The sequence below is a fragment of the Mastacembelus armatus genome, chromosome 20 (assembly GCF_900324485.2).
Source record: "Mastacembelus armatus chromosome 20, fMasArm1.2, whole genome shotgun sequence".
NCBI lineage: Eukaryota > Metazoa > Chordata > Actinopteri > Synbranchiformes > Mastacembelidae > Mastacembelus > Mastacembelus armatus.
This window is the reverse complement of record NC_046652.1, coordinates 13115477-13248767: the sequence shown is the minus strand read 5'-3', so window position 1 is coordinate 13248767 and position 133291 is coordinate 13115477. Positions and strand designations below refer to the sequence as shown.

General features: G+C 39.4%; 5 protein-coding genes across 13 annotated transcripts; 2 read left to right on the top strand and 3 right to left on the bottom strand.

The window, feature by feature from the left end:
- Window positions 1-26104: 26104 nt before the first annotated feature.
- On the top strand, window positions 26105-34033 carry LOC113121638 (toll-like receptor 13). Its single transcript, XM_026292313.1, has 4 exons — window positions 26105-26315; window positions 28490-31057; window positions 32358-32475; window positions 33593-34033. The coding sequence occupies exons 2-4, from the start codon at window positions 28540-28542 to the stop codon at window positions 33849-33851; spliced, it is 2895 nt and encodes a 964-aa protein (XP_026148098.1). The 5' UTR covers window positions 26105-26315; window positions 28490-28539; the 3' UTR covers window positions 33852-34033.
- Window positions 34034-38203: 4170 nt separating this feature from the next.
- LOC113121637 (toll-like receptor 13) lies at window positions 38204-60073 on the top strand. 5 transcript variants are annotated; one of them, XR_003294769.1, is made up of 7 exons: window positions 38355-41187; window positions 42242-42359; window positions 42923-43122; window positions 55537-55651; window positions 56876-57005; window positions 57284-57361; window positions 59780-60073. XR_003294769.1 is itself a non-coding variant. In XM_026292311.1 (5 exons), exons 2-5 carry the CDS (start codon window positions 38658-38660, stop codon window positions 43567-43569), a joined length of 2907 nt encoding a protein of 968 aa, XP_026148096.1. In that variant the 5' UTR covers window positions 38204-38339; window positions 38555-38657; the 3' UTR covers window positions 43570-43656. The 5 variants fall into 5 exon arrangements, 3 of the variants coding, with proteins under 3 accessions (XP_026148096.1, XP_026148095.1, XP_026148097.1); XR_003294768.1 differs by having other exon boundaries at window positions 59777-60073; XM_026292311.1 differs by lacking the exons at window positions 55537-55651; window positions 56876-57005; window positions 57284-57361; window positions 59780-60073 and adding exons at window positions 38204-38339; window positions 43511-43656 and having other exon boundaries at window positions 38555-41187.
- ccl20b (chemokine (C-C motif) ligand 20b) lies at window positions 43887-45932 on the bottom strand. The gene is made up of 4 exons (XM_026292314.1): window positions 45370-45932; window positions 45000-45102; window positions 44145-44219; window positions 43887-44024 (listed from the first exon to the last, which is right to left on the bottom strand). The coding sequence occupies exons 1-4, from the start codon at window positions 45449-45451 to the stop codon at window positions 43958-43960; spliced, it is 327 nt and encodes a 108-aa protein (XP_026148099.1). The 5' UTR covers window positions 45452-45932; the 3' UTR covers window positions 43887-43957.
- A 4958-nt stretch (window positions 60074-65031) lies between the features above and the next one.
- map3k15 (mitogen-activated protein kinase kinase kinase 15) lies at window positions 65032-91788 on the bottom strand. Of its 4 annotated transcripts, none has more exons than XM_026292387.1 (30): window positions 90875-91788; window positions 88154-88293; window positions 87839-87862; window positions 87044-87121; window positions 84380-84573; window positions 83851-84019; window positions 83662-83768; window positions 82845-83015; window positions 82662-82774; window positions 82265-82424; window positions 81147-81297; window positions 80948-81055; window positions 79741-79790; window positions 78186-78281; window positions 77321-77408; window positions 77025-77158; window positions 76716-76843; window positions 76327-76457; window positions 74607-74712; window positions 73079-73236; window positions 72649-72832; window positions 71962-72139; window positions 70783-70957; window positions 69662-69847; window positions 69101-69206; window positions 68648-68888; window positions 67001-67131; window positions 66813-66919; window positions 66620-66696; window positions 65032-65674 (listed from the first exon to the last, which is right to left on the bottom strand). In XM_026292387.1, exons 1-30 carry the CDS (start codon window positions 91176-91178, stop codon window positions 65590-65592), a joined length of 4080 nt encoding a protein of 1359 aa, XP_026148172.1. In that variant the 5' UTR covers window positions 91179-91788; the 3' UTR covers window positions 65032-65589. The 4 variants fall into 4 exon arrangements, with proteins under 4 accessions (XP_026148172.1, XP_026148174.1, XP_026148175.1 ...); XM_026292388.1 differs by having other exon boundaries at window positions 65590-65674; window positions 67001-67113; window positions 90875-91178; XM_026292389.1 differs by lacking the exon at window positions 87044-87121 and having other exon boundaries at window positions 90875-91786.
- Window positions 91789-93722: 1934 nt separating this feature from the next.
- Window positions 93723-129898, bottom strand: sh3kbp1 (SH3-domain kinase binding protein 1). 2 transcript variants are annotated; one of them, XM_026292004.2, is made up of 19 exons: window positions 129693-129896; window positions 123428-123585; window positions 114810-114924; window positions 113917-114023; window positions 112913-113057; window positions 112661-112734; window positions 110578-110667; window positions 104755-104824; window positions 104180-104274; window positions 103894-103989; window positions 103738-103789; window positions 103557-103628; window positions 99690-99822; window positions 99529-99599; window positions 99285-99391; window positions 98759-98893; window positions 97987-98198; window positions 97827-97890; window positions 93723-95287 (listed from the first exon to the last, which is right to left on the bottom strand). In XM_026292004.2, the coding sequence occupies exons 1-19, from the start codon at window positions 129694-129696 to the stop codon at window positions 95249-95251; spliced, it is 1839 nt and encodes a 612-aa protein (XP_026147789.1). In that variant the 5' UTR covers window positions 129697-129896; the 3' UTR covers window positions 93723-95248. The 2 variants fall into 2 exon arrangements, with proteins under 2 accessions (XP_026147789.1, XP_026147790.1); XM_026292005.2 differs by lacking the exon at window positions 103557-103628 and having other exon boundaries at window positions 129693-129898.
- Window positions 129899-133291: the final 3393 nt, after the last annotated feature.

Sequence of the window (133291 nt, the reverse complement as noted above, 5' to 3'; positions counted from 1 at the left end):
TCAAGTGATTCAACTCAATATATTGTCTCTGTCATAATAACAGCTTTTCTAATATATGTGTCCTCACAGACTTTCTCAATGTGGACTCTCTGAAGTCCAACCCCTCCCATTTGACAGAACTGGACCTGAGTAAAAACTGGGACCTGCAGGATCCAGGAGTGCAGCAGCTGTGTGGTGGACTGCAGAGTCCACACTGTAGATTGGAGACTCTGAGGTCAGTTCACTGACTGTTACTATTGTAGATCTTAGATGTTGAATCCACAACTAAAGCTCCTGTGAATGTTCCATTCAGTGTTTTCATTGTTCTTCTATTCTCAGGAAAGCCAACACAATGACATGATCTGGTCTGTGCATTGGGACTGGGCCATTAGAAAGCAGTTCTCAGCCTGTTCTCATTGCCAAGGCCTCAAATCCTGATGCTGTGTGAAGAACCTTTGAGTAATTTTTGTTCCTGAACTGAAGCCAGCAGCTTTTGGTCCTGACACTGACCACCCAGTTTGTTCCCTAATCTAAATCTCATTGTGAAGATCAAGTCCACAGTGTCTCTATAAAGTTGATCCTATAGAAATGAAAGCACATGTGGAGCACAGAGACACACAGATGAAATCATGTGTCCAGGTGGTTGAGCTGTGTTTAGTGTCTGAGCTGCTGCTGCTTTACCTCTGTGCTGTGCTGAGGCTGCAGCCAATAAAGCCAGAGAAGAAGATGCAGAGAGGGAAGAGACAGGAGACAGGAGAGCCTGGGGGAGCTTCCTTGGCTCAGATAGAATAAGGAGGAACAATTCAATGCGTTGTTTTGCTGCACTTTGGAACTGTGTCAACAAACTTTAAGCAGCAAACTTTAAAGCTGCACAGTGACAGTATGAGCCATCAACTAGATTGATTCTGCTGTTGGCTGGAAAGCAGCTTCTCTTCCCATGTGCTGACAATAATATCATGATATAGTCAGACTATTATTACTATTATTCTGACTGTTCTCATATTATTCTTCTCATTATTATCATTCTACATTTCCCTTCAGGGATTAATCAAGTTGATCTCATCTCATTATTCTAAAGAAAATATGAAGAATTGTCATCATCATCATCACCATCCTCATTGTCATCATCATCAGTGTCACATTGGATCTCCTTCTTTGCTTCTTTATTCAGGTTGAGGAGCTGCAGGTTGTCAGAGACCAGCGGTGGTTATCTGGTCTCAGCTCTGAAGTCCAGCCCTCTCTGAAGTCCAGCCCCTGCCATCTGGCTGAGCTGGAACAACCTGCAGGATCCGGGAGTGCAACAGCTGTGTGGTGGACTGCAGAGTCCAGACTGTAGACTGGAGACTCTGAGGTCAGACCCCATGTTTAGGTTTTGTGCTGAGATGGATGTGATGTGAAAGTTGTGCTGACACCAAACTGCAGACATGAGGCTGATATTAGACTGATCCACACTGAGGATCTTCATGGGAAAGGCTGTTTTTCCTCTCAGAGAAATGTGGCTGCACAACATGAGTTTGTATAGATGGAGCCACAGGGGGAGCTGGCAGAGTTTCAGAGCTGAAGTCACTCCGTCTTTATTGAAGCAGCAGCATGTTGGCATTCATATTAATGACAGGTCTTTGTCCCTTTTTGGATGGGACTGCTTTGAACCTGCATCCGGTTGGCTTCAGCTGTTTGGAGTTTCCACTTTCTAAACTTCTACTTTCTAAACCTTCTTCAGCTCTGAACACATTCTGAAACATTCAACACTTTCAAGAGGAACTTTGGTTTCTAACGTCACATCTTTGCTTCTTTATTCAGGTTGTGGAGCTGCAGTTTGTCAGAGACCAGCTGTGGTTATCTGGTCTCAGCTCTGAAGTCCAACCCCTCCCATCTGAGAAAACTGGACCTGAGCTGGAACAACCTGCAGGATCCAGGAGTGCAGCAGCTGCATGATCTTGTTCAGAGTCCAGACTGCAGCCTGAAGACTCTGAGGTCAGTAGAGGGCTGGAGTCAGTACATGGTGCTTTCAGCAGGATTGGACTAAAGCCAGTCAGTAGAAATGTTGGTTGAATGTTGTTGAGTAAAGGCTGTTGAGTTGATGTGGAGACATTTGCACCAGCTCTGCACTCCAGTCACATCACGTCCATTTATATGGTGCCTTATACAACACATTCATTTAAAGAAGTGGTTCTCAAAGTGTGGTACGGGTCCCAATAGTGGTACTCAGGCTCCCTCTAGTGGTACACAGAGGAATCACTAAATTAAATATAAATGAATGTTAAAACAACACATTGTCATTGAATCTTTGAGTATTTTTTTCCATTTAAGTACAGGACAGTTTTTATTGAACTTTTAGGTCCTAGCCATTTGAATGGAATCATTCTTTCCCTTTTTTATTCAGCTGTGTGTAAGCACAGTGCAGTTCTAATGTTCAAACTGTGTATTTCCAATGTTAAAGTGGCTGACAACAATAAATCTTATTAGGAAGAAAACTGCCTGGTTTTTTAACTGTGCAGAGAGGTAGCTGAATAGTTAGGCCCACTACGCTACTATATTTTAATGTTGGTCATTATGGTGGAACTTGGTATAAAAAGTTGGAGAACCACTGATTTAAAGCAGCTTTACAGTATTAAATTTGAAAAAAAGTGTCAGTGTCACTTTGAGTTAGAATTCCAACTTTAAGCAGCTCTCCAGTGTGGAGCTAGCTAATGAGAAAATCTGTTTATTATTGAATGCAAAAGGAAAGAAATCATTCCATTAAAGTGATAGTTTGGTTTGCACAGATTAAAGCTTAATCTAGCTCAGGACTGTTTGGATTATTATAGCATTAGAAGGTTTTTTAACGGAGCTAATGTTGTGATTAAATCATTTATCCAAGAATAAAATGTCTGATCACTTCCCTTTATTTTGTTCCATATCCATATGTCTGACAAAAGGAGAAGTGATGTCTGTCTGTCATCTCATTGTTTCTGCCAAATATAGATATTTTTTGTGTTGTAAAAAAATCCTAGTATTTGTACAATAGTAATATCATTGTTGGACATTTCCAAAAGCTGAAGTGATGACCTCATTTATTAGTTAGAATATGTGTAACTCCATATATTTCTCCAATTGAAAAAGTGAGTAATAGAACAAAGCCTACTGATTGATTAATTGGTGAAATGCAGTTAGTCGATTGTTGTAATTATCGTTAGACGAATCGATGATCAAAATAATGGTATGTTGCAGCCCTATCAGTGGTATCAGGAGGCTTACCAAGATCAATCAAATATTGTGTCAAATCAAATATGTAGGCTATAAGCTAATTGGTTTCTGATGCATCTATAAATAAATAGATATACCTGACTATTGACCACCACAGGAAATAGTTGTATCAGCTCTTAAATGGGTCTGGATGGACTGTTTTTAAAGGTGGTATTTAAGTCCTTGTGCCTACACTGTGTTATATTTAGGTGTCATACAACACTTGTTCTTACAATAAGTCAGTGTTATTTCTTTCAATATGTCTATTTCTTACAGCAGCCACTTTAGTCAACTTTGTGGAAAGGTTGGTGACATCAGCTCCTACACCATGTCCACCTGCAACGGCTCCCACCATCGCTACATCCTCCAAACGGTCAATAATCACAGGCGTTCCCAGAGAGGACACATTAAAAGCTGAGGTCCTGTGGTGTTTGAACACAGTGGAGTCTCCACTCTTTCAATTCCAGTGAAGGGACAGGTAAATTAAATGATGTGACCTTTCACCTATGATGTCATTTTGAGATTCCCAGGTTCAGTGCAGCAAAGTACCAAATGCCAGAGTTTGATTGACAGTCACAGATCTGTATGCAAAGATTTGTGTTTGTATGATTTTATGTGCTTCAAAATGATTTCCCAGTCAAAGGAGGTGCTGAAATCTGACTTTGTGGTGGCTATACTTTTGAAAACACACACAGTCACACCCTCACAAATAAAAATGTGTTTGATTTCAATCTCTTTCTTTTTTCTTTACTGTTAGCTGTGCTGTTTTCTGCAATGTTCTCCAATTGCAAAGACTTTTGCCTGTGGAGTAACAAAGTCCATGTACATTTGCACACATGGTTTGGCTCCGTATTTCAAACATCTGTGTAAAAAACTCTCCTCTGATAAACTCTGTGACCTTTGACCTCTACACAAATGTCTTCACAGACAGAAGAACAGTGGAATTTCTGTGGAGGAGCTCCGGTCCTGTCAGAGCAGCACTGTCCTAAGTAAGACTGTCCATCTGTCTGCTGATGTCCTGGTCTCTGAAAACAGGACGTCTTGTTTCATCCTGTGGTTGTTCTCTCACACAGCATCGACATTTAAGATGATTAGAAACGTCACAAAAACCTTTTCTGTCCTCAGATTCTTTCTCTAATCTCACAGTGTTTCTTGTCTTCCAGTGGACTCTGGTCTGCAGGAGGTTTTAGATCAACATAAGACCAGTCTGAGGACGAGATGTGAACGTGTGACCGAAGGAACCCTCCTCAACAGGATCTACACTGAGCTCTACATCACAAAGGAACAAGTTATCAAGTTATGTGTTCACAAATTAATACTAAATGTTATAAATGTCAAACTCAGTTGTGTCTTCTCCTCTGTGACTGTTGTTGCAGTAATATGAATGTTACCTGACCAGTCAGTGTTTTCAGGAGAAGTTAGATGAGACGATAGAGACTAGTGTCAACTCTGAGCAGAGTTAGTTCCCAGACCAGTTTAGCTCAGCACAAACTCTGACGTAGGGAGGAAACAGCTGCCAGCACCTCTGTAAAAGATGCTTCTAACAATTTTACAACTGGTTGATGGAAAAAAGAAAATGAATGTTAAGATTAAGATTAAGGTGTTAAGGGGACACGTGTGGACGCGGGAACAGACTCCTTTAACGATGTTAGTCCGCCACGCCAGAAAAACCACAGAAGAAGACGCAGTTAAAGTCAAGAAAGTCAAAGTAAGTTGAAACATTAGGAAATAAAATAGTTGAACGTCTTGACAAAGTTCGTTGGGTCAAACTGGTCGTTATCATTGTGACTCAGAAAGTGTCTGGTTTTAGTTTCATGGTGGGAATGTTGTGAAAAAACGCTCGCTAGCTTTTCGGCTAATGTTAGCTCTCTGAGCTAACTAGCCTGCTAGCAGCCTGCCCGTTAGCTAACTGCTGCTCTTCATTATTTTAGGGAAAGTGACGCTAAAATAGCAATAGTTGTAGAATATTAAGCGATTATACACATTCTCCTTCATTGACAAATGAAATAAAATCCATCCATCCATCTTCTATACCCGCTTTTTCCTGGTTCAGGGTCACGGGGATCTGCTGGAGCCTATCCCAGCTCTCTCTCGGGTGGAAGGCAGGGGTACACCCTGGACAGGTCACCAGTCTGTCGCAGGGCTGAAATAAAATCGATTTGATGTTTTTATTAACCAGAAACGAACTTTAATATGGTTAGTTAATTAGTAAACCAGCCCTATTTCACAGTTTCCATGGTCACATTACAGATAGTCGTTAATTATACGGTTAAACACGCATAGACTTTATATAACTAAGGTATTTCTAATAGACTTAATGTAATAATTAATTCTGCTTCATGGTCCTTTTACTGCAGTAACATGAAGCAGCTACAGTCCAAACCTCTGGCACCAATTAAAGGTTAACATGATGTTTTCTGCCCAGGTCAACCCAATAATCAGTTTGTTGAATGATTAATGAATCAATAGTAAAGTCACTGTTAGGTTGTAATATTTGCATTTTGGTTGACAGCACCAAGAGGAAGAGAGGGGGGTAGAGAGGGAGAGAAGGAAAGACAGCAGGATTGACAGAGACAGCAAAGACCAGGTGAGAAAGTTTACAATTAGTGAAGGCCACATGGTGATAAGGCCACTTGATCACATTCATTGAAGTGGAATCTACAATAATCTGACATTTCTGAGCAGTTTATTGATGTTGGAGTTTTGCTGTGTTTCCTAGTGTGTTAAAGCACCTGTAGATAGTTGTGAAACCATTGTTGGGATTGTGTGCCACACTAATCACCCATGTACATCCTGAAAACTAATATGGAACCAAGTCATGAAAAACTCTGCTCTATTGATACAACTGGCATTTATGGTTTGCTCACTGTTCAAATAATGTTTTCCCTTCCTGTGTTTGCCAGTGGTAAAGAGCATTAGAGACGTACATTAGAGGAAATGTGAAACAATAAGTGTGTATCATGTTTATGTGTTTGTGTGTTGGGTAACACTGTCATCATAATCATTACTGTTTAGCAAAGTGAGCTCTATGGTTCTAAATAGTCTTTTTCCTTTAATTTGTCACCTGTTTGAATATGATGGCATAAGCTGGATGTTTTAATATGCAGTTTGTTTTTTAAGTCTTTGGCTAATTGAAATTTTAGTGCCAATATTAATAGTTTCTTGTCTTACATAAGAAAATAATAGTCTACATTATTAAATATGAATGAATTCAATAAAACAAGAATTTATCTTTAGTTAATTTTTATTATCAATAAAAAAAATGAATTAATGATATAGATTTCTTGCAGCTCCAGGTAGGGATTCAAGGAGGCTTTTTTACAGAAGAGGAGACCAGGCGTGTTCAGGTTCATATAGTCGGTGTAGTGCTGTTAAAGGTCTGAAGTGTTAGAGACCAGGTTAGCTGAAAAACGAAAATCAAAAAATGTTTAAAGGTTTTCTCATCTGGACACCAGAATTACTTAAGATTATCAAGTTAATTAATGAAAAATGTATTTAAATTAATTTTTGTATCAACAAACATACCTGATAAAAATATTTTGGAGTCATCCAGTTTTTGCTGGAGTTGTGAGGATTTCAGGTGAAGCTGTTGTCAGTCAGAGGACTGAGGAACGAGAGGGAAGGATTTGAGGAGGCTTTTCTCAGTAGAGGAGACCAGGTGTGTTCAGGCTCAAGATGGACTTTCCCAAGGGTTTGAGACCCAGCTAGCTGACAGAAAAGTAAATCAAAGAATGTTTTAAAATTTATGTCATCATGACACCAGAAATAGTTACTGTTTTGTCAAGTCATGAAAGATATATATCAAGTATTCTTAGTATTAAAAAGTCACACACCTCATTTAGTAGACTAGACTGAGGCTGTAAGGAGGATCCAGTTCCAGGAAATATCAGTCGATTGAGGAAGGAGAGGAAGGTCTTTGTGTGGGCTTCTTACAGTGGAAGAGAATGTACATACACTTGGACATTGGGCTAGACAATGTTCAAGGGGCCGTGAACAGGTTCTTGCAAACTGTTAGTAGACTGAGGCTGTAAGGAGGATCCAGTTCCAGGAAACATCAGTTGATTGAGGAAGGAGAGGAAGGTCTTTGTTTGGGCTTCTCACAGCGGAAGAGAATGTACATACACTTGGACATTGGGCTAGACAATGTTCAAGGGGCCGTGAACAGGTTCTTGCAAACTGTTAGTAGACTGAGGCTGTAAGGAGGATCCAGTTCCAGGAAACATCAGTTGATTGAGGAAGGAGAGGAAGGTCTTTGTTTGGGCTTCTCACAGCGGAAGAGAATGTACATACACTTGGACATTGGGCTAGACAATGTTCAAGGGGCCGTGAACAGGTTCTTGCAAACTGTTAGTAGACTGAGGCTGTAAGGAGGATCCAGTTGCAGGAAACATCAGTTGATTGAGGAAGGAGAGGAAGGTCTTTGTTTGGGCTTCTCACAGCAGAAGAGAATGTACATACACTTGGACATTGGGCTAGACAGTGTTCAAGGGGCCATGAACAGGTTCTTGCAAACTGTTAGTAGACTGAGAAGTGGGAGGGAGGACTTTGTGCAGGCTGAATTTGACTGTTGATGTTGTCCGGCAGTAATTAGAACAATTGATCTCTGTGGTGATGAAGTGCTGGAGCACTCAGGAGGGGCTTTGTCCCGTGTCCTGCAGAAATCACTACAAGGTGCCTTGCAACCACCCCCATTATGTAACTATGTTTTTTAGCCAATGGCCCAAACCCTGTAGCAAATGTTGTCTTACAGAGGTTTTGAGGCAGAAATGTAGTCTGTTCTTCACTAGACCACATTTGTGTGAGGGAGAGAAGTGTAATAATTAAACATTCCTCATTCAAATGTGTTTAGCCGCCCGCTAAAAACACTGTGACAACCACCTGATCCATCCTAAAAAATTTAAACGGGCAGCAACAAGACCCTAAGTTTAGATGCACAGACCAATTAGGGTCTTTCTGTTTGTTTGCAGAAGTGCTATTTGTTGGCACCTGGACTTTGCTTGGTGTTCTTGTAGACGTTTCGCCTCTCGTCCGTGAGGCGTCTCCAGTTTCGACTGACTGGTTCAGACTCTCAGGTGTTCAGCCTCTGTAGAGCCGTAAACACCTTGAGGACCGTGGAGGTCACACGTGGGTCAATATCCCACTTGGCCACCCCGTGTGTTGACAGGGTCACACGAGCAAGGGAGACGGATTCAGCTGGAGACCTCATGTCTACAGGTGTGCCAATTTCTTTATATGCAAATATGCAAATACTCCAATCTTTTCATTATTTTTCTCCTTTTTAAGAGAGGGTAACTTTATCTTCTCTGTGAATCTGCCATGAAGTAAAATCCAAGAAAGCCACACAAACACACACAGGTGTTATTTCATTAATACTAGAAATGTTTGACCCCAGAGGTGATATTATATTATTGACTGTGTAATGTTGTAGCTGCAGAGTATTCTTGTATTACATATGTTATTAGGTTTAGGAACTAGAGCTAAGTGAAGGTTTAGAAACTAAAACTAGTAAAGGTTAAGTACACTAAAACTTTGTGGTTATGTTCAGGCACTAAAACTTCAGGAGGGGCCTCCTGGGTACAGGGGGTCTCAGAAATGTTTCCTAATTTTTTCTTTGTCTGAGGATCACGATTTATTTACATGTAGCTTTAAACAGACATTTAGTCCGTTTTTCAAATAACAAAGCTAAAAAGTGCCTACAGCTGCTTGTGCCTGGACTGAACTGTCATAAAGTGCAACAATATCCACTACCAGTCAAAAGTTTACCAAAAGTTTAACCTTAAATGCCACAGTCTCCAGATTCTCCAGGTGAAGGGTGAATGCAAAGAAAGCTACAAGTGCAGGTCATTTATAGGAACCTCTGCAACAGCATTGTCTTTCCCTACAGCATAAGATCTATGTTTAGCTTATGAAAGAGTCAAAAATGTTGATTGCATTTACTTAGATTCTGTGATTTTCTAGTATTTCCGAAATGTTTGCTTGTGTTATGGTCTCATTTACAGCAGAATGAGACATTACACTAAACTACGTCCATGTTTGTAACAAAGTTTTTTTGACTGGTAGTGGAAGTGTTTATCCCCACATTAGTAGCAAAGGTCTGTCTGTTCTAAAACAAATAGGCCTAGATTCCTCCAGTCTAAGTAGATTTTAAAAAACACCCACCTCCTCCCATTCTGCCATCTCTGGACATAACGGGTCCCCCCCAAGTGTTCGGTTTTATGCTCACCCTGGTGTGGCTCACTTTGATTTCATTTCACTTTTAGCAGATTTGTTTACAGAACACGAGTTATCATGCATCCATCCATCACCTACACCGCTATTCCTGTAGAGGATCGCGGGAGGGCTGGAGCCAATCCCAGCATGCATTGGGTGAGAGGCAGGTCCCCCCTGGACAGATCAGAGGTCTGTCACAAGGGTGACACACAGAGACAAACACTCACATTCACACCTACGGGGAATTTAGTGTCACCAACCAACCTAACCTGCATGTGTTTGAAATGTGGAAGGAAAAAAACCCATGTAGACATGGGGACAACATACAAATTCCACAGGAAATTCCAGGTTTGAACCCAGAACCTTCTTGATGTGAGGCGACAGTGCTAACCACTTTCTACTGTGCCAGACAGTTACCCTCTCTTCAAAAGAAATAACAATCAGACACTAAAAGTTGTTGACTTTTGAAGTTTTGACATCATTGGAAGTGACGTCGTCACCTCTGAAAATAGAGTTAGTCTGTTTGCCTGTCCATCAGTCTGTCCATCAGTCTGTCCTGTCTGTCTGTTCATGTCTGTCGCTTATCTATTCTTCTGTTTATAAGTGTTTTTGTCTGTCTGTCTGTGTCCTTCTATCTGTCCATCTCCGTCTGTGTCTCTGCCCATTTCTGTTTGTCTATCTGTCTCTGTCTTTGTCTGTCTTTCTTTGTGTCTCTCTGTATGTTCATTTGTCTGTCCATCAGTCTGTCCTGTCTGTCTGTTCATGTCTGTCGCTTATCTATTCTTCTGTTTATAAGTGTTTTTGTCTGTCTGTCTGTGTCCTTCTATCTGTCCATCTCCCTGTCTGTGTCTCTGCCCATTTCTGTTTGTCTATCTGTGTCTCTGTCTTTGTCTGTCTTTCTTTGTGTCTCTCTGTATGTTCATTTGTCTGTCCATCTGTCTGCGTGTCCATCTGTCTTTTTTGTCAGTCTCTCTGTTTTGATTTGTCTGTCGGTCTGTCTTTCTGCCTGTGTCTCTGTCTGTCAGTCTGCCTGTCTGTCCGTCTGTCTTCCATGCTACAATTCCCAGTAATAAGGTGCACCACTTCTGGATCCCCATATGTAAAGTACGTCAATTGTAGAAAAAACAAAAATAATAACCATGGCAGACTTCCCAGGCTGGCTACAGCCTCCTGCCCGCTCTGGCTCTCATCACCCTCCCTCGTACAGACTACCAGTCCCATGGCAGGCTTCCCAGGCTGGCTACAGCCTCCAGCCCGCTCTGTCTCTGAAGACCCTCCCTCATACAGACTACCAGTCCCATGGCAGGCTTCCCCGGCTGGCTACAGCCTCCAGCCCGCTCTGTCTCTGAAGACCCTCCCTCATACAGACTACCAGTCCCATGGCAGGCTTCCCAGGCTGGCTACAGCCTCCAGCCCGCTCTGTCTCTGAACACCCTCCCTCATACAGACTACCAGCCCCATGGCAGGCTTCCCAGACTGGCTACAGCCTCGAGCCCGCTCTGTCTCTGAACACCCTCCCTCATACAGACTACCAGCCCCATGGCAGGCTTCCCAGGCTGGCTACAGCCTTCAGCCTGCTCTGTCTCTCACCACCTTCCCTCATACAGACTGTGTAAATTTCACAGACTTAAAGTGATAAGAGCCAGAAGACATAGTTACCCTCTCTGGCAAAGGAGTACCACTGAAATTAACCATGAAAGTAGCTTTTGCCAGAAAAGGAAGTGGCGTACGTTACGTATGGGTACCCTGAAGTGATGGACCTCAAGTCTGGGTCTCATTAGAGACCTGGAAACATGAGGTCTGCAGCTGGATCCTTCTCTTAACTCGTGTGACTCTGTCAACACATGTGATGGTCGGGTGGAACGGTGACTCATGTGCGACCTCCCTGGCCCTCAGGGTGCTACCGACTCCAAGAGGCTAAACGCCTCAGAGTAGTCCAGGTGCCAACAAATAGCACTTCTGGGAAGACCATGACCTGGATGACTGAGAATCTCCACTTTGTGAAGTGATGTTTACCACTTTAATTGGACCTTTATGGAATTAAAAGTCTTATCCATGACCGAAAACATTTTTCCTTGGTGTTTCTGTCATATAGGGAGTGAAGATTAATTACACTGTTTGACAGCTTCAAAAATGTACCTTCAGCTGACATTAGCATTCATTTATTTTGGTTTGCTGAAGGGTAAACAGTTTCACTTCAACAAAATGTACTGTCATTTAATCTAATACCAGATGTTAAAATCTGTAGGTCCAACCATGTTTCTATGATAAAGAAAATAGAAAGATTGAAGGGGATCTGCATGTCAGACTTCTTTAATGGTTTAAAGTGCGGCTGAAGTTCAGGTTTTAGAGCTTGATCCAAATGTGTGTCAGAGCATAGCACCACAGAGCAAATACCTCAATGTCAAATCTACTGGTTGTCAGAAAAATATATGAAGTCTCCTCCTATTAGATCCAGTCTCATGTCTGGCCACTAAGAATGGAACTATAATTTAAGATCATAGTTTTGGGGGGGCAGAAGACACTGAAAGTTCATTAGAGGGCAAAGAGGGGGCGTCTCTCTCAGTCCCAGGTATCAATAGCCATGTTCCACTCAAAGGCTGAGCACACCAGACCCTCCAAGGCTGTTCTGGATTTGATCCATACTCTTGCTCCTGCATTTCTGTTAAACAAGGTTTCGTGCTATTATGCAAGAGCAGCAAACAGTGTTAAACACTGTGTTGCACACTGGGCCTGCTCCCAGTGGCAACCAGGCTAAATACTTGTGGCTGTGCCTGCCTTAGGTTGTCCCGAGGTTCTGCAGGGGGGGATCTTACCCGTCATAGGCGAACAGTCTTCTATATTAGCCTGTTTTTTTAACTTATCTTTCTGTTATCTCTTTATGAAATTTATCAATTTGTGTCCTGTGTTTCTGTGCTGTACAAAAACACAAGTAAATGTTCTCACACACTGCCTGCTCACAGTGGCGTTGAGGTCAGGTACTCGTGGCTGTGCCTCAGGTTGTCCCGGGGTTCGGCAGGGGGGATCTAACCGTCATTGGCGAACCAGTCTTCCATACCAGCCTGTTTTTTAACTTGTTTTTGTTTGATTAGTAAATTCTAATCCATGTTTTGGTTTAATGCCAAACTGTGTCCTGTGTTTCTGCGTTGTACAAAAACACAAGTCAGTGTTCTCGCACACCGTGCCTGCTCACAGTGGCGTTGAGGGCAGGTACTCGTGGCTGTGCCTGCCTTAGGTTGTCCCGAGGTTCTGCAGGGGGGATCTTACCCGTCATAGGCGAACCAGTCTTCCATACCTGCCTTTTATTTAAATTTATTGAATTTATTTATTAACATTTTAATTAATGTTTCTGCCTCCTGTCAAACTGTGTCCTGTGTTTCTGCACTATACAAAAACACAAGTCAGTGTTCTTGCACACCGTGCCTGCTCACAGTGGCGTCAAGGTCAAGTACTTGTGGCTGTGTGTGCCTCAGGTTGTCTCAAGGTCCTGCAGGGGGATCTTGCCATCACAGGCCAGAACCAGTCATCTGTGCTTGACCCTTTCTTATTAGAGGCATGACTTTTACTTATTTTGTCTAATCAGTCCAGCTTTCAGGAGAATCTGAATGTGCACCACCCGATGAATGCAGAATCAAAACTTATGGGACTGAGAGAGACGCCTGCTCATTGTCCTCTAATGAACTTTCAGTGTCTTCTGCCCCCCCAAAACTATGATCTTAAATTAATAGTTCCATTCTTAGTGGCCAGACATGAGACTGGATCTAATAGGAGGAGACTTCATATATTTTTCTGACAACCAGTAGATTTGACATTGAGGTATTTGCTCTGTGGTGCTATGCTCTGACACACATTTGGATCGAACTCTAAAACCTGAACTTCAGCCACACTTTAATGGTGTTGAACTGTATGTTGGATTCAAGCCTGGACTGGTAAAAATAATGAACCAACTGAAATGTGAGTGACATGCAGATTCTCCAACAGGGCTAGGACTTGTTCCAGATGTCCTAGTGGGTAATACTGTCTTTACACGTATTTTTAAGACTTCACACTTCTGTGGAGATTCTCAGTCACCCAGGTCATGTTCAATGTTATTCAATTTACTTTAAATCTATTTTCTAGGATGTTATAAACTTTCTGGTGGTTGCTTTTTTCTTTTTTTTTTTTTTTTACTTTTTTGATTTGCTTCTCTCATTTTAATTTTATTCTTTTTTACCTTTTTTGAACTTTTTTTTTAAAACTAGACAATATACACACGATTGCGTGATCGTGTGACATTCAATATTATGTTACAGACTGGACATACTATTTTTTTGGGGGGGTTGCAACATACCTTCCTTTGACTCGTCTTCATTTCTTTTTGATCCTCTTTTGCACTTTCCCTCTCCTCCTTCTCTAATCTTTGTTTCTCCTTTTTCTCCCTCTTCTGCATTGCTTTCTCCTCCTTCTCTAATCTTTGTTTCTCCTTTTTCTCCCTCTTCTGCAATGCTTTCTCCTCCTTCTTTTGTTGTTTTTTGGCTGCCTTTTCTAGTTTTTCTCTCTCTTTCCTAAACCTTTTCTCTCTCTCTCTTTGTTCCTTCTTTCTCGTCTTCATTTCTTTTTGATCCTCTTTTGCACTTTCCCTCTCCTCCTTCTCTAATCTTTGTTTCTCCTTTTTCTCCCTCTTCTGCATTGCTTTCTCCTGCTTCTCTAATCTTTGTTTCTCCTTTTTCTCCCTCTTCTGCAATGCTTTCTCCTCCTTCTTTTGTTGTTTTTTGGCTGCCTTTTCTAGTTTTTCTCTCTCTTTCCTAAACCTTTTCTCTCTCTCTCTTTGTTCCTTCTTTCTCGTCTTCATTTCTTTTTGATCCTCTTTTGCACTTTCCCTCTCCTCCTTCTCTAATCTTTGTTTCTCCTTTTTCTCCCTCTTCTGCATTGCTTTCTCCTCCTTCTCTAATCTTTGTTTCTCCTTTTTCTCCCTCTTCTGCATTGCTTTCTCCTTCTTCTCTAATCTTTGTTTCTCCTTTTTCTCCCTCTTCTGCAATGCTTTCTCCTCCTTCTCTAATCTTTGTTTCTCCTTTTTCTCCCTCTTCTGCATTGCTTTCTCCTTCTTCTCTAATCTTTGTTTCTCCTTTTTCTCCCTCTTCTGCAATGCTTTCTCCTCCTTCTTTTGTTGTTTTTTGGCTGCCTTTTCTAGTTTTTCTCTCTCTTTCCTAAACCTTTTCTCTCTCTCTCTTTGTTCCTTCTCTCTCGTCTTCATTTCTTTTTGATCCTCTTTTGCACTTTCCCTCTCCTCCTTCTCTAATCTTTGTTTCTCCTTTTTCTCCCTCTTCTGCATTGCTTTCTCCTCCTTCTCTAATCTTTGTTTCTCCTTTTTCTCCCTCTTCTGCAATGCTTTCTCCTCCTTCTCTAATCTTTGTTTCTCCTTTTTCTCCCTCTTCTGCAATGCTTTCTCCTCCTTCTTTTGTTGTTTTTTGGCTGCCTTTTCTAGTTTTTCTCTCTCTTTCCTAAACCTTTTCTCTCTCTCTCTTTGTTCCTTCTCTCTCGTCTTCATTTCTTTTTGATCCTCTTTTGCACTTTCCCTCTCCTCCTTCTCTAATCTTTGTTTCTCCTTTTTCTCCCTCTTCTGCATTGCTTTCTCCTCCTTCTCTAATCTTTGTTTCTCCTTTTTCTCCCTCTTCTGCATTGCTTTCTCCTCCTTCTCTAATCTTTGTTTCTCCTTTTTCTCCTTCTTCTGCATTGCTTTCTCCTGCTTCTCTAATCTTTGTTTCTCCTTTTTCTCCCTCTTCTGCAATGCTTTCTCCTCCTTCTCTAATCTTTGTTTCTCCTTTTTCTCCCTCTTCTGCAATGCTTTCTCCTCCTTCTCTAATCTTTGTTTCTCCTTTTTCTCCCTCTTCTGCATTGCTTTCTCCTTCTTTTGTTGTTCTTTCACCTCCTCTGGTGTTTTCATCTCTCTCCTCTCCTCCTTTTGTTGTTCTTTCACCTCCTCTGGTGTTTTCATCTCTCTCCTCTCCTCCTTTTGTTTTTCTGTCACCTCCTCTGGTGTTTTCATCTCTCTCCTCTCCTCCTTTTGTTGTTCTTTCACCACCTCTGGTGTTTTCATCTCTCTCCTCTCCTCCTTTTGTTGTTCTTTCACCTCCTCTGGTGTTTTCATCTCTTTCCTCTCCTCCTTTTGTTGTTCTTTCACCTCCTCTGGTGTTTTCATCTCTCTCCTCTCCTCCTTTTGTTGTTCTTTCACCTCCTCTGGTGTTTTCATCTCTCTCCTCTCCTCCTTTTGTTTTTCTGTCACCTCCTCTGGTGTTTTCATCTCTCTCCTCTCCTCTTTTTGTTGTTCTTTCACCTCCTCTGGTGTTTTCATCTCTCTCCTCTCCTCCTTTTGTTGTTCTTTCACCTCCTCTGGTGTTTTCATCTCTCTCCTCTCCCTTTCCTCTCCTTTCTCCTTTTTCTCCCACTTCTGCAGGGCTTTCTCCTCCTTTTCTTGGTGTTGTTTCACCTCCTCTGGTGTTTTCATCTCTCTCCTCTCCCTTTCCTCTCCTTTCACCTTTTTCTCCCACTTCTGCAGGGCTTTCTCCTTCTTTTCTTGGTGTTGTTTCACCTGTTTCAGGTGTTTCATCTTTCTCCTCTCCCTTCTCTGTCTTTCTTTCACCTTTTTCTCCCACTTTTCCATGGCCTTCTCTTCCTTTTGTTGTTCTTTCTCCTGCTCCTGTCTTTCTTTTTCTCTCTGTTTTTCATACAGGCTCATGATCCACTTGTCAACAAACGTTCCAGTCAGTCTTTGTACGTATTCATCCTCCATTCCTTCATCCTGCTCCACCTGTCCATGTGTTTCTCCGTCCAACATTCTGCTCTCCCAGCATTTGAGAAGTAGCTGGATCTCTCTCTTTATCGCTGCTTTGTCTATCGTTTCTTTGTTACCGTCATGTTGTTTCCTAACCAGGTTGAACCCATCTATATAGTCCATATTTTCTCTCTCTCTGTTGGAATCCATTTCTGTCCTATGGCTGGTCACAAGTGGAAAGGGTGACCCCTTCCCAGGGGGTGGGAGGGGCGAGGTCTCTGTACAGTCGAAGGTCTCTCACTCCTTCCTTCCGACTTTTTGCACGTTAATAATTGAGGTACAGGTCGTGTGTTGTAAAATCCAGAAATATGTTTCTTGATGCGCTCGTGTAAAACTCTAGTAGAACTGCAAAAAGAAAAATATTTATTTTTTATATGTTATATTTCATATTTTTTAAAGTTTTGAGATGAACAGGTAAAAGTTTTTGCATGATCGACCTTTTAAAAACATTTTTAGTATCTAACGAACATTGTTCCACAAAGATCTATTTCCTTGAATGTCATTTGGCAAAACAAAGATAAGAGGCCATTTGAGCTCTAATCTCATGGGTTTAGTTCAGTGACATGGGATGACTTCAGTCAGAAGACCCCTGAAGACCAATGAAGTTGGAGGAAAGTTTCAAATTTTCTCCTCAGTTTAAGTTAATTTCACCTTTTCCAAGATGTGGACTTTCTTGTCTGATAGATGAATTTAATCCTGGCATCCAAACTTCATTTGGAGAAAACAAACTGATTTTCTTATAATTTTCCTGTTGTCCGACTTCTCATTGAACAAACATAAAAAGAGAAAAACTTTATTTTCATGTAGAAATAAGCAGCTTTGATGTTATTTGAAATAATGTTGAAATAAGTTGGAGTTTAATGTATTCCCATGTGTCATAATTTAGGACCTGCTGTACCTCCTGTACAAATATCTCAAAGCTGTACCTAAATAAAATACTTCACTTAGTAAATTCACTGCAGGGTAATACTACTGATACTACTGTGTGATGGATGTGGACTGACTGTGAGTCTGGTCCATTACACCATCTGATATCACTGGTTAAATAAAAACCTGGTAGTGTCAGTGGTGGAAGAGGAACTTGGAATATTTTATCAAGAAAATGTATTTGTACAGAGGACTGGATCAGTCCTGACCCGAACCCCTCACTGGATCAGTCTGCTGTAGCACTGTGGTGATGAAGTGTCACCTTGTATTTCTCACAGCTGACAGGATCCACTAGAGGGCAGCAAAGACCAGAATATGACCAGAGTTGCCTGACTGATGTTAACACTAATATACTGCTGATATTTCCTGTGTGGTACCAAAAGGGCCTGTTCTTATTCATCACATGGCTCCTGCTCCTTCATCTACATTTACTTTATGCACATGTTTTTTCTTCTTTCGACTGAAATACGATGGAACAGTTTCATTTCCCATCAGTGGATCGACTGATGTTTCTGCTGTGATCTGTAGTTTTCCTGAGTTGAAGTCCCTCCAGCTGCAGGTCCAGATATTCTGGCTCCATCTAGTGGCTGAAACAAACAACAACACTTGGTCAGGCTGAAACTTTGAGCTCAGACATTTTCCACCTGACAGCTGAGAGGAGATCTGGCCACGATTAAAATCACCAGGACTCAGTGAATTTCCACCCAAATATGTCCTGATGACACAGGAGACTTTCCATACCAAAGTCTTTCATATGTTCTGAAGGAAACACTGATGTTCCTGTAGGATCATGTTTAAGATCAACTGAAAGCAGTTGCTGAAAATTGTTCAGGGAGCTGCTGACAGACACACAGCAGGGAGGGACATTTCAAAATAAAAGTCTGTCTGACAGTTATTGGACTATTACTTTAATGAGGACTGGGATAGTCCTCTGATAGTCCAGAGACATGTTCAACACTGAGACCACCAGGCCTCTGGAGGGACCATTTCCACTGGGAGAGACTCTGAGAACCTCCTGTGATGTTGACTTCCTGTTTGTGTTTCAGAGCGTCCACTCACTGCCACATGTGAAGAAGAGCAAAGTGTGAAGTCACATTCACAGTCACACTGTGTCTCTGGGATGGTTCCATCAAACTAATGTCCAATCAATAAGAAGCTGCTGCCGTTACAGGGGGACAGCTGACTGGGTTTGTTCCTCTGGTCTCCAGGGTCCCTGGTTTCCCTCTCAGACCACAGAAGATGAGTCTTTGTGGGGGGAAGGAGGACAGACCAGGGTCTGTAGGATCCAGCTGTCCATGAAGAGTGACTGGTCCCAAGATCATCCTCCACTCTTCAGTCCTGAACCGGGACCCTCAGACCCAATGTAAATGCCTGCTGCATACTGTAAACTGAGCTGAAGATGAGTCTATGATCCAAATGTCTCTGTCAGTCCATGGACATGTGGAGTGGACACAGTGCACTACTCAACATGTATGGATATTTACATCCAACACATTAACTGTTTGTGTTTGCAGAGGGGGGTACCCCAGAAAGAGACCAGGGTCTGCAGGATCCAGCTGTCTGTCCATGGAGAGTGACCAGTCCAAATCTCTTTCTCCAGTCTTCAGTCCTGAACCTGGATCCTCAGACTCAGGGTAAGAGACAGTTTCTAGTGTAAACTGAGCTGAAGATGAAATATATGAAATAAGATGAAGGAGATATACAATTTTAAATATATATAATATATAAAATTTAGGCTGTGGGCAGAAAACTGACTTTTGTGCTGGAGGATCAGATATTTAGTCAGAAAAAACCTGTTTCCTGGAAACATTTCAGGCCGACTGACACCAATCAACATATTTGCGGTTGGCCGTGTCAGTAGTTAGTGTAGTCCCCAACAGAAACAATAGACTGAATCTCTTCATCTGCATTTAAATGCAGTCGTCAGAAGGAATTCACACCTTCCAGGTGGAATACCACCAAACCACCAAAAGCCACAGCCAGGGCACCACAAACATACTGCAGTTACAAACTAGGATGTTTTTATCACTGACTGTACAAAGAGTTGTAGTGTTTAATGAGGACTGACAGCAGCCAGTGTGTATGAAGAGGTGTGTGTGTGTGTGTGTGTGTGTGTGCGCGTGTGTGTGTCTGTGTGTGTGTGTGTGTGTGTGTGTCACAAGTCATTAAACTGCACTGGTTGTTACTACATGCTGGGGGAGTTTTTCATCCTTGATGTGGATGATCAGGTCTAAGTCTAGTCTTCACAGCAGGAGGGGCTCCTGGCTTCAGCACCTCTGCTGCCTGGGAGACTTGGAGAGACTGCAGCAAACAGATTGGTTATGTCTTCACTAACAGCCACATTAATGCCATTTCAAAATTCTACTTGCTCTTTGAAACATTTCTTAAACATTTCTTTTAAACATCATGCTGCTTAGTGCTATGGATGTGATGCAACATTTCAGTTTAGTGAAGCTGTCAAAGGAATTAGTGACTTCCTGTTGGTGGTCAACCATGGGAATCTAGATGTTCCCTGACATGAAGGTTTGCTGATCATTTAGCTTGTCCAACTGAACCAGGGAACAGGATCTTAGTGAAAATCTGAAGGAATCCAGCTTCTGTGTCTCTTGCTGTTCTGCTCTGAGAGACACTGTGTGTGAACACATTAGGCCTGGGCCAGTTCCTGGTTTGATGCTACACCCAGTGTGAAAAAGTCAGATCAGATGTTTTTCAGATCAAATGTTTTTGTTTGTGCAGAGGAGTGGCTGGCGTATGATTCTACAACGCCAGAGCCTCCTTTACACCAGTAAATGACATAACAGTTGAAGAGATCATCTCCAGTCTGAGCTCATCCACCTGTTGCCTTGATGTTTTACCCACTAAATTTCTGAAATCAGTACTAAGCAGTTTGTTACTACAACTCACTCAATTAGTTAATAACTCATTACAGTCTGGAACATTTCCAAAGGCCTTGAAAATTGCTGTCATCAAGCCTCTCCTGAAGAAGAGCAGTCTTGATGCCATGGTACTGAACAACTACCGGCCCATATCAAACCTGCCGTTTTTAGGCAAAATCATTGAAAAAGTTGTTTACCAACAACTTACTGATTTTCTCATGCTAAACAACTGCTTTGATGATTTTCAATCAGGTTTTAGGCCCCATCGCAGCACTGAAACTGCCCTTCATCAAGGTGACAAATGACATTCGTCTGAACGACGCTGGCAGAGTCTCTGTCTTAGTACTGCCGGATCTAAGTGCTGCTTTTGACACAGTGGACCATGTGATCCTGTTACAAAGGTTAGAGGACTGGATAGGTATCTCTGGTACTGCCCTTAAATGGTTTAAGTCCTATCTTGAAGACAGGAAGTATTTCATTGAAGTTGGTAACTGTGTCTCAGACCAAAGGATGTTGACATGTGGGGTCCCCCAGGGGTCCATCTTGGGGCCCCTTTTGTTCAATCTTTACATGTTTCCTTTAGGCCAGTTAATACGCAGCAATAATGTGTCCTACCATAACTATGCACATGGCACTCAGATTTACATTTCACTCACAGCTGGTGAATATTGACCAGTCGATTCACTGTGCAGCTGTATTGAACAGATCACTCTGTGGATGCAAAACAACTCTCTCCAAATAAACAGTGACAAGACTGAAATAATCATCTTTGGGCCTCAGAAACAAAGAGAAAGTTGATTAGGTTAGGAACCTTCGATCTAAAGCCAATTGGGTCAGGGACTCAGGGTTTAGGAACCCAGGCGCTTTAGTGTTATCTTTAGAATACGGGTCTAAACAGCTGTAGACTTAAATAAAGGGTTTGGAACCTCCAGCTGTAGTCTACTCGATCCTAGACATAAGAGTCCGGGACTCAGGATCGTCTCCGCAGATAGTCTGTGTTCAGGTACTTTTAGTCCATCAGGGATGGGACAAACTGAAAGTAGGGGACCCACAAATATGGGTCAGCGTGGTCCGATAGTCGATATCATAATGGGCAAATATGGTGACAAAGCGATGGCATTTTTATTCTTGCTTATGTATTTTTAACCTGTCTTTTATTTCTGTATGTCAGGTTTTGGGAAATTATTATTTATTTTTAGGACCAATGATGCGCCCACTCTGGTACTTAGGGTTCAACTCAAGACTTTATTCAACTAAGCAAGGCTAAACAAGAAACAAACACTGACTAAGCAGGGATAGGTCAGGGCAGGGAAACTCATGGGTGTGAAACATGAACAGGGCACAAGAAAACAAGGCACGAGGGCCTACATGAAACATGAACATGGGACAAGGACATGGACACAAGGGAACAAGGCCAGAGGGTCTGGGTCACACACACATCACGGGAGACGCACCAGACTACACAGCGAGCAAGAACATGGAACACAGGAAATCAAGGCATGGAAACACATGGGTATGAAACATGAACATGGAACATGAACCTGGGACAAAGACACAAGAACACAAGACATGGGAAAAAGACCAGAAAATTAATACAAAAAGGTGGCAGACAACTTAACTCAAACCTGGGCGAACAAAAGGCAGTCCATGATCAAAATTCCAAAACAAGAATGCAAGGGTATCAACAGGGCTCAAAAACAATCTCTTAACAGGACTCAAAACAATGTATTAACAGGGCTCAGTACAATATCTTAACAGGTCTTAACAGACAACAAGGCCTTTGGAAATGTTCAACAAAAGTATATAAAGGAAAGGAACAAACAAGGAACAGGTGAAAACAATATAATTAGGTCAACGTAAAGAGAACAAAATAAAACAAAAACCAGTTCCTGTCAGGATCCTTCAAAATAAAAGAAACAGGAAGAAACAAAAATGCGGATCCTGACACTGTAAAGCACTTGAATTACTCTGTGTATGAACTGTGCTATATAAATAAACTTGCCTTGCCTACAGGCAACAGATAAAACTTAGTTTAGACTCATTGACAGAAAGTTCTGGCTTTGAATTTCCAACACTGCTCTTCCTGTTTCCACATGGAGTGGAATTAAAAAGGCCAAAACAACTTGAAGATTAAAACACAAGTACGGAAAGACGCAGATGACACAACTTAAAGAAACTTTGACTGAGCTTCTGAATGACCTCTGCAGACCAAGGGGTGGAAGTCCTGTGTCCTGAGCTGGCTGCCATAGTCTGATTGGACTTTGCACTTTGCACTTTGGGATCAATCCCCATTTCACAGCACAGTATAAGGAACCTGTTAGATATGAGTGTTCAACAGATGATTTGTTTTAGAAGAGAAACTTCTGATGAAAACACAGAGAAGAAATTCTTGTTCATAGCTTGTTAGAAAGAAACAGTCAAATCCACTTCTTTTCAAAACTGTAGTGTCTTAAACACTTAAACAGACACAGACAAAAACAAGTGAAACACCATCATTTGAATCCAACATCACACTGTGAGGTGTCAAAGTGAGACAACAGCCATATGACAAATCTTTTTGGTTTCAGTCCTAAAGGTTGGAGGGAAGTCTCTGTGTTCTGGCAGGTCCTGTATGTAGACAGGAAGAAGAGATGAGGAAGCAGATGTGGAACATCTGTGCTTGGACGCTGAGGTTCAATGGTTCTTCCAGTCCCTTGTCAGCAGTTGGACTTGAAGCTGTTAGTAGTGACAGGCTGTGGTCTGGTGTTATGGTGTTAAATCACTGGATGTCCAAAAATCCTGTTGGTTTCCCTGTGGTATGGAACAGGAACATGGATATTTTGAAGGTACTGCATCAAAGTTAGTAATCCCAGTGTTCTGAAATCCATAATACATGTAGAAAGATCCAATAATAATATAATATATATAATCTAATAACAATATGGAAGTAGTCAAACACATCAATACATTGAAACTCCATCAAGCTCCTCCTCCAAGACAGCTACAGCAGTGTCTGCACCGTCTGCATTGAAATCACCTTAAACCCAATATTGGACCAACTGGAGATGATTTGATTTTCTGGGCCATGAAGCTGCAAAGAAATTTAGACAGAAGTTTCCACCAAACTGCTTGGAAGGTAGTAAGTCCTGCAGCCACAGGACGACCCGCTGTAGGTCTCTCCAACAACATGGTCATGACATCAGTATCAGCTGCCTGGACTTTCTGAAGGCTTGTGTTTCAATTCATTTCCCACAAGTGTGTAGCATAAAGAGATGTGCAGTCAGCTGGAAACAAAGTCATCTTAACAACATGCCTGGATAAGGCTGCACTGACAACAGCACAGATTTCTTCCAGCATTAAAGAAAACCTGTCTCTTCTAATGTGAGACTGTTACACCATCTGAACCTCCCTTTGCTGTTGTCCTGGATTGGATCAATGCAACAACACTCTGCCCATCCTGGACCCAAACAGGAAGCAGTTTGTCACTTTAATGCTTCAGTTGATTGACAACACGCACACACATAATAATGAGATTAAGTCAAACTAAAGCAGTTGAGGAAAGAGAAACACATCTTTCCACATGTGGAGCAGCTCAGGCCTCTGGCTGTTCTAAACAGAGCTCAGCCTGTGTCTACAGTGGTAGTGACTGAAAACATCCTAGTTGTTCCCAGCGTTATGTTTGCAGTCCCCTGGTGCTGCTGTTGCATCAGGAATGCAGTGGTTTAAACCCTTCTAAAAAACTCCAACATGCAGTTCTCCTTCAGTTTCCTGCTGTTATTGTGCAGCTTTGCAGGGATTGATCCAGTTACAGACGTTGTGGCATTGATGCACTTTGGAAAAGGAAGTTGGTTCTTTTTCATTGAGTTAGTAAAATGATTCCATCTCCTTTGTTCAGACTGAGGAGTCTCATTGTTTGATGACTTTATTTCTGCTGTCACATGGAAATGTTTCTGTCTTATCACTTTTTCTGTTTCTCACCACATTTCTCTTCTTCTCTCTTCTTTCTTTCCATCAATGAACATCTCACTGGATCATCTTGATGTTGAGCTGCAAACCTTTGCAAACTGACAAACTCAGTGTTGAATGTTGATCAGATTTCACACTTCATTATCAGCCAGTTCAGCTGTGGAGGAAAACTGATTTAAAGCCAGTTGGGAGACAGGACCAGGACTCAGGTCTCTGAGGAGCAGCGGCTGTCCAGCTGTGCTTTGTGTCAGGACGTCCTGAAGGATCCAGTCTTTACCAGCTGTGGACACTGGTGCTGCAGACAATGCATCACCTCATACTGGGACCAGTCTGGCTCACCAGGAGACTGTCCCTGTCCCCAGTGTGGAGAAAGACCCAGAACGAGTAGGACACACTGATTGTTCTACATTTGAGTTGGTCCTTCACAGTCGAGATTCTGCGTCACACAAACGTCTGTTTGATTGGACCCTTTTTCTTGTCTTCCAGTGGACTTTGGTCTGCAGGAGGTTTTAGATCAACATAAGACCAGTCTGAGGACGAGATGTGAACGTGTGACTGAAGGACTTGATCCAACAGGAAGTGGAACCTGTGCCATTCAGAAAAATAATACATGAACATGTTACATATACAGTATGTCATCCAGCATTTTGTGGAAGAACAATCTTTTAACTTAGGTAACATATAGCACAAACATTTTATTCAATTAAAAAATGTAATGCATAGACATGTCTAGTGGTGAGACTGGATAAATGCAACGTTCTGAGCACTCCTCGTGGCAGCACAACATGGCTGCCTCTGTGAAAGGAGACCCACTCTTTATGTAGATTTAAAAAGTCCATTCTAATATTAAGAAAATGCAACATACACACTATCAACATATTTATAAATATTATATTGCATTTCTTCTAATAGATTGTTCTAAATAATACACATTGAACCTTTAAGGAAATTATCCAATTATTTACTTCAATGCCATATGCCAACACAGTGGAGAGCAGCTACATAAACCTTTCTTCCACACAAGTTGATTATCTTGTTGATAGTGCTGCCACCTCTCTGCAAAAAAACACTTGATCCTGTGGCCCCCCTGAAAAAAAGGTAGTAAATCATCAGAGGAGGCTAGCTCCATGGTACAGTTCGCACATCCGTACCTTAAAGCAGGCCTTAAAACTGGGAAGGAGGCGGCTTTCCACAAATTTAGAAGAATTTTACGTAACCTGGAAAAACTATTGTTAGGGCTGGCTCAGGTGATCCTGAACCCTTATTATTGCAGGTTCAGTTCCTTTGGATAAAATAAAAATATCTTATGGTTCTTCTAAACTTTACAAATAACAATAGGTCACAATCTGATAGTTGAACGAATAATTTTATGGGGTAAGTGATGATTAGAAAAAATGCATTCACAATTTCCAGTGATTCATTATCAGAACAATCTTTTTTGGCCAGTGTGTTTCATATGACCATGAAAATAAGTTATAGTAATGCAGCTTGGCCATTACTAACTCTGCTACAGTATTTATGCAAACGTATGTTTACTGATGACTAGACTAGTTTTGTTTGGATGAATATTTGGAGATCCTATGGATACCTAAAGGATACTCAGTCACTGTCACATTTGATGTCTGAAGCCCATCAACAGTACTTTAAACCCACCATTAGCACTGCAGAGACATGAATCGCCATTACTCAAATCAATACTGTTACTATATCTCTGAACCTGTTTACTAATGCATCATATCACTGCTTCACGTTTTTATGACTCTGAGGAGTATAATGTCTCAAGAGACTACATTTTCTGTGGTTGAGTATCCTGTGGCTAAAAGGAAACCAAAAAGAGGAAGGGTTGTTTCTATGCGCTCATCTTGATTTGTACTGGGGCTTACACCTTTTAGAGGATCTAAGAAAAGCTCCCACATATACAGTATTAATGTATATGAACACAACATCATCCTCTAATATCTATTATTTGAAGTGTGAACACTGTCAGAGTTTACAAGGTTGATGAAAGTGTATCCAGCATTCTGTAAAATCACATTATAAATTTTGTGCAATATAAACTTTCCTGAATGTCATATACAGTTATAAAGTCACCCCACCCTCTAGGCTAGCCTTACTTCCCCTTCTGTACCTTTGAAAAGAGAACAGATAGAGGAAATGTGGTGACCAGCACTGAAAGATGAATATTTTTCTCATGCTCTCCATGTGTATTACATATGCAGAGATATTATTTTCACTTTTTTGAACTCAGAGAAATATCTTGTTTGAACAAAGGAAGATAATTAAACTGCAAGATTCTGCGGATTTGAGAACACTGTGTAATCAGCATTTCTTTGTGGGATATAGTAAGTATCAGAAACCATTATTTGTTTTATGTTGAAGATGATTACTCATAATTATGGTGATACCTAACACAGGCCTATTCAGAGAGCTGTTTAATTTTTGTTGAAACACTGAAAAACTGATAATTAAATGAAGCCACTGTGTAGTGGAAGATAAAAAGTGTAAGGGTTGAACATTTTGCATTTTACAGGAAGATACATTTAACTGTAGCTATTCTTGAATACACTGGGAACCTGAGGAATAGGATTACTCTAAAACATGGAGTGAGGAGAACAGGATTATAACATTGTTAATGTGTAATTAAAAAAGAAAAAGGGGAGGACAGTCACACATTATACTACAGCCTACATACTTGGATCTAAATATCTAATGTAATATAGAAGTAAAATGTGCATCACCTCAACTTAAACACCTGAATAATTAGTTCAGAGTTATTTCTTAATGTAAAACTGTTAAAGATCTGCTCCACTCAGATCCATAAATATCTGTCTGGCACTAAACAGACTCGTGTCTGTGCAGTTTATCATTAACAGGTTGTTTTAATAATCCATTGCTGAAGGGGAAGGATGCTTGTTTGCACTCCTGACATCTGGGGTTATACATACTGTACATGGGTACACACATCTTTGATGCCAAAAATAACAGTCATTCTCAATCTGTTTTGTTTTTTCTTCTCAAAATTTCTTTCTTTCTACATTTGATAATGTCGCCTTGTGAGCGACAAGCTGCCCCCGGCAAACTGTCAAAACCAATATCCAAAAAACTGAAGTCTTACACAAAATGTCATGTCTTAACACAAAATTGTCAACTGAGCACTGACTGAGCATTGACGTCTACTATATATAATATTTCAATTTACAGCAGTGATAAAAGCATTCTGTCCCCTTTGGCTAACTTCAATTTAAATAGGTGAACAGTTGTCTGTTATATTATATAATAATAATAGTAATAATAATCATCATCATGATCAGTTTGTTCAGCTACTCTTTGCTGACCATATTAGACCTGATAATAAAGGCATTCCCTCTGACTTAGCAGTGGTTTGCTAATTAGCCATGGGTTAATGTTGATGTATACAAATTAGCCATCTGGAGCTAAGTTATATTTAATGTAAACATAAAACTGACTTTTATTTATTTTTTTAATGAATAATTATTGCATGCTTTATAATACTATACTACTATTACTATTTTATCTCTACTTAAACTAAAATAATAATGAACATCACTTAGCTCATTCCCTGGCAAGTGTGTTCAATAAACAGTAAGTATTCAGACGTGTACAGCTTAGATTGACAATATTCACACACATGGAACTGTAAACCTCAAGTTAAATGCATCTGATAAATACCAATTAACGAGCATCCAGTATAGATAAAGATAAAAGTTGGACACTAGTTCACCACAGAAAAATGTGTCAGTAACAAAAAAGCAAAAACAATGAATCCCCCAATTCTGTTTTCAAGCAACAGGTTATCCAGCAATTAAAGGATAGGTCAGGTACACATCAAACATGCAGCTGCTCAATACCAGGATGCAAAACTTATATACAAAAGGTACATGATGCTATTATTTTTGTATATAGTATTTTTTATTTTTCTATTTATTTATTTAATTATTTTTGGCTGCTCTTGTTAGGGGTCACCACAGCGGCTCAACTGATCCGCATGATTTATTTGTCACAAGTTTTATACCACATGCCCTTCCTGATGCAATCCACCTCTTTTACTCAGACTTGGACTAAGACCACACTTACGCAACCCCAGAGTCTACATCTTTACTCTACTGCCCACGTCACATTGTTCATTTCCCTGATTGGGTTATTAGCCTAGATAGTAATGTGTGGTTTATTCTAATGTGTAACTGCCCCTGCTCCCTCTTTAATTACACAAAAAGAAAAAAAGTTGTTAACACAAAGTTTTGTTATTTAGAGGGTAAGGTAGCTACCACATTTCTCCTCTATTACCCATAATCTTGTTTTCTACCACATAATGTAAATTGAAATACCATTTCTGATAGAGTATATGTTCTCTGGGATCAGATGTCATGGTTTTTGTGTTTCTACAATAGCATATTGCACAAAATATGGTGATCCTTTATTCTAATTATTTAAATTTTGAAAATTTGTTTTTAGTACTATAATTGATCAACATGTGTCTGTTTTATTACATTTTCAGAACTCTTGTTGGATGGACTTCACTTGTTTTTTTGCAAAAGGAAATTGAGAATGGGCCATGAGGTCAAAGCAAAAAAAACAATGCCACTGGTGGGAAGAAAAATAATCATTGTTCTCCTCTTGCTGAACATCAGCACTTCTGTTGCCCCAGTCACAGGGTTTGTACTGAAGAGTTGCAGAATAAGTTCCGACACTGCCATATGCGTGAACAGTAAACTCAGAGCTGTTCCAAAAGATATTCCCTCAGCAGTGAAAGGTTTTGACTTGTCTGTGAACAGAATTTCAAGAATAGAAGTTTCAGATTTCAAAAATCTACCACTTTTAACACGGTTAGATCTAAATCGAAATGAAATTTTGCACATAGATAATGGTGCCTTTGCCAACCTTACTTGCCTCACAAAGTTAAATCTGAATAATAACAAACTAAATGAACTTGGAGAAAACATTTTTGTTGGCTTAAGGAACCTCAGTGAGCTTAGAATTAACAGAAATCGCATCAAAACTGTGGCATCCACCTCTTTTAAGTACATGACAAACTTAACATTTTTGGACATTTCTCAAAACAAACTCAACAAAATCACAAACGTTCATTCAATATTACAGCACCTGCCACGTCTACAAAATCTGTTTATTCAAAACAACAATTTCACCACTTTCTATTCATGGGAACTGACAAACAGCTCACTAAAACTCAATTCCCTGGATTTGTCTCAGAATCCCATCGCAGACTTTAGGATCACCGCAGACGTTTTTCCAAATCTCACCTGGTTAAACATTAACAGCTGTCCTAGAAAGAAACAGATGAGATGGGATGTGCATAACAAGACTTTCCTTAGTCGAGTGTCTACTCTTGATATTAGTGAGCTTCAAATGGCTTATGGTGACATGAAAACATTACTGGAGACTGTAAACTCCTCACTTACATCTTTGAGGATGAATGCAATGAAACATGACCTGACAGCACTAATCAATATTTCCTGCACTATCCCAACAATGTTGACACTGCAGCTCCGCTATAACAAACTCAGCTCTCTCACTTCAGACATATTTACATTGTGTATTAATGTAACTGACTTAGATTTAACAGGGAATCAAATACAGTTCATCCATGTCAACGCCTTCAGATCTCTTCATGGTCTGAAGACCTTGAGTCTGAGTCGTAATGGGCTTAAATCTGTTCCACCTGCCACAAGGAATCTGCCAACTCTTGTAGAGCTGGATCTCAGCATGAACAACATCAGCAGACTTGACCGTGATGATTTCGCCAATCAGACAAAGCTCAGACGGCTCAGCCTTTATAACAATGTGATTTCAGCTCTACATGAATCTGTTTTCAGGGATTTAATACGACTACAAATTTTAAAGCTACAGACCAACCACATTTCCAAACTAAATGGTGCTTTTAAAAAATACTTGCGAAATCTTACACAGCTGCGTTTGAATGCAAATAAACTCACTAGTATTAAAAACAGAGAGTTTGAGGGTTTACAGTCCCTCCAGAACTTGTCATTACATGAAAATCAAATAAATAGACTTGAGCCAGGGTGTTTTATTGGACTGACAAATCTTACAGATTTATTACTACAGAAGAATCTTATTAAAGAAAAAGAAATAAACAAGGGTGTTTTCAATGATCTGATAAATCTAAAAAGGTTAGATTTTAGGGATAACTGCATTAAATATGAATACAGTTCAGCTTTGTCTAAGCCACCATTTTCTAAACTGTCCCGCCTGGAGACATTGGCTATACCTTCACAGCACTGCAGGGGGAAGTCTCAACTACCTCGCAACTTCCTGCAAGGTCTGACAAATCTGTTGTTTTTCAACACCAGGGACATTCAACTTATATTTTTGCACAAAGACATGTTTAAATACACGCCAAAGCTGCAAACACTTGACATAAGTTCAAATGAACTTATGGATTTTTCTCCAGATTTGTTTTCCCCAATTCAGAACCTTCAAAGTCTGTACATATCTAGAACCAGTCTTCAGTCCCTGGATTTTTTGATAGATGCCAACCTTACCAAGCTGGAGTTCCTGCAGGCGAGAAAGAATCAGTATTCTGTGATCAGTGAAGAAATGATAAGGTCCGTACCAGCTCTCGTTTACGTGGATCTTCAAGGCAACAGTTTCACCTGTGACTGTGATAACGCGTGGTTCCGTCAGTGGGCAGAAAATGACAACCAAACACAAGTTTTTGATGCCTATAACTTTGTTTGCAACTATCCTCCACACCTCAAAGGTATGAAACTGTTGAAGCTTGATGTGCGGTCCTGCTCCGTAGACATTGAATTCATTTGTTTTATCTGTACCACATGTTTGATCCTCCTCTTTATGGTGGTGTCCTTCACCTACCAGTTACTGAGGTGGCAGCTTGTCTATGCCTACTACCTCTTCTTGGCTTTGCTCGTTGACAATAAGAATAAAAACAAGCAGGCTCCTCATCAATATGACGCCTTCATCTCCTACAATACCTGCGATGAGCCATGGGTCATCAGAGAGCTGCTGCCCAAACTGGAGGGAGAGCAGGGCTGGAGGTTGTGTCTGCACCATCGGGATTTTGAACCAGGTAAGACTCCTTACTATATCTTTGATGGTCAAGGTTGGATTCAAAATGCAGTCCAGTGATGTTTTTAAAATTTTTAGGTGCAGATTGTGGGGCCAGTGATGCAGCTACAACACTGATAGTATTCTACTAAACAAAATCAAGGGAATACCTAAATTACATATTGGATCTTAATTTAGAAATTATTCAAGTTGAATGTCTTTATTAATATATGATGTATAATTTCGCAACAAAACTGCATGAAAATGGTCAATGGAAACCAGAATCATCAACCATCAAATTAACAGACATAACGTAACAATAGGTGATCAGTTGGATTTAGGTCAGGAAATATAAGGCCCAGTCAAAATCATCAATGCCCAGCCTCATTTGACCAGAGTGTGTTCCTGAATGACAAAGGCATTGTCCTGCACCAGGAAGAACCCTGGACCCACTGCACCAGCACAGGTCTGACACTCATTCTGAGGATTTCTTCCCAGTACCTCACATCAGTAAGGGTACCATTGGCTATAACATGAGGATCTGTGCGGCCCTCCAAGGATATGCCTCCTGAGACAATCACTGACCCACCAGCAAACTGATCATGCTGAATTAAGTTACAGGCAGAATAACATTCACCATGTCATCTCCATATTCTTTCATGCCTGTCACATGTGCTCAGTAAAAAACACAGTAAGTGGCAGACTTGCTGGTGTCTCCTGGTGAATGCCAATCGAGCTGTGCTGTGCTCAAACCTACCCTAATGGAATGTGTTTCTAACAGTTTGGTAAGAAACATGCATACCAATACCTTGCTGGATGGTATTTTGTGTTGTTGCCCTTCTATGGCTCCATCCAGCTCTGCTGGTGTAAGAGTCGGTCTGCTGGTATCTTCTTCATACTCTTGAGATTGTGCTGGGAGACACAGCAAACCTATGTACTTGCAACTGCACATATGGATATGCCATCTTAGAATAAATGAAGTAGCTATGCAAACTGACTGGGCTGCGGGTACTGCCCCATGTTACCAGTAGTGACAAGGACACTCATAAAACAAAAAACGAGAAGAATAAGTCAGGAAGGCCACCACGTGGAAAACCATTCATTTTAGGGAGATTGTCTTGGTTTCACCTCTCCATTGCACCTGTTGTTACTTTCATTTGCACCAAAATCAATACACTTAGTGCATCAGCCTTTTCTCATTTTGTTCATCTATATCTCAGAAGGTGTCACCAAAAAACTTTTGCTACTGCATTATGAGAGGAAGATAATGTAGAGAAATGTATCTTATATCTTACTCCTGTTTTCTTTTTTCTCATCCTCAGGTAAACCCATAGTAGACAACATCACAGATGCAATTTATGGAAGCAGGAAGACCATCTGTGTGATCAGTCATAAATACCTTGAGAGTGAATGGTGCTCAAGAGAAATCCAGGTGGCCAGGTAATGTGGCAGCACATAAGGTTTCCCTGTGTGATACATTAGGATGAGGTTATTGTTGAATTCACATTCACATTTATCCTCAAATCTTAAAAATATATCCAAAATATATCCACTGCAGTTATAAAACCTTAGAATCTGCACTCTAAAACATAAAAATGAGAAGTTAAATGACTTAATGCATTAACTGATTTCTTTTCAGCTATTCAGCTTGTCAATCTTTGATCACAATCAAACAGAACAAAGGCATTTAACAAACCCTTGTTATAATAACTGTACCCAATTATTTGTTATTAGACAACCGATGAACAGAAATTCAGATCTTTGGATTTTGACTCATAGGCAATGTCTAAACTCCACTCCACAAGAAATATCAAATACAACATAGACATGACATGGAATATATCTGTAATAAAAACATGACAAATCAAGTTCTGGATTGACACCAAAAGGCTCAATTTTATTCATGGTATATATCTAGTTCATATTTGTCCGCAGAAGAATATTCATTTCACCACCTCTAATAAAAATTAAAAGTTTTTAATACCCCCAAATTCCAAGGAAGCTGCAGAACCATAGTTTGCCTGTAGAGTGGATAAGGTCGTGCTTAGCATAATCCATATTTTGAATCCAAACAGAATTTTTATGTGCAGAGATGCAAGTAAGAAATATTTGCTCTCCTGGTCTGAGAGGCATCTCAGATGTCATATGGAAGTTAAAGGATACTGTTAGTGTCTGTTTAAGGTCTACAGGAATTTTGACACAGAAGACTGTACCACTCATGGTATAGATGATGCAATAACACAGAAACATCACACACTAACTGCTTGGATTTTTTGATTGGTATTAGTTTTTGGTAGTTTGTCAACAGGATCCAAAATAAAACCAACAAACTCATTCCTGAAGGGCCCACACTTTCAGAGCCTGTTCATTGTCATTTGGTAACATCTCAAAGCCCAGTAGGCAGGAGGAAAAGAGAACTATCGTTATGAGCATATGGCTTTTTTCATACCCGTATGATTTCAATTAATATCAGTCCTTAAAAAAACAAAAGTAGATAGAGCTAGTTGTTCATTTTTGGCCAGCACTAGGTGTCATCTGTCTTTGTTTTTCTGTCTAGCTTTCGTCTATTTGATGAGCAGAAGGACGTGCTGATCCTGGTGTTTCTGGAGGAGATCCCAACCTCTCAGCTGGCTCCTTACTACCGCATGAGGAAGCTCCTGAAGAGGAAAACCTTCCTGAGCTGGCCTCGAGTTGGAGAGCACACTGAGCTGTTCTGGGAAAAACTCCGCCAGGCTCTGAAGACCAGAGACAATATTGGTGAGGACAGATTCTTCCTCACTGTATCAGACAGACCATGCAGAAATACAGTCATATGAGGTTTACTGTCAAATTAGTTCACTGATTTTCCATAAAATTACCATACACTTGCGTAAAGGATGCGGCCAATACATTTTATTACATAATGTTGAATATTTCTGATATTCAGACCTCACTATGGCAGATTGAGAAAAGATAAGCAAACAAACAAACAAAAAAGGTAAGAAGATTATCAGAAACAAAACAAAACTGAAAGTGTTTTATCTGCACTCATTCTCCTTCAGTTTCATTTCTTCTACTATTTGTTGTTTCTCATTTTAATTTTTGCCTGTGTAATTTTAACTTGTCTTTTATTTCTGTAAGGCACTTTGAATTACTCCATATGATTTGTGCTATACAAATAAACTTGCCTTGCCTTATTTAAGGGTTCTCTAGTTACAAAGATATCCACTTTAGATGAACTGTCTTTCATGTGTAAATGCCTTTTAGTTTATGCCAGGGAAAACTCTAATAAGTAAATCATCTTATCTAATTAGGGCTTTGTTTTACTTCTGCTTCAAGGTATTGTTGAGTTATTATGATTTACCTCACCTACCTAAATTTTGTTCATTCAGGTTTGTTAGATTTTAATTTTTGTTTCGATTCTCTTATGAACTCAAAAAGTAGCACTTTCTTAGTAGACACTAAAAACTATTTACATTACGAAAGGCAAGTAGGTTTTCCACTTCTTCTTTTTAAAATATCTTGGGAATTTTATGACTGATGATGATATTTCCACACAGTGCTGCAAGATATACATGAAAGTAATATATGTTTCTTTTCTGCTCAGCAAGGCTTTTTTTGCTAAAAGCGACTAATACTCCAGTGCGATTTATAGTCCGAAAAATATGGTACTTATGTTTTTTAATGTATGTGTATGCTTTCTGGTTGTATGTTTTTATTGTTCTGGACTGTGATTCTGCAATAAGATGATTCATTCAGTTGTCTGAAAACAATTCAAAATACACCAGTGAACCACCTGAGGTACATGTTTTTCTTGTGATTTGGGAATTTCACCACTAAACTGCTCAATGTTTTCTTCATCTGCCCAATTAATTCTTTAATAAAATAAAATATCTATACATTTTATTCCACTTTGGCATACTTAAAAAATCATTTATATACACTGATACATGATACATTAATTAAAATGATGCTTGTATTCACCATTTCCCTGTGAGAGAGGTCAGTACTGGTGCATCAATTTCAATCTTTCACCTGCTTCACTAGCACCAGTGTCTAATGGCTGGGGTTTTCCTTTCACCTAAATGTTTCAGTTTACCTGACCCAAGGCTGAACTTACAATGTGGTCTAATAGATAAAACCTTCCGTGTTCACTTTTAATAATCACTCTTTTACACTCTGTTTACCTCTCCTTATTGAACTGAAGACTTGAAATCAACAGTTTGATCACAGTCTTGCTGTGGACCACTGGCGGAGCTCCAACTGGGCCAGATGACCTGCTTACAAAAGTTGCTTTTATCAGTGTGATCCTTTGTGTCTATATAGACTGGATAGACTTTTGTTTGGCATTCTGTACTAAGAAAGACTTCAATCATTGTTGTCTATTGCAAAATTGCTGCTGGTATTGCATCAGAATATCAGAATACCTGCATCAGCCTCCCAACACTGCAGGAGCTGCACAGTGACCTCAGCAATCAACAAACAAACTGAAGGATATTTCAACATTACTCTTTTTCTGAAATTTCACTGGTATGTGAAGTTCGATATGAGAAGAAAATACTCTGGACTTTACATCCATGTTATTGCAGCTAATGTAACAGTGCCCACTTGTCTGTGTTCATCTTTAGTTTACAGTTATTCTGCAGTTACTTACAATTAGTTTTTTGTACCTAGTTATTGTGTTTCTAGTGTCATTTGTGTCATTTCTAGTGTTTGTTTCTGTTACAGGTAGGTACAAATGAAGCACTTCTCCCATATTCTCCCATCTAGATATTCAACTAGATCAGGTTCAGAACACTTCAATGTAAAACGTCTGATGTAACTTAATCAAAAGCTCTCCTGTTTAATGTGAACTCCAATTTTTCATTGCCGTCATATCCATCAAGGTAGGCTATGATGCCACGGACCTTCAATTGCTGGACCTTCAATAGGCTAAAGGACGTTTTGAACAACTGATGGCAGTTTTGATTCTAATAGAAGACAACTGAGTTCCTCAGACATAATCCAGAATTAGTATCTCTTATAGCTTGAATATGACTATTTTATGGATATTACACTATAATAATATACTAATACTCTGTGGTACCAGGCATGTTTATGTGTGCCTCGTGAAGGTGATAACCAACTACTGATGAAAGAGTGAATTCTTGACAGTGAGTCCTCTATTAAAGGGAAGCAGCAATTTTTCTTTGTGAGCGTAGTCATTTGTTCTTTCAGGCAGGTTGTTGTTTTCTGATTGGTTGTGGTGCTTGATTAATAAGGACTGATTGGTCAGGGCTGTGCAAGCCCCCAAAATCTGATTGGCTTAGATTTGAGTATTGAAAAAATACTGATGCCTTAGTTCTGGCATTCAAATTTTCTTTCCCACCATTGCTAAATCTGAAATGTACATTTGCAGGGCCAGATTGTATGACAGTATATTTCACAATACACATAAGTAAAAACATATATTAGATTAACGCTGCTAATAAATTCTTAAATTACTATAAGAATAAAGAGGAAAAACTTCAGATTAGACTCAGATAAACACGAAGTTGTTATGAAATAAACACTTATTTTTCCACACTGAACTTTGAGAAGTTGAATTTGTTAAGATTAATGGAAATGGAAATATACGTTTTCTAAACCATTTTACAAGAAGTGTAGTGTCTGATTCCAACAAAAAGGTGTCACTGGCAGTCTTTTGAAGAATAGTTCATGCATGAACTATTCCTTTCTTTGGCACCGTCCGCTTAAAAATTTAACCAGTCAGTTTGATACCAAGGTAACAAAACATTTATTTTGACTTTGAGGAAAAATTCACAAAGCAATAAGTTTTATTTTTAAAGTCCAGTGCAATGTCTTCTGCTTCTTCTTTTCCTTTGGGCTGCTCCCTTTAGGGGTCACCACAGTGAATCCTCCTCCTCCATTCAACCCTATCCTCTGTATCCTCCTCACCCACACCAACTATCCTCATGTCCTCCTTCACTACATCCAAGAACCTCCTCTTTGGTCTTCCTCTAGGCCTCCTTCCTGCCAGCTCTAACCTCAGCATCCTTTTACCAATGTATTCACTGTCCCTCCTCTGAACATGAACAGGGAGAGGAGGTGGGAGGTTCATTAACATAAAACTGTCTTAAAATTGAAACAAAGCAGGTCTTTGTCCTTTTTGGGTCAGTAAGAACAATTTCCTGCCTTTCTTAGTTTCTGTAGGAGGGAGAGTCAGTTATTAAATGTTGATCTTTTGAGTTCTTCAGAAAAATGAAATCTTTTTAAGGTGATTCTTACCTTCCTGAATTTGACTGGTCTACGCTACACCCTGGTTCCCTCCACAAAATTTGGCTTTTGGAGTACTGCTGAAAATTCAATTCAATTCAATTCAGTTTTATTTGTATAGTGCCAAATCACAATACAAAAACAAAAAAACCTAACAAATCCCTTGTGAGCAGCACTTGGCAACAGTGGAGAGGAAAAACTCCCTTTAACGGAAGAAAAAACCTCCAGCAGAACCGGGATCAGTTTGGGCGGCCATCTGCCTCGACCGGTTGTGGTGAGTGGATAGAGCAGAGAGAAAAGAACAGCAACAATAAACAACAAATAGACACTGCAGGTTGGTGGGGCCAGTAACTGCACATCAGCGATATACAGCTGAAATTCAGGAAGTTTATCAATAAATGCTTCTGAAAGCAGTTGTCTACTCTACCTTTAATGCTTAAATTAAACTTATGCCCAACATGTCCAAGTACATTACATTCATAATGCCTTACAGTGCCTTCAATCTATTAAACAACAGCAAAATGAGTGCTTTCACAATTTGTGTCTAACTCATTTCATACATTTGTCTACATGTCAGTAAGACACAACGGATATACAAAAAAAGCAGACAACAACAAATTTTAGGTTAGAGAACAGTCTGTGTTTCATTTTCATTCAGTCAGTACTGGGCCTTTAAGAGGAAGTCTGGAAATACCACAGTTCTCCATGTGATAGAAAAAACAAAAGCAAATTAGAAGCTGGCTAACAATTTATATAAAATAAAATAACATGTAGACCATTTGAAATGATAGTCATTCAATTTAAATATAAATCAACAAAATCTACAAAGTAGATCAATCATCATAAAAAAGCAAGAGAATTTTGCCAAAAACACAGTCAAGACTGCCCATGCTGCTGTTGGCTTTCACTTCCCTACTGACTATAAACAATAGAAGCCAAGCTTACCAAGGAAACAGTTTTTGCACACCACCACTGTATGACATGTAATGAGGTTGTTTACTTGACAAAGACAAATCAACTACAGGATTCTGTGGATATGACATTAGGATCAATTAGGATCAGTCATTAGAGTAAGTATGAGTCTTTTGATTCTATATTAGTATATTGTAACTAATCATTTTTTAATTTATGATCTCAAACACTTGTAATGAATTTTAAATAAAATGTCAGAGCTCAGATGTTTTTTTTTTCTTTTTTCAAAATGAATACACTTTGACATACATATTACACATATTATACAATACATATTGAGTTTGATCATTTGTCTCTTTTTTTGGATTTTCAGGATTACTTCCTGGGGTATCATTCACCAACTGAAATATAGGTTAAGAAATAGCAAAAATTTATTGGTTGGACTTCACTTGTTCTTTTGAAACAAAGGTTCCAAAATGACTTCTGGAGAAAAAGTAGACAAAATAATACCAAGAGGGGGATCCAAGTGTTGTAAACTAAGTATTCTTTTTTTCTGCTTGCTGAACATCAGCACTTCTGTTGCCCCAGTCACAGGGTTTGTACTGAAGAGTTGCAGAATAAGTTCCGACACTGCCATATGCGTGAAAAGTAAACTCAGAGCTGTTCCAAAAGATATTCCCTCAGCAGTGAAAGGTTTTGACTTGTCTGTGAACAGAATTTCAAGAATAGAAGTTTCAGATTTCAAAAATCTACCACTTTTAACACGGTTAGATCTAAATCGAAATGAAATTTTGCACATAGATAGTGGTGCCTTTGCCAACCTTACTTGCCTCAAAAAGTTAAATCTGAATAATAACAAACTATATGAACTTGGAGAAAACATTTTTGTTGGCTTAAGGAACCTCAGTGAGCTTAGAATTAGCAGAAATCGCATCAAAACTGTGGCATCCACCTCTTTTAAGTACATGACAAACTTAACATTTTTGGACATTTCTCGAAACAAACTCAACAAAATCACAAACGTTCATTCAATATTACAGCACCTGCCACGTCTACAAAATCTGTTTATTCAAAACAACAATTTCACCACTTTCTATTCATGGGAACTGACAAACAGCTCACTAAAACTCAATTCCCTGGATTTGTCTCAGAATCCCATCGCAGACTTTAGGATCACCGCAGACGTTTTTCCAAATCTCACCTGGTTAAACATTAACAGCTGTCCTAGAAAGAAACAGATGAGATGGGATGTGCATAACAAGACTTTCCTTAGTCGAGTGTCTACTCTTGATATTAGTGAGCTTCAAATGGCTTATGGTGACATGAAAACATTACTGGAGACTGTAAACTCCTCACTTACATCTTTGAGGATGAATGCAATGAAACATGACCTGACAGCACTAATCAATATTTCCTGCACTATCCCAACAATGTTGACACTGCAGCTCCGCTATAACAAACTCAGCTCTCTCACTTCAGATATATTTACATTGTGTATTAATGTAACTGACTTAGATTTAACAGGGAATCAAATACAGTTCATCCATGTCAACGCCTTCAGATCTCTTCATGGTCTGAAGACCTTGAGTCTGAGTCGTAATGGGCTTAAATCTGTTCCACCTGCCACAAGGAATCTGCCAACTCTTGTAGAGCTGGATCTCAGCATGAACAACATCAGCAGACTTGACCGTGATGATTTCGCCAATCAGACAAAGCTCAGACGGCTCAGCCTTTATAACAATGTGATTTCAGCTCTACATGAATCTGTTTTCAGGGATTTGATACGACTACAAATTTTAAAGCTACAGACCAACCACATTTCCAAACTAAATGGTGCTTTTAAAAAATACTTGCGAAATCTTACACAGCTGCGTTTGAATGCAAATAAACTCACTAGTATTAAAAACAGAGAGTTTGAGGGTTTACAGTCCCTCCAGAACTTGTCATTACATGAAAATCAAATAAATAGACTTGAGCCAGGGTGTTTTATTGGACTGACAAATCTTACAAATTTATTACTACAGAAGAATCTTATAACAGAAGAACAACTAAACAGCAATGTTTTTAATGATCTGATAAATCTAAGAAGATTAGATTTTAGGGAAAATCGCATTAAATATAATAACTATTCAGCTTTGTCTAAGCCACCATTTTCTAACTTGGCCCTCCTGGAGACATTGGCTATACCTTCACAACATCGCAGGGAAAAGTCTTATCTACCTCTCAACTTCCTGCAAGGTTTGACAAATCTATTAGAATTTAATATTAGGAGCATTCAACTTATATTTTTGCACATAGACATGTTTAAATACACACCAAAGCTGCAAACACTTGACATAAGTTCAAATGAACTTATGGATCTTTCTCCAGATTTGTTTTCCCCAATTCAGAACCTTCAAAGTCTGTACATATCTAGAACCAGTCTTCAGTCCCTGGATTTTTTGATAGATGCCAACCTTACCAAGCTGGAGTTCCTGCAGGCGAGAAAGAATCAGTATTCTGTGATCAGTGAAGAAATGATAAGGTCCGTACCAGCTCTCGTTTACGTGGATCTTCAAGGCAACAGTTTCACCTGTGACTGTGATAACGCGTGGTTCCGTCAGTGGGCAGAAAATGACAACCAAACACAAGTTTTTGATGCCTATAACTTTGTTTGCAACTATCCTCCACACCTCAAAGGTATGAAACTGTTGAAGCTTGATGTGCGGTCCTGCTCCGTAGACATTGAATTCATTTGTTTTATCTGTACCACATGTTTGATCCTCCTCTTTATGGTGGTGTCCTTCACCTACCAGTTACTGAGGTGGCAGCTTGTCTATGCCTACTACCTCTTCTTGGCTTTGCTCGTTGACAATAAGAATAAAAACAAGCAGGCTCCTCATCAATATGACGCCTTCATCTCCTACAATACCTGCGATGAGCCATGGGTCATCAGAGAGCTGCTGCCCAAACTGGAGGGAGAGCAGGGCTGGAGGTTGTGTCTGCACCATCGGGATTTTGAACCAGGTAAGACCTGTCATTCAATAAACATTTTCTTTCCTCCACCAGTCTTTTAATAGCACATATAAATAAAAACTTTAGTCTGCTGAAGGTTTTGGATTTCTCAGTGGTTCAGAGAGGCTGAATCTTTCTCATTCTGATAATCTTCTGATTGATCCTATTCCCAATTCAGATCTTCTGAATATGTCTAGAGCCACTATGAGGTTCTATTATTACCAGCCATCACTACCATTAGTTCTGTTGTTTACTGCTGGATGGATTTGAAATGAAAAAGGTGCATATACTGTAAAAAAATTCTCCAGGGGATGAATCCTCATGAACTGGCAATTCCCATGTGTTTTATCTGACTGCCTGTGAAATATCTCAACATTTCCATTTGCGGTTGCTGGATGATGTGTCTTTTAGGGTGTTCGCTTTTTCTGAAAATCAGGTTAAAACAATTTTAAATGAAAACGTGTGTAATGTGTGAGGTGGTGTGCTGGAGAGAGAAGTGAAGGAGAGGCGTAGGACCCAAATGCAGGACAAGAAACAAGGCTTTATTTCCTCCTGGGAATACCAGGGCTCAGGAAAAGTACAAACCAGATGTAATGGTACAAATTTAGCACAACAAGGCACACAGACAAACTGCACAAAGAGAAAGCCCATGCATGTAGAGGAAGTACATGCCAGCTGGACTTTTTGCATCTAGCTAGCTTAAAGCTGAAAATGCAGAGAAGTGATAGCATTTTTAAAACACTGAATATTTAAGATGAAATAAAAGTGAAAGTCTTTTTCTAACTTCAAAAATCTTCTAAATGCGTTATGGACTTTTTGTACCACAGTAGCACTTTTCTCAAATTTCACACATACATGTATATGATAAATACAAAAAGCCAGATTAGTTTGATGTGTACACTAAACATGCAAAGCTGTAATCTGGAAACCATCATACTGTATGTACTGCATCAGCCTTTTCAGATGCTTTTCATGATTTGCACTTTTATCTATACTCCAGAAGGTGTCACCAAAGTATTATTTTACTGTGCTACCATACTTAACATCTTCTTTCTTCCTTCCTCAGGTAAACCCATAGTAGACAACATCACAGATGCAATTTATGGAAGCAGGAAGACCATCTGTGTGATCAGTCATCAGTACCTTGAAAGTGAATGGTGCTCTAGAGAGATCCAGGTGGCCAGGTAATGTGTCAGCTGACATCTCTGAGCTCAGATACTCAGTGGGGTTAATGATTCACTACCAATACTTATATATAATTACATATATATATTGCACTCTCACCCAGTATATCTGAACTGTTTAGATATTGCACTGATTTTGTACCCCAAGCTGCTGCTATGTACCTTATGCTATTTTTATATTTTTACTTTGAGGCCACTGAAAATTTAAAAAAGGGTCTTCTGAGGATAAAGTCAAAATTTTGAGATAGAAGTCAGATTTACTGAGGAGGAGCTGACAGGTACCGGATTAAACACTTGTATGCTATACATGCTAGTTGGGCACTAGTGCTAGTCAATGGCCTTGAGTAATGTCACGTGGATGCCATCAACAGTAAAGTAAGAGGAACGTAGCAGGTTAGTACAGTCAACCAACAATATTCAGGTATATTTGATTTGCAGGATAAGTTACAATACATTTTGTGTTGAGCTGCTTAGTTGTTCCCCCTGCAAACAGTATTTGGGAAATAGAAGACAAAAGACACACATGCTTGTCCTGTCTCATCTATTTTTAATTTGCCTTCTAGCTTTCGTCTGTTTGACGAGCAGAAGGACGTGCTGATCCTGGTGTTTCTGGAGGAGATCCCAACCTCTCAGCTGGCTCCTTACTACCGCATGAGGAAGATCCTGAAGAGGAAAACCTTCCTGAGCTGGCCTCGAGCTGGAGAGCACACTGAGCTGTTCTGGGAAAAACTCCGCCAGGCTCTGAAGACCAGAGACGATATTGGTGAGGACAGATTCTTCCTCACTGTTCCTGACAGGTCATGGTGAAAATAAAAACACAGTCTTCTTTGCTTGCCATTTATAGCCAGCAGTGTTCATTAGTTTCAATCATTTTTAACTTTCATACAAACATAAGAGGTTGCCATTATGTTTTAATATCAAATATTAAACTTTTGTGAACACATGATTTTCAGGACACACTTTGCCTGTTCTCTATGTAAATATATGTATTTTTATCAGCTGCGTTTTTAGAGCTGTTAGTGTTCACTGTTATTGGCTGCACAAACTTCTCATGTAACAAAACTACTCTGTGTCAACATACCAACATGATGTGTACATTTTTGTTTTTCCTTCTCACTTTTTCTTTTCTTATTTTGTTCATTAACATTTAGATGAAACGGTCTTGTATTTCCAACTGCCTGAAGAGGTTTGTGGTGAAGATATTAAATGACCTGCTGCACACGGGCATGAATGTTGTGAAACCCAATACTGACAGACACATTAATCTCTGTTTTAATAAATTTAATGAATTCTTTGACAATGTCAATCACATTCAAAACCAGCTACTAAGACTCCAGCTGCCTCAGCTGAAAAACACACATTCAATTAAAAAAAGAATTTCAGTGTTGCTTCATTTGACAGTTATGAACGTATTAACAATACTACGCTTTCCTGTTTATAAAACAGAATAAATATAAGGAGAAAGTGAAAAAAACACAAGTCCCTGTTATAATAATTTTAAAAATGCAAATACATTCGAAGTTGAAGAGATTGGTATCAAATAGAGTTATTAAATACAAGACATAAAAAAAGACATGAACTGATGTGAGTGATGAGCTTTAAGCTGATGTGCTGTTGCCATGGATTTGTTCCTCTATGATCTGATTCTTCCTCCTCTCCATTTCACTATGAAGAAACATGAGAATACAAGATGAATTTGGTTCAGTAAAGTGTTAAGAGTGCCAAATCAATATTATGGACAGAAGATTTACATTAAACACGTTAGAGGGACAAGTTTATACTCACTCCAAGCATTTCATTGCTCGCTGTGTCCACTGCATCGAGGGGTCAGCACACACAAACCTTCCTTGAAGGTGGAAGCTGTGGGAACCAGTAAACAGTGAGATGATGATCATTCATGAGATACACGTGAGGATGGTTTAATATGCTTTTATTTCAGTTAAGCCCCTCTTTTGTACACACTTAATAACACACATGTTATCTTTCATACTATATAAAGAATTGGTCAAGAAACAGGTTTTTTAACTAGTTTTCAAACTATAGAAGAAGATGAAGCTTGAATGCAGAGAGCTAACTTAAGGAAAACATGCCCATCCTTTCTGCCCAACACGTTATTAGGTATCATGAACAATATGATATAAAATAACATTCTCCTGGATGGCAGCCTGTTAAAATTACTTCCTTTACCACTTAAGTTTTATTTTCCCTGATGCACTGCCACATTTGTATTTTGCTTTTATGTTCTCAGTGCCTGTGTTGATGTTGGTGTTTATTAAATATTAGCATACTACAAAATCTCAAACATTTTAACTAGAGCTGCAGTGACTGCTCAGTAAATTGATATATTAAATGCACAGTAATAAACCATTTAAGTCAAAATGTATTAGTTTATTTTATGACTGTGACCTTGTACTCTGGAATATTACACAAATTTCTTACAATGTGCATTGATTTATTAAAGTAATTGCCCTAACCTTTCAACGGCACAGTCTCTTTGCACATCCTGTCTATACGGTCTTAATTTTATTGTAATATTTATTTGTGATACATATCAGATGCCTAACCGGCTTGATTTTTTAGCAAATTGTTTCTACCTGGATGTACCAGTTTTGGCACCCTATGTGTTTCCTGATAACTCACATAATGGCGTTGATGTCGCAGGATGTATTAATGGTCTGGATGCTGTACCCCAGCAGTCGTTTGCATGGCAGCGGACGCCTCGTGTACCTCAGGCAGCAGCTTGCTACAAATACATATGCAAAAACAAATTGTAATCAAAATACAGTATGAACAACCTTTTCATTCACAGCTGAATTATAAAATATCAATACTGGAAACACAACAAACCTTAGCTTTATTACTATACACTGCATGCTCAGTATTGCAATGATATAATAACTTTTCCTTTCCCCTTCTTTCTAAATCATCAAACCCCTGGATATTAATCCACCAGTACTATGGACATCTAAGATAGTACACTTGTATTACTGGCATTAGTTAAAGGACTCACCTGAATCTGTGCTGCTGATCAAGGTAGTCAGGATGACAAGGGCGCACACGGCTGCCAAGACACACACTTTGCCGCTTGCCATGTTTCCACAGTTGGCTCCTTTCCTGCTCTGTTAGTGTGAGGCTGTAATTGCTTAAGAGCTGTGAAGTGCCAGAGCGAGTGTGACTGAGATCGCGTTGCCATTGCTGCTTAAGTAGGGCAAGCTGCGGGATTTTCCCCTGTTGGACAGGATTGCACAATCCCACGTGTATTTGTTAAGGGGCCGGCTGTGTGATTGTGAATAATGTTGCTCTGCTGGATGTGTCAGTAAGCACCTGTTTTTTAACAACTTTGCCATGTTCAATTAAAACGTGTCAGAGTTAATGACATGACAAACTTAATTTGTTTTTTCTGCCCCTAGACATGTGCTTTATTTTGTGTTTTAGGCCTTTGCTTGGTTATTAGAATTTAGCTAAAATTCAGCTAAAGACATCACATTTTTAATCTGATAACTTTTTTTTAAAGCTAGTTGACAGTAAAACAGCTTAAATGAGAGTAAATGTTGGCCACACATGACCCCAAATGCTTCTGATAGTGAGAGCAAATTACTGTTTGCTTAAGTTGTTAATGGAAAATGAACCTGTTTTTAATAGGACAGAGGGTAAAACTTTATTAATGCAACGTTTAAAGTGTGTGTTTGACATTTTCATATCCTTCTGAGGATTTGAATAAAAATGTAAACCCCATAGGTATAACACCATATTACTAACGTTTACTTAAGTCTAGGCTTTAGTAGTTGATTCTTACCACAATAATTCCCGTTGCAGGTTATTAAGTAACTCCCTGCCTCACAGCAACGTCAGTGAAATATGTGTGTGTGTGTGTGTGTGTGTGTGTGTGTGTGTGTGTGCGTGCGTGCGTGCGTGCGTGCGTGCGTGTGTGTGTGTGTGTTCTAGTACTAGGCTGCACACATTTGACCAAAATCTGTTCATGCACTGAACTTTAGGGTGAAGATACAGCTTTAGCGTTGGGTTAAAGTCAGGACAGCACTCATTAGGGTAAGTGTCCAGGACATTATGTCATTAAATTTAACAATTTAATTGTAAAGCCCTAATTAGAGATGAAAACAAACATACACTGTTGTATGTTGTATGCTGAATGTATACATAGGGTTAGGGTTACACTTGTATAGCAGCAGTGTGAGGACCAGTTTGAGTGTAATACAATGGGACTCAGGATATTTTTGGAGCCTTTTGCCTGGTCCTCACTTTCTTATACCCATTCAAAGGCTTGTTTGCAGTTTAAGATTTTGTTATAAGGTTAATGTTAGTAATGGTAAGAGTTGAGTTGGTGGTTGAGGTTATGGAATTAGATGTGATCATTGAGATTAAGGAGACATGAAATTCATTGTCAATGAAGTAGTTTTGCCTCATCCTCCCTTTGCTTATTGTCTTTTCCTCACCACTATAACAGTAAAATACAGTACTAATTCCTACTGTGCTGTCCAAATAATGCTTCATAGGATGTAACACCATCATTACCAACACTGCCAGATGCAGTTTGTTGCGGCACTGGAGAAGTTGGGACACATGTTGTCATCCATTTTCAGAGCCATTTTCAGTGGCTCTACTAAATTCTTGGAGATCACAGGTTTTCAAAGCACAGATAAAAGTTGCTGTCCTGCTGATGGAGACATCAGACATCAGGGGCCCTGAAGTTTGTTAAACAAAAACAAAACAAAACAAACAAAATTTTTTTAACAATGCGTGGAAATTGAATTAACTTAACTTGATTAATAGTGTTAGAACCACAAAAACTTCTTACAAACACTCAGTATAACCCAATCTTGAGATCTTTCTTATATAATTTGCTTATTTGGTAGATTTTTCAAAATAAACTCTTACTTTTAAAAAAAAACCCAAATATCTAACCTACTAATTAACACACACAGTATGCAGAGAGAGATTTAAGAAACGTGACCAGGACGCCCACAGTTCATTTTTGCCTTGTGGCTCTCATGCTGGTTGAGAGGAGTCATTGAGTCATTGAGTAATCTCACAGTTTTCTAAATTTATTTAGATACGCCTCTTTTACAGGGACAATCAAGTCATGAAGTTGTGGGCAGAGTTTGCTTTTGTAATATCTTTCCTTTCTTATTAATGGATCTGTGACGCACTAGAAATGTTTGCCAAATGTCAACATCTGTAATAGTTTTACTGCAGGAAGTCTTGCTTTGAGCAAGATACGGTATCATAAAGTGTCAAGAGAAGCATGTTATCTGCAGCATTTTATGATCATTCAGTCATTTTGTTTTTAGACAGTATGATCAAATGCGTGTTTGAAAGTATGACAGCATGTTTATTAAAACAGCATATTCAATATACTTCAGCAACACACCTTTAATGAATCACTTGCTGGTGTTCTTTGTCTGTGATTTTGCAGTCACTCCACCCGAATATTGTCCCTCCAGCCCATTCTCATACCCAAGGTTCATCAAGTATATAAACTTGTATATTGAAACAATAAATACATTCTGAATGATATCTCCCTCTTTTTCCAAGTCTGGAATCAATGAGATTAAATTCTGAATGAAGTATCCATTTCCAGTAGGAAGAGGACCATATCCTTCCCTTTTACAAATTATATATAGAATGTACTTTCATGGACACCAGACTCCCTGTATTTTCTAATCAAACCTAGGAAACATCTTTTTAAAGCACTTTTAATGTTTCCATTGACCTGGGAGTGTCATGGAGTTCATTGCAGCCTTAGAGAGCTAAAAATAGCAACTGAGCTCAAAATAGTAACAGTGGGAATGTCCTGACATGTGAATTGTGTTTGCATCATTGCCATCTCCTTTATGGTGGTTGACAAAATATAACAGAGATTAGAGAGTGCTGAAATTTGACACGTGTTTAACAACCCTTAAGCTATTTCGCATGTTCAAGCCTGTTGATTGTTTTTGTCAGTTTATATTATTTTGAGGTTTGTATGCTCTTCTATAGGTTTAGGAATTTAGCTGCCTTCTAATAAAAGGACAGTTTTATTTATTCCTGACAAGAGCACACTTTTTAAACTTAAGCTTTATTCAGCTGTGGCAGTTTATTGATCTTTTTGTTATAGAGAGAAGAGGAAGGGCAGGAGTGTAGGATTTAGAGTAGGGACTTTGAATGTAGGGAATTGTTATTCACGTCGGCAGCAATGACACCCGATTACGCCAATCGGAGGTCACTAAAATTAATGTTGAGTCGGTGTGTAACTTTGCTAAATCAATGTCGGACTCCGTAGTTTTCTCTGGACCCCTCCCCAATCTGACCAGCGATGACATGTTTAGCCGCATGTCGTCGTTCCGTCGCTGGCTGTCTAGGTGGTGTCCAGCAAACGATGTGGGCTTCATAGACAATTGGGCCACTTCCTGGGGAAAACCCGGTCTGATAGCGAGAGATGGCATCCATCCCACTTTGAATGGTGCAGCTCTCATCTCTAGGAATTTGGCCGAGTTTCTTAGCCGACCTAAAGCCTGACAATCCAGGGTGGGGACCGGGATGCAGAGACTCAGTCTAAAACGCTTCTCTGCAGTTTCCTTAGAGCCGCCGCCCCCCTCAAACCACATAGAGACTGTGTCTGCCCCTCGAACATATAAATCAAGCAAATCAGAAGTTAACAGAAGAGGAGTTATTCATAAAAACTTAATAAAAATTAAGACCACTCCTCTTATTGAACAGAAAAACAGAACTGTCAAATGTGGATTATTAAATATTAGGTCCCTTTCTTCTAAATCTCTGTTAGTAAATGATTTGATAACTGATCACCAAATTGACCTACTTTATCTTACTGAAACCTGGTTACAGCAGGATGAATATGTCAGTCTGAATGAATCAACCCCCCTCAGTCATAAAAATGATCATGTTCCTCGAAGCACAGGTCGAGGTGGAGGAGTAGCTGCAATCTTCCAGTCAAACTTATTATTAAACTTTCATCCTCAGAACAGTTATAACTCATTTGAGAGCCTCACTCTTAGTCTCTCACATCCAAACTGGAAAACACAAAAACCAGTTCTACTTGTCATTTTGTACCGTCCACCTGTTCCTTACTCAGAGTTTTTAACTGAATTCCCTGACTTCCTGTCTGATTTAGTGCTTAGATCAGATAAAGTCATTATAGTGGGAGATTTTAACATTCATGTAGATGTTGAAAATAACAGCCTCAGTATTGCATTTAATTCTATATTAGATTCAATTGGTTTCATTCAAAACGTTAATAAACCCACCCACTGTTTTAATCACACCCTTGATCTTGTTCTGACCTATGGCATCGAAATTGAACATCTAATAATTTTCCCCCCAAATCCTGTTTTGTCAGATCATTCTTTAATAACTTTCGAATTTAAAATGATGGATCATGCAGCGTCTGGAAGAAAATTCCACTACAGCAGATGTTTATCCGACAACGCTGTTAATAAATTTAAGAAAATGATTCCATCTTTATTTGCATCTATGCCAAGTATAAACATAATGGAGGGCAGCTGCCTTAATCCTACTCCCTACCAAATTGATCATGTTGTTGACAGCGCTGTAACCTCACTGCGTGAAACGCTTGATTCTGTAGCCCCTCTGAAAAAGAAGTTAGTGATTCAGAGAAGACTAGCCCCATGGTATAATTTACATGTTCGTACCTTAAAGCAGGCATCACGAAGGCTGGAAAGGAAGTGGCGTTCCACAAACTTAGAGGAAATTTTTCTAGCCTGGAAAAACAGTCTACTAACGTATAAAAAAGCTCTCCGTAAAGCCAGAACTGCATACTATTCATCACTAATAGAGGAAAATAAGAACAATCCCAGGTTTCTTTTCAGCACTGTAGCCAGGCTGACAAAAAGTCACAGCTCCGTTGAGCCCAGTGTTCCCTTAGCTCTCAGCAGTGATGAATTTATGAGTTTCTTTACAAATAAAATCACAACTATTAGAGATAAAATTCAGCAGATGCTTCCTATACCTGCAATAAATGAATCTTTTACTACAGTAGCTCTTGAATCATCTGTAGGACCTCAGTTATGTTTAGACTGCTTCTCTCCTATAGATCTCTCTGAATTTACATCAGTAGTTGCTTCATCGAAATCATCAACGTGTCTCTTGGACCCCATCCCGACTAGACTGCTTAAAGGCACCCTGCCATTAATGAACTCATCTTTATTGGACTTGGTAAATTTATCTCTAGTATCAGGCTACGTACCACAGGCCTTTAAGACTGCAGTAATCAAACCTTTACTCAAAAAGCCTAGTCTTGATCCAGGTGTCTTGGCTAATTATAGACCAATATCCAACCTGCCATTTATTTCTAAAATCCTAGAAAAAGCTGTTGCTAAGCAGCTATCAGACCACTTACACAGGAATGAACTATTTGAAGATTTCCAATCAGGATTTAGAGCACATCATAGTACAGAAACAGCACTGTTGAAAGTTACCAACGATCTTCTCTTAGCCTCAGATAATGGACTTGTTTCGATACTTGTCCTCCTAGACCTTAGTGCCGCATTCGACACCATTGACCACAACATCTTATTACAGAGACTGGAGCATGTGATTGGTATCAGAGGAACAGCGTTAAAGTGGTTCCAATCCTATTTATCGGACAGATTCCAGTTTGTTCATGTCCATGATGAACCTTCCACACGAACAAAAGTTAGTTATGGAGTTCCACAAGGTTCTGTGCTAGGACCGATTCTGTTCACCCTGTACATGCTTCCTTTAGGATATATCATTAGGAAGCACTCTATTAATTACCACTGCTATGCGGATGACACTCAGTTATATCTATCTATTAAACCTGTTAACACAAACCAGTTAACCAGACTTCAAGCCTGTCTAACTGACATAAAGGCTTGGATGACCAGTAACTTTTTACTTTTAAACTCGGAGAAAACAGAAGTCATTATATTTGGGCCTAAAAATCTCAGAAATAACTTTTCTAAAATTATAGCTACTCTAGATGGCATAGCCCTGGCCTCCAGCACTACTGTAAAAAACCTTGGAGTTATTTTTGACCAGGACATGTCCTTTAACTCACACATAAAACAAATTTCTAGAACTGCATTCTTTCACCTGCGCAACATTTCCAAAATTAGGAACATCCTGTCTCAAAATGATGCAGAAAAACTAGTCCATGCGTTTGTTTCCTCAAGGCTAGATTACTGTAACTCATTACTATCTGGATGTCCTAATATCTTAATAAAAAGCCTCCAATTAATCCAGAATGCCGCAGCCAGAGTCCTGATAGGAACTAGCAAGAGAGATCATATTTCTCCTATATTGGCTTCTCTTCATTGGCTCCCTGTAAAAGATAGAATAGAATTTAAAATCCTTCTTCTCACATACAAATCCCTTCATAATCAAGCTCCTTCATACCTTAAAGACCTCATAGTACCATATTATCCCAATAGACCACTTCGCTCTCAGAGTGCAGGCCTACTTGTGGTTCCCAGAGTTCTCAAAAGCAGAATGGGAGGCAGAGCCTTTAGCTATCAAGCTCCTCTCCTGTGGAACCAGCTCTCAGCCTGGGTTCAGGAGGCAGACACTCTCTGTACTTTTAAGGCTAGACTTAAAACCTTCCTCTTTGACAAAGCATATAGTTAGGGCTGGCTTCAGGCAACCCTGAACCATCCCTTAGTTAGTTATGCTGCTATAGGCCTAGACTGCCCGAGGACCATTGGTGCACTGAGCTCCCCTACCCTACCCCCCCCCCCCCTTCTCTCCCACCTCATGTATATTCCACCATTGAATGTTACTAACCTTGTGCTCTCTCTCTCCCCTAGTTTGTGCTCTCTCCCTCCCTCTCTCTCTCTCTCTCTCTGTACCTTCTGCAGGTGTCCCTGGTCCTGGAGCTGTTTATCGCTGATGTGCAGTTACTGGCCCCACCAACTTGCAGTGTCTATTTGTTGTTTATTGTTGCTGTTCTTTTCTCTCTGCTCTATCCACTCACCCCAACCGGTCGAGGCAGATGGCCGCCCAAACTGAGCCCGGTTCTGCTGGAGGTTTTTTTCTTCCGTTAAAGGGAGTTTTTTCCTCTCCACTGTCGCCAAGTGCTTGCTCATAAGGGAATTGTTGGGTTTTTAGTTTTAGTTTTTGTAAAGTGCCTTGAGATGATTTGTATTGTGATTTGGCGCTATACAAATAAAATTGAATTGAATTGAATTGAATTGAATTGAATTGAATTGAATTTGTCAGGGAAAACTAGAGAGTTGGCTGATATGATGGAGAGAAGAAAGGTGAATATCTTGTGTGTTCAGGAGACCAGGTGGAAAGGTAGCAGGTTCAAGCTGTTTTATCATGGTGTGGATGGAAAGAGGAATGGAGTAGGAGTTATCCTGAAGGAGGATTTTGCTAGGAATGTTCTGGAGGTGAAGAGAGTGTCAGATAGGGTGATGAGTCTGACGCTGGAAGTTGAAGGTGTGATGTTGAATGTTGTCAGTGGTTATGCCCCACAGGTAGGATGTGAGTTAGAAGAGAAGGAGAAATTCTGGAGGGAGATGGATGAGGTGATCCAGGGTATCCCTAGTGGTGAGAGAGTGGTGATTGGGGCAGACTTCAACGGACATGTTGGTGAGGGAAACATCAACGGACATGTTGGTGAGGGAAACAGAGGGGACGAGGAAGTGATGGGTAAGTTTGGTATGCAGGACAGGAATGCAGAAGGACAGATGGTGGTAGACTTCTCAAAATGGATGGAAATGGCTTTAGGGAACACATTTTTCCAGAAAAGGGAGGAGCAAAGATCAATGAGGATGAAGTGAGGAAGGCGTTGAAGAGAATGAAGAGTGGAAAGGCAGTTGGTCCTGACCACATACCTGTGGAGGTATGGAAGTGTTTAGGAGAGGTGGCAGTAGAGTTTTTGACTGGGCTACTTAACAAGATCTTGGAGAGTGAGAGGATGCCTGAGGAATGGAGGAGAAGTGTACTGGTGCCCATCTTTAAGAACAAGGGAGACGTGCAGAGTTGAGGAAACTACAGAGGAATAAAGCTGATGAGTCACAAAATGAAGTTATGGGAAAGAGTAGTGGAAGCTAGGCTAGATCAGAAGTGAGCATTTGTGAGTAGCAGTATGGTTTCATACAAAGAAAGAGAACCACAGATGCAATATTTGCTTTGAGAATGCTGATGGAGAAGTCCAGAGAAGGCCAGAAGGAGCTGCATTGTGTCTTTGTAGATTTGGAAAAAGCGTATGACAGGGTGCCGAGAGAGGAGCTGTGGTTTTGTATGAGGAAGTCTGGAGTGGCAGAGAAGTATGTTCCAGTGGTGCAGGACATGTATGAGAGCTGTAAGACAGTGGTGAGGTGTGCTGTAGGGGTGACAGAGGAGTTCAACGTGGAGGGGGGACTGCACCAAGGATCGGCTTTGAGCCGAAAAGGAAAAGAAGAAGAAGAGTTTGCCTTTAGTAAACTAAAACCATGAAAATCTCACTGATTATTTTGCACTAACAAATGGCTGCAGGCCTTCCAAATTTAATGGGAAAAAAACATTTTTACCTGTTTACCAGGATAAAACAGCACATTCTCATCCAGGTGCTGTTCTTGGTACTTCGAAAAAGCTATGCATTTAGAATTACCCACAAAAACATTGTGGTTAGGTTTAGGAACAAACCCTACAGAACTGCATTGAAAACAGTTGGTTACACATTGTAACCCAAGGTTCTGTGAATTGGGTGCTGCCCTCAGGGCTATTGCTAATGGTCCTGTCCCATGATCCTGCTAGTGTACTGTTGAGAAACTTGTCCTTGTCCACGTCCACCTGGCTCATTGGAGCGCAGCTCTCTGGGCTCACGCTATGGGTCAAACCAATAGCCAGAAATGCTTTACATCCCACTGGGCCCAAACAATCCAGGGGGATAACTAAAAACTACATGTTGATCTGAGCTAAAAACACCACTGGTTACTGGTGGGGGCACACAAGCACGCACATACAGACAACACAGTGTAAGCCTGCATGATAGTCACACAGCCAGTGCGATGGGCATTTTGCTGAGAGGGGGGACCAGCATGCTTGGTCCCCATGCACCCTAGCCAAAGGGGGTGCAGGTCATCCCAGAACCACACTTGCCGCAGAATCTGGCACCACTGGCATTGTGCAAAACCATCTTCCAGGAACAAAGCTCTTAGATGGAATAATCATTCCTCAGTGTAGTAGCTGAAAAAAGGAGGGGAAGATCCTGTCCAAACTGCCACTTATATCTACACCTACTTGATGCCCAGGACTGTTTAGGCCCCATAGTGATAGCCCAGAGGGCTGCGCTCCAGTGAGACAGAAAAACAACTATGTATGTGGTTAGGTTTATGTTTTAGGGCACCTGGCACCCTATAGCACCTGGCTATGAATCAAAAACTACTTTACAGAGCATCAGTGTTTGATGACCTGGGAACAGGCTGAATGAGACACTGGAACATTTTTACTGAGAACTAGCAGCCATTTGTCTGAATCTTACAAAATTGCAAGAAATCACTACTAAATCAGCACTGCGGGTAGAGCATTAATATGTTTAGGCATAAAAGCAAACTTGAATAGGATTAGGGAAGAATTGTAATTTTGGTTAAAATTATTATGGACTATTAAAACTATTTTGGACCTTTGCCATTATGATTAGAATAATAGTTTTCAACCTGAAGTGCTCTCTTCTTCTGCACATTGGCAGCTATGGCAGGGTAAAACCCTCCAAACCTTATCATTACCAGCTTCTATAAAGGCCCCACTGAGAATTTGTTTACAAGCTGCATCTCCATATAGTTCAGGTCAAACATATGTGTAAATTGCACAGATGTACAGTGGGTCATTACGTCTTCTGAACATGCAGTCTCCTCATAATGACCATAACGCTGCTTCATGTACACAAACACACACACACACACACACACACACACACACACACACAGAGAATCCAGGCATGAAAGTGTATTATGTCCAGTCTGGAGCGACTGCTATTATATTGTTGTAACCAGTGGTGGGAAGTTCACTGACAAACACAAAAACATTTTATTCAATAAAAAGCTATCATATTTGTGGAAAGTCCCTGATATGTATTGTAACTGAATACACAGTTGTACACAAAAGTATTTGTAGGCCCTCCCTCAAAATGCCTATTCCCAGAAGTCAATCACATGGTTGTCCAAAACAATACTCAGTCTCTGTTTTGTGGCTCTTTCAGCAAAAGCCATAACTTCTGCTGTGTGGTGAAATGAAGCTCCTCTCTATTCTTCCCCATGGTCTTCTTTGTCTGGCCATAGTGGGTATAAACCTGCCCACTACAGCTCAGGCAACAGGTAAGTCATTTGCAGAATGATTCATTTTGAAATTTTCTTTGACTGCAACATTCTGCATTTCTTTGCTAGATTAATAATGTGTACAGGACGTCAAAGTACTATAATAAGTACGTAACTTACGTAACACTACATGCTAAACTTTACCAGTTTTTGTGCCGAAAAAATTTAAGTAGAAAATGACAGAAATGTATTTGCTGAAGAGTCAATGAGGTTGTTGCTCATTACAACTGTAACAATGAGCAAATTAGGTTTCCAGTTTCTGAATTTTCCAACCAAATATATTTACTATTGACATTATTAGGCTGTAAAACAGATGACTGTATCTTTCTTGTTATTACTAAAACCTTCCCTACCTTTGGCTGTCTGGATGAACAGATTTATTCAAATCTGTACCAATCAATATATTGATGTAGAACGTGAAGGGAGACGGACCCAGAGACTATAACCAAACGCTGCGGTTGTCCTTTCATTTCTCTGAAATGTTTATTAGCAATTTTGCTGATCTGGTTGATTCTGCCCAATTTCAAGCAACAGCAAGCTCCTGTTTTAAGTAAATAATTTCTTAAAGTATACAGAGACCACAACCCACTGAGCACCAAGCAACAGACTGACAAAGTTAGTGATTAGCTGATGAACATAGTGGAGCAGCTAAAAAGCCAGCTATTCCTTTAGCGATGGGTGCAAACCAAGAGAGGTAAATAAAGGATGACCACTGGACTTTAAATTTATCAGGTGTTGGATTCCTAATATCTGTCATGACTAGGCTGCTGTTTAAAACTCCTACAGCTCTAATGGGATATCGTATTTCTAAAGATTTGTCTATAAAAATCTGATTTTGTTCAACATATCCCACGCATATGTGCAGACGTACTTCATATAACTATCATCGTTAAAAGAATGTCTGTGTTCACCAGTACATACAAAATGTATATGCTGAATTCTGTCTTTGTGAGTCTCATAATTGTTACTGGAGGTCACGCAATACTTAATATCACATTTTAGTTATAATACCAACCAAACCACACAAAGCAGGTAACAACTTGTTACTAGACAGAACTCTCTGGATCACTCTCTCATATGATCCACGGTGAAGCAAACGTGAATACAGTTGCATGAACATGAGAAAACTCGTTGGATGTTATCTAAAATATTTGAAGCTGCCTGCCAAAAAATGATTAGATGAAATATCAGATGACCTTTCTCTCTGTGTGTTTGTGTTTGTAGGGCATCAGCGTTGTTGTACGACTGTGTCTAGAGTTCATGCTGAGAAATTAAGGAATGTCATGATAAGAATAGGAGGGAGGGTGCAGTGCCAGTGGCAGAGTATCACAGAGGGATGCAACATCAGAGCGATGTAAGATTATGTTTCCTGCTTTGTCCTTTATTTTTACCTGTGTGTTTTCAGGTTAATGATATGCAGCACGACTCCTTGAACTTGGCTTTCCTCTACGTTTTTTTTTTTTTTGTTTTTTTATATCCTTATCCTCCTTTCAGAATGACCCACTTCCCAGTTTGTGTTACTAATTCCCTGACTGTTTCCAAACTGTTCATTAACCATCATGCTTATTACAGCCTTCCAGCTAATACAGCTATCATATTGACATGTTTTTGTTGTTTCTGTTTCTCCTCAAGTCTACTAAAGCTGAAAGGCCGCGAAGTGTGTGTGAATCCGAAACCTGTCGAGATGCGAAAACTTCTTGCTAAGATGTGGTAACATGAACACACACAAGAACAAAAAAAACCCCCAAAAAATAAATGCAGTGTTCAACACTATTATAAGTCCAGCTAAGCTTATTAAGGGTTAAGGGTTGTTTTAAAAATACCTCATCCATGCCCTGTGTAACATTTCCAACTGTTTGAAAACTAGTTGGGGTTTGCTTTGGCCCCCATCTTTTCATGAATCCAAGTTAGAAGTCGTCAATGGCATGTTTCAGATACCTCTCTACAAGACTTTAGTTTCTTTATGTTAACTCAAGGTGCTAACATTAGCTGTTACAGCTGCTAAACCATACTTGCCAAACCTGAGACTTAGCTAGGATTAAAAAAATCAAATCAAAGTGGGTGGCTGGGAGTCCTCCTTCATAATCTTAAAGACATTGTTTCCCACATTCAGATGACTTTAAAATTACAAAAATAATGAAATATCAACCTGTGAACCCGTGCCTTTCACCCAAAGAGAGCTGGGATAGGAGATCTCCATGACCCTGGTTGGGAATAAGCGAATATAGATAATGGACAAATGGATGGACAAAATATAATTACACTGCAACAGCATTTTTATGTAAATTACTTTTAATCAAAGCTTTAGTTTTCATTGAACACAGAGAACACAAAAAATTTACCCTCTTTAACAAGAACTCAGTTTTCATTTGTGTATGGGTGTCAAACTCATTTTATTTGGGTTTTTTATTTATTTATCTGGTTCACAAGTTGAATTGTCCTTGGACAAGACACTGAACCTCAAGTTGCCCCTGGTGGCTGTTCCACCAGTGTATGGGTGTATGAGCGATTGTGTGAACGAACGGGTGAATGGACAAATAGTGTAAAGGTGCTTTGAGTACACTGGAGTGTAGAAAAGTGCTATACAAGTATAAGACCATTTACCATATTTCATGGCCATATATAACCCAACCCATGCATTTTGAAATTTGCATCTTGGGATAAGAGGGTACGAACAGCACTCACATGCATCTCAAGAAGTTGTAGTTGTATTCTTGTCCAGGTGAAAAAATACTCTCATAATGCACAGTACCAGGAACAGGTTCAGATTAGGAGAAATAGAGGGAAGATAGAGAGGGTTGGCAAGTATGTGATAAACTCTGCTCACAGTTGCAGTTGCTGACTAGAAATGACAACATTGTTTTGCCTCTTTTAATATGAAGATTTTTTGTGATACATCTTCCACCTATACCAGTGATGTGAACCACAATAGAAAAAAAGGCTTGAAATGAAAAGCACCAGTAACTAGATAAAGAGATAAAGAGACTTTATTGTCATTGTAGTTATACAACGAAATTTGTTTGGTAGCTCACAGAGGCCAGCAGCAATAAACCAAGAAGCAGCATAGTAACATAGTAAACACAGTAAACATAGTAAACGTAGTAAACGTAAAGTATAAAATATATAAAATAAAATAAAAAGGCACTTGTTATAGTCAATAGACAAAAGGAATTTAAGGATAGAAATATAACAGTATTTACAATGTGGTAGTTGAGTGCAAACATGAATGTCCCATAAAGTGTCTAGGATAATAAATATAACAGTATTTACAGTGTGGTAATTTAGTGCAAACATTAATGCCCAGTAAATGACTTTGTGCATTGGCAGCAGACATGACATGGGGTAGAGGAGAGAGAGGGAGAGTTAACTATTGTGTGTTGGGGGGGTGACACAGCCTACAGCTCTGGGGAAAAAGCTGTGCGGGTTCTGATTGCCCTATATCTTTTCCCTGATGGGAGGGGTAGAAAAAGTCTGTGTCCTGGATGAGTTGGGTCCTTGATGACGTTGCTAGCTCGCTTCTGTAGACGGCTAGCATAGACCGTGTCGAGGTTCGGAAGTTTGGTTCCTATGATCCTCTGGGCAGTTTTGACAGTCCGGGTCAGAGCTCGACGGTTTTCTGCAGTGCAGCTGGAGTACCACACTGTGATGCAGTGACAGAGGATGTTCTCTATTGTGCTCCTGTGAAAATGTACTAAGAGCTGGGTTGGCACATTTGCTTTTTTGAGTTTTCTTAGGAAGAAAAGTCTCTGTTGTGCTTTCTTCACTAAGTGGAATGTGTTAATGGTCCATGTGAGATCTTTTGTTATGTGTAGACCCAGGAATTTGATGTCACTCACCCTCTCAACTTCCTCATCACTAACTAAAGTTGGGGCCTATCAAATGTTCAGTTACTGCCTGGTTTGGGTAATACAGCAGTTCATTTAACAATAGAGCAGACATCTTACCACACACACAAACACAACATTCAAAATGTAAACACACTTAAAACAACAAAAAACACTTTCATCATTTAAGTACACACAAAGAGATCTGTGTAATAATGTGTTTAATGTGCGTGTGTTCAAAACTTTCATTATCCATCACTGTAAATTAATGCAGACGCATCTGCTTTGTGTTTTCATCCAGCAGCAACAGGAAAACACCAAAGAGAGTGAGAAAACCTGGTCACTTGCACAGGAAGAAGAGCAAAATCTGAAGCTGCTGTACCCAAACTGCAGACAGACATCTTCTGTTATTATATTTGTCTTATGTTATTTAACATGAAGTACCAGTCAAAAGCTCTCATTCAGTTCAATGGTAAAGTGTGTCCAAACTTTTGACTGGTAGTGTATATGATTAAAGACCTACTTTTAAAAAATGTTGCCGTAATGCAATTTACTTTTACAATTTACATCAGCTATAAATAAATGTAATTGCAATCAACTATTAATTTTGTTGAACTTTATTTCTATGACATAGAAATAAATAATAATAACAATAAAGCTCAGTCTGATTCTGATTCTGATTCTGATGGTACTGCTACTGCTGAAAACAGTCTTAATTACATTGGTGCTTTAACAGCAGCTATGCTTCATAATTACTGCCATGGAAAAAGTTTGCAGTGTCCCTTAATTTGTCACATTTAAAAAGGCAACCGTACTCTTAAAAACAATTATATGTTGTGTGTATAGTGTAATTAACATTTCTCATTTCAACACTGACAATCAGTCATTTCAATGATCAAATGCATTTTTTTTTCCCAGCTTGACTAGATATAATTATGCTTCACATGCAAACATCCATGCAGGTGTGGGATTCAGTAGAGTCAAAAGCATGAATGAAGACATGAATTGAAACAAAACAGACCTACCTAGAATATTTCAGCATTAGATAATTATGTGCCTTCAGGCAGTATGACATGATGCCGGAGATATTGAGTTTCTTGGCACCTAGAAGGATTAGAAAACAAAGGCACGTCTTTGATAATTCAATGGCAAACATTCTGTGGACTTTTTGGTTATTGTTGCATCATGTGATTGTGTGATGCTCATTTATGCCACAGGTGTGGTGATGAAGCAATACATATTTTGCCAGCTTAATAGAGTGGCAAATAATTGTTGGAAAATATGCTACAAGAGCTAGCAATTATGAGGCAATAAGGAAGACGAGATGATGAAAATCGTGTTGACCTACTAGTTTTTAAAGGCTATGCCATTGTGATAGTTTGACAGTTTAGAAAATAAATGCATTTGTTAGACAAGTTGATTATTACCACTCTCATATCTGTCTAGTAAGTATATGCAGCATAGAGACTGGGTATGGTGATGCAGTAGTTATCACTGTTGCTTTATACCAGTGAGGTTCAGGGTTTGAACCCCATTTAACCTAATGCCTTCTGTGTGGAGTCTGTATAGTCTCGCTGTATCTGTGTGGCTTAAGTGCTATAGCTCAAGGACAGATCATGAATTAGGTGCAAAAAGCTATATAAAGAGTACAGTTGCCTTTAGTGTGATAAAAATAAGGGTCAGTAAAGGTTTGGACACTGCAAACTGGAAGAAATGATGTGTTTGTGCTGTTTACAGATGTGATAAGTGTTGTTTAAGAATATGCAAATCACACATGTATGTGACAGATCCCATCTTGTTGTGGATATTTATAGCATTATATGTAGCACGCAACAGTGGATGGTGGAATTTCCCTTAGTGGAGTAGTTTGCTATTTTTAGATGTGGTAACTGTTCCCCACGTATGACGTCTTAAAGTAAGGCTGTTTTTTAGCATTAGCTGTCGCGTTTGTCAAAGAAAACTATTTCTTTATAGTGTAATAACAAAGTTGATAGTTGATTGCAATTACATTTATTTCATACATTGAGCTACATACATTTTGTCGAAATGTTTGTTCAAGTCATCCCAGTGGCTTCTTCAGAGTGAGGATTGCGGCTCAGGAAGAGAAGGCCAGTTGCCTAGATAGAGGTCTAGATAGATCATGGATGTATGTGCACAACAAACAAATGCACATCTAAAGCTTAATAATCAGCTTGTCTGTTTTATGCAAACAAAAATGTGCAAGAAAATCAATGTGTTTATCTTAAATGGTCGATTATTAGCTTTTTATTTACACACACACACACACACACACACACACACATATATATATATGTATATATATATATATATATATATATAAATAAATTTCCCTTCTCACCCCTATGGGTGGTGTGTGTGTGTGTCTTCCTCAATCTCGGGTCCTCTACCAGAGGGCTGGGAGCTTGAGGGTTCTTCGCAGTATCTTAGCTGTTCCTAGCACTGCACTCTTCTAGACTGAGAGCTCTGATGTTGTTCCTGGGATCTGTTGGAGCCACTCTCCCAGTTTGCGGGTCACAGCCCCGAGGGTGCAGATTACCACGGGGACCACTGTTGCCTTCACCTTCCACATCTTTTCTAGCTCTTCTTTCAGCATTAGATAATTATGTGCATATATGTGTATATATATGTATATATATATATATATATATATTTATATGTGTGTGTGTGTGTGTGTGTGTGTGTGTGTGTGGGTGTGTGTATATGTATATATAAAATTCTACAAGCTACATTTAAGATATTTGTTTCACATCTGTGCATTTTATATTATTGCAAAATATGAATTCAATAATCTCTTTTTTCCCTCATCATTCATCTTTTTTGTTACATTCTGAAGAAAAAAAGTTTCCTTAAATGTTGATCATAGTGTTGTATAAACTGGAAAAACAAACAAAAAAAACTCCCTACCTGGATGCACATATATAACTGAGGTTCTTTCCAGGCTGTTAGTTAAAGTTTAACTTTGAACAGCCTTTAAAAGCCGCAGGAAAGATAAGCACAATTATAATGAATACTTCCACTGTGAATTAAATTCCAACACCAGGTGTTATCTAAACACAATCACATGGCAAACTTTTTTTTTTACAGCACACAAAGGCATGTCATTTGTGCTTTCCATGTTCTTTTATGATGATGAAATAAACCGGTTGGACTGGTGCATGACGTCAATTGACGTAATTGCAACAGCTGAGTACAAGCTATGGGCATGTTTTAGGGTGGTGCTTTAAGAAATGGGATTGACACATGATGCCAGCTGTGCTGTTAATCTTGGCAATGATGAAATTAATTCTTGATGTAATCCAGTGAGATACATTAAGGATTTCATCTGGGACAGCACAGAGAAAATAACAGAAAAACACTTTTTCTTGTGGTATCTAGATATAGACATATAGACATACTATGTAAACAGCTGTCACTCGGACTATTTCCTTGTTTGAAAAAAACTGTTGATGGTATGTTCTGTGCTATGTAATAATGAGGATGTTTATGTAAATTCCCCACTGATCGTGCAACGATATCTCAACAGGTAGTAAGAGACTGAGACACACGTTTTTGGCCCTTTGAGAGATCTCAAGTATTTCATGCGTTATTATAGATATCCACATTGTCTGGGAAATGAATCCTACACCTGCATTCAGACTAATGTTAAAATAACCCAACTGACTGTGTTGGTGGTGGATGATCAGTCGGCGCATTGGATTTACAGTATGTGTCTAAAGTTTGATGCCAAAACACAGCACAGAGATTTGCAATAATGACAAAAATGATTTTACAGCCCTGGAAAATAAACCTTGCAGCAACTGTCATTTTTAGTTCGGGTTGATTGAAATTTGCCTCAAACATTCATGTAGCTAAAAGAACGGACTATAATAATTTTGGCAGTATTCTCACTTTTTATGCAGCCAATTTAGTTTAAATGTAGTTAAGTTCACGACTTTGGTTTATGACCATAAACCTGCAAATCTCCAGTCCCGTCAGTTCTCAAACACAGATCTGAGAAACTCAGCTGCATATAAACTGAAAATATCTGCGTGGGTGCACTTAAGGTACAGTATGTGAGGCAACATCTTTTTTGTTGCTTGGTTGAGCTGACTCTTTAAACACAGAACTACTTGAAAAACTAGTTTTCTTACAAACATCTGTCAAAGGCTGAGTTTTATAACCATTTAATCTACAGATTGAAGGGTAGCTCTCACAGACCAGATCAGCAGGTAATAGGACGCTAGACTGACACTAGACACTAGACTTTGGATTAACAGGTAGTTTACTTAGCTCTACAGTCAGATAGGTTTACAGTCACAACTGGCAGTCAGATGGTATTTGAGGCCTCTGTGCTCTAAAGACTACTTTAAATGGCTGAAAATGACAAAATGCAGGATCTTCTATTTGGCCATATATTTGAAATATAGCGCATGTGTATTAGGACATAGAAAATACACCTGCAAATGCAAAAAAAAATAAATAAATTGCAAAATGTCATATTTCATTTTGTCTTTAAACAATTAAACTGATACCAACAGCTGACAATAACTCTGTTATCTTCAGGTTTACTGCAGACAAGCACACATGAAATATAATAGGAATACAAAAACATTTAAATACAGATACACATAGAAGAAAAAGAATAGTTACTTCATTGAAAATACAAAGAAATGTTACACTACTAATAAATAACATGCATACAAACATAATGGCAGTGATGTGGCAGTTACAATGTATGTGCATGTTTCAATAAATATTGTTATAGTGTGGTTACAATAACTTTATAAAATATATGGTATTAGGCTTTTTTCTGACATTCATATTCAAAGACATTAAAAAAATCTTCAAACATGGTGGATCAATATGACAGTTAACAGTACTGTATCTGTTTGTGTCACAGTTGTGTAATAATGAATGTTTTCAACCTAGCATTCGATATTTTAAGTCATTTTCAATTTTTTCTTTTTATTAATATACAGTGAATTTGTCCGAAAGACAAGGGAATCACCCAAAATGCAACACTGTCAGATAGGTCTGTGTCAAATCATACCAGTAGCTTTTGCATGTTTAAACTGAATAATGTGGTTATATTACTGAGGATATTGTACATCACATATAGTGAATTGGTCATGTTTCTTTACAGAGAACAGAAGGGGTCAGGACCCCCACGGGCACAATATGAATGAAGTAATAAGACAAAAGTACAGGATGTACATATGTTCTCACAATTGATATCTTATCTATACAATCATTTGCTTATTTTTTGTATTTATTTTATATTCACCTCTTCAAGCCTCTTAAAATCCTTCATATTAAGATATGAATATATCCATCCATCCATCTTCTATACCCACTTATTCCTAACCAGGGTCACAGGGATCTGCTGGAGCCTATCCCAGCTCTCTCTGGGTGAAAGGCAGGGGTCCACCCTGGACAGGTCACCAGTCCATCACAGGGCCACATAGAGACAAACAACCTCACACACTCACACTCACTCCTATGGGCAATTTAGAGTCACCAATCAACCTGACATACATGTTTTTGGACTGTGGGAGGAAACCAGAGTACCTGGAGAAAACCCACACAAGCACAGGGAGAACATGTAAACTCCAAACAGGAAGGCAGAAAGGCCGGGTTGTGAACCAACGACCTACTTGCTGTGAGGCAACAGTGGTGCTATTGAGACAGTGATGTTACAGTAGAGGTCTGATTTTCCACAGTAAAAAACCTGTTCTCTGTGAAGAATTAAACAAACCTTTAGAGTCACCTTTCAAGTCTGGCACTTACATATAATATATGAAAGAAAAAACAGGTGCAGTCTTTGTTGTCTAAGATGCACTCTGCCCTTTTCTTAAAAAAAAAAAAACACTCATGCAGAAACTTATATTGTGACAACCACACATGTAAGTGTACATAAAGATACATAATAGTGCCTGCACTAAAGCGCTTTAGTCTGGTCAAGTTTGACTGTATGGATGTGCACACATGCCAGCACAGGTTAAGTTAAGAGACACTGTGGAGAGAGACAAAGGAGACTTGGCCATGCAGGGCCATGTGGATGTGTGCGTGTTTCTGGAAAACAAAGTCCTCCACAGGTCTAGTACATGCGTCCTCCTACACATCTTCTTCTGTACTCCTCAGCCTCTCACGTTCTCGGTGTCGCTGGATGGCTCGCCAGATGCGGCAGAGGACTCCTCCCCTGAGGGAAATACAGATTAATTATGGCCGTTTGAATACATCATATTTTTTGGTACAAAACATTCAAAGTTTTTGGAGGATTTACTTAAGACTTTTTTTTTGTTTTCTATCTTGTTTTAATTCGTGTTTCTGTTAGTCTTTTCTGTCACTCAAATACTTCTTCAGATTAATGCAAAAGGCAATAAATCCCAAAACGCTGTTATTGATTCGGTTGCATCACCAGGATCCTCAAAAGTGAGTGTGAGATAATGGGACAACCTGAGATTGTGTGAAATAGGGGAGCTGAAAAAAGCTTTATAACATAACATTTGCCTCAGACGTGTAATGGGGAAAGCTCATAGGAAACACAAAATGTCCTATCTTGTCTATTGACACTCTTAATGCAAAGCAGTGCTAACATCATGATTTTTAACCACATTTCCCTGCCATACTTGCTAAGCAAACATTTTGTTGATTTTACTATTTACACCAACTGAGAAAACCTGTTCTTGTTTTTTTTTTTGTTTTTTTTTTTTTTACCATGATGAAGTTGCAGTAGTGACAAAATGTTAGGTTGATTTGTTGGCACTATTTAAAGAAGAGACTTTTTGTTAATCAATGTGCTCCAGGTTCCTCTTTGTCAAAACCTGTCAAAGGTCAGCCGCAGCCTCTAAAGGTTAAGTTATGTAATGATGTGCTGTCCACCCACATCAGAAATGAAATATGTTATATATGTTGTTCCCTGAGGCCATATTGAAAGGCACATTGAAAAGCTGACGTCAAAGAGAGGGTGGACAATTCTCTTGTCTGCTCATCTGGCCAATCACAGCATGATTGGGTGCTAGGAGAGTTGTCTGTCTTGAAAAGTTACAGGATCACAAATCCTGCTTAAAAGTAGCTTGATTTGATTTGATCCTTTCTGTCATGACTTTTATGGCAGGGAAGGCAGATATGAGAAAGGAGATACCGTAGACGTAGACAGCGGAGGTCATCTTTGGAAACATCATTAAGGATGTCAGTCAGTGTGTATTCCTCCAGCACAAGCTGGGATACAAAACACAACAACAACTGTAAGCCATACATTTAAAAAACACACTTTACACCATGTGTTGTGGTGGGGTTCACAAACAAAAAAGATCTTCAAGTTTAAGACACTCAACCTTATCTATAGTGTCAGCATCCGCCCCCTTTTCTTTCAGCCAATCAACAAGCTGCTTGTCTGGCTCATGGTCCGCTGGGATGTGGAAGATAGAGGGAAGTGAAATGTCTGTAAAAAACAAAGTTAACGATTAAGAAGGAGAGACAAAAGAGCTATTTGTGTATTAATACGCTTAGACAGTGTGTTTACCTGGTGGCCTGTGTCTGACTCTGACAAGCTCCAGGTCGTGTGTTCTCTGCTGCAATGTGGTTTTCAGGACCTGCTGGTACTCTTTCTCCTTCTGCACCAGCTCTTCCAACAGCCTGCAGCAACAGTAACATCTGTTATGATAAATCAAAGTCAATAAATCTCATAGGCATACAACATGGACTCCTACGATGCGTCAGATAGCAAAGAGACAGCTATCAGATAGAAATTATTCAATTCAATATAGTATTTCTCATACAGAACTTGGCTTCTTTGTGTTTATTTTGCTTTTTGTGTCTGTGACAGTCTATGTTCAGCGACCTAACCAGATTGTTCATTTTAAAGACCTTTCACCTACGTTTTGCTTGAGTTAACCTGAGTAATTTTCCAGATGTCACTTATTGGAAAACTGCTTAGTTATTTCCTGAAATATGATCTCAGCAATTGAGTAATACCTTCAATGGTAGTATCTTTTCAAAATCGCAAACCTTCACCGTCTGCCACATGAGAAAAATGGTAAAATAAGATTTAATATCCTCATAGCTAAACAATAAATATTTTCTTCCAGAGTTAAACTATGTAAATAAAGCACCAAGCTGAACCCCTGCATGTCCAAATGAAAGCTACAACAAAAGAATCTGCCGTTCTTTTTCAACCTCATTGGTTTTGCATTGATAAGGTTATGAAATTATCAGGTAACATGATGACTGATATGTTTTGCTGGCATTCTTAACTGACAGGTGTGAATTCATCAACATTGCTCAACAGCACAGGTTGAAGACCAGCTCCAAACATGCACCTGCACTGTAGAAGGAAGTAACAACATTTTGATGCGTTTTATGATATGCAGTGTTTATTTTTGCTAGGATGGCAACTTTCTGTTTAGATAAAAGTGTTGTAAAAAAAAAAGTGTTTTTGCCTCACGGCCTTTTTGCCTCAAACCTTGTTTGACCCTGGGGCCTTTCTCTGTGGAGTTTGCATGTTCTCCCAGTGACTGATGGTTGATTTTTCCCGCTCCTCTCCAGTCCAAAGACATGCAGGTTAGATTAAATAATGATTAATGAGTGTGTCTTTGCGTGTCAGCCCTGTATTAGACAGGCCAGGTGCACCCCACTACTCAGACAGGGACTGGCTCCAGACCCCCACAAAACGGATATTAGGAAGTAGTAAATACTTCTCCATATGTGTCTTTATGTTTGTTGTTTTTGCCGAAATGCTGTTTTCATGCTTTAGCTAATGTGTGATGTGCCTTTTAAAAGAAAATCTGCAACAATTAATAAAAATGATAATGAAATGTAAATAGTAATAAGTTTTAGTTCATGAGGTCAGTCGCTTTTACCTGAGCATCTATCTATCACATGCGGCCTGGTGCTATTGCATTCGTGACATGTTTGCGTGTGACTGTAAGTGTACGTGCACACTGTGTACGTGGCTTTTATTTCCTCTCCCGGTTGTAAATGGAATTTCATCATTGCATTTTTCCTCTACACAATGTTGGCATGCCTGAAGTTAGTCTGTGGGTGTGTGAGTGTCTGTAGGAAAGTGTAGGTGGAAATATTTAAATGACACTCCCTCATCTCAGGTTAATCACAGGTTAACCAAAGGAAAATTGTGCACAAATTGAAATATGTGGGTGTTTGTGTACTGTACCTGTTGGTCTCCTGTTTGAGTCGTCCCAGTTGAGCTCCCAGTTGATGATGGGAGCGCTGGTGCTCCTGGGAGTGGGCAGAGTTCAGTGTGCTCACTGCAGAGTGGGTGGGGTCAGTTGTTGTCCCAGATTCATCATTGTGAGGAGCTAAAACAGGAGCAAACTCTGTTTCCTCTTCATCCACTTCGTCTTCCTTTTCTGCCCCCTCACACTCTGACGCGGGGCCAAAGTGGGTCTGCAGCTCTGGAGGACAGCGTTTAAAGATAATACATCTGTGTCGAGTTCAAGTGTTAAGAGTTTAATGACACAACATAACTTCTCATGGCATTTAATCCTGATTTTTATTGGTAAACATGCAGATGAAGGAAATTAAATGCTAAGATCCATATTTCTGCATTTGTCCACTAGATGCTACTAAAAGCTCAGGCTTGGCTGCAGCTGGCTGACCCACCCACCTGGTATGAGGATGGTAATGGCAGCCTGCACAGCTCTACGAATGATGTTATCCATAGCAAACATCCAGTGGGGTTTAATGTGATGATTCCTCAGGACTTTATTCACCTGAGAACAGACAAGGACAGATATTTAGACTTATGATGATACTCACCACACAAATTGAAAAATACATTTTTTTATTATCTGGTTAATTCTGAGCTCACTGTATATGTCAGTAAAGGGCATTTTTGTTGAGAATTCAATGTTATAGTTAAATCTTAAAAGTTTTGTTCATAACATTAAAAACTAAGGTAGAAATGTGGTAAGCCAGTTTTTACAACTCTTTAGCCTGTGTTGCTTTTTGATGAAAGCTGTAACATCCTGCCCACATAATATCTGACTAGTTATTTTTTTAACTATTCATGCTCATATCTACTATTTGTTTCAGACTACAGTGACAGCAGTATGCATGTTTTGCCTTAGAACAAACACATATTTATAATGTTTAATAATTATAAAAGGCACTAAAGGGCCTCATATGGTTTGCATGTGAGTTTCCAGCAGTGCATTGGTGTGCTGACCGAGTCTTGGAAACCAAAGAGAACCAGCTGTATCTGGTTGATGGAGGTGGAGTCAAAGTCCAGGTCCAACTTGAGCTTGGAGATAGTGGCTGCCATGACGCGCCTTTCTGGGGAATGGATGAAGTCTCGAAGGATGCAGATGATCTGCTTAATGTGTTCAACAGAGAGTTGGAGCTCCTCACTGCCCTGCATGGATTCAAAATTTACATACAGAAGTGGATTAAAGCAAAGTACTTTTTACCAAAGATATTTTTTAAATGTCCAAGCTTCTTTCCAGATGTATGATTTAGCATATCAGCATGTGGTAATATTAAGGGCAGCAGAGGGTGAAGGTGGTTAACACCGTTGCCTCACAGCAAGAAAGTTTCTAGTTTGATTCCCACTCTACCCTGGGACCTTTCCGTGTTCAGTTTGCATGTTCTCCTCAGTCTGAGTTTCTCTGATATCCTGCCACAATCCAAACATACACAGTTTAGGTAAACTGGTGGCTCTAATTTGCATACAGGTGTGAGTGTGTGTATCTGTCCAGGGTGTATCCGCCCTCTACCCAATGTCAGCTGGGATTGGCTCTAGCGCCATGCAACCCTGGAAAGCAGCAGAAAGCAATAGATGATGGATGGATGGATGGAGGTTAATATTTAAAGTCTCCTCAATAAAAATGTGTCATTTATAAGCATTGGGCTTTTGCGCCCCCAAGTGGTCATTTCAGAAAACACAGCAATGCAGCTCATTTTCTGAAAAGTTTTACAGAAGGTCCTTTTCACGCTCTCAATTGCTTATGTGAGATTTAAAATTTTATTCTTCTATTCATACCGTGTGTCTGCAGCATCCTTCTGATAATACAGATGGATTTTATTTCTAGAAAACAACTCTGCTAAAAAGTTTGGTTGTGTTCATCCTTTCAATACAAATTCACAGGTCAGTTTCATGAAAGGATGGGTATTTGTCTGCATTGCATTCTACCATGCTATCTTTTTTTATTATTCAGGACTACTTGCAGATATAATTACTATATTTATTTTGTTTATTCATTTATTTATAGTTTTACTGGACCCTGGTATAAATGGGAGACGTTATATAATTTTAAGGAATTAAATAAGCTCATTCACAAACACACAGACCTGAATGTGGTTCTCCTTAAGGTTGGAGATGACCTTATCCTGGTCTTCATTGAGGACCTTGTACAGAATGGCCCGTCTCTCACTGTCCTTTTTCAGCAGGAACAGACCACTGTCCCTGTCCTCAGGGGATGGGGGGGCATTGCGGTCCTCTGACACTGATCCCTCGTCTGGCACACTGCAGCACATACACACAGGGTGATGTCAGAGCAATATAAAACAACAAATGATTTACAACGGTGTGACACGCCGTTCAGTTTATTTACAGATACAAGCCTCTCCTGGCTACTTTGTGTGCTCAGGAAAGTGCAGAGGCAACATGAGTCAGCAGCACAAGTTGTGCACACTGTGCATGTGAATATGTGAGTGTGTGCTCAGACGCCAGCTGAAGCTCATAAAATCATCAGACTTCATTATATCAGTGTTGTAAAAGGCAGTGGAGTGCAGTCTGAGCACTATAACGCCACCTGCCAGCCAAGCACACACACACACACACGCACACACACACACACACACACACACACACACCAACATCAACACCTATATACACCTCATGCACATTCATTCACATCTTTTCAAATGATCTGAACTGTCTAGAGCAGGGGTGTCAAACTCATTTTAGGCCAGGGGCCATATGGAGGAAAATCTATTCCCAAGTAGGCCGGACCGGACCGACAAGGCAGCTAGCTCCAAGCCAGCTGACAGGTATAGGCCTACTTGCTCAGCCCCGGTATAAACAGTTTGCCTGCTTAACATAATTGCTATTGAGACACCCAGTGGACACAATTAGAACAGCAGTTTCTTTCATTGAAAAATTGCAGCTAATTTAAACTTCAAATCATCTCGCGGGCCGGATTAAACCCGTTTGTGGGCCTGATCTGGCCCGTGGGCCGTAAGTTTGATACCAATGGTCTAGAGTAAACATGTAATTTTAATATTGTAAGAGTATGTAACACATTCCTTTTGCATTCAGAATAAGCGTTGCATAGAAATTCAAAACTTAATTTGTCAGGTTAATATCTAAAAAAGAGACTGAATATAAAAATAATAAAATATTTAAAGAGCATTTTTGACCAATTTTTCTTAATACTGAATTAAAATCTGAATTATATTATTTATATTGGATTTCAGAGTCATATAAGTCATAAAAGTTGATGCAGCCCCACTTCTTTAAATATGCACCTCAGGTAATTGGAGTTGGGTGGTTTGAGCAGGTTGTCGGAGCCAGAGCTTTTCTTTTTCTGGAAGAAAACATCGTGTTTGGAGTCACAGTCTGGGCTCACGGAGCCGTGTTCACTGCTGCTGCTCCCAGTGGCTTCACACTGCAGCTGCACTGGCAGTGAAACACTGTGGATGTAGTCTGCAAAAAGCACACACACACACACACACACACACACGGAAAATAACAATGAAGAAATTAAGCCTCACATACGTTGTACAGAAACATTTTTAAGTAAAGATGCCATGTCATGTCTAACAAAACACTGTTGTATTCTAGTTTTGTAAATGGTGGTCAATCTGTGTCTGTGCTCAGCTAATTCTCGACATAATATCCATGTCAGTATTAATTATGGATGATGCTGCATCTAAGAACAAATCACTTGTAGCCTGCACAGAGATTTAAGAGATTTAAATGGCACTGCAAAATGTTTCTCTGGTTAATTACAGTTTAGTTAATAGATGACAGTAAGTGTAAGTAGTTGTTCTGACACTGGTGGAGGTGCTCTTAGTTTCAGCTGATGAGAAATCCTATTTTTGGAAAAAAATGGCAAAACATCAAGCACGTAAATCAAATATGAGCAATATGTCACTTTTGTGCCAGTTCATTATGGGAAATACAGACATATCTCTGTGTATGCGTGTGTTAACCTGATGGTTTGAAGGCAATCTTGCTCTTTTTGCCCTTGGTGTTGTGTCTAACAAAAGTGTCTCTAAGCAGGTCGGAGGTGATTGCCCTCTTGTGAGGGTCTGGCTCAAAGCAGCGCAAGATGAATGACTTGGCCTCCAATGACAACGACTCAGGGATCTCTGGGTGGATCTTAAACATGCCCACCTGCAACACACAGTCACAGAGACACATCACACCATCATACCCCAACAAATAATACAAACTTGAATCCCATATTAGTCAAAAGTTAAACACTGTAATTTTAATATGGCAGTATAGGGCTTTAATGGGGTATTGTTTTCTATTCCTGTGCTTATAAGGGCATAGTTGGAAATAATCAGCACAGCAGCTTTATTTTTTGAACATCCACTCTCTAAAGGCAGAGACATACAGAAAGACTCAAAGTCCTACCTTAAACATGGCTGCCTGTGGTTCCCCCAGCTCATGAAAAGGGGGTTTCCCAGTGGCCATTTCTATGATGGTACATCCCAAGGACCAGATGTCAGCTGGGGCTCCATACCCTCGAGGGCCCTTATCAATGATTTCTGGTGCCATATACTGGAGAGTACCTGTAGACAGAGACGAAGATAAGATAGTAACCAAGAAGAGCTACGGAGAGACAGTTACCTCATATCCTATGATTGTTGTATAACTGAAACACCTTTCTGGACAGTTGCAAAAAGATAGCTTGTCTTATCTAAAACCTCTAACTAAAACTTACTAAAGGTTCTGAAAGGACTGTAACTGTTTGCATAGTCTGCTTTAAAATACTAATCCCAAACTGGTAGTTTCAAATCCAGATCATTTATGGCAAAATACATCAAAGTACATCAAATCTGAGCAGAAAGCAATGGATTTCTGGAACATTATAGCTCCTTTTGAAAATGAAAGTGACTTTGGATATGACATTAACAATACTACCAAAGAATCAATTCAGAAGTCTCTTATGCTTATTATGAGTAAAGTACTAAAGTATGGTGTTTGTGGTTTTTACTGTAATTCCAAACACATTTGGCATTTGTGGTCTGCTCTAAATGCTGATGGAAACAGAGCATGAGTTATAAAAGATCCAGAGGAGTGAGAAGGAAGCAGCAGAGGAGAAACCGAAAAGGACACACACACACACACACACACACACACACGCACACACACAACACCTGCTAATGAAAGGTAAACACCCTTCTGCCTCTGCTTGATTAGCTAATCTAATTACACATCTTGCTGGCTGCTGGAGACATCCAGATGGTCAATGAATGTGGATGTCCGTATGTGTGCACATGCACATTCGTACACGCTCCTGTGTCTAGTGTTTCCATAGAGGCTGATAGTGGCTCTTGACATTTTGAGGGTCATTTGATATTTACACTCATAGTCTGACACTGCAGCATTTCTATGACTCCATTTATGCAGCCCTGACTGAATTACTGTGTGTTTATGTATGACAGCACTTTGTCAAGCTAGGACCTGTGTGCAGTCTCTTTCTGTGGAAGCTATTACTCACACAGTTTATCCACTTTCTTTTAGAGAAGCAGTTTAATGTAGTAGCACACATTGCTGTTTCTTGATAACTTTATTTACTTTTTTTTGCTTAAAACCACTGATGTATCACACCTGGATTCTCCCCAGTAGAAATCAATGTGCATGAATTTGCCTTTTGTTTTCTCAGAAATAAAATATATCGTACATATTTTTATGTTGCATATATATTGGAGCTCCATGGATGTATCATCATTTATTACAGCCTCACAAAAACACATTCATGAAATCCGTACAACAGAACGCTGATGTGATGTCAATTTTTATTTAAACTTGTAATCTGCTGATTGTGTGATATGCTAATTACCAAAAATAATAATAATAATCTGTGTATGTTTTTACAAGATATTAGCTGAATAACAGTGGAATTAATTTCACAAAGAATCAGCATTAAAAAAGTTACCGGTGAATGTTTCTGTGCATGGGTTAACTCCTGCCAAACGTTTTGAGGTACCAAAGTCTGAGATCTTCAGGACACCACTGTAGGTGTTCACCAAGACATTATCACCCTAAGGAAGAAATAGAGAGAAAGAAGGTTTATATTTAGTAAGTGTAAGGTCTAAATTATTTTAATATTTAGAGCAGTTAGCATTTCACATTATCTGCAGCATTACTAAAACAATGTTAATAGGTCTTCGCTGGTTTTTGAGGCAGTCCCAGATGCCAGTAGAGGAACCATGTTGCTCTCTTGCAGTTTTTCTCACAGACGTTTGACTTGACTTGTCAAGACAAGAAAAACAATGGTGTAACTAATAACATTACGAATGGCTCTGTTCCAGTGTGTGTCCCAGTGAGTCACAGGGCACACTGCAGACATGTTGACATGTCATAGCTGCTAACAGTGAGTAAACTATAGATGCAATTAATAACATTTTTTTTAAATTATCAGTAATCTTTCCAGTGCAGTGTTTATACTATCTGGTGTTATGGCCCAATATGACAGCTAAATGGATAGAGCCATCATTAGTGAAAATGTACTTGTACATGTCAAAATGTCCGCTGTGAAAAATGGTTCTGGTTCTGGGCCCTGCTGTGAAGTCATGTTTCCAGGGTGGTTCTTGCAAGTATTTCCTGCTGGACTTTAAAAACAATTTAATTATAACCAACATTTCATCATAATGTACCAAATAGTGTTTTGAAAACAATATATGAAAGAGGTTTCTCTCACTGATGAACATATAATTTATAATACCTCCTCAGTTACATAGAAGTTTATAGTGAGGTTAAGCCAGTTGTTCAGCTGTCACAGCTGGCAGCTGTGTTCAGGAAAAGCTCTTAACTGTACACTGCCTCCTTAGAACAGGTGGTCAGAAACACAACTCCAAATTAAGGCTAATGTTGCGCCAAAGCGGCTGGATGTCTTTATGCATTTTCTAACAAGTTGTCATGTGAATTCATTTTAAAGACCAGAACTGCTTATTTGCATTTTAGTTTTGGTGATTGTAACTTTTTAGTTTCTGCGACTCAGTTTGGCCAAAAAATACGTTGCAGGTTGCATGGGGAAAAAATAAAGTCAGTGGTAGAAGAAGTACTCTGATCCTTTACTAAAAGTATGAATACCACAGCGTAATAGTATTTGCAAGTAAAAGTCTGCATTCAAAACTGTATAATGAGTACAAAAGCATTAGCAGCAAAACACAGTTGAATAACCAAAAGTAAAAATATTCAATGGCAGATCTCACATTAATGTATTATATACAATTCAATCATATTTATTGATGCATTACTGTGTCCGTCAGTTTAATGCTGCTCCTGGTATTGAGTCTTAACTAACATATATGTTTAGAATTTGAGTTACTTTACATATGGCTGGGTAGCTTGTAAATATCCCAGTGGGGATCAGTAATGATTAAACTGTATTTTGTATCTGATTGCAGAAAGCAAACAGTAACTTAAGTTAAAGGATAAATTTAGTGGAATATAAGCACAATATTGTCCTCTGAAATGTAAAGCAGTGGATGGCACAGCTCTGCCATGGTTAGTCACACATCAAGAAGGGTCCTAGTTCATATCTTGTTTGACCCTGAGTGTTTGTTTTTATGTGTCAAGCCTGTGATAGACTGGTGATCTGCCCAGGATGTACCCTGCCTCTCGCCCAGTGTCAGCTGGGATCTGCTATGTACCTTGATATCTCGATGGACGATCTGGTTCTCGTGAAGGTAACGAAGTCCTTCCAGGATCTGTCTGGTGTAGAAGATTATTGTAGCCTCCTTCAGTGGGCCCCATTTAGAGCGCAGCAATGCTGACAGGCTTCCTGGAGAAAGGAAAGAAGGAGTGTCCAAAACCTATCATAAAATGGGAAAATGACCAAGCGGTTAGAGAGACCGCCCAGTAACCGAGAGGTCACAAGAATCGATCTCTGACAGTTTGTCCAATGTTAGCCCTGAGCTGTACTTAGAAAACGTTTATGGGAACATCTGCCCACTTTCATGCACATTTATTAGTACAAAATATCTGTACTGGTGCAAAGAATTCTCTCCATAATTTTTTTCTTTCTCTTGTACAAACACACCTCCAGGTACTTGTTCCATAAAGATTTTGATGTATCCGTTCTCAGAAACGGAGCCCAAGTACTGAACAATGTTCCTGTGCTTCAGGTACTTGTGAAGAGCGATCTCCTCATGAAGGGGCTGAGAGTATCTGATCCACACAGAAAAACATTTATTTCTTTCATTTATTGAAAGTTTCACTCTGAAAATGCTTTTCATCACATCAACCTGTTTGACATTAATGGATTTGTTTTTTTTTTTTAAAGGAAGCTATTATGAATATTGTTTGGCTGTTTAAGATATCACCAACCTACACAATCACATATGCCTACCTGCTGTCTCTCTCAGGGATCTCTTTGATGGCGATTCGGACCTGGTTGCTGAGGTCTCGCCCAGCATACACTACTCCATAGGTACCTCGTCCTAACACAACCCTGTCCCCTGTCTCATTGGTGTCATATTCATACTGCAACACATAAAGACCAACACACACACACACACACACACACACACACACACACACACACACACACACATATAATCAGTCACCAACTTTAACTGTGAAGGGATGTATTGTAAAATAATGTTTTGGATATAGCTATGCCAACAAACACAAACAACCCCTGACCTCCAGTGTATCCGCATCACCCTCCCCTTCCAGTTCCACAGCATTTCCTGTACCATCAGATATCATCTCTTTCACCATGGAGCAGAACCTGAAACATGAACACACACACACACACACACACACACAAACAAAACTAGACTTGTTCACTTGTATTATTACTTCCTGTAATTAGGTCATGCTGCGATACAGTCACACATACAGACGTGTGCTCAGGTGCTTATAAGTTCATTTTATTAGACAATCAGTAGAGTTGTTTGACTCTGCTTGGTGCATGAATATGTTATTCACGAGAATTGCATTCAAATTATTCAACTTCTGCTAATGCAGAAACCAGAGCCAAAGAGCTTTTGGTTTCTCATCTCCTCAGGATACATCACCTTGAATTTATTTAAGCTCAAGCTGGAGTCTTGCAGCAGGTTTACTCTTTGAGAAACTGCTCCTGATTTACTTAAACACCCTCAGAGAGAAGAAAAATCATTGTGTTTTCTCCTTTTTTTTTATTTCTGCCCCATGCAGTCCAGTTGTTTGTTTACATATTGCAGCTCCTCCACGGTGCAAAACAGAGGAACATATTCCTAAAATATGAATATCTAAAACCTCAGCCCAGTGAAGATTTGCAAATCTAGTTTGATAAGGCTTCTGGAAATGTTATTTTATAAGATGGAGCAGAGTGCAATTAAAGATTGAAGAGATGTCTATTGAATTGTAATTAAAGTGTTCATTCTGCATCTCTCTGTCTGGTTTCTTAACTGTTCTTTGCCTGCATTTGGCTCCTGTGCCTCCATTGGCCATTTCTAACTGAAAACATGACACACAGACAAACACACACACCTACACAGACACAACTAGAGGTGTGTGTCCTCACCGACCACACTGCTCTTCAGTGGAGAAGTAGATCTGGAAGTCATCGGAGTTATCATGGACGTAGAGAAAGCAGCAACGTTCATCAAACTTACTGATACTGCAGAAGGGAGAGTCAGAACAAATAAAAGCTCAGATTAAGTTTTTTTCTCCTTTCTTTTTATTTTTTGATGTTGTGTCATGATTAAAAGCCAAAAATTAAAAGCAAAAAAAATTGTAGCTCTTAAAATAATCCACTTACAGTTGCAAGTAATGACACTGTTGGCAATTTCCTTGTGTCTGCATAAATATGTAATATAACGTGATCTGATCTTCACCAAAGTCACAAATATTAACAAACAGAACATTTCTATGCAGGCAGTCATGATCTTTCACGTGTTTATTCAACATACCCATATAACATGCAAACTGACGGAGGAAAAAGTACCAGGGATGGCAACAATAGGCTTCTGATGTCACTAAAGGTCAACTGCAGTCAGGTGTGCAAACCTTAAAGTCCAATCAATGAAAGAAGATTGAAGATGTAGTTTAAAACTACCTTGATTTATAAAAACACTCAAACAGTGTCAGTATAATATTCACAAGCACCATCAGCTGATGTGATCCATGGCTTGCAAAACAGAGATTTTAGAGCACCTACGGTCAAGAGTTGTTGAATTGCACATAGCTGGTAAGGGATACAGAGTAATCTCAGAGACTTTAGATATTCATTAGACCACAGTCAAATATGAAATATGTTGTCCGTAAATGGAGATGAATTGACAGTGTGGCTACTCTACATAGAAATGGGTGTCCAGCCAAGATCTCTCCTAAGGATGCAGAATGCTCAATGAGGTAAAAATAATCTAGAGGCTTGAAGGATGCATTGGAGCTGGGGAACGTCTCTGTTCATGACTAAACTGCACACAAAACATTGAACAGGCAAAGTATCCACACAGGAAGCAATTTCCCCCTAAAGCTGCAACACTACTGTGAAAATGTCTTATGAACAGATGAAATGAAGGTAGAATAGTTTGGGAGAATACAAAGCACAAAGTGTGGCGTGGCCCAGTCAGCCCAAACCTCAACCCAATAGAGATGCTGTGAAATGCCCTCAAGAGAGCCTTTCATACCTGATGTCCTAAGGATAAAGCTGAGCTGGAGCAGCTCTATAACAAAGACTGGTCCAGAATTCCTCCTGTATGTTGTGCAGGTTTTATCCACAGATACGAGAATCATGTGCTTGAGGCTATTGCTGCCAAAACTGGTTAAAACAGTTATTAAAACATTGTTGCCATCACTTTTTCCACCATCACTTTGTATGTTTAATGGGTGTATTGCATGAGAAACCATTACAGTCTAAGGTTTGTCATCTTAGAAATGCTGTTTTTGTTCATTGGTGACTTTAGTGAAGATCAAATCATATTTCATGATCTTTTTTTTTGCAGAAAACCAAGAAATTCCAAACAGTGCCATTATTTTTTCTTGCAACGGTAAATATTTAAAAATACTTTCGAGGTGCATAATGTCCAAAATGCCTAACATTTGTATTTTATTCAACTCCAACCATTTATCCATACCTAATGCCTTTGATGGACATTGCAGTGAAGTTCCACTCATGGATCCCTTTCTGTAATCAAAGTGAATGATGTTTTAAGGAGAAAGCATATGCGTGACGTTCCTTCTTGATAAGAATAGCCAGGTTTCCAACCAAAAGTAGTGCAAAAGAAAATGTGAATGAATGCATGTTTCCATCCACAACCATTATGGTAATTACCATAATTTTGGTTCATCAAGATAAATACTTGATGGTCCTGAATCTCCGAATCCTCTGCCATTAAACCAGTGCAGAGGACATGGGTGCAATAAGGGCTAATAAAGGGTATTTTCATACCTGGATTTCATATATTGTATTAGTCTGAATCAGTGGACCACATTTTAAATCCATTTCCCCCTTGGTCTGGTTTTTTATCAGAAAAATCTAAATACATCATTATGAGGCATGTGTGAATGTTCCCTCCACTCATTGGTTAAATGAGTCCATGTTTTGTATTGATGACTATTCCTCTGAAAGAAACTTCCTCTACAGAATGGACAAACAACTGGCATTCGCTCACAACTGTGGTTATTATCTGGGCAATATGCCAAACAAAACAATGCAAACAGAATGAGTGGAAAATACAATACTCCTCAACAGACTTGCAGCATACAGAGGACTGAGCAGAACAGGAGAGTGAATGTTGAGCATGTACACAACATGCTGATTTGTTAATGCACAGACAGAATACTTCTTTTAGGTGGTCCACATCAAGGTCGGATCGTGTTCCCAACACATACAAACCACTCCAGAGTTTGTTTGGGCCCCAACTAAAAACCACATCTAATAATTGATCTTGGTGCTTGTCGTTTTTGTCAGACCTGCAAACACCCACCGCACCAAGGCGGGAAATGAACCAGATTTCGGTTCACCCTAAAACAGTGGGCAGAGCAGAAGCTTGTGGTACTGTGAAGTCACATACTGTGTTTGTATGTATGTCCAACTTCTCTAATTCAGTTTTAATCACACTTTGCCACATATCCCAACTTTTCTACCTCAGCAGAGCATGAAAACTTTTGTGATATGTTTTTTTTCTTTTACGTTCTCTCTGTATTTGTGGAAATTCAAAATGTACATAAAAACAAGTGGATGGAAAAGCACTTAGGGACAATTAACTGTCAGTGGTTCAATACAGTGTAAAGCTTTGGTAAAGAGAAAGGATTAATTGGACAAGAAGGTGAAATTCTTACCGTTTCAGCAGGAGAAACATGCCAGATAGAAACATTTTTCTCTTCTGCTTCGTTGTTAATGGACACATAGGATGGCTGGTACACCTTGGTTGGCTCCAAAATCAACACCTGTAACAGTAACAGAAAATAACAGATTTGATATTGTGCCTGTGAATACTTTATTTAATGATTCACATTTAGCATCTTTTTATATTTGTACTGGAAACCGCAGGCGATTGGTAGTGCGCTGAGTGGCCTCAACAATGATATCCATCCAGAAGTTGAGTCTGTCTCGCTGCGGGGAATGTTCCACCGTCTGTTTCTTAAACCTCTGAATCAACTGCAGGTTCTGGACCACTGACCGCAAATACCTAGAAGAAAAAAAGACAGAAAAAGACTGAGAGAGGCAAACAAGAGAAAAGTTTAAAAATAATACATAAGCCTTCACCAGTGTACATCCTTTTATAATTTGTAGATCATTTAACTACTTATTTCTTGTGGCTGCCTGGGAACCAGCTGGAGCCTATCCCAGCTCTCTTTGGGCGAAAGGCAGGGGTCCACCCTGGACAGGTCACCAGTCCATCACAGGGCCACATAGAGACAAACAACCTCACACACTCACACTCACTCCTATGGGCAATTTAGAGTCACCAATCAACCTGACATACATGTTTTTGGACTGTGGGAGGAAACCAGAGTACCTGGAGAAAACCCACACAAGCACAGGGAGAACATGAAAACTCCACACAGAAAGGCCCCTGATGGGTTTCAAACCAGGAACCTTCTTGCTGTGAGGCAACAGTGCTAACCACTCAGACACCATGCTCACCCTGACGAAAACCATTTAGACTAATTGTGTTTCCCAAACTGTACTGTAACAAATTACCTCATATTGACACTAGACAGAGACAGAAAGCCTATTTAATTGGTGAAATAGCAACATGCAGCTAAGATTATTAAAAGAGTAGCAGTCTACTACTTGCAACATTAGCATTGTAGGCTACCTGGGGGGACAGTACTATTTCCTACAGTACTCCCAGGAGTTTAGAGGTGTAAATACTATACAATGCATCACAGAACACACATCACATAACCATAACTACAATTTCATGCAATATTATGAACATGTGCCATCACAGGTTTGGTTTGCCAGCTAAGAGCCCACTTTCACACATCTTTCTGTCTACTGGTCATGGGTATTTAAAAATACAGACTAAAATCAATTATTCTGATTAGTAACATATTCATCCCATTATTTAGGTCTACCCTTTAAAGCTAATATTAGTTATTCCATAACTATGTAGCTTAAAAACAAAAACGCTGATATGAAGCATTTACCAGAGAGGAGGCTTCAGTTTGAAGAGTTTCTCTGCAGCCTGAGTAGCTTTAGGTATGTCGTTGGCCAACATGCTGACAGTGAAGAACTGGCCCACATCCCAGTAGTTATTCATTTTCTCCAAAGAACCTTTGCGCCCCAACAGACTGTTCAAACGCACGCCTAAGATATAAGAGTGTAAGTAGGGAGAAAGTAGGAAAAATGCATTGGTTTGTTTTATTACTGTGCTATTAATTGTAAGTGCTGTTGTTGTTTTTCCACACATTGGAAAAGACAAATTAAGCAAATATAGTGAAACAGCTGATTACTGCATGAAACTGACACATTTAAAAGTCATGGTTCCAGTTGTTATCTGCATTGTACAGCAACACAGGGGTGTCAAATTAGGGATCTTCTTACCTATTTTCCTCAGTTCAATTGAGCTCTCAAACTGTTGGCCAGCAACTATCAGGAGGACAGCCAGATTGATGCCAGAGTAAAGAGTGGGCTGCAGCTCAAAACCCTTCCGGTACCTGCAGACAGCAGGTTTCACACAGTGAACACATCAAAATAATTAAATGCATTCATTTTGTGTGTTTTTACCATTGTATAGCGTTGTCTCTGTTTTTAGTGTCTTTGCAGTCTGAGTCCAGGAAGATGTCCTTGTATATCCGTCCACAGAGACAGAACATGTCTGGTGCTGGGTGTTCACACGACTGTAACACCTGCAGCATCACCCTGAGAGCCTGCTCCCTGTCACCAGGACTGTTTCTCCTGCAAACACACAGACTCATTATTAAATGTTAGCTTCACCGTTATGTTGGTTTACATGGTCAGTTGTGTGGTCACTTAAGTATTAGTGTACATACAGAGGTATATACAGTAATGCTGTATGAAGTTCAAAATTTGTTGTGCAAATTTCCAGTTTCACCAGTATTCATTTTCTTATGTGCAAGAACAAATTAATTAAGATGTTGGTTCATTAAATTGGTATTTTGTAATTGCAGGAAGGGAAAAATAAGTTAATTTACTTTTAGCAGCTGCTAATGGATTGTTACTCCCCTGGTAGTGCAGACCTGATTTATACCTCCTGAATTTGGCACTCTCTATAAGAATTTTCATAAATCTCTTAAATTTCTGTTGCATGGTCATTCATTCAATTGTGAGGAAATGCCATAAAATCGATAACTTCTTAATAAAAGGGAAACTTTAAGAAACTACACTGTTGTGGTTTATGTAAGCCTATCTAAACTGGTGTTCAAATTTTACTTCAGTGAGAAGTTCATTGGGGTTAAAGAGAGACTATAAAGAACAGGCACATCCTACCATTCCTTAAAGAAAATGTAATATATTTTAGTTAAGTTAATTTTTGTCAGTAAAAACTCTCATCTGAAACTTTTCATAAGTGCAGACTGTTTACCTATTGAGAGCGAAGGCGTAGTGGAACTGGATCATTGGCTGGGTTGCCAGATCACAAGTTGGGAGCATCTCCAGAGTTTGTACCAGCTTTACCATGGCATCATAGTCCTGGGGGTTAAATAAAGGGAAATTGCATTATGCCTATTGCAATGATTACATACATATGTTTACACAAGCTTTGTGTTTTTACCTGTATGTCTCTGTAGGAGAACAGCAGGTTCATAACAATGTCCTGTGTGAGAACCTCTGTGTTGTCAATTCGCAGTTTGATGCGTGAAAGCTCCTTCGCCAGCTCCTCTCCCTGGTATTTCTCCCTGGCTTTTCTAATGTCATTGAGCAGGGTGTCTTTGAAAGAGGCACTGCAGACACAGACACAGACAAGAAGGAAAAGGGCGCAAAAAGAAAGAAAGATCAGCAGAGTAGATTATACTGCCACATTTAAACCCCAATAATTTCTGCAAGGAAAGGAACATATACCTGCTACCACTGCGTATTTCACATTTTAGATTTATTGATACTTATTGATATTTATACACCAATCTTTCCACATCAGCTGAACATTTCTTTTTTGTTGCCCCAGACAGATTTTTAAAGTGCAGATTTCCAAATATGCATAAAAAAGTGAAACATACTAATCACCACAGTTCTCAGTGCCTCCCATGATCCTGAAAGGATAAGGGATATATGACGAAGGGATTTTGTTTCTATGTGTATCTCACCAGGAGGTGACATGGATGTCCTTCAGCAGGCTGGTGAAGCGATCGGTCAGGGGGACACAGAGCGGCCCCAGTAGGTTATCCCAGTTGGGCTGCATGTATTCACTGGCCCTGCGCTGGGCATCACTCTCACAGCACATGTACTCATGGTTAGGAGTCACTATGTAAGGGATGAAGTAGTAGTTACCACTGGATGCCTGGAAGGAGAAAGGCAGCCGGTGTTTATTTTAAAACACAAAGTGGAAAGAAGACTGTGAGAAGTGAGCAATGGAGGTGAATTTAAATGTCCTGTGTAAATATGATATAGCCACATGTCACATGGCTGTAACACACATGCTGGATAATGATGCCAAGTGTAAAAAGAGTGTACGTAGAGGGAAACAGGAAGAGAAAGAAGGAGCTTGGACGGATGACTGTGGATTAATGAACGACTGAAAAGCAGCATCAGTACGAGCAGAGCACACCACCTACATTATAGCATCATGACAATGTCAGCAAACACAACTAATCAGACTCAGCTGGCTATTACATTTCCACAACAGCACAAACTAATGAATACAGACCCTCCACTGTATATGTTTCTCTTGCTATATGGACTTTTTCCTCTTTCACTACAGATAAAGTTTGTACACCCCTTCTTATTTAATGTTTTTCATAATTTTTTATCATTTTCAACTTTGTATATTAATAGACAGACACTGAAATGATGACAGAACAAATACAGAATCATGCCGTGAACAAAAACATGTTAAATAACCCAGAAATTGTTATATTTTTGATTCTGCCAAGTAGCCACCTTTGCATTGATGACAGCTTTGCACACTCTTGGCATTTTCTCAGTCAGCCTCATGAGGTAGACACCCGGACTGAGTTTTCCAACAATCTTTAAGGAGTTCCCAGAATTGTTAAGCACTTCTTGACTGCTTTTCCTTCGCTCTCTAGTCCAACTCAATCCAGACAGCAATTTTCCACTGATCTAATGTCCATTTCTTGTGTTTATTGCCCCAAGCAAGTCTCTTCTGCTTGTTGTTCTTCTGAAGTATTGGTTTCTTTGCTGCAATTTGACCATGAAGGCCTGACTCACACAGTCTCCTCTGAACTGCAGATGTTGAAATGCGTCTGCCACTTGACCTCCAAGAAGCATTTATGTGCACCGTAATCTGAGGTGCTTTAAATCGGTGGTTTCTGAGCTTGGTAATTCTAATAAACTTACCCTCTGGAGCAGAGGCAGAGCTTGATCTTCCTTTCCTGGGATGGGCCTCATGAGCAAATTTTTGGCAAATGCACTTGGGGATACAATGAAAGTCCATCCATCCTATGGGCAATTTAGAGTCACCAATCAACCTGACATACATGTTTTTGGACTGTGGGAGGAAACCAGAGTACCTGGAGAAAACCCACACAAGCACAGGGAGAACATGCAAACTCCACACAGAAAGGCACGTGACGGGTTGCGAACCCGGGCCCTTCCTGCTGTGAGGCAACAGTGCTAACCACCAAGCCTACTGTGCTGCCTACATTGAAAGTTCTTGAGATTTTTTAGGTTGACTGATCTTCATTTCTTAACATAATGCTGGGCTGTCTTTTCACTTTGCTGTTTCTTGCCATAATAAGATAAAATATAAGATAAGACAAGATAAGATAAGATACGATACAACACAATACGATAAGACAAGATGATAGAAGAGAAGAAGAGAAGAGAAACTTTATTCATCCCCAAAGGGAAATTCAGGATAATGTGGATTTGTACAGCAGCTGAAATAGCACTAATAGGACTACTGACTCTGTACCCACCTTTCCTCGGCACAAGACTAAAGCACACCAAAAGAAAGAACGGAATATCACAAATTACTCTTGAAAAGGCACACCTCTTAAACTGAAAACCATACCCTACAACTACCTTGTGAATCTGAGATGCCATGAGCGTGCCAAGCTAAATGCAGCTACTTTGAACAATCTAAAATATTAAACATGTTGTGAGTTGTAAACATGTTGTAAACCTTTTGTTGTTTGTAACATATTTCCATACATGTTCTTTCATAGTGCAGATGTCTTCACTATTAATGTATAATGTTGAGAATAAAAAAAATAAAGAAAACCACTGGAGGAGGAGGTGTGTCCAAACCTTTGACTGGTAAAGCATATATAGTGTAGCTTCTTTAAGGTTGCACATGTTGCTTAATGTCTTACAACATATTCAGACATCACAAAGTAAGACTAATTACAGGAAGTCCAAGATGGCTTTTATTACCATGTGATCAAAATAAACAACATGGTCCTCTTGGAAATAGAGAATGAGCAGCTCTAGTCTCATTACAGGATGTGCGGTCATGATGTCCTCCCACAGCACATACATTTTATCACGCATCTAAAAGAGGGTAGTTCCTGTTTTATGTAATAGTTTTCTTTGACTTATTGCACTGTGTAGCTAAAGTTATGATACGATCGTCATCAAAACATAAATGTGCAGAGTGTCCGCCAGAGTATCCTACACTCATCATATCCTTCTTTGGCTTTGCTGAGTTGCATGTTGTTAGGGGAGTTAATTTGTTATTCACACAGCATCCCATGGGGAGGTCAGTGACCTTTAACCCTCCTCCATGTTTGCTATTATTATTAGCCTTTGGGAAAATCTCCCAGCATGCTTCAGTGCTCTGTGGTACCTACTTTATTGCGCAATCCAGAGCCTCTGTACTCTGGAGGCAACTGAACCCAGGGAAAACCTAATGCTGGAGGACGAGTGGCCTATTCCACAGACACACACACAGACACACCGACACACACACACGCACACACGCACACACACACCACACACACACGTACCATACATACATTAAAAATCTGTTGCTATGAAGATTAGCTGCTAATAAAGCATAATTCTACATCATTTCAGAAGCCAACCAGCATGTGTGTGGCTTTGAGTTTTCAACCATGAGTGTGAGGACATTTTTTCCTGCACACCTTGAACAGGTTGTTTGATGGTTAAGACTTTTCTGTTAAAGTTAGAGGAGGGTTGAGGTTAGGGATAGGGTAGGGGTTACTGTTGTAATTAATTTCCCTTCATTCATATAACAATGACAGAGCTCATAAATCAAAAGAAGGCAAAGGGTCTTAAAATCAGTCAGACTAAGCCAGTAAGATTAATGGTTAATTGAAATGTTTAACATTAGGTTAAAAGATCATGGTTTGCATTATGCAAATGATAAGACCCTGGAGCTGACATTTTACTGTCCTACAAATAAAGGTATATTTATTCTTATTCTTACTACCATTAATAATGAGTGTCCTCACAACTATAGTAATACCAACATGGGTATGTGTGTGCGCAAGAGTCATGTACATTCCCATGTGCATTTGTGTGTGAGAAGATGATCGGCACTTGTCACGAATATTGTTCCACAAATAGCATGAGACAGTGTGTACACATAAATCACACAACCACATGCACGCACTGAGACTTACTGTGTTTTTCTGGGCCACCATGTCCTGTAGGGAGAGAAGACAAAAAAGTATGGATTTCAGGACTGGACTGCAAAGTTAATTCTTGTATATTCTTCAGATGCATTGTGAAATCACTATTTGAAACAACTGTTTCTCCCTGGCAGCTGTACAGCACACACATGCACTGAGCAATATGCACACACTCATAGTCTGTAAATAACTTAGTGGATCACTTTGTTACAAAGAAGTGCTCAATGAACTCAGATTACACTGACAGGAGATTCAAATTGTGTGTGTGTGTGTGTGTGTGTGTGTGTGTGTGGTGTGTGCACATACCTTCAATGACTGGGCAGTGTCTGGGTCAGTGTCATGGTACAGGATGACATTGTTGGCCATATCGAAGCTCTCCCTCACGCCCAGGTGATAAAACAAGGAGGGTTGCCGAAACACGTCGCTCATGTCCACAACCGCAATGTCTAGAAAGACGAGGATTATAAAGATGGTGACGACAACCACAAAGCTGGCCTTATCAGCAGTGGTGACAACAACAATAACAGATGTCTAAGATTACATTTCGATGCTTGGCTTTTTTATCACAACAAATTGAAGCATAAACACTTAAATAAAATCAGTGTCGTACAGTTGAGTGTCCATTTGTTATAAATGAACTGGGTATTCTGCAGATTAGTACCATTAACTAAATTATTGGAAACAGTATGTAGGGAAATTAAAATAATTTTAACTCTTTCCACTCTCATAACCCCAGTACTTTACTCACGGTGTATGTGTTATCAAAAATGCGACCGGCTACCACCGTTCCAAGGTGTGGCACATTTGGTTCTCCAAAACTATCAAATGGTTAAAATTGATAGTGCAGCATTGTTGTGCTTCCTTTAATTTGCATCAAAATTTAGCAAAGCTGCAGATCAGAAACCTGCTAGTCCACATTTAAAGTCTTTATGTGCCTTGGCACAGCTCATGCTGGAGCCTCCCAGGACAAATTATGTCCGTTGGGGAGATTGTGCTTTTGAAGCCGTAGCACCTAAGCTATGAAACGCCCTACCATGAAATTCACGTTGTCTCTTTTACAAAGAACAGGGCAAAGGTGACACCAGTTTGGATCAGTAGATACAGATAGAAATGTGGTCACAAGAGAAACCAGCACAGACTGTTAGTCTATTAGGAATCCAAACATAAACAAGTGGGACCCGTTACATGACCTTACACCACAGGAAGAAAGTGACAGATGAAAACTGCCAAAGATAATGGCCTGTTGAACATATATATTTTCAAACATCTGATTTGCAAATATTTTCTCTGAGGCCATATATTTGTTCCTAGTTTGCCTATAAAGACAATAAAAAGTAAAGTTTTGTGTTGATACAGACAAAATGTTTGTTTGTACAATAAGTAGCTTGCATTTAGACAATGTCCAAAAACCACAAGAACAACAGCCTCAATCGCAGTAAAGGCCCACGCACACATAAGTTCCATAAAACAATGCTGATCTTAAATGCCCCAAGCAAACCTAATTATATGACTCAGTGTAAGGAAAACAAGAATGGACTAGTTTGCAGACATGAGCAACCACATTTTACTAGGTAGCTTTCATCTGCAGGTAGTCATCATCATTATCATATACAGTTACAATCAGTAACCAAGTACTGTACATGCACTGTATTTACAATGTTTGTGAATGAAATATCTCTCACTGAAGTCTACTCTTTAATGAAGTGCCAAATCCCAGGCACAGTAATTATTGTGCAACATATATATATATATACATATAAATATATATATATGACATGGTTCACTTAGGACCAAACTGAGAATGTCATGGAACCAAGCTGCTCTTAATGCATCCAGTATTAGCAATCCAGCAATATTACATTAACATAATGTCACACTGTAGCCCACTACACTGTGCACTTTTTTTTTTACAGAAAGCTTTCCCACATGTTATGGCAGGAAAACCACAAGTGGAATTAATAACATCAGCACTGACTTAATTACATTTACTATAAGTTTACCCGTTCCCAGCTTTGTGTCATGATGTACTGAGAAACATCAATGTCACTGAGTCATCATTAATAATATTATTTACACTTATGTTTTACCTGCTGTGACATGTCAAACGTCTGCATTTGGAAAGGGATCAACTTTTTTAAAAAAAAAAAGAAAAACTATATTCATGCATATCCTATTGGAAAGACAAAAGCTACAGATTTTGTGACATTTGGGCTCAACCTACGGATGTTTACCTTAGATCATTCAATGTTTCTGCAAGCAGAACCACCTGCAGCAGTATTTGTACAACAAACTCACCTGGTATAAACAGCTGGTAATTAAAAGCTTGTGAGACAGACCGGTTTCCACAGCCCTGATAGAAGTCTTCATAATGAAGACAGAATGATCAGTCATTTGTTTGAAAATGAGTTGGATGACAGACAGGACTATTCATTCAGAGTCAGCTAAGGTTTTCAGTGATAATACCGAATAATTTCATTAATAGTCACATGAGTAACAGTTGAGTCAGCAAACAGTTGGTACATATATATATATATATATATATAGGAAGGTAGATTTAAATATTATTATAATGTCTGAAAATGAAGTATGGAGCAGCAGAGGACAAATGATCATTCAAATGATAAAGCACAAAGGAAAAAGAGAAAATATGGAAAATGCATCAAGCTGAATAATCAGATCATTTTCTGATGATAACGTGTGTAAATGATCCTGCACACAAGTGTCAGGAGCTGAACCTATTTGGTGAGTTCGTGCAGCACTATGGTAGTGGGCTATAGCATTAAAGGTCGCCCTTATACATTGAGTGATTTCCACACAGTGGGTGTATCCACTATTTCAACAGCATTCACTGTTTCACCGCGGTATATTGCCCATATGCTGGTGAAACAACTGTTGTTACGCCAGCAACTGTTGTGTAATTTAAGCAACTGGACTCTTTAACTCTTGAACACAGTTGGCCGAGTTTCAACCTTGTAAAACTCATCTTCTGACCTCCAAATGAAAACCGTGCTGTTTCTTAACACACACCTGCGTCGTAGAAACTATCCAGCACTGAGGTTTCCCCAAAGTCCAACCTTCCGAAGGTGACGGTGGTGAGCACGGCGCTCTCTGAGTCGCAGGCTCTCTGCAGGCACTGCAGCGCTCCGGACTCCGGGCTGCTGGCCATCACTGACTTCAGCCCGTCGTTTAGGACGTACACGACCCGCAGAGACCGCTGTTTGAATAGGGGACTGGGGCTGGACACCTCGCCCCTGTCCCGCTCCACCGCGCATACCCCGACGGAGTGCTCCCCTGCCATGTCGGCCACCTGCGCGCTCTGTCCCGTCTCCATAGCGAGAAGCTGGGAAGTGTTTTTGGTTTATCTCCTTCCTTCTCCGGTTACTTTCCACCTCTTCCTCCCGTTAATTCCTTTGTTCTGTCTTTTCCTCCGTCTTGTCCTGTCGCTCACTTGTTGCGCACCTGTCGTCGCTGGAGAGGAGCGCGTCTGAGTTTGTCCCCACACATCTCCGTCTCATTAACTCACATCATCTGCCGATTATCTCGCACCAAGAAGTCCGCTCTACCAAGACTGGATTTGACTAGATCCCCGAGAAAGAGGAGGAGATGTAAAGAGAGGGAGGAGAGAGCGGGGGAAAAGACAAAAATCCATCCAGAAGTTGAATTATTTTCTTTTGGAGTTCGCCTTTAACCTGGTTGGACGTTTCCCACGGGGAGCGAGTTTATATTTCAGGATAAAATCAGGACGGTTTCCGTCCCCACCGTCCTGGCCACAGTCTGAAATGTTATCGCCATGTCTCCGGTTGTCTAAATATAAAACAGTGCGTCCTTCTGGTACCCTCCTCTCCAGGGCAGCCAAGTTACTCTCAGTTATGTCCTCCTACCAAGTAAAATCAGCAGAGGGTTGATATCATCTTTTTCCTCGTCAGTTTAGTGATTATTCTGACTGAAGTTTCACTTTTCCTGTGATGGTTAAAGATACTTTTCCCCGCTCTCCCAGGACACTTTTTCATTTATTTAAAAAAAGCACATCTGCTAATATCAAATATCTTCCAACAGCCAAATGAAACTGGTTAAATCATTGCTGAAAGGGACAGTCTAGAGCAGAGAATCAAGGCTACAGGACCTGAATGAGTAGCCCACACTCCGTTACGCACCGGTGGCGCGTGTGAATACCGGAGTGTTGTGACTGCCAGATGTAATTTATCAAACCTTGACAGAGTGGACATAAGATCCAGATCCACTTGTTCCTAAAAAGGGGGGCAGTATAGCACCGAGAAGGTTATTTACTTCTGTTGGTATAACAGACTTTGTCTCAGAGCAGTGAGAGATAAATAAAACTACCACGTTTTATTCAACTCAACTTAGTTGAATTAGTTACTTAGTTTCACTTATTTTGCAGGCAAATTGATCTATAAGAGTTTGAATAGACGTAAATCTTCACAGGCTGAAGTGGACTATAAACAACAGCAGCCCCTGCAATTTATGTCATGCAAGGGCATAATGGAGATTTTATTTGTATAGTTCAAATATCAGATGGGGTAGATGGAAGCCCCCTTCAGCTAAAGGACCCTAACACCAGCTACCTTTACATGCCTGAATATGAGTCTTTTTAATAGTAAAGGAAAATATACTTGAGACATATTACAACATATGTTTTGTCTCCACCAATTCCTCTTTAAAATATCTGGCTCGTTTGACTCTCCACTCACTATACTGTAGCTGCTGACTGCATCTGTCTGCAGGTAAACTGTAAATCATTTCAAGTTCATGTTAGCAACTCAAGGTTCCGGTGAAGTCCATAGGTTGAAGTCAGGAATGCAGATAAAATGCTGTAGTTCAAGGTTTTTGTGAATGTAATGTAAATGTAAAGCTGATTCAGTTATCTCAAGATGAGAAGGTTTTCTAATGGAAGGCGTTAAACAACCATAACTTAAAATGCATTAAAGGCAGGTAGTTCTTCCTCTACAAATAGCTAAACAATGATATTTCAGGTTATAGTTTAGTTTACTTGTACTACTCACTACATAATACATGTGACTATGGAAGAGTTTTCAAAATTTGCAAAAAATAACATATAGAGAAACGGCAGCACATGACATTCTTGTTCATGTTAATGCTCATATTTTCTGTATCTGAGTAAAATTTGGCTACATGTTTATGAAATGTAGAATTTGAAGATATTCCTATTATAATAAAAAAAAACATTTAAAAACTACTGTCTACTTCAACAGCAAAACTAGAATTTAGCTTTTTACATTAAACAAAACATCTGCAGTGGTTTCTATTGCCACCCATCCATCCATCATCTATACCCACTTATTCCTAACCAGGGTCCCAGGGATCAGCTGGAGCCTATCCCAGCTCTCTCTGGGTGAAAGGCAGGGGTCCACCCTGGACAGGTCACCAGTCCATCACAGGGCCACATAGAGACAAACAACCTCACACACTCACACTCACTCCTATGGGCAATTTAGAGTCACCAATCAACCTGACATACATGTTTTTGGACTGTGGGAGGAAACCAGAGTACCTGGAGAAAACCCACACAAGCACAGGGAGAACATGCAGACTCCACACAGAAAGGCCACTGATGGGTTTCAAACCAGGAACCTTCTTGCTGTGAGGCAATAGTGCTAACCACCCAGCCACCGCGCTGCCACATTTCCATTACCATTACATCTTATTCACTTTCACTTCTCTAAACTATGCCCAGTGTCCACTTCTAAAATATGCATACATTGCTGTTTAACAATCACTCATACAGGAGTGCCAATAAATGGTATATAGTATGTACTGTATATCACACACATGCACACACAAACACACACACATTTCACCAGAAGACAATCACAAATACAAAATACAAATGCACACATACAGTATATAATAGCATCTTTATTACACTGAATTATAAAAGTATATATTTATCACTATTCTGGAGAGAAAGGACCAAGTCAAGAAAACAACTTGTAGCCTTATAGCAGTTTTCTTGTTGTCATACGAAAGAAAGAAACAAAGGAAAAAAGAAAGATTTTGAGTCGAAAACAGGAAGGCCACAGTGACGGGTTGCCATAGATTTTGTGCACATACAGCATAAGAAAGGGAGGCAATCAGCCTTACATGCTTATACAGACACATGCACGTACGCATTTTATATCTTCCTTTTCCTGTGAGGATCTTTCATTGACAACGCTAAACCCTGCCCCTAACTTTACTCGGCACCTACTGCTATATCAGGTGCACATTGATCTGAGTTTTGGAGTTTTTCAGATGGCAATCAACTTGAGTCTCAATATAAAAGTGCAAAAGCTAAAGGGTACGATCAGTCTGTTTTTCTTCAGAAGGAAATACCCTTGATGAATAAAGTAGATAGTTCATGCAGTGACAACCATTTGTCTTAAAAAAAAAGCAAAAAAAAAAAAGATTTTTTTTTGCCTAGAGTTACATAAGAAGATTGAATTTTTGTGCAGTAAAGATGAACCTACAGTACTGTATGAACCTGGAATTAGGGGGGAATAGCTACACCTATCAAAGTTGTACTCACTGGTACGTATAGCCTCAACATGTTATCTTTTTTCTCTATAAATATCAACGTGAAAAAAAAAAAATGTAACTCTACTGCTGTGGTCTAATAGGTTGATTACGATAATCCAGATGCAGAAAAGATACATTTATTGATCAGTTTTGTATGAACTTTCATTTTGAAATAACTATCTAGATCGTTTTATTGCCCAGCCCTAGAACAGTACATCCAGCAAAATGCAATCTTAATACTCATGATCCACCTCTGGACGTTAACCCAAATCCCAGATCACAACCTCAATCCAGCCTTTCGAAGAATTTAGGACCAGCCAAAACCAACATCACTTTGCAAGTCTAAAACTACAATCCTCACATGGATGGAAAATAAAACACACGCTCACACACACACAGATAAGAGGCAAAGGCCACAGAGTGGACACAAAACATCACAGAGGTCGTCAGAACCAACTGGGCTTTGGTGGCCGTGTCCAAAGTTTCCTTCACGCTCGGAAACAAAAAGTACCCATTGAGGTCACCATGGCAACTGTGGCTCCACGTCATTGTTCCGTAGCCGCGGTGACAGCCAAAGTGACAGGGCGCAGTCAGTCAGTACCAGTGGCGCAGAAAGCTCCGACAAGATAGTATAAATTGAACATAGAAGCCTCTTAAAAAAACAAAAAAGAGGAAATATACATAACATAAGGCGGTGTTTCATGGGGAAGGTGGCTGATTCCATGGTGCTGAACGGCTGCTGATGGTGATTGTGATGATCGTTTGGCACAAACTTTGTTTTGACTGAAGCGTCACAGCCAACAGTGAAATTGTTTTCAAATGATGGCCTCCGCTGTGGTGAGTACGATGATAATGGCGCTTTAGTCTTTATTTCGTCAGGTTCTTCTTTATGTGCTCTACTTCCATCTGTGAAACAAACACACAAATAATCAAGATGTTTATAAATGCAATGTGTTTTTTAATGTCTCTGTTGCTGTTTCCTTCCATTCCATATTTTCTCCCAGGCACACCAGTAATTTTATCCTGCTACCATCTGTATGTTCTGTATTTTAGAGTGCCATGATGCTGCATTAGTTTTTAATTCATTAATTAATTTTCAATAAATAATGAGCATAAACTGTGCTGTGGTAGAATGGCCTTGTTTATATTAACTCAGATTAGAGTGTTTTACAGCCAAAAAAGTAACATGTCAGGATTTCCAGGCTCCAAAAAATCATAGCACATAAAGTACAAATCTAATCAGAATATGAAATAAAACACAAATATATGCATAATAAAAATATATGACAATGACAGAATATTACAAAAAAGTGCCTCATTTGCTGTACATTGTGTTGCACTGATAATATTTTTTGTTTCTAATGAGGATGTCTTACACTGAATGAATCAGGAATTCAATCCTCAGTATCTCAGGCTGCACAACTCCCAACCAGAGATTTTGCATTTCGCTACTTGCTCTCATTTTGTCAAAGCACCATGCTGCCATGTCCACACTGGAGCACTCTCCCTTCACCTCTGCATGTCTGCATGTACCTCCCCGTGGATCAGCCGATGTCTTTCTTCATCCTTTTTTTCTTCCTCTTTCTCTTCCCACAACATGGTTTCGACTACCCTCCACTTACATCCTGTTCTAATTTCAGTACCAGCTGTGAAGACTCTAATGTCTGCAGAATCTCTGTTGAGCAAAATGTCTCATGCTGCTGAAGTGCTTTGTTTGTCTTGGCAAATAAAGTGATATTGAGACCAAGCATCTTCTGAAGAACTGAGTGACCTTCCTTTTGTTGTATGCTTCGTTTTGTTGGTATATCCAAGCCTTACATTTCCCTAGCAGTCCCGGCTCATGCGCTTGCCTTAGCCACTTGTCCAGCTCTAACAGAGCAGTCAAAGATTCTCCCCAGAGTCTTGAAAGGTTCTCAATGTGACTGTTCAGATCTGAATAGCTTTAAAAGAGAAATGGAGTGTGTTAGTCACCTTCCCTCTCCTTACATGAGAATGCTTTTGAAACTCATCCTTTCCTTTGTGTCTTTCCATCTACATCCTGGGACTGATGCTGGGACTGATGCTGTAGCTACTGTCATCACTTTCTCATGGGAGGCTACCATGCAACAGCCTTGGTAATCCTGCCATATACACACCATTGACTGACTTCAAATGCATGTGCATGGAAGGGGCACAAAGAGTCACTGAAATTGTGCAACCAGTGATGGTCCAATGCATCCAGATGTGTCTCCTGTTGTCACTCAAAATAAAGCTGTTTTACTAGACTAGAGTAGAATGAAACTCATAACTTCATGCTCATTGCAGGAACATGATGCTGGTTTTGTGCTATCTCAGCTTGGGTAGTATGGACCAAAAGGCATTTGCTAGATCAAATTGCTGGACAGCTCGGTGCCCTCAGCCTTCCTGTGCTGCTCAGCTATGATCTGCTGTGTCTCTTGTGTGTTTATCGATCCTATGAAGTAGTCAATGTAGGAACTGTCCAGGAAGTTGTTATGTGTCAGGCCAGATGTTTAAGAATATTTTGCCTTCAAGACTAAGGAGTGTGATGGTGCCAGACCTGCTGTGCTCTTCATTTGCTATACAGACACCCTTCACTTATCTTAGTTGCTGGGCTATACTGCCTCTTTTCCAGAAAACATTGAGGAAACTCCACAGCTGCCTCAGGAGCATCAGGCACCTGTTTTAGACCTTGTATGGAAGTCCACTGGGGCCCAGGGCTGAGCTTGTCCTTACATTCTTCACAATCTAATCTCTTGGACCTCCCTTCTTTGATGTTTATCTCAAAGTCAAGTTCTGGGAGGTTTATTAAAGTCCTACAGTCTCAAAGTTCTTCCATTATTGAAAGTACTATAGAGATGTTGGTCAGTCTCTTCCGTTGAGCATGAGAATTAGCCACTCGTGTCTTAGTAGCCTTTGAGAGAAACTAAATGGGTTCCCCACAAAGGCAGCTTTCTACCTCTCTGTCTAGGTAACTTGTCCTCTTTTGTCCCTCCGAAAGGCTGTTTTAGTGATCTTGGGTCCTGCCGAGTTGTCTGATCTTCATTTCACAGTTTGGTCCCCCAGTATTTGAGATCATCTTCTGGTCCCTGATTGCAAATGTCTCAGTCACAATGTTAATGATTCCTGGTAAAGACAGAAGTCTCAGTTTGATATTTCTCCTCTTTTGGTTGTGGCATACAGGACTCTGAAAATTGGAGCAACTCATTCTCCTTGCTGGGTGCAGGGCACTTTGATAACAAGAGGTCTGTTCTGCCTCGTGGTGAAGTTTGGGGCATTTTGGGGTGAGTCTGATCTTGGCTGATCCTGTGTCTTGCCAGGTACTAACCCTGTGTGTTGTGTTTTCCACTGCTGTTTGAGGAATCTCATTTTGGCTAACTGGGCACTCATCTTTCCCCAGGCACCCCTTAAAAGTAACTCCCAGCCTTCATTCTTCTATAAGTCTCACCTGTAAACTAATACGAATTTTCTTCTCCTCATCCAGCACACTGGCCAGCTGCTTCATCTCCTGCCTGAAATAACCCGATAAACACAAACAAATTAGCTGTACATAGGCATTAAAATGCTCACACATGTAGGGACATTTTCTGTATAACACACACACTCACCTGTGCTGAGTCTTCAGCAGTTCCACCGAGGCTCTCAGGTCTCTCAGTTGGTTCCTAAGCTCCTCTAGCGTTAAGGGGGTCAGAGGTGAGTGTCGGAGCTCGGGCGAGGGGCTTGGGCCGGAAGAGGAAGACGGGGAAGCAGGACGATGACCAGAGTTAGGTGGGGTCAAGATAGAGGGCTTGGTGGGCAACGGTGCTTTACTGTCAGGGACCTAAGACACAAATCAAAGACTGCACATTATTATAAGAATTTTTATATTTCCCCCTTACAAATAAAATATTCCCAAATTGTTTTTCTGACGTTTAATATCGATTTGTAGAACTTCCAGTAAAGCCTAAATCCAAATCTCTCTCAAAATTATTTAAGTGAATATTATATGAACTTATCATGAAATTATCCTGTCAACTGTTGCTTTAAAGGCCATGAATGACAATTTAGTCTCATTTTAACTTCATTAAAAAGAAGTTTCTAAATGATGAGAAAAATGAAAATTTCAGCATCTACAAGTCCAGGCCAAACTGTGTGACATGATCAAAAGCACCACTGTAGCTATAACTAAACCTTGTTGTTAGACTGAAATATAACATTGCTAGAAATGTTATCAGAAACATCTGTCATATGTCAAGAAATATTGCCATTCTACATTTACCAGCATGTCAAAGTAACTGTTGAAGTAACACAGAGATGCAGAAACTAAAAAATGTGTGCTTGGTGCCCTCTTCTGGACGCAATAAATAAAGTGATGAAATTAAATAAAGCTGGTGCTCTTACAGAGATGACGGGCACTCCTTTTCTCAGGGAAACATCTGCAGATTTGGCAGAGACCTCCTGTTCCTCCTTCCCTCTCTCCTTCTCCTTCATATCCTCCACCGCAGGAGAGTCCAGGTCAGTACTGGACAGGGATGACTGCAAGAGAGAGACAAATTTTTTAAAATTACTGTGATGGACTTTTATTCAGTGCAAAGCTCAATTCTATGCTGCATACAGTGTGTACTAAGTACTGTTATTTTAATAGTATATTGTTTTGGCAGGCACTATAAACTTTTATATGAGACTTTAAACTAGTGTGAAAATTTTTCAATTAATTAAATTGTTTAGCCTATAAAATGTGAAATAATGGTCTTGGGCTTTTATGGTCTGTACGGTCTGTATAGTCTGCCTATACTGATCTCATCATGAACGTCCAATCCTGTATTGATTTTCTGTTTCTGTTTCATTTATGTTTGCATTTCAATGTTCTGGTGTTAACGATGGCCCATCCTCTCAAAATCGCCTTTGGCTGACTACAAACACTCACAGGTGTGATGATCTGTGAGCGAGGCCGTCGATCTGTGACTCTTGGCCGTGACGCTGTTGGATGGCTCAGTTTCTCTGAAGATGGCACGACAGCATCCAAGTCCATATCTACACAAACACAAACCAGAAACACAAAAATACATCATTCCCAGCAGATTAAGTTTCACATGCAAAGCGCGCTCTGACAGTTACTGCGGCACCGTGCCCTAATCTCATTCATCAGTGCTCCCCTCAGTCAAACTCACCGGTGTCATTTGACCTGTCAGGGGCAGAGTCTGGTGTCGAAGCCCCGCCCTCAGACTTGGGGCTTTCACACCTGAGCAGGTAAACCATACAATAATATTAGGTTTTGTACGCTAAGGGATATACGTTTTCTGAGAATGTATGCATTGGAGTGCGTACTGACGCTAGAGTGGGTGGTCTCTCAGGGCGCCGTGGGGGTTGGGAGGAGGAGGAGGAGGAGCCTGTCTTTGGGGGGAGGGGCTTCTTGGGGTAGACAGATGGGAGGGAGGGCTTGGGAATGTCTTTCATCTCTTCACCTACACACATGCACAAAATTAAGAAAATCACACAAACATAGTGTACATTCATATTTATGGAGAAAAAACAACAACAAAAAAACTGTTTACAAAACATATCAGACTTAAATATATAAATATATGTTGAAAGGGGAGACTCACACAAAGGCATGCAGTTTAAAGAGACAGCAATGTCAGATTAAAGTGATGGAGACTGGGACTGCAACAGCAAAAATGAACTTAATATGACCCAAGAAGAACAAAGCTTGTCAACTATGTTTGTCAAACAATAAAAAAAAATTAAGGAAAAGAATGAGGAAAACAAACAAAAATAGCGGGCTACAAAGGAACAAGGATTCGGAAGACCAGATGTTAGCGTAGAGGCAGTATAGTATTTGTAATTACAACCTAATTTCTAAAAAGGTTGGATGCTGTGTAAATTGTAAATAAAAAACTGAATGAAATTATTTGAAAACGTCTTTTACCATTTCACCTCATTCATCTGGTAACAGTACGTACATAAGGTATTTAATTTTATGATATATTTTGGGTTCAAATAAGCTTATTCTGAAACATGGGCCAAAAAGGTTTGGCCACAACACTTGAAGTTGTGTATTTAAAAAAAACAAAACACCTATTAGAGGATTATTTGGTAACAGGTCAGTATCATTAGTGAGTCTTAGTCTTTCAGAAGTATGAACTGGGGTGTTGTTCACTCATTTCCAAAGAATCTGTAGAGCTCATCATAATATGATTGGAGTACATAATATGATTCAAAAGGCAAATCCAAAGAAATTGCTGTACGCAAGGGACAAGGTGAAAACAGAAGTCATTATATTTGGGCCTAAAAATCTCAGAAATAACTTTTCTAAAATTATAGCTACTCTAGATGGCATAGCCCTGGCCTCCAGCACTACTGTAAAAAACCTTGGAGTTATTTTTGACCAGGACATGTCCTTTAACTCACACATAAAACAAATTTCTAGAACTGCATTCTTTCACCTGCGCAACATTTCCAAAATTAGGAACATCCTGTCTCAAAATGATGCAGAAAAACTAGTCCATGCATTTGTTTCCTCAAGGCTAGATTACTGTAACTCATTACTATCTGGATGTCCCAATATCTCCATAAAAAGCCTCCAGTTAATCCAGAATGCTGCAGCCAGAGTCCTGACAGGAACTAGCAAGAGAGATCATATTTCTTCTATATTGGCTTCTCTTCATTGGCTCCCTGTAAAATATAGAATAGAATTTAAAATCCTTCTTCTCACATACAAATCCCTTCATAATCAAGCTCCTTCATACCTTAAAGACCTCATAGTACCATATTATCCCAATAGACCACTTCGCTCTCAGAGTGCAGGCCTACTTGTGGTTCCCAGAGTTCTCAAAAGCAGAATGGGAGGCAGAGCCTTTAGTTATCAAGCTCCTCTCCTGTGGAACCAGCTCCCAGTCTGGGTTCAGGAGGCAGACACTCTCTGTACTTTTAAGGCTAGACTTAAAACCTTCCTCTTTGACAAAGCAAATAGTTAGGGCTGGCTTCAGGTAACCCTGAACCATCCCTTAGTTATGCTGCTATAGGCCTAGACTGCCCGAGGACCATCGGTGCACTGAGCTCCCCTACCCCCCCCCCCTACCCCCCCCCCCCCTCTCCCACCTCATGTATATTCCACCATTGAATGTTACTAACCTTGTGCTCTCTCTCTCCCCTAGTTTGTGCTCTCTCCCTCCGTCTCTCTCTCTCTCTCTCTCTGTACCTTCTGCAGGTGTCCCTGGTCCTGGAGCTGTATATCGCTGATGTGCAGTTACTGGCTCCACCAACCTGCAGTGTCTATTTGTTGTTTATTGTTGCTGTTCTTTTCTCTCTGCTCTATCCACTCACCCCAACCGGTCGAGGCAGATGGCCGCCCAAACTGAGCCTGGTTCTGCTGGAGGTTTTTTCTTCCATTAAAGGGAGTTTTTCCTCTCCACTGTCGCCAAGTGCTGCTCATAAGGGAATTGTTGGGTTTTTAGTTTTAGTTTTTGTAAAGTGCCTTGAGATGATTTGTATTGTGATTTGGCGCTATACAAATAAAATTGAATTGAATTGAATTGAAGGTCAAAAACCAATGGTGAAAGGGGCAATTTTCTAGTGGAAATCACTCCATGGACTCAAGAACATCTCCAAATACCATGGTCAGTGAACACAGCCCATTGCTGCATCCACAAATGCATGTTAAAACCATGTAGAGAGAGAAGATTGAACAATGTTGTTGCATTTTTTGGACCCAAGCTCATACAGGATGGACTGAGTCAAAGTGGAAAACTGTGGCCTGACGGGTCAAAATTCAAAAATTATTTCCAGAAATCATGGATTCTGCTAAACTGAAGAGAAGAACATTGGACTCGTTATCAGGGCACAGTTGAAAAACCAGCATCTATGGTGGTATGAGGATGTGTGTCCACATCACATCGGTAACTTGCACATCTATGAAAGCAGCATTACTGCTGAATCATCTATGCAGATTTTGGGGCTTTGGAATGACATATGCTGCCACCCACATCGTTTCCAGGAGAAGCTTTGCTTACTTCAGGAAGACAGACCATATCGGACTTGTAACCTGAAAATTGCAGGTTTGAGTTTCAGGTCCGGCAGGAATTGTCAGTGACACGGAGCGAATAGCCTGTCCACCTTCAATACCATGACTGAGGTGAGACCCTTGAGCAAGGCACCGGACCAGTGTGTGTGTGTTCACTACTGTGTGTGTGCACTTTGTGATGGGTTAAATGCAGAGCACAAATTCTGAGTATGGGTCACCATACTTGGCCATATAAGTCACTTTCACCTTCACTTGAGTAAAAGAGTCAGGGAGCTTAGCTGTTCTGCCTCCAATTTAAAATAAGTATATTATCTTTCACAATAACATTTTCTCAGTTTCAACATTTGATATGTTGTCTTGCTACTGTTTACAACAAAATAGGGGTTTTTCATAATGTGCAAATCATTGCAGTTTGTATTTACAAATTACACAGCATCCCACAGCATTTTTGAAAATGGTGTAATTTTATGTGGTTTGAATACATTTTCTGTGTTCAAAAGGTAGAAACTACTGAAAATAGCTGATTCATATCTTGTCACACCATTAGATCATATAACATGGGTAAAAAAATTGTTCAGGATGTTATCGGCAATAGATGTGCACCTGTGAAACCACAGATGACAGTAAGTAGAGTGAATGTGATGTGTTGTATTAAGTCTGTAACAGGGGGAAGTTACCCACAGATTGATTGTGTGCAATATGAAATGTTGCATCAGGTTCAGTTGCTCTATTGGAATAAATATGCATGAAAAATCACAATATTATGTATTGTCGCAGTACCGCTTCTGTCTCACACCAGCTGTACTGTACTTAAAAGCACAGCCTCATAATTTCCTGTGGCACACAGACTGCTGTTGCATTCTTCAGTCAAAGTTTTGATCCTTTGCTTTACAAAAGGAAGCAAAAATGCTGCAAGCGACTTCCACTAGTCTTTAACCTGTTTCAGCGTCTCACCTTGACATATACCCTTTTGCATTGAGCTCCCAATTTCTGTTTTGTCCCAAAAAGGAACCTCTCCCTGTGCTATAATATTTCTGATTTAACATATAAAACTGGATATTAAGAATGCTTGTGAACTGTCCACTGCCACCTGAAACACTGGTAGAAAGTTGTAAGATGCTGCAACAGCTGCAGGCTGGAGTAAGTTGGAGCAGGCCAAAGTGGCTTCGACTGTACCTCGATCCTGGTCTCTTTGTGGCAGATGTTCAGGCCGCTCGGGAGGAACCTTCTTTGCCTCAGACTTTTTCTCTACAGATCAGAGTTTAGAGGTGTCTGTTTTTCGTTTCTGTCAACTTCTCGCTTTCACTCTCAAAATATACATACAAAGCGGAAGAGAAGAATAAATGTTTGGTGTTACCTGTGCTAAGTTTTGCTGAAGGTGCACTGGGAGGAGGTGGTTTCTTTGGCCTCTGAAAACACATACAGATGCAGAAATATTAAGAATCTGTCACATCTTTGAGACTTTAAACTTCACAGTAAACTGGCTTTTTATGTGTCAAAAGGCAAAAATGACCTCTTTCTCAACTTCTAGTAGCTTGACAAAGTTGTCTGGGAAGACACCTTGCCTTCCACCGATCTCTCCCATCCACCAGCCTGCATCAGCACATTCCTGCACAGAGACAACAAAGTGTTTGGTCTCACTGACATGGGTAAATGATTGCTAAGAGTATTTAGTTTATGGCTGGATGCAAATATCCCACACTCACACATGTAAAGAAATGAGGCAAATATAAAAGTGTCAAAGCAGACATACGTACAAGCAAGCCACATTGTACATAACCAATGCTAATTAAGAGTACCTTTGTGATAATGTTGATGATTTCCCCCTCTTTGATCGTCAGCTCATCTTCATTTTGTGCTTGATATGGAAAGAGGACCTTACACTGTTCCCGTGCTGACAGGCAATTGGATCAAATATATAGTCAGCCAGAGCCAATGAGCAAATCAATGTGGTAACAATACAAAAGATTAGTTGAAATAGAGTCCAGAGAAATTTGCTATATTTTTTAAAAAAAACAAGCAAACAAGAAATACACTAATGCACCAGCAAGGATGTAAGTTTAAAACACTGGCTTGTCACAAATACATTAAACTACTATCATAATATCAACCAATACAGTGTCAGAATGACAGGTAAGAAATAGTCTCAAACATAAGATATATTCTGGACATAAATACAGTGTTAAAGTACATTAACCATGGGACAGACAAAGCATGTATCTACACATGTAAGGAACATATGCAAACAATGTGTTAAACATATTTAGTATTTGAATTTTTTTTTTATTTTTGGACTATTTTATTATGTACCACAAAGTCAAAAACCACTGCTGACCTCCATAATCTATTTAACAGGAAAGCCGCAACTTCTCACCTTTGGTTTTGCTGTCAGGTTCAGCTTTCATGATTTCTGCGGCTGCACTTGCTGCCTTCACCTCGCTAACCTGCAGGCAACAGGTGGAAGAAAATCTTCAGTTTCTCTGACTCAGACATACCTAGATATACGAAGGAGGATAGGCTGGAGAGCCGAGCATTTAGCAATGTTGCTAAACAAAACCACAACCAGACACTGAAATATACAAAAAAAGTTATGATCACAGGGCAGCACGATGGGTGTGTGGTTAGCACTGTTCCCTCACAGCAAGAATGTTCCTGGTTTGAAACCCATCAGGGGCCTTTCTGTGTGGAGTTTGCATGTTCTCCCTGTGCTTCTGTGGGTTTTCTCCAGGTACTCTGGTTTCCTCCCACAGTCCAAAAACATGTATGTCAGGTTGATTGGTGACTCTAAATTGCCCATAGGAGTGAGTGTGAGTGTGTGAGGTTGTTTGTCTCTATGTGGCCCTGTGATGGACTGGTGACCTGTCCAGGGTGGACCCCTGCCTTTCACCCAAAGAGAGCTGGGACAGGCTCCCTTCTGATCCAGCAGATTACTGAATAAGAAGATACTAAATCCATGAGATTGGAATTTATTGTATACAGACTTCAAATCTTCTATTCATCTTCAAATCTTCTATCTCTGATCTTTTACCTAATAATATTTATGAATTTCTGATTAGTTGATTAAAAGACTTTACTGTCAGACCACATGACCTTTTTTTAATTGCACCAAAGTCCAATCTTTATACTCCCTAGCAAAAGGAAGCCTCACTAACAAGTAATTTTCCTAAGGCCACAATGAATCAATTCTGATTTCTCTGGACAATTTTCTATAATTCATTCCAAAATATTTTCTGACCATACTTCACACGTTCACCACTATACTTCTAGGATTTAATAATAATGACTAAAGTACCACAAAACCTCTCTGGTCTTCCAACATCCATCCATCCATCCATCCATCATCCATCCATCCATCCATCCATCCATCCATCCATCCATCATCTATACCCACTTATACCTAACCAGGGTCCCAGGGATCTGCTGGAGCCTATCCCAGCTCTCTTTGGGTGAAAGGCAGGGGTACACCCTGGACAGGTCCCCAGTCCATCACAGTCTAACAGCTGTCTTTTTTTTTTTTTTTTTTGCTTTTATTCAATGGTTTTGATCAATTTTGTGAATATACTGCACATGTACTGTAATAAAAACATTACATTATTAATTATAATTTCACTGCCTTATTAAGGCAAAGTAACGTAACAGCAAATGTTGTAGGAACTTGTGTTGTTATTTGGATCCTCCTCATCCTCCACATCATTCTTGTTAACTTTACTACAGGAAAATCATAAAAATGTTAATAAAAAACGTCATATATCACAGAGCAAAAACTAAAAGTCATACAATTCCAAAATAAATGCTGAAAAAATAACCATTTGAAATAATTGCTTCTCTCCAGTGAACAGCAGTGTCCCTTAGCTCTAATCCAACCAGTTAATTAAAGAGGACGAGACTGGATTTAGCACAAAAACCAACAAGCTGACTTCATGATAAAGTGTGTACGTTCCAGTTTCTGTGCCTGCGTTCACGAGCAACGGAGGCTGTTAAAGAAGCTGTTGTTTTCCAGCTGGAGTGGATCCCTGGACTGTGTTTGTGGAACCAGGGTGGCTCTTCCATAGAAACACACACACACACACACACACACACACATATATATATATACACCCTTATTCACAGGACCTGGACTGTGGTGAACACACACACACACAGCTCTGTTAGGCAGAGAGAATCCACACCTCCTCTCCTGCCAGTTTTTCTCCTCCTCTCTTTACACACTTCCTTTACTCTGCCTCCCTCCCCAATGAAGGCACTGGCATTTTATATAATGCTAAAGAAACAAGACATGACCACAGTGCTGCATTTACTGTACATGCCTTTTTTATAAAAAATGCATCGGTATAAACCAGTTTACCAACTGAAGGTGTGAACAGAGGCAGGAAACAGCACGAGTAAACCTTGAGAAGTTATTCTGCTGTGGCTCTGCAGAAACAAACATCATCAACATGGGGACAATGCTATGCTGCATGGTGTCACAAATGCAAAATTTTGTGTGGGTGTTTTGCTTGTGGTTGTAACAAATTGCAGAAAAAACTGCACATTATTCACAATGAGACTTCAGTTACTATACTGCCATGTCTTGGTGTTGCGTCACTAAATCCCAAGATTCATGTGTCCCCCTGCAAATATGTGTTTCCCCTTATCTTGAGTGTAACCTTTCTCTTTGTTCATATCCCTGAACCATTCATGATCCCTAACCTCACTCTAATCTTACCGTCGCCTTAACCAGCTACTTCTGTCTATTCTGAGTCTTGGGATCTAACATCTATCTGGTCAAAGTCTGTGCAGCAGAGGCAGAAGCTTCCTGATTTTTAATCCCTCGCATGGGTTATACAAAAATATACTGGAGGCTTACAGTTTATATCCTTTTATCTTTCAGAATAAAATTTGTTAGTGTTTTATGTTGCTTCACTGCTAAATGCCCATATTTCCCAAACACCAATATTCCAGATTCCAGTATGTAATAATTACTTATTCTACATACTGTAAATCTCAATCCCAATCAATCCCTGATAGCATAATTATCTTGCCCCAGTCTTCAGAAAAAGTATTAAAAGCCTTTTCTTATAGGCCTACGGTCGGTCTTTACATGCACTCTGTCAAAACTGACACAAACGTGATCTAAAATAAGGCTGTTCTTGGAATGAAAACCACATTAACACCAAACAGATCGTTTATATGCAGCATGTACCAGTGTCAAAAACACAAGTGTATGAGTTTCATTTGAAGGCAGCATAGACGCTTGTATCAAAACCTTGTTTTAGATTGTTATCCTAAAGATAGTTGAAATGTATGTGGTTTACTATTATATGGAAGCTGTAAGTATCAAGTCAAGTCCCCTTTTTGCTAAGTTCAACAAAACCTTAGCAAATTACTTGAATATAAATATTTAACTGAATATAAATATTCTTACTGTCCTGTAACTCAAACCAGAGGGTATTTATACGAGGTAACACAGATCTATCGGATGGTACTTGTGCACCAGAAAATTAACACCAGAACAGACAGTTGACTACCTGGTATGATAATCCCTGTTCCTAGAAAATGACACTGTAGACTGCAAACTCAGCTGATCTGCAGGATGAGTGACTCTGACTCACAACAAGGAAAAAAGTCAGAAAACACTGAACACAACTTCTTTTCCTGGCGTGAACCCTGAACGATTGTGAATGCTGACACAAAATAATCTAAAACATCATCTTAAAAATATCACTGAAATTAAATACTTAAACCGGAATTCAATGAACATGCGCAAATGTGATGTAAGTCACAAAACACTGCTTGTAGTTCAACACCGGGACTTCACCCATTTCCAGCTGACCCTCCCTAAGTTGACGTGGCTTTGTGTGACTCAGTTTCCCCCCACCTTGGATGGAGACACTGCTGTCACCTCATCTAGAGCCTCATTAGAGAACAGAGAAGCCCGTCTCACCATAAAGCAACATAACAGCCTCCGTCTCAGCAGGACAGGCTGACAAACATCCTTCGCAACAAACTCACACACAGTTACATGTCTGCAGGAACCACAGAAGAAGTTCACAACCAGTTTGGGGTTTCAAAGACCCACTTTCTTTGCATCCTATGTCTCACATTATTTTCATCTCTCATCATTTTCTTTATCTTCATGTACATGTGAATTTAAGAAGTGTTTCAAGTACTGTGGTTTTTGCATTAATGCTATTTAGCTACTCAGTAATTGAATTTAGGGTTTGGCTAATCCACATTTTTGGAAAAGATTCTTTATAATATTGTACAATTTTGATAAGTTTGATGATCAAAACATGCTTTCCAAAGCTGTTTCACCCTGCCAAGACTAACAATTTTTAGGAAACACTAAAAACCTCTTAATATTTTACTGTCATATTTTTTTACTACTGGTCCTTTTTAACACAATACAGAGATTCCTCTCTTTTAACATTTAGATCTTTTATTTAAGTAGAAATACCAGTCCCACAATGTAAAAATGCCCTAATACAAGCAAAAACACTACATTCAAAATCTACAAAATGTACTTAAAGTATCAAGCACTCAATCTGCAGAAAAAAAGGCCTTAGCGGACATTTTAAGGTTGAGCAAGTTTCAACTTCTTTCTAAACAGTTGAATAGTTTAGTCAAGTGGCTCCCAACCCTGGGCCTGGGCACTTCCAGTGCATTACCAGATAAATCTGAGGAGTCACAAGATGAAACATCACATGCAAATGTTTGAAACACTGTGAGATATTTAGAGGGAAAATGTCTCTTAGATGGAACAACTCATGCACATCTGGTGTCTGTCTCAAGGGACCCAACTACGCACGCTGGTTTTTTTTTAACCACTGGGTGTTTTAATGTCAGTGATAAATCATATGAATTATCATATGTGTTTGTACTGTATGTAATTAATGAAAAGTAACAACAGCTGTCAGACAAATATAGCACAGTAGAAGTGCACGTAATAACTGCAGTTATCGTTACAGCGTTGAAGAAAACGTACTTACTTTCCCACACAGATTTTAAACAAACTCCACAACTTACCACCAACATCAGCATTTGCATCACACAAAACTAACATTTATTTTCTCTGTAGTTTGGATGAGCTCACATTTCAATTTCATATCCATTAGATTGATCATTGACAAAACATCTAAAAGCATCTAAAATAAAAACATTTAATGTATTATATTTTTAGCTACTCTTTTATATGGGGGGTATTTTGACAATCAATATACAAACAACCCTTCATAGAGACTTATTATTGTTTTCATGTATTTTGTAATTTTTATTAGAAATCTTTACAAAAACCTGTCAAAGGTCAAAGTCTAACCACACCAATTACTAAACCTGAAACTGTTTTGTCACCATCTGTGTATCTAAGTACACAACAAACCACATTTAAAAACGTTAAAATTGCTTCTTTTCTTGTGAGATGCACATTGTGCAGAAAGAAATTCTGATGATAAAAGAAGAAAAAGAAGAAGGCAAGACACGGAAAGGATGAAAATAAGTGGCTTTAAAAAACGAACACCCATAAGAAAAGAGAACGAGAAGGGAAGAAGAGAAGAAGAAAAAATACCCTACCTTCCCGTGTTCTGGTTCAAGTCAGACTCAGACAGACAGACCAAGGTTTGCTACATCAGCACAGGCAGCAGCCGGAGACAGTGTCCGTGTGAATATGTAAATGCCAGTGAAACACTGTATTACCTCCCTCTTTCTTGCTTTCTCTGCACTGTGGAGCTCTCACTTCTGCTTTGCTTGTCAAATCCCTGCAGGATGTGTGTGTGCGGCTGTGTGTGCATCTGTGTGTGCGTCTGTGTGTGTGTCTGTGTGTGTCTATGTCAACATAAAACCACTTCCCGTGCCGTAAAAGTGAACCAGAGGAAGAGGAGGAGCCAAGGCAGGGACTTCCTTCCCTCACTGTTCACAATACAATGATCATAGTCTCAAAAAATGTAGAAAGAGTCAAGTGCCTGTGTGTGTGTTTGTGTCTCTGTGTGTGTACAAAACCTTCCTGGTTGTGTGGAGGAAGTTTAGCTCAGTACCACGACTGTGAGGACATTTTAGGCATTAGGTATTTATCTGTGATCATTGAGGCCAGGGTTTAGGGGATGGGAAATGTAATATGTCAATTAGCATCTTCACAACTATAAGTAAGTAAGCATGGGTGTGTGTGTGTGTGTGTGTGTGTGTGTGTGTGTGTGTGTGTGTGGTGTGTGTGTGTGTGTTTCACCTTGTCACCATCTGCGTCCATTTCCATAGAGCGAGGTCTGAGCTTAATGGGCTGGTCTTTGAAGATATCCCCGAAGCCAAACCCTCGGACCTGGTATGATCAAAGAGGTGAAGTGGGACTCATGAGAGAACAGTTTTGAATGCTTCTGGCTACAGGACCTTAAATGTATAAGTCTTTCCAGATTCTGAGGACCTGAAACTCAATGGGGGAACATATCCTGACACAACACCATGTTTGTGTTCACTCTTTGACTGGGTCTGTTCTGGGTAACTGCATTTTGTTTCAGGTCCACTTATCTCCGAGTCTGTTAGGTCCAGCTGTGCTCGGGTCCCTCTCCAACTTGAATTCTCTAAATTATATATGTATCTATGTAAGTTTCAGGTAGGTTTGACATGGGCCCATTTACTCAGGATATTCTTTGAAAAGGTGTTTTAGTCTAATTTCACAGGAATGGTAAAGGGGTTAAAAGAACAATTGTCCTTAAAAGAACAAGAACAAGCGCCCTTGAAAGTTTGTACATTAGCTCGCTTCGCTAATAGAAGCAGTGGATTCTAGTGGGACCCAGAGTCTCCACTAGAGCAGGGCACTGCACTTCTCTGCTGTTTATCTCTAAGCTCAGCACATTTCAGATTAAAATACAGCTGCATGAATAGGTTATATTTGACCATGCGTCTGATGCAACATTGAGGACAATGCAACAAACATAAACTGGTACGAACAGACACAAGCTGTGAATTTGGCCATATTAAGAGAAAATTGTCATTTTATAGCTTCATTAATTTAATAATTAACTAAGCAGTAATGAGAGACATAATTTTTTTGCTGATGGTTTCTGCAGAAGCTGCAATAGGAGCAAGTAACTTGAAGAACAGTTAAGTGTTTTGTAAATCTTCGAGTGAGAGGGTCGATGCCCCTCTCATGTCTGTACTATACATATGAAACCATAGCCAGCAAGCAGATGTCTTCACTTAGCACAGAGACTGCAAACAGGATAATAGCAAGGTAACAAAATCCAACTAAAAAGGAAAGAGACGTATTCCAAATTTATAATCTTTTATAAATACAGAATCTGTATTTCTTTAAACTGACTGATAACAGTATACGTCAGTCAAATTGCTACAATAAAGAGCTGATTGTTAAATACTTGTCTAGCTGCATCTCAATGGATAGAGACCTTCTAAAATCCCCAAGGTTTTGTCCACCAGAGCATACTGAAGCTTCACCTAATCCAACCACCTCCATGCAGTATACAGCTCTTCATTCAGTATTTATCAAACAAGTCCAAAATACATCTGAACACATGGCTTTAGTTTGTCACCGACACAGTTACCTGCTTGACATTGTCTGCTACAGCTACGATTCCCTTTGTGATGCAAATGACAAACTCAGCTCCACAAATTGTGAACAGGGCAAGTGACAATAATATTGAGAGGACGAATGTGAGAGTGGCAGTTGTGGAGAGGAGTGCATTTTTGCTGTCACTGTTCAAATTCATCGTAACTATTTTGACCCCAACAAAGGAGCAAGCCACAAACTTTAAGAGTCACAAACCAGCAAGTGGTGTTTCATAGTCAAAACAGATTTTCAGGGCATCGTTAAAGGATGTCATCTGATATGAAAGGTGCTTCTAAAATAAAGGTACCGGTGATTGTTCAACTTTGAAATTATAGTGTTAAAGACGTTTGTCTCGATGATTCATAAACTCTGCCTCACGCCAGATGTTAGGTTTTCATTTTTGTCATGGAAGAACTGCGCACACTTCCTGTTTTGTGACTTAAAGGAACAACTGCATAACAGTGGAATAAAGGAATAAATAATCTTTTGTATCTTTGCCAGGATAATTCTTTAAAGATGGTCCCACAATCAAAACACTGCACTAAGGTTACATTCAAGTGTTCACAGTATGCTGAAATTGTTGTTTTGGTGTTTACGCTGGATGTTGTATGGGGAAATGCAGAGGAGGATACTTTAAAGGATACTTTAATAAGATGTGTCAAAATTAAAGTATATATAGAAATTGCAGTTATGAGTCCCAATTGTACTCTACAATTATACTCCAATTGTACTCTATATGACCAATTACCTTCTTGGGCTGGATTTCCCCTGTTTCTGACCGACTGTCTCCTCCATCACTTTCACTGCCTGGGCTGTCCTTACCTACAGATACAATCAGATTAAAAACACAATATATTTTGTTGCTTTCAGGACCATTGCTGACTATCTAGACTTAGTAGGATAAAGTGATGATTTATCAACATGTATTTAGACAATAGCTGGTAATTAGGTAATTAAATATTTCCACTAACCTCACAGCATGTGAATGGCTGAGACTTACTTGTGCGGCCACTGCGAAGGTCTTCCTGTGAGGTGGGGGTGTCTACTGAAGGTGTGTCAGACTCTGTCAGGATCTCTTTGGTAAAATTGGAGGGAAACATTCCAGTTTTCCCATTTAGAGATCCCTCCCACCAGCCTTCCTCTACCTGGACACACACATGCATAAAACGTATTACACATTTACATGAAGAGACTTAACAGATTTACAGATAAACACACATACACACACAAGCACGAAGATTTATCCACACAACCAAACTCAGACTCTAAAACAGTGGTTTGCATAAAGTTTTTGGCAGAAGGCTCACACCTGAAGGCCTAAAATTACAGTGTCATATAAAGTAATTCTTTTTTAAAAAGCATCCAAAATTAAAGCAAATTAATAAAATCACATGTACAAATTAAAAATGATCCCTGTTCATCAGGAATATTTGTTATAACTGGACTGTTTTCTCCTCTCTCTCCTTAAAAAAGTTTCAACCAATCCAGAATCACAAGAATATTCAGTAACTAGTCAGAATATCTCTAATATTTGAACTTTTATGGATTTACATGCTCATTATCAGCAGCCAAAACCAGAGGATTTATACATAACTTCTGCTACAATTTTTAAACCTGACCGATATTTGGAGTTTAAAAGTAACACTAACATTAAAATATAAGAGTTTTGAAGTGTCTTAAAGATGTATGGCCGAGGCATATACATGTAAGTGCTCTGTAAAGGACAAACTATCAAATAGAGACATTGTTTTTGAATGAAAACAGTGGTGGGGGTTTATAACCTATTATTATTAACCTATTATTTATTTTGATTTGCATATTGTGAATATCTCTTACATAACAGTTCCAATTTGTAAGTCTGATTTTTTTTTACTAACTAAAGTCTCAAAAAAGAACAGTACAATGTTTTTTATGTTTTGGTGGCTGATATTTTGTTTTCCCATTGGCCCTATAGGTTCATAACATAACTAAATTATGAATCCACTAAAGTGTAAGCAGTCTTACCTCTGCTATAATCTCAATGATGTCTCCTATTTTCAGCTCTAGTTCATCTTCATGCTGAGGCACGTAGCTGAATGCCACTTTACACCTCCGCTTACGGATTTGCTCTCCTGCAGTGCACAGAAACACACAGAGAACAAGAGCATATACGTAAACACATTTCTGGAGAACACATGACATAATTAGCTTTTGCATTTATCCACAATCCATTACTTACAGTGAGTGAGCAGGTGGTCACTGACTTATTAAAAGCTCTAATGGCTGAATCCTGACAAGCAGACCTTTGACCTTTCAATTAAAGGATAGTCTAATGAGCACTGACACCAAATGCTGCCCACTGCCCTTGCAGTTGTTTGTCTTACACTCATTAGCCTGCTCATTACTCTTGACTTCTTCCACACCAGTTAAGGCATTAAGAGATAAATATGCAATTGCTCTTTCGTCCACTAGGTGTCACACGCGATCTAAAATTTTAAGGCATCACATGTAAGGGCGTGTGCAGTCACAAAGACTGTGCAGGGATGGGTTTAGATAGCAGCTACAAATAGCTGTTATTTGTAGCGTGAAAAAGCCTAAAGCCATGACAAGATTATGAAATAATGAGCCTTTGCATGTCTTCGTAATATTTTGTGTCTCTTTGCAGTAATTTTGAATCTGTGTTTCATTGGCTACCCAATAATAAATCTTAGAAATTACTTATTCCAGGCCACCCTTCAGACAATGAGCATGTGCAGAGAGGTATACTGAGTTTGCAGCATGATTGCAGCCCAATGTTGAGGAATACTTAACAAAAATCTCTCCTTACCCTAACAGGATCTGTTTGAGCCTAAAGGCTAATTTACTGTCTAATCACTGTGTCAAAGTATGTTATGTGACTCTGTGTGAGAGATGAGTACCTTTCCTGCCTGGCCGTACGCTGGGGTCGGACACAGGACTGGCCCTGCCATTGGAAAGGTCAGATTTAATCATGCTTGTCTGCCCTCCATCCCTCTTCCCCTCTTTCTTTATCTCCTATAGAAAGAGGAAGAAGAGATGAATCATGGAGGAAGAAGAGATGGTGAAGAAGAAGAATAGCAGGAGGCATGGAAAAAAGCAAGGTTCAGCTTGCATTAACGTAAATAAAACTAGCATGAAAAAGAATGAAATTACTTCATGGGAAAGTGTCAAAACTGCGTAATGTAACATTGACATATATTAGTTTAAATTACTTCATTAAAAAGCACGTGTGGTATTTGACTCATATATACATCTATCCAAAAGCATACAACTAAAATGACTATAAATTAGTTGGGCATCTTCAAGATGTTATAGATTTCTCAGCACAAAATTGACCCTTTCTGTTACCTCTTCTGCAACGTTTGGTCAAACACAAACTGCAAAGACATCAATAACCCTTTCAACATGCATACAAGTGAGAGCAATACAAAGTTACCCTTAACAGTAATAGAAAAATGTGAAAGTAGCCTTTCACACATGAAGACCAAAATCATAACAAAGAAAACTGTCATGAGACAAAGACTCAACCCTTTTGTAACAAGTCTGTGAAGGATTAAGAAAGTTCTTGCAACGTAGGACTGCTGAATATAAATCTTAACGTTAGAAGGTAATCTGTTACGCAATAAACCTGCTTATGTATTCAATAAATGCAAATTATGTTTGCTAAACTCTATCCGCCACCTTGCTCTGCCTTGAGCAGTGCTGCAGATGCTGCTTTGGAGCGGTATATTAGATTTCACTAACACAGGTGACCCTAATTGTTTACCTGCACCCAGCCTGTAAAAGCTCGTACAGCCTCAACAAACACAACCACACAAACACAAAACTGCTTTCTACTTCAATACTGAAACCTTTCCCTCTGTCTCTGCTAACTATCCGTCTGTCCCCTTGGCTTTCCCTTGCATAAAAGCATCACGAGATGCCATGCTGATCAAAAAAAACCAGAAAGAGACAGGCGGACAAATACACTGAGCGACAGAAGAATCAACAAGCAGGCAGATGGGGAGACAACAAACAGCCAGACACAGACATTTACATTCAAGCACAGAAAAACACAATATATGATGGTTCACATTCCCTCACTACATTCAACATGACACAGTTTCATAAGCCGTGGCCTGTGGCGAAAGCGGCTCTGTGAAGCAGACGAGCCCGGGTACACTGACTCACAGAATCACACATTCTGGTTGCGTATGGCCTGGTGTGGCGTGAAAGCCTTAATGAGCCACAGAGATCCAAAAATATCAACAAGAAGAGATGTTTCCTAGACAACAACTAAAGCTCATCAGAGGCCATTTTAGGAGATATAAAGGCTGGGGACTAGACATAATTTTTGTGATTTTTTTTTTTTTTTTTAAATACATTTTTTTCTTAAAATTCAGGCTAAACCATAAAGTCTGAGATGGGGTACTGCAATTCTCTACTGACAGAGAATAAAAACAAAAGGACTGAACAGACATTGTCCTCTACACCTACACACTTTCTCCACAGAAAACTCACCACGATTAGATATGTAGAGATTTTATTCTCAATGTACCCATATTTGTGTATGCACATGTTCGTCTTTCAGCTGCTCCCGTTAGGGGTCACCACGATTGATTTGGCACAAGTTTTACGCCAGATGCCCTTCCTGATGCAACAGTCTCATTTCTACTCGGGCTTGGGACTGACACTAAGACCACACTGGTTTGTAGCTGAGTCTATTTACTAAAACGGACCCCACACACGTCACATTATATTCATGTCATATGAAGAAACGGAAATTAAGACACTGGGTTTTGGAGTCATTTACTGCCCATGAACATCTAGATTAATATTAGCCCAGTCCTCACAGGAAACCAAAAGCAGGCAACATTATGTGGTTATCTGGCAATGAAGAAGACATTTAAATAAAAAATCTATTGTGGGGATTTTTCATGTTTAATATACCAACAGTATCAAACAGCGGAGCTGGATTACAAGCCTGTGGGTTTATTAGAAGGCCTTTCTCATTTTCTTGTTAACATCTGACTATATGTTTGTGCATATGTTTGTCTGTCCTTTTGTCTGTCTGAGATAGTAAATTTGAGTCTGCTGTGATGTTAGTGTTTCTGACATTAGATCAGTTACATGACTAACTTTTTCCTTTCCATTCACTGTTTGCAGTTCGCTAACTAGACTAATGCAGTGTTAATGTACAACCAGGAAACAGTTAAGAGATGGTTCTAGCTCTCCGTACTGCATGCCTTCATGTACTGCAAACACACGCACACAGGCATTCATTTAAAAAATCACATGCACAGACAAGGGCTCACATTTTCAACTTGGACACTTCGCACTGCACAAGCCAACCCACACAGAAAGTAATAGAAGCCATTTGTTAGCATAGAGCTTCCTTTTCTTAATTAGTGAAGGCAAGTTGGTGTTTTCCAGGTTTCTGCCTTTATGGTTCACGAAAAGCAACAGAACATTCATTCCTTTGAGTTACAAATCTAAAAAAATAACCTTTTTTAATAAGGGTTCTTGTTTTAAATAATTCATGTATTCAAGTTTGAAAAAGACATATAATTATGTGATTTTTGCACAAGGAAAAAGCTGTAATGTTCTTGGAGGCCTTTGTCACTACTTGGACTGCATTCACACTCCGCTACAGTTCTCCCTCTGGGGTTTATGAAGGTAACTCAGAGTTAAAGGAAAACCATCTGAAAAGAGGGGAGGAAGACAACATGATTCATCATATCTGAACAGGAAACATCTGCTTTATGTGCACTGCACTGTGCTGAGTGTTTTCTAAGTTATGTGTACTTTATAAACCCGACAGTATGTAGTTTACACAGCACTCCTTTAATGCTAAACATTGCTTTGTGCCTCCCATATAATCAGACTTGTGGGCTTTTCACTTAGTCCAGTCATAGTTAATGCAAAAACAGTGCACTGTAGCACTTATGAATCTGCAGTTGCATGAAAAACTGTCTGCAATCAATCTGACAATAAAAAGTTGTTTTTTTTTTTCATTCAAAAATGTTTTTTGGTCAGCTGTTGGTCAACCAAAATGAGACATTTGAAAAAGAAAACTTTAATACGCATTACTGTAATTTATAGTGGGCTACTTTATAGACTTTATATTTATAGACTATGTAGGTGGTTCTTGTTTCCTGTGAGGTAATTCTGCAGTACATAGTTATCAAGCAAACACAGAAGTCCAGTTAACCACAATGAACTGATCACAGGGTAAAACCAAGAGCTGAAAATAAGAGACAGTTGAAACAGTTTTAGCAAAAGTAATGGAAAAATTATTAAACAAGATCAAGACGACAGATTAATGTGCAGGATAATTACATGAACATAACGATATAGATAACAGTAATGAAAATGTGCTTAAAATAATGGCTCTATATTAATGATGGGTTGCGATGCATAACTTGCCAAAACATCTAAAAGTAATAGATATATGGTTGAAAATGGGTAAGACGTGAAAAAGTTAATAAAAATGGATATGGTTGAAATGCACAGCTGTTTTCAACTCACATTTTCAAATTACAAATGTCAACTTCTTTTCATTATATGTGGGAACATTCCAAACATCTGCTGTGACTTTACTTCTCAAAAGCGAGCACAAGCAAATCCATCTGCTGTCTTGCACCAATGTTTATTTTGACTCACAAAGGATTTTGTGTCAACTCAGAGCACGTGAAGCTGATTTGCAATACCTGCTCGTCTAATTCGGATCAGAATAAGGTCAGATGAATATAACAGTTGCCATAAACAGGATATCCTGCACTTCTGCGAAGAATATAAGTCTGCAGGGATATTCATGAGAAATGTAGCATATTTCCAACTTCCAGCTGCATCTTTCCTTGGAAATAAAATAATATATATAATGATAATGTTGGGCTTGAGCAGATTGTGATTGGAAGTTTTTCCCACTTTCTCAGATTTACATCAATGAATCTATTAAGCATTCAGCACATTAAACAATCATGAAAGTAAAAGTTATATATGCTGTAGCGCTGATGTTGTAAAAAGATATTGTATGGCACTTGGCAGCCATACTAACTTTCTTGCTTTTGGGAGACACTAGTTGAAAACAGCTGCTCGTGTTTCTAAACTGTCACTGTCACCATCTCGGCAGAATATAGAAGCTATGGTTAATGTTTGTGTGGTTTTTCACATATCTGAGCATTTCCAGGGAAAGTACTGTGGGTTTAAGATTACATCAGCTTAGCTATTTGGTTGGAAAAAAAATATTTGTACACTGATAAATTCATTTTGAAATAACCAGCACAAGCGGCCAATAGTCTTATGATAGCAGAAAGGAAGGCTGCTTTGCTAAATTACCCAATTGATTGCACAAACAATGCACAGAATCAACGATGTGTTAACTTGAGCTAACCCTTGTCTCATCCACAGTAAGAAAAAAAAAACACATCTTTCAAACAGATAATGAAAATGACAGTTCAGTGGCCTCCTTGACAAAAGTTTGAAGCTATTATCTGTTCTGGTTGTGAGATATGGCAGAATTTCAGGGTGCTCCTTGCATACCATTAACTTCCTGTTGCCTTTCTAACCTGTCTTCCCACAACCCCCACTTCCTACACACACACACAAACACACACAAACACATTCATCAGCACTGAAATGGTTAACTTCACAGATTCCCATAACTGCAGTCTTGTGACAGACCAGTCTGGCATTACTGCATTACTCACAGTCTCCCTCTGTTTCTCACACATACTCATGAATCCACATCCACACAAACACCGTCAGCTAGACTTCACGGGCCCATTGTCCAGCTCTCTGACAGTGAATGAGAGCTGTGATATTCAGTCAGCACAAATAAAGCCTGACTCCACAGTGGACCACCTGACAATAGACGAGCTTCTTTACTGCTGTCAGAATGTGAACTCCACTCTATGTCCCTTTCCTTGTGACATGTTTCTACTTCCTCTCATGGTGTTAATACTTCCCACTTCTCAACACCAAAGACACAACGTTTACTACTATGCATAAGCTTAGACTGAAATTCTAACCTATGTATTTTAGTAGTTAATACAAGGTCATTTCAAATTAATTTCAATTCTAATTCTAAGACAGAATCATCTAAGTGGTATGTGGTACCTGTACAACTGTACAAATTTAGCATACATGTCCTTTATTTCAATAATCCAATTATCAGACAGCTCTAAATACTTCTTAACTGTGTTATTCAATTTATTAATGCAAAATTTACATCAATACATTATATACATGTGTGATTATAGATTATTATTACACATTATCACTACACAATGCATCCATGTAATATTTTGCATAATTATCAATAAAGTATCTATCTATCTATCTATCTATCTATCTATCTATCTATCTATCTATCTATCTATCTATCTATCTATCTATCTATCTACCTACATGGGTCATGATACTATATGTACCTCGATACAATACGATACCGATACTCAACAGTCATTACTCAAAATTTCAAAAATACTGCTGAAAATTCAACTTGCTGTGTACCACTGACATAATCTAATTGTAAGTAAATGAGTTGACAAACTTTTTTGATGATTTGAATATGACGATTGATGATAATTCTCATACATTATAATCATGAAAATAAAGTGAATGTCAGCGTTCTTACATTCAAATTCACTATAACATGAAAAAAATGCCTTAGGCCTCAGCTCATGGACAGAAGATTACAGTCAGTTGTTTTCAAGAGTTTTGTTACTGAACTAAAATGTAGAATTTGGTACTCAGGTCCTGACTAGAACCAGGAAGTACAACCACATTACTCCTGCTCTCAGATCTCTGAATTGGCTTCCTGTCTATCAGAGAATAGACTTTAAAACAGCCCTGCTTGTGTATAAGTCTCTTCATGGTTCAACACCATAGTACATCTCTGACATGTTGCTGCCATATGAACCATCTGAAACTCTGAGAACATCAGGGACAGGCCTTCTGCTTGTGCCCAGAGTCAGGACTAAACAGGGAGAAGCAACAAGTTGGTCTTGTTGTTGAATGCCATATTCGAACATGGCAATGCTTGCGAACAACTTAAGTTATGTCCATGCCATTATTCCCATCTTTAACTTTACAGCCAAATATCTGCTTTGAAAGACAAAGGTGCTGCTAAAATCTTCAACATGTCACTCATTTACTGGCTTTGCTTCTGGTGTGAAAAGACAAAGACGTGTGTTGTACAAGGACTGGCCCCATGTACTGCATTGACAGGCGAAGCTACTCTCTACTGTATGTAAGGACTAGCTGAAAGGGTACAGCCCATTTTCACCTCTTACCAGACCACCAGCTTCTATGCACAAGCTCATGCACCTAATAATAACCCATATAATTGCTGCCCAAGACTACATTGGACCTAAAAATACAAAAAGGTGCTTCATACCCATTGAGCCATTGTGTATCTCACTGAGAGTACAGAAGCAGTTTAGAGGTTTCCAGAGATGGGGCACAAACCATAATGTGCTGCTCTATACTGATGACAGTTTTCTGTATGTTAGTAACCAAGTGTGCAGTGTTCAGAATATTATTTCCCTCTTTTACCAAGTTGGTACACTTTCACTTACAAATTGTACATTGGTAAAAGCAAATGCTTACCATCTAATCAGCATGTTCAAAACTTATCAATATCTAGTGTTCTCTGTAGTTTCCATTGAGGCCATTTTTAATAACATTTTCTCTATGATCTCTTTTATTTGTTCTGATAATATTAGTGCAAAGACATAGACTTTTGGTGGGTTAGAACAGTCCTAATTTCCTTTGATACTATTCAGCTGCCAATATATAAAAAATATTTACTTTAGTTTAACTCTCCAGAGCACTTTCCTCCTCCTCACCACCACAGGCACTGGTCTGTAGCCCTCTTCATTTACACACTCACAATTTAAATCAAACACTAATGCAAATTACATACCACTTAAATTGGCCTCATCACCCTTATTAAATTCAATTTAATTAGGTATAATCCAGCCAGTAATTATGATTGTCAATACGATGTAATTGGGAAAACACTTTAACGAAACTTCACATAATTTCAAGGAGACATGGTTGCATTTCGTTTACTATTTTTAACACTGAAGTATTTGAAGTAAATGAAATGTGTTTTTTTGTTTGTTTGTTTTTTTTAGGGTTTTGACCACATGCCTTCAGCTGTAATTGAACAGTATAGTGTACTTTGATGATGTTCTGGGATGTAATTGTGCAATCTGGTGACTAATTAAAATGACTGGAAACAGATAACACATGCAGAGGTTTCCATATTGGCAATTAAAAGTTCAGTAAGTGATGAGAATGAAATGTGATGTGACTCACACACTAGGGGCTTCAGAGTCACCAAATACCAACCCAGATATGGATGATTTTAGAGCAACAATACACAGTGCTTTTTACCACCATCATAAAAAGAAACAGCCTCCTGGGACACTTTCTGGAGCATCACTGACTTAATTGTAGATTAAATCAAATCTTTGGCAGATCTGTCCTTAACCTGATTTTAAAGTCAAAGCCTGGGCCCAAACTGTTGTTTTTTACTGCTAGTTGAGGGGCTCAAATCAAGAAGTCAGTCACTTTCACCTCAAATTCATTATTATTTGCAACATACTGAACTGCGGTTATGAAACAAACACAAAGTAATAGCTTATATACATACATACATACATACATACATATATATATGTTCTGAAGCATATCAAGCAACTATATCAAGCATGTCAAAAGCAACTACAAATTACGTAAAAATCATCTAGTGTTAATATTATCTACAAATTGTCTACAGAAAGAGTGATTCAAGAGGTAAGGAACAGTAAGTGTATTTAAGTGTAAAACAATGGAGTCATGATGTGACACTGCTATAAGCAATATGAACAGAAATTCCATCATCTATCAACATCAATATTAATAATCCCTAACAGTGAATTCAGCATCTAACATAACCATAAGGTCATATACACGCCAAGCTTTGACTGGTAACATTTGCACAGCTCATTACCTCTTCATCCAAAATGCATGATGGTGGTTTAAAGCACTTGTAGCAATAAACAGCAACCCATAACATTCTTTCAATAAACTTAACTCTTACCATTTAAAATGCTCTCAAAGCTGTTGTGGTTAAACAATATTGTAATTTAAAGGCAATTAAAAAGCCTGCAACTTCCTTCTCTTAGTCTGAAACCGGACAATTATTAACCTTCTCTTTCTCTCATGACGAACATAGAAACTGACAATTTGTCGTTTGCATTTCTTATAAGCACAGAAACAAATTTTGCAACTGAAGTCAAAAACTAACTAATGCTACTGTGAAGCCTGGTCAGGGTAGGTACCAAACTTCACTAGCGTGCTCTTTATTAACAATCATCAGAGCTGAGTCAGTCATCTGGCATCACCATGACTGTGGACAACTGGTAGAACAAACATCACTCAATAAAACAGCCAGGGAGAACTGCCAATTAGTCCCACTTTCTCCTCCAGTGTCTTTTTCACAGAGCGAAAGAGAGAAAATGAAGTGGGAGTACTTGTGATTACTCACCCTGACAAAGTTATCTGGGAACAGCCCCCTGCGTCCATTCAGCTCGCCTTCCCACCATCCTCCATCATCACGCCGTATGTTCACGATGATGTCACCCACCGTCAGGGTCAACTCATCGTCCTGCTGAGCCTCATAGTCGAACTCCACCACGGCTTCCACTGTGCACAGAGAAACTGATGTGTTATAACAAACCACAAGAAAAGGTCAAACAATGCAGAGAACCTACATTGTGCTTGTGATGCACATGGGGATTTTATGTATTGATTCAAAAACTGGAAGCGAAAGGGAACACACACACACAGCTGAACACACACACCTAACTACTAATTGTACACCAGAGCCTGGCCTGCAGCACTGCAAAGAAGATACACTGCATTTTAATTGCATTTAAACTGGTACTTATAAAATGGCCTATATAATATATGCACAAATAAATAATGGATAGAAAATTCCTGAATTGTCTCTACTGCCATAGCTTAAATGGTAAATTCAGCATAGTGTACATTTTCACTGCACTAATTCCTTCAGCACCACTATAGTTATCACTGAATTTAAACAAGACAACTCCTTTCAGTCACATAACCCACCAACAGGCATATAAACAGTTTCAATGCGCTGGAGGAAGTTATGATGATGTTGTTATCGCGTGACAAAGTTTAGAAGACTACTGTTCATTTCCAACCAACAATCGTCGCTCGTTTCTTTTGATTTTGAGCATTTTCATGTTCATTTATTAAAATTTACCAGGTACAAGATAAGAAATATTGTATTAATTCCTGAATTGAAATTCTGGAAGATGTTGACTTTATATGCTCATAACGATAACTGAAGAATGTTGATGTCTTTGATGATGGGACATTTTTATACAGGCTAGAGACATCAAAATGGGTGGAGACAGATAAAAAATGCAAATGTACCTATATTTAGAATGACGATTCACTAGGTGGCTTGATGAGTATGAAATGTGAAGTGACTCACGCTATGAGCTTCGCAGTCACTAATTCTCAATCCACAAAATAACTTTAATTCCAGTCGATTACAATTTTACATTCTTTCTAGCAGTATTTGATCTACTTTCAATAAAACCTGCAGATGACTTGCATTAAAGGTTTAATATCAAAGGGTGTTTTATGAGACAAGGAAATTCTTAGGCTTCAGGCAGGATCAAGTTTATTACAGTAAAATAAAATACACAACAGAGAGAATAAGATTAGAATAAAAATCAAAATAAGAATAAGCTGCTAATAAGGTAAAAATTTAGAAAAGTGACATGGCTTACCTAATTGTGAAAATTGGCTGTAAACAAGGTTATAGTCGCAGAAAAAAAATAGGTAGACCGACAAAAATGGTAGGCCTACTTGATATGTCATGTCATGTCTGCCAGGAAAGAGAAAGCTTCTGCTTCTCGCACCACAGCAACAGTTTTAAAGTGAAATATTTAATAAGTGTTGTGTTTCATTAAAAAACAAGGCAAGTAGTTGTGACTGGAATTAACCAACTGAATAAGAAAACATTTCTGTTAGAGGGAAACTCAAAACAGCAGAATATTAAATGAGCTGGTGATGGTATTGATATGTGGCATATAAACGCACGCCCCTTTATCCATTCATTATCTACATTGGTTATCCTGTAGAGGGTCAAGGTGGGCTTGGGTTCAACCAGGCATTGGGTGACAGGCCTTGAAATTATGTTGATTTTATAAACATAACAGATAAACCGGGGGAAAGTAGAAAATTAAAACTAAAATATATTTTTAACAAAGTGGAAATTAATTTTAAACACATGGGTCTGATGTATTTTGACAAATGCAGAGAAAAACACATGCAAATGCCCAGACTCTTACATCACACACCCACCTTGTGACTGCCTGTGTAGCTGCTAATACTTCTAAAAATATACTAAATGTGTTACACTCCATATAGGTTCATGCACACAGAAAGGCACAAATGCATATTGGCCAATGATCATTGTTTGTGTGGGCACCTAAAGGGGGGATGAGGTAGAAGGGGTTTCAGGGGCGAGGTAACCATGGTAACAACAGTATAACGGGGTAGCTATGACTCATACACACTTGCTTCCTCCTTCACACACATACCTCTGATTTAAAATGCTCAAAAAGTCACATCATTATGGGCGAGTGCACCACCGGGCTTACTCCCAGTTTGATGACACTAGCCATGCTAAACCACAAGATCACACTTGGTGAAAGCCAGTGGTGTTATAGTTGGAGGTCATGGTGTCACTGAGCATTTACAGCATGGGTATTACAAGACAACTGTTCTCTACATTGGCCTGCTATGCAGATGGGGAAGACATTATTCTGGTTTGATGTAACTGGAGATTATTGCAAATGAGGCAGTGGCTACTTTCTTATAAGCCCTTCTTCACTGGGGGAGGAGTAGACACCGAGTTAGTGTTAAGCTGAAGTTCATTTTAGTACAGAGGAGTACACACAGTGAATCGATAGCTTGTGACAATCATGTTGCAAACATAAATCTAAGTGGCAGAACAGGACAAGACACTGCAGTCCACCAACACTAGTCAGCAACACACACACTGATGCAGAAGACGACAGCATGTGACTATGCACAGAACACACATGAGAGTGCAAACAAAGGTGCAAGTAAAAAGTAACACAAAGTTATCATCAAATGGGCTCTAGAGAGGAGCTCTATATGGTGCAGAGCTATCTAGTCGTGCAATATATGAACTCTGGTTATGTTTTTAAAACGCAATCGTCCTGAATTTATTGTTTACTGTCAACAAAGCATAGTGTAAATGATGGTAACTAAGTTGTGACTTATTTCACTGTTCATCCTGGAGTTGTGCAAAGCTAAAGCTATGTGTAACCTGATGATCATGCACTAATAAGAGTGATAAAGTAGTAGAAGAGAGCCTTGGCTTCCCCGAGATTTTAATCTTTATGTTGTTGTAGCGTGTTTGTGTTTTTTTGTCACACGCTACCACCCATTAATAACCAGTTACAGATGACCACATCCTCTGCAGACCATGCAGTGGAGAGGCACTGCTTTCCCTGATCTGGGCTGCAGCAGCCCTGTATTGCATATTTAAATTTAGTGCAAGCAGAACTGAGATAACAAGAATATTCACTGATCAACAGAAAACGAATCTGCAGCTATTTTGAGAATTTGATCATTAATATTTAAGGAATAATACCAAATATGAGGATTGACGTGTTATTTGTACTATTGTGCACAAAAGAAGATTGAATAAAACAATTTATTCACTTCCCCTTGTGCTTAAGGAAAGTGTGATGGGCATTTTTTACCTCTTGATATATCACAGACCAAATAATTAGTTGGTTTATCAAACAAACAGTCTGCGGATTAATCAATTATATGCTGCAACAGTGTTAAATAAAAGTGGTGCTTAACCAGGCACTTATATTAATACTCATGTTGGTAGTGTGTCATACTGTTTAATTGGAGGGGTGTAAAAGTGTAAAATAACAGATGTGAGGCCTTGAAAAGACAAGAGACAGAATATTTGAAAGCCAAAAGACAAAACAAATCGCTCACTCAAGAAACACACTGTCACATAAAGACTTGTGTCTGCTCAAAAGCTGCAGTCAGTTTACATAAGAGGAGAAGGTTACACAGACGAACATCCTGAAAATTGCAAAGCCAAACTGACATTTCACTAGTTTCTAGTAGACCCATGTTTAGTTGTGGATATGTCTCAATGCTGCTGCTGCTGCTGCTGCTGGTTATGTCAAGAGCAGCTGTGTGTCTGTAAAACATTCATGCTGGACTGGAGCTGACTGGAAGCCAAAGCTACCCACTCCAACTGTGGATCAAATCACAGACTTCAGCAAATTCTCCCACAGTAAAGAAATATGCCAACCATTCTCGGCTCACAGATATTTTGTGACAAAGTCTTGTTAATTCACTTTACTCCTTCAACTTCTATGGGTAGCATATAACTCCCACGCTCATTCTTGTTGGAAAATTCCTTTTGACAACCCCAAGAGGTAGCAATTTTGTGCATTCACCTTTGGGTTTTCACTGTGGAGGAAAAGCAAGAGACAGTGAGAGTGTTTCACTTCCAGTTGAGAAAAGCGAAACACATTTTGTGTCAGCGCTATTCTCATTTCCATTAAGACTAATTAGAAAGAAACTAAGCCATTTTGCCATATGTCTCTCCCTGTATAAGCTGTTGAGTGTTTATGTAAATAAATCCTTTGTCTTTAATTGTGAGGGACTGAAGCTCACAGTTATAGATCTCTGACATCGCTTTGTCCTCAGAACTTGCAACAATAGTAGAATTAGATCAAACTATCTAACTGTGATGTTTTCATTTTTGTATTCATTTTGCATGTTATGTACAGGATAAGCACAGAAATGATTAACAAAAGAGCAAAACAGACCTGTGATTTCAAGGTCAGTCATCATTGGCTATTCACAGTCACAGTTTCCAACATAAAAGACAACCTAAAAAACATGACCTCCCCTGTCTTTCAGTTAAAGTTTTATTAACCTCATGTGTGAAGTCCCTGTCTATGCTTGGTAGTACTGGTTTGTTCTCTCTTGCTTTTTAGATAACAGGTGGGCATACCATCATTTGGCTGAGCTGGAGCACCTGGGCCCAATGCTCTTGATTACCTTAAGTAGCCCACCTTCCCAGTTGCAAAGGGCTGCGATAGAGATCAGGATGGAGCGGAGGCCGAGCAGACAGTAGTGGCTCAACATTCCTATTTTTTTTGGTTTTTTGTTAACCTTTATCTTACTTTTCACACAACACTACACCACAGATTTCGCACAGCCACTCACACATTTGCTGATGCTACAGACTTTCACGCCTCACCGTTTTGGATTTTGTTGAAAGTGAATCTTTTATTTTGCTGAATTAAATTGCTGTTTGCAATTGGGGAACTGGTGTCTTTCCCTGTTTTTTGTCATGGTTTGAGGCAGCCATGACACATGTCTTGCACAGCGCATTGAACGGTCACTTCATTAGGGTACATGTGCTCAATTTGATGCAATCCAGTACAACTCCACAAAGTCATATCCTTGTCCAGAAATCATATGCTTGTAGCACTGAGGGTATCAAAGTTAGTGATGGTGTTGTCCTGGGCTGCATCATATTTTTCAATAATACACAGCCTGGCGTTAATCGGAGCCAAAACACCACCATCATCCTGTAAAGTAAATTCATTTATAGATTTCTAAAGGCATATGATTGCAATATAAACATACCATTCAATGCAAGGTATTTAAACAAAGTTTAGGTGATATGCAGAACCTTTTTAAAGGCTCTTGCTGTTTACATTTCACTTTGTATTTTTCTTTTGCATATTCCCAAACAGTTCTGAAACCATGGGGTTGTTATTGGGTTTGTTTTTGTTTTTTTTTTCAGCTGGTATGCAGCCATGTTTGACTGGGTATAACTATGTGTGGACGTGTCTTTCCCTTGAGGTTAGCCATGCATTGTGTGTTTACCTACAGCAGGAACAGAGGGTCAGAACAAAGGGAACGCAGAAGAGACATTGGACAAGGTTGTCTTCATTAGCCTACTGATATTCACTTGACAGATAAATCTTCTTTTTTTTTCCTTTTACCTTTGCAAAGTGGTCCTTTGCCATGAAGTGATCAAGAGTCCAAAAGAATGTGTGAATAAATAGAGCCCACATATTAAAAAAATATATATATAGAAAAAGAAAGTATCGCCTCATGGCCTATGAAGCAATCTGAGAATGTGTACTTTATATGCATTTGCTAAACTGACTGATCGACAGTCAGTCAGTTCTTTTTTATGCATTATGTGCAACAGCGCGGTTCTGTGGGGTTTACAATGGCGAACAAGGGTGCCACAATCAGGCCTGCTTTATCCACGGAGATCTGAGGAGAGTCAAACAGTGCAACACAATGAGCAGACAGACACAGAGTGAATGTAAACGTGTCACCATCTGCAACTCATCAATGTGACCCGCCGCTCGTCTTGAAATCGCACCCGCGCCGCTGAGCCGCACACCCACGCGCAGCTTTCTAATCATGAATAAAGCATCGGAAACATACGAAAGCGGCGTGACACGCCGAGCCAGTTCGGTCACTTCCAAACAGCTCGGCATGCTGCGACGATAGGGAATGTGAGGTGGGAAGGAGAGAAGAAAAGAGAGACTGAACCCAGCGCGCATCTGGACCGGGCGTTTATTCCTACCCATCCAGATGCGCAGAGGAGCTGTGGGCTATTTTAGGGGCATTCTGCAAACAAGAAGCAAAAAAAAAAAAAAAGCATCGTATCTCACCCATTTATGTGTCCCGATGTGCTGGTAGTACTCCTGCAGCCTGGTTGGTAACGGGAGACGGGGGTATTTCAGATGTAGCGGGGTTTGCCTCCTGTTTGTACTAGAGATCCGCTACAGCAGCGCTGAAACGGGAGGGGCGTCAGATGAAACCATATTCCTTCCTCTTTTACTCTCCGGTGACACGATAGAGGAGGCAGAGCGAGTGGCCAGAAAACGGAAAAAGCGCTGAAGAACAAATCTCTCTCTCTCTTTGCTGCATTCAGGTGAACTGCGTAAATTCTAACCTTGCCTTTTTCCTGACAGACAAATATGGGAGCCCTGTGACGCAATTTCTTCCTTCATGCATGATGCACCCACAACAGATGGTGGTGACACAATTACTTAGTGTTATGAGACAGCAGGCCTCAACACTAACATAAGGTGTTTGGTAATGAAAAATGGTATTTTACTTAACTATAACATGGTTATTCACTGGCATGTGCACTTCACAGCCCCTAGTTACTTTTATTAAATAAATGAAATATAAATACATTATGTAGGGGATTGTGGGGACGGTTGCAACATGGGGCAGTTGCAACTAGGATTATTCCTCCAAAAAGGAAAAAAGCTACAGAGATGATATTTGTACTGCACATGCTCAGTTTGTTCCTTGAAAGAAAACAGAAAGAAAGAAAGAAAGCATGTGACCATTCCCTCTGGAAAAATATTTCTCAAGATAAAAAGTTGTTGTTGTTTTTTTGTTTGTCTTCCAGAGTTTTTGTCATACTGCCTAATTTGTCAGGTATCTCAGGTGAGATGGGAAATGCACAACAGATAGGGGTTATCCTCTACCTGTTCTGATATTGCAGTCTTTGAGAGGAATGCATTTCTGTAGAGATACTGAAATTGTCCTGCTTCCTTCCCACCCCACCGCTCTCACAAACTACATGTACAGCCACTGAATCACAGTGTGTACCTGATCCTCTAAAATGGCCTGTGAATTCTTTCTGTGACCCTTCGACGTACAGCCACCCAGACCTGACAGTGTCAATATATGAGAGGCTATTTAACTTAGTGAAGACATCGTGCACAAATAAAGACATTTCTAAATATTTTGTTCAGGAATTATTTTATTACAATTTAATGAATGTTGCAACCGTCCCCTGGTATGGGATCAGTTTCAACATTTGACTCTGTCTATTCAAGGATGTAATGTACTGTTTTGTCATTCTAATACACGCTGTCTCAATACACAAGAAACTGAAGGAATTACAAAGTGTTGCAATCATTCTCACTCTGCATATGAATGTCCAGTCCCCATTTTTGTCTTAGCCACACTGCCTGTGTTTTGAGAAATTCCAGTGCCTGGTAATATCCTGTATTTTGTATTACCAGTCCAGTGGAAATTGTTTATTACTCTCATATATTGCAATGGCAATGTGTAAGCATTGAGTATGGTTAACAGTATCTATAGGTACATGCTTATTTATAAGTAGGTATGGATACAGTGGAAGATTGTAAGTATAAAACACAGAGGTACTCCACATTTATTTGACAGTGCAGTTATTAGTTATCCTTCTACTTAAGATTTTACATACACAATTAACTGTATAACTGCAGTATGTTAGAGATTTTTTAGGTTAGAGTATTTTTTTAAGATTAAATTATATAGATTTATATAAATTGGTTAAAATGTACTCCTAGTTAACCAGTCACAACATTAAAATATGCTTACATGTTGATGCACCAGTAATACTCATCAAGTCAAGCAATATTTAAAATTGTTTATACCACTGTTTTTGAATTTTAATAGCATTTTTTTCAGGCAGGTCCTCTAATGTATTCCTTTAAGTATTTTGAATGTATTATTTTTGCAATATGTCATTGCTAATTAAACAAAAGATATTAATATTTCCACCAGTCATTTAAAAAAGGCATGTAAATACACAAATATTAGGTCACATAACACCACAAATTATAATAATTACTAACATAGTGGAGCATATTAATAAACAGTATTGAGTAAAATAAAGTAAAGTAAAAAAAAAGTAATGATACCTTATTTTTGAAAGTTTTATTTTGGCCTTTCACCCAAAGAGAGCTGGGATAGGCTCCAGCAGATCCCCATGACCTTTGTTAAGGTATAGATAATGGATGGATGGATGGATGGATGGATGGATGGATGGAAAGGTTACTACTAACCTCTATGAGTTTTTAAGGGGAATTCTTGTACATTTCAGAGAATGTTATTATTTCTAACAGTCTTTGAAAGCAACATACATCTGAGCCCAAAGCCTTGAACCTGTGTAACCAAAATCTAACATAACTAACCCTAATCAAAACCCTCTAACATCACTATGATCAAATTACAGCAGTTTGTATTAACATGATTTCAAACTGATAATTTGATGTAATTTAAGTGTTAAGTGTTATCAGTGTAACCTGATTGTCTAATTGTTTTAAGCTACATTCAGAAATACTGTAGTTCTAAACTTATATGGACACCGCAAAGACAAACAAGCACACTCTCTCACACACACCATGCTAAGCCCTGCAGCACTGTTGTCCCCTGGATCAAACCACATGCAGGGGAGAATGTGCTGGCCGCAGCAGGAAGAGGACGATGAAATGATGCAGTGATAACGCAGAGGAGGAGATGAGGAATTTAGAGTTTTTCACAGTCAGCTGTCACTTGGGTGGAGAAAGTCACAGAACAAGATACTGTACAGACAAGATCTGACATCATAAACTAATTCAGAAATGACTTTCATATGACCCGAGTTTATATTTGTAAATTCAATTCAATTTTATTTGTATAGCGCCAAATCACAATACAAATCACCTCAAGGCACTTCACAAAAACAAAAAAGCCAACAAATCCCTTATGAGGAAGCACTTGGCGACAGTGGAGAGGAAAAACTCCCTTTGCATCTCATGTATCTCTGACATAAGAGGTGACACTTGAATGTTGCAGTGATTTTGTGGACTGCAGTAGTTCTACACTGCCTATGAATAAATGAGCAGTTAATCATTTAATAGTAGTTATGATACTTGTTTTAAAATATAGCTATCTTCTCTGTGAAATTATGCGAAAGCCCTATAATTAAAACTAAACCTTATTGTCAAAGAGATAGTTATAGATGGTATCACCACCTCCACCTACAGCTGTTCTTGTTAAATCCCCAAAACTCCATTACAGAGTGACCCATACGCTTTATACCAAGCATCAAAGCGAACTGATGATATTCAGAAATAATTTCATTAAAAAAAAGTTTCATACTGCTTGAAAACATACTTATTTTCTTTATTGTCAGGAGTTACACTACTGGTCAATTTTTTTTTTTTTTTGATTTGCTTTACTTTACCATAGTAATCACTAAGACTCATATCAATACCTCTGCCTTAGTTTGTATCACAAATGTCACAGGTTTGGGTCCACAACACCCAACAGCCCCCTTTACCAGCCAGGCTCCAAAGCAACACACTATGAATTGTAAACTAGATGCCTAAAATAAAAATAAAAAAGTCATATTATCACAGATGATAACACAGACCTTTTCAATGCCATCTGTGCTGCTGTGTGCTGTTTGTCTGATTTACAGGAGACAAATTGTTTTCTC

Excerpts from the sequence above, each read along its gene's own strand:
- map3k15 (XM_026292387.1), bottom strand. The coding sequence starts at position 91,178 with ATGGAGACGGGACAGAGCGCGCAGGTGGCCGACATGGCAGGGGAGCAC. Across the intron at positions 88,294-90,874 it reads GGATAGTTTCTACGACGCAG|ACATTGCGGTTGTGGACATG; the intron begins GTGTGTGTTAAG and ends TCGTCTTTCTAG. Across the intron at positions 78,282-79,740 it reads ATGTCCATCAAAGGCATTAG|TATCAGTAAGTTTGATGAAC; the intron begins GTATGGATAAAT and ends TCCCTTCTGCAG.
- sh3kbp1 (XM_026292004.2), bottom strand. Across the intron at positions 103,990-104,179 it reads TCATCAACATTATCACAAAG|GAATGTGCTGATGCAGGCTG; the intron begins GTACTCTTAATT and ends GTCTCTGTGCAG. Across the intron at positions 99,823-103,556 it reads ACAAAGAGACCAGGATCGAG|GTGAAGAGATGAAAGACATT; the intron begins GTACAGTCGAAG and ends GCATGTGTGTAG.
- LOC113121638 (XM_026292313.1), top strand. The coding sequence starts at position 28,540 with ATGGGCCATGAGGTCAAAGCAAAAAAAACAATGCCACTGGTGGGAAGA. Across the intron at positions 31,058-32,357 it reads CCATCGGGATTTTGAACCAG|GTAAACCCATAGTAGACAAC; the intron begins GTAAGACTCCTT and ends TCTCATCCTCAG. Across the intron at positions 32,476-33,592 it reads AGAGAAATCCAGGTGGCCAG|CTTTCGTCTATTTGATGAGC; the intron begins GTAATGTGGCAG and ends TTTTCTGTCTAG.
- LOC113121637 (XM_026292311.1), top strand. The coding sequence starts at position 38,658 with ATGACTTCTGGAGAAAAAGTAGACAAAATAATACCAAGAGGGGGATCC. Across the intron at positions 42,360-42,922 it reads AGAGAGATCCAGGTGGCCAG|CTTTCGTCTGTTTGACGAGC; the intron begins GTAATGTGTCAG and ends TTTGCCTTCTAG. Across the intron at positions 43,123-43,510 it reads GAAGACCAGAGACGATATTG|ATGAAACGGTCTTGTATTTC; the intron begins GTGAGGACAGAT and ends ATTAACATTTAG.
- ccl20b (XM_026292314.1), bottom strand. The coding sequence starts at position 45,451 with ATGGCAAGCGGCAAAGTGTGTGTCTTGGCAGCCGTGTGCGCCCTTGTC. Across the intron at positions 45,103-45,369 it reads GATCAGCAGCACAGATTCAG|CAAGCTGCTGCCTGAGGTAC; the intron begins GTGAGTCCTTTA and ends ATGTATTTGTAG. Across the intron at positions 44,220-44,999 it reads TGCGACATCAACGCCATTAT|CTTCCACCTTCAAGGAAGGT; the intron begins GTGAGTTATCAG and ends TGGTTCCCACAG.